The sequence below is a fragment of the Nyctereutes procyonoides genome, unplaced genomic scaffold (assembly GCF_905146905.1).
Source record: "Nyctereutes procyonoides isolate TBG_1078 unplaced genomic scaffold, NYPRO_anot_genome, whole genome shotgun sequence".
NCBI lineage: Eukaryota > Metazoa > Chordata > Mammalia > Carnivora > Canidae > Nyctereutes > Nyctereutes procyonoides.
The window spans coordinates 215,416-357,946 of record NW_026575122.1 but is presented as its reverse complement, the minus strand read 5'-3'; the positions used below and the strand labels follow the sequence as shown (position 1 = coordinate 357,946).

At 52.6% G+C, this 142,531-nt stretch overlaps 1 protein-coding gene across 1 annotated transcript; it reads right to left on the bottom strand.

Annotated features, from left to right (window-relative positions):
• Window positions 1–51,679: 51,679 nt before the first annotated feature.
• Window positions 51,680–131,191, bottom strand: PARM1 (prostate androgen-regulated mucin-like protein 1). The gene is made up of 5 exons (XM_055336254.1): window positions 131,026–131,191; window positions 79,926–80,603; window positions 79,524–79,706; window positions 62,705–62,783; window positions 51,680–52,385 (listed from the first exon to the last, which is right to left on the bottom strand). The coding sequence occupies exons 1-5, from the start codon at window positions 131,066–131,068 to the stop codon at window positions 52,301–52,303; spliced, it is 1,068 nt and encodes a 355-aa protein (XP_055192229.1). The 5' UTR covers window positions 131,069–131,191; the 3' UTR covers window positions 51,680–52,300.
• Between the last annotated feature and the right edge of the window lie 11,340 nt (window positions 131,192–142,531).

Below are 142,531 nucleotides of genomic sequence, written 5' to 3'. Positions count from 1 at the left end.
TTGTACATGAGGAAGAGTTGTCAGCCCTTAAAATCTGAATTAGTAAAAAATAAAATAAAATAAAATAAAAAATCTGAATTAGTAAATGACCTCGTAATTGGTCTCCTGGCCTTCGGCCGTTCACCTCCCAATATGTCTCCTATATGCTTCCTTATCCTTCATCTTTGAACAGCTTTTGTCATTTCATACCTTTAGATAATGCTGGTGTCTCCTGGTAGCTGGGGGTTGAAGTGCCGGTGCTCACCTGATGTTCGGAACCCTCCAGAAACCTCCTTGGCACCCTAACTCCTCCTTCTCGGTGTGGACCCTACACTCTTGCCAAACCAGTGTGGTTGGCACTTACAAGCCTTCCTCCCACCATTCATACCCCTAAGATGCCATCCTTCTCACCTGGAACACTCCCCCCCTTGTTATGTCTGGACATAAAGAATAAAGGATGGGGCACCCTTCAAACGTAAGCGACGCCGTGCGTTCTTACACCAGCTTTTTGTCCGCGTAAAGGATTAATTTTTCAAGCACCTAAATATACATGAGACTTTGATAAGGTGAAATATTTTGCCGAAGCACAGAACATCCCTAAGTCCATATCCAGGAAAGGACAGACTTAGCAGAATGTTCCAGAAGCTTGCCTCACAAGAACGCGGTCGGGGCAGTAAACAAGTGTCCTCCGGGAGGGATACCTGCTGAGGGGCGCATGACGAATAAGGTGATAATTGTAGAAGGAGCTTTTCATTTACTAAAATATGCTTTAAATAGAAAATGGTGTTTGCCTTTCAAGGCCTCCAGGTATGTCGGTGAAACATCCCAGCACCAGAAGGGGAACCGTGCACCAGAGAGGTCCTGCTTCCGGTCAGTCTCACACCTCTGAACCCTTCAAGGACCAGATGAGATGCTGAGGCTCCGGGCTATGGTGCCTGGGGAGGGACACGGCGTTGGGGCAACGAAACCAAAGCAAGCTTCCATCTGGTCCTCTCCACTAGCCCCAGTGACCAGCTCCTCCGTCGTGTCCCCCAGCTGGTTTTCCTTCCACCTGTTGCCACCCCCTCCCTCCCAGCACTTCCCGGAGCCATCGTCGAAATAAATGCTGTGCACCCAGATTCCGGTTCTCCGTGCCTTCATTAGTATTGTGTCTCATTTTCCTCTTTGTTTCCTTCTTTTCTTTGTGTCTTCCTGAGAATCAATCCAACCCCAACCTCACAACATACACCCCACTATGCCGGGGTCCCAGTATCCAGTGAAGATGGATTTGTTGATCACATCAACACGGTGGAATGAGCCAAGTCCTGGTGGGCTATTCTGGGAACTGATTCCGATGGGATTTGGAACCTAAAGGGATTTTTATTTCTAAAGCACAGGATTTCCTCTTGGACTACTTTCTAAGAAAGGTTTTTAAATATCAAATGATTTGATAGATTCTTTGTTCATTCCTAAGCGCACCCTCTGCAGCTCGATGTCTGTATCATTCTGCTTCGAGTGTGGTTGCTCACCCTCCTGCTGTTCACGTCGGTCTGGGACAGTAGCCTCAGTGGGGCCAGGGTGGTGGGGCCGGGGTGCTGTCCCCTGTCCCGGAGCTGCGGGCCTACAGCCTGAGGAGCCCGGTGGCAGCGTCCTGAACACCTGGTCAGAAACCCATCCCAGGCAGGTACTTCTCCACCGCGGTGGAGATTGGCTGGAAGAGGGCAGGGAGGACAGTGTGGTCGGCTGCCGGGTGGGAACAGAAATGCTCAGGATGGAGGAGGATAGGAGGCCGCCTGGGGCCACCTTCCTCTGCCCGGGTGCCTCTGCTGGCCCTCTGCTGCGGGGCACACGCCCAGGACCCGGCCACTACTCCATGGCCGGGGCAATGTTGACCGTCCGGGTCAGGCTCTCTGGGGCAGCCAAGCAGCACGTGCTCAGCCTCGGGTCCTGGGTCTTCGTCCTGGGGATGCTCTGGTGCCCTGGGGCCACGAAGTCCCTCCAGGGGGCCAAGCCACCCGGACGCCCAGCTAAGTGCAAACGACTGAGGAGATCACCACCGCGGTTGACTTGACTTTCTCCCCCTCCCTTCTCCCCTCCTTTCTTTGTCTCCTCCTTCTCCGGCCGTGTTTTGCAGCTTGTTTCAGATCAATTCCTTTACAGGAGGGCGGGTAATCACTCCTAGGGGCAAAATCTGAAATGTCTCACGTTATCTTTTCACTGGATTCCTCCCACTACCTAGCGCATGATGTCTCGCACATAACAGGGTCTCGATAGACACCTTTGACTAAACGGATCCCCCGGACGCTGGAGCCTGGCAACCAGTGTGAGGCAAAGGCCTCCACTTACAGACCCGCCCTCGTCCCTCCTGGAGCCGTGCCGCCGCAGCTGCACCCACTCACAGGAGCTGACATGGTTACATTTTTTCGATCACAGGCGAAGACTTGACAGCAGCTACTTGCTTTCAGATATGCCCTACGGAGAAATCGTGCATCTGATAGAGTCAGAAAACTGTGTTCTAGTCCTGGTTCGGCCATAAAAATCTATAATCGCTTTTGCTTTAGGGGCCTTATTTATAAAATGAGACTAATGCCAACAACCTCTACTGTCTTCCATCAAAGAACCAGTGGCTTTGTAATCTTCTGTAAAGAGAAAAAAAAAAACAGGCTTTTAAGATTCCTCTTTGGGGGACCCTGGGGGGCTTAGTGAGTCCGTAGGAGTGCAGCTGGGATTTGAGGTCAGACCCCAAACCCTGCTGGGGATCTGACTCAATGTGGTTGCCCGCACCTCCGAAGCCAGCATATTCCATCTTTTCTTAAAGGATTAAGAGGAGGGCTTGCTGAACACGGTAGGTGGCATTTACTGCAGTCCTTCAAGGGGCACCTGCCAGACACCGGGGGTAAGGGGCTGAAGCTGAGCGTGACTGGCCTGGCGCCCTGAGTCGGATCCCCAGCAGGGTTTGGGGTCTGATCTCAAAGCCCCACTGCACTCCTACAGACCCACAGCCCAGGACACAGGCACAGTATAGCCCAGCCACCCCCCCCCAGGCCAGCAGCCCCCACCACTCCCAGTCTGACAACCACTATCTTTGGCCACGGCACCGTCTCACCATCCCTTCTTCACTTTACAATCTTGATTTCACTTTAATCCAAGTTTTTTTTTTTAGAGTAGCATGACCAAAATGCTATGACGACACTGTCTAAAATAATGATAATAATATTTATTAAGTGCTTATCCATAGTGTTTTATAATTCAATCCTCACAACTACTTTATGAACCAAGTAATATCATTAAGTACATTTTGCAGATGTAGAAATTGAGGCTTGTGGTGTTAAGGAAGCTGCCCAGAGTGGCTGGAATCAGAATGTTGAGCCAGGATACTAAATAAGGATTTTTTTCCTCCCACTGGGAATACTTGGATTTGAAGTTTCAAAACGATCGCCACACGCCAACATACAAATCGCTACCTTGGGCAATAACTAGTAAACTCACGAAATTTATTTCCCTTTGAATTTGTCAAGTTAGGGTAAAACACGTGTCAGGAAGAAACGACCTCTGGACTCTCAGGGGCCCAGCATTGCCGAGGCCTTTCCTCTTCCTCTAAAGCCGAGCGCGGGTTGCCTGACCTTCCCGGCGATGCAGCAGCTGCAGCAGCTGGGGAGTCTCAGCTCCCGCCAGGGCTGCGGATGCAAGGGGGGCTCGTGGGAAACTCCCCTACGTCTCGCCGCCTCGCCTCGTATGGAGAGTGACATACTTCACATCTGTTCATAGCCCGGAGCCTGGCCCAGGGTCCCAACCTAGACGGCTGGAAGGGAAGGAAGGAAAGCATGTGGGATATTTAGGAGCACTACTGTCTCTGTTTATTGCTGGAAAAACACAATATACCCAAGTAAATAATTCACGTCCGTAACTGGAATTTTCAGGAGACCCCAACAATCCTGTGTCAGGAATCCACGTGTCTTACTGACTTGCGACAATCTTTTCTTCTTTTGACAATCTGTTTTTCATCTATAACAGTGTATGGACCTAATAAGCTTGTGTGGGATATTATAGTTCCCCCAGTCTTGGGCTTCTGCATTTCCAAGTGATCTTTTATATAATTAGTGATAAGGGGGAGGAAAGAAGGCATGAAATCTTAGAAATTTTACATCACTCCATGTCATGTCACTCGCTACTCCTTGATATTTCTAGCTGTTAAAGGATAGAGGAAACCTCCCTTCTGAGAGCACCATATGTGAAAAGAAGAATTATAATTGGACCTCAATACTGTCATTTATGAAAGAGGAAGGCATGTCTGCCTGTAGGGAAGAAGAAACCGGGTTGTAGCTATGGAGCTTGCTGAAGGACAAGCCGCCCTTTGTCCAACATTCCCGATTTGATGGAATCAGGTTCAATCTTTGGAAATAGTTCAGGGTAAGAAATTTTACCAAGAGGGGGCTGAAGAACTAGAACTGGAGATATTTGATCATTATTTAGTATGATTTTGAGTCAAGAGTAAAAAGTGCACTATGTTGTAAACTCCTCTATTACTGTTTTTTAGAGTCCTAACTCTTTTTTGTTTTTTTTTCAATTTAATTTAATTTAACTTAATTTAATTTAATTTTTATTTTATTTTATTTTATTTTATTTTATTGTATTTTATTTTATTTTATTTTTGAGTTCTAAGTTTTTTATTCACTGCCTCCAACTAGATCCTGGCTAAAAAGAAAGGACTTGGTTCTAATCATTGGTAAACGGGGGGCCCTGGAAGTTCCCAGGGTCTTTGTAGACCATATCATGGAGGACAGAGCTACTGTGCTTGGACTCGAGCTGTCTCCGGCTCAGGCTACGTGGATTGCTCGTCTGGCTCTCTAAGGAATCTTCCAGGTTCTTAGGTCTTACACCTTGGCTGTGGGAGCTGTGCTAAATCAAGAATAAGGAGGGCATGTGCCTCCAAATTTTGCTGGGGCTGGAGCCACATCTCTTGGTTCCAGCTTAGCGACTTTAAATACTGACATCCTTCCAAGAAAGATCTAGGGTGACCTAGACTAGATGTGCCCCGCTTACCTCCCAAACGGAAAAGTCCCTGGTTCCATGGCTGGTAGATTTTCCGCCATAGTTGCCTAATGTCTCTTTCCTGGAGATGGCGATTCTGAGAACGCACAGTTCTCTCTATTACTGTAGAAAGGCAGGTCACTCGTGCGTAGTAGGGTACTTGACTGGCTGGCCCTCTCCACCTCAAGGCTCTTCTCTCCAGCCCTCACACCTACTTAGAGCGCCTTTTCCAGTTATTCTATCATAGCTTTATTTTTCTTTCGCCATCAATCCCTTATTCCAGAATTGCATGAGAAAATCTCCAGTCCTCGGTCTTGGGTACTCCCGGCCGTCGAAGTCAGGTTTATTCTCGAGAGAAGTGCTCTGACCATGTCAGGTTCTTCTCTAGACGGTGCCTCCCTCTCACACACATACATACACACACTTACGGTATCAATCATACATATTGCGTTGCTAAGCAATAGACTCCTTTCACAGTCCTTGTTATCCCTCAGTCTTAGGTGCTATCTGTACGTATAATAGGGCCGCTTGAATGCTTTAAACACTGTGCAAGGAATCAAGAGAATAGAAACAGGCTGTGTACCCTGGAAGGAAGAGACTCCCGCCAGTACGAAGTTGGGTAAATCTCATTACCTAGAGTTAAGTGGCCTGAGCTGGAAAGTAAGGCCCAGGAACCAAAATAGACATAGAAATCCTTCCTTCATGTCCAATGACATTGAAAGAGAAATCCTTTTTCCCCCTACAGCTTTATTGAGGTATAATTCACAGATAAAATTGTAAGATAAAGTGTACAACATGATGATTTGATATTAAAGTCATGGAAACAGAGTAGAAAAGCGGTTGCCGAGGGCTGGGGAACGGGGGAGATCTTGGCGAGGATACGAACTTTCTGTTATAAGATGAATGAGGTCTCAGGATCTGGTGTGTGACATTAGATTACACTTGGCAGCACTGTATTATGTAATAGAAAGAATTTCAATTCAGTTTCAGAATAGGAGTGTGGGAAGAACCGGTGATGGAAATTTGGGATATCAAGGATCTGAGCTAAAAAAGATACAAGTTGAATGAAGACTGAGAAATAAAATAATAGATAAGTAGATGTTGATGTAAGAGTTTAAGCCGTGCCCAGCTAGTTTAAGCAACAAGACTGGGTACTCAACAGTAGTATTTTTTTCTGAGGAAAATACGATTTTTATTGTCACTCTGGTTGCTATTTTTGTTATTCAGAATTTTCCTAGTCTGAAGCCCAAGGATCAAATTAAGAACTTGGCAGTGGTCATTGTAAGTGCTAAAGTGGTCATGAGAAGTGTTGAGCTTGTGTCTCACACGTAGCTAGGGCCCACCAGGGGCAGACAGGAGCTACGGCCCGGGGCACACTCGGCCTGTGAGCCAGCCGCTCTGCCGTGTGACCCAGGTCGCAGATTCTCCTGGGTCTGAGCCAGTAACAAAGCCAAGTGGTCACACAGGACTGGTCTGTTTGCGAGAAGGTCCCCGTGGGAGGAACCACTTAGTGAGCGACCACCGAGGACGCGGATACAATGCGAGCGCTGTCAGATACGGTTATTTCATGAATATCGCTGCTGTGCTCATGGCAGACCTTCTTACTGGATTGGGTTTTACGATCCTGTTGGTTAAGGGGTAGCTCTCAGCTTCAAAACCTTCTCTTAAGAAGAAGAGATTTCTCTTTTTCCTTTTGTCATTTCATTTCCCTAGAACTGAAATCTCTTAGTTTACCAACCACAGACTCTTCTTCTGCAACAGGAAGATTAGTTAACTGACTCAGTCATATTTTCCCATAAAAGGCAACATGAGCTGTCCTGAGATATATTTTTAGATGGTGGATTAGTCTTAGAATGTGAGTTCTGCACTGTGGGAAAAGAATGACATGACCCCACTAAGATTTGAACTCTGCTTTCTGTCACCATGGTTACCATTTGATCATCCTAACTTGCATTCTCGGAATCCAAAGAAACAAATCTAAATGATATCCTCTATAGAAGGTAGGAGTCAAAATACAAAACATGTCGTCCTTTATGTGGACAAATACAAACCTTTTATGGGCACGACCAAAATGCCTGCAGAACAAAAGGGAGGAGGGATATGTTTTGCCAGAAGATGTATAATATCAATTGTTTTCTTTGTAATTTACAGTTAGGAAATGTAAGTTGCAGAACTGCCTAGTAAAAGCAAAATATGATGATAAATGTAGCAGCTCAAAAGTTTCATCAGGTGGGCCACATGGGGCATATTTTGCCCATATCTTGTATTTTTAAAAAATCTTCAGTAGCACCTTGCCCAGGATCTTATTATCTGAGTGACTGCACTGGCATCCTGTTTCCTTAGCATTCCTTACTGAAAACATTAACCCAAAAATGGAATAAAAACAGGTTATATTAAAAGCTATAAACCAGGTATAACCAGCTATAAAAACAGGTTTATTAAAAGCTATAAAACAGGTTATATTAAAAGCTATTTTAGCTATAAAATATGCTAATTCTAAAACATCTGAAGCATTGCCACCATTTCACAAATGTTCATCCAGTCCCCACCTTCTGTGAGCATGAATCTGTGACATCAATGGTAGGATTCTTATTCTCTCAAAACTACTCTTCCATGATTACATTTTTTTTTCAGGAGAAAAAAGAATCCTTTTTAATACAACCCCGTCACCCCCAGTAAATAACTACTCACAAAGAAGCAGTCAAGTTTATACCCACAGAATTGTTCCTGTTGAAGGCGCCCTGGCAGTCATCACCCACCAAGCTTATTTTACAGAGCAGACCTTACCCCTCAGCGCTAATCTTAAAAAAGTTGCTTGTTTGAATATATTTTACAGGTTAGGTTCTTCTGTGAACCTAGTACTCACTAGGCAAGAAGACATGTTGAGAAAACAATGTCTGCTTTCCTGAAAAGTCAGACTTTTAAGTTTTCCCACATTTCAGGGATTATGGAAGTTCTAGTTGGCAAGTAGGTTGCGTAGACTGGCCCTATTCTGCACCACTTGCTGACGTGGCATGAACATGCGTCCGTGCATATGAGGCTGCGGCTCACAATGGAGTTTAGATGGACAAGGACCTCGGTTTCTCTTGGAGGGAGGAGTTCAGTCCTAGGACACATGTTGGAGACTGAGCCAAGATTTCCTGTCTCTGGGTTTAATGGCTCTCATTCAGGAAGCAGTGGTGCTGGACAGTTCCCTCCCACACAAGGAATGAGCCGCCAGGAGCAGGTCCAGGACTTGAGGGTCAGAATAATAAAAAAGGTGATATTATTGTTGTCTTGGACAATAACTTGTTCCTTTGCTTCATCATCCATTTCAAACTGAAACAATATCTTTTTCACTTTTATCTGACCTTTATTTATTTTTGTAATCTTCTTAAATAATAAAAAATTTGATTTTTGGTATAAAGAGTTTTAGAACATTGCCAGTAATCTTGGGAGTGTCAGGAAATGAGATTTCTTAACCCATATTCGGGTTGCCCTAAGTACGGGGCATTCAACATACATACACTGCTGGCCTTCTAGAGGGCCTGGGATTCCACCATTCCTTTGGGTTTACCATAGTTGCTCCAGGGCATGTGTGTGTGTGTGTGTGTGTGTGTGTGTGTGTGTGTGTGTGTGTGTGTGTCTGGAAATCCGAATTTTAATCAGCATATCAGGAGCTTCCAATACAGGCAGTAACTAAGAAACATTGGCATCTAAGGAGAGAGCTTCCATCTTGCATCAATCTGTTCTATCAAGGAGATTATTCCAGTTACTATTGATGTGCGACAAACTACCCCAAAACACAGTAGCACAAAAGGGCCAGCAAAAAGGGCCAACAAAAAGGGCCATTTTGTTATGATTATGGATTTTCTGTGTTCCGTAGAGTCTGGGGCCTCGGGGAGTGAGTTTTGAAGACTGAAGGTGACGCTACTGCTTTGAGCTGGAATCATTTGGAGGTTTCTTCATTCACATGCCCAGTAGTTGATGAAGTCTGGTGGCTAAGACCTCAGCTGAGCTGTTGGCTGTCGTGCCTTCACATGGCCTCTCCATGTGTCTGTTTGCATGGGATTGTTTGGGTTTCCTCACAGCATGGCAGCTGGATACCAGGAGTGAATGTCTCAAAAAAGCAAGATGGGAGAACGTGTTATTTTTCTAACCTACCTTGGAGGTCACATAATATCATTTCTATCATATACCATCAGGTTGAGAGAATTACAAAGATATGTCCAGGTTTATGGGCTGTCAAGGGGACATTGTGAGAAAAGCATGTGAGATAGGAGTATTGTGGCTATCTTTGGAAGATAAAATCTGCCATTGAGACCAATTACTTGAAAACTATTAGAAAATTAGTAAGGACAATTAGAAGGCCTGTATAGTTGAAAATATTATAATAGAACATTTTTGTTGATGTGAGTGAATTATAATCTCTTCACCCAGTTGAATTACATCTCATAGTACTAAGAAAAGTCACAAATCATATTACTGTGGCATTTCACCACTCTTGAATAAATGTGAAACACAGGAGACATTGGTACACTGGAAATGGGTATATATTATTCTGTCCACAGGAAGAAAAAGATGGACTCGATAAATGGCAGGTCAGATATGATTCCAGAACCTAGTAAATTAAGGCCTAGATTTTAAAAATCCCGTCCGAGGATGATATGTAAATATGTTACAAATGTGCTACCACTTTCTTTTTTTTTTAAGTTTTATTTATTTATGATAGTCACACACAGAGAGAGAGAGAGAAAGAGGCAGAGACATAGGCAGAGGGAGAAGCAGGCTCCATGCACCGGGAGTCCGATGTGGGATTCGATCCTGGGTCTCCAGGATCGCGCCCTGGGCCAAAGGCAGGCGCCAAACCGCTGCGCCACCCAGGGATCCCATGCTACCACTTTCTTATCTTGTATACCCATGGGATATATTGTTAAATAATCAGATCATAGCATTTTTTAAAAAAATATTTGTTTATTTATTTGAGAGAGAAGAGTGGGGAGGGGTAAAGGAAAGGAGAGAGAGAGAGTCTCAAGCAGACTGTGCACTGAGTGTGGAATTGGTTCCAGGCTTGATCCCACAGCCGAGAGATCATGACCCAAGCTGACACCAAGAGCCAGACCCTTAATGACTGCACCCCCCCCAGGTGCTCTAGATCATAGCTTTCTTGGTGGCTGTGTTTGGATTGGACCTAGAATCATTGTCAAAATTATGCTGTAGGCAGATTAGTAGTTGTTGGCACATGAGTTAAAACCTACTTCTTACTTAGAGACAAAACCCCCTAGAACATCTGTGATTGTGTTTCACAAAATTCTAGTGTGTATAGGTATTAAGTGAGGAACTTTCACACAAATGAAGATTTTCAGGCCCAGATATCCGGGGCCAGCAGGTCTTGGGTAATTTTCTTTGAAATACTCCAGCATAGACTGTAATATGAACATGTGTGTCTGTTACTTTTAATCGACATCCTTGTCATGGTTAGTTGCCTCAATCAGGAATATACACTCTAGGGTGGTTAGCTAGCATTTAGTCAAAAGAACACCACAAATTTTGGTATTTGACTAATGAATATCCAACTGGGTATTTCTTGATGAAATCATTGGTTTTCATACTATGTGTTTTTTCTGGAAATACCACAGAGACCTCACTGAGATATTTTACCCTGCGGTTACCTACTCTGGGTATAAAAATGTAGCAGACCCAGCAGTGTGCATCCTCAGGAATGGCACCCAGAGTGCCCAGCGGACTGTTTCAGCTGCTAATTTGGAGATGTCCTGGTCTCCTGACTTTGACTAGATAGTGAGCTGAATCCTGTGGTGAGAATGTTGCTTCCTTTGCCTCCAATGAACTGTCCAAGGGAGGTCCTGTTGGAGTGGATAGAGGAGTTAAGAGTGGGAACCCCACCGGATTTTGCCAAGTTTGTGGTGTGACTGTTGCATGTTTGCTGAGAAATACTGGTGTGTGTGCCAGGATTCAGTGTGAGACTTGCTTTCAGGGGAGTTGCAGAGAGGAAACTCAGAGCCTTCACCTATGACTCACTGTTGGAGGTGCCTGATGTTTACTGAAAGTCTCCTGAAAAAGAAACCATACATAACCAAGTTGCAGTAGGTCAGAACCCGGCTTACCAGAAGTGCCTCGGGTGGTTCTGATCTGAGACACACTGAGCCAACTGGTACATCTCCTTCACTGTTTCAGTGGAGGACTAATGGACATTTGGCAGTGGGATGTGGGTGTTCCAAGCATTGGATAAGTAGACAAATTTTCTGTCAAAAAAGGAGTCCTTTATGACTCTGGGAGTTAATCAATTAAAAAAAGATTTAAAACTAATATAATATTATGTCAGTTATACTTCAATAAATTAAAAAAATTAAAAAGAGGTTAAATAAAAAGTATTTGTTCTGGTTAATAAAAAGGGAAAAAAAGCTTTGTGATCCTTAACATCTGCCTAAAGCCCCGCAGCCACATAAAGTTTTCGGCAAGTGCTTCAAAATGAACCACTGCAAAGAGCTGCCATCTATGATCTAATGATCTTTGGAAAGTCATATAAGTTCACGAGCAAACACAATTTTGTGTGTGTGTGAAAAACCACTTCCCTATCTCAAAGTGATATCAGGAAGCTAGAGATATCTGGTGGAAAATAATGGGTTTCATTAAAATGCCGTGCTTATAATTCTATTATTGTTCTTTGTGCCTGAAATTATGACACTTCAAAGCTAGTCTAGAAAAAACTCATTCCTGACATTATTTTTGCAAAATTTCTCATGATGTGAAAGCACTGGAATGCTTTCTGAGATAGATCTAATAGGAATAGATAAACATCAGTTCTTGAAATATTTAAGCCTATTTTTTCACACTCAGACAATAGTGCAGTGGAAATAATGTGCCTCACACATGATGGGAACTATACAAATGTTTGTTGACCAACTTTTTGATTGATATAGAACAAGTGAAGGAAGAAGTAGTTCTATGTAACAAGAAGTCGAGCATGTACTCAGCAAAGATATCACCAAACTAGTGTGTGAAGCTTCAGAATATAAAAGAATATAGAAGCTTCTGAATCTTGAGAAATTAATGACAGTCAAGATTTTGGTGTAGAAGACAAAACTATTAAGGAAAACACTCCTTCAGCCTCAGATGGGAAAAAAAAATGACATTTGCTGAAAGCCGAGGAGGCCATTTTCTGCCTGGGAATTTGTATTGGAGAAAGAAATTGAATCATTAGTTGATAGCAGAGGGTTCTCAAAATTTTAAAGCGGGTTTGTTTTTCACAAGATCACAACAGGTTCCACTGAATCCATCAAAACCATCTGTATCTCGGCACCGTTCAGTAAGGAATGAGGCCATTCCTGTCTGCCTGAGACGGCACAAAATTTTGGGGTGGCTAATAAGTCATCTAAAGGGGATAAATTACACTGTGCAGAGTTGTCGTTTTTTTTTTAACTTGTATTGTGTTCAGTATATGAAAATCGTCTTTGAGGGATATGTTCCAACAGAGTCCCAGCTGCTGGTCCTCTTTCTGAGTAAGAGTTGTTCTGCTGGGACACCCGGGATCGAGTCCCCCCCCTGTTGGGCTCCCTGCATGGAGCCTGCTTCTCCCTCTGCCTGTGTCTCTGCCTCTCTCTCTCTCTCTCTCTCTCTCTCTCTCTGTGTCTCTCATGAATAAATAAAATCTTAAAAAAAAAAGTTGTTCCGCTAAGGGTGCAGTCTCCCCTAAGTAAGAACCTAAGTTCCTACTGTACTGAAGGGCTGCTTCACACGGGGTGTTGCTAGCTCTGCACCGTACCTTGTCACCCAAAACATCCGTGCCTTACTGAGCAGGTTCTCATGTCTCACGACGTTCCTACAAAAGCATTTCCTTTGGCTTCTACCTGCAGCCCCTCCTCACTGGGCTCAGGGAGGGGGTTGGGAATAACACCTGAAACAGGCACCATGACGTCTCTTCTGGTTTGGTGTCCTACTTCTCTTCTCCCTGAACGTTTTCATGTACGTGAAATTTGGTTACGAGAGAGAAAAGGAATTACATATTTGGTACTCAGCAAATCTGTTTAGAGGGCTTGAACGGTTGGCAAAATCGACTCAGTGCCCTAGGGGTGTGTTCTAACTCAGAAATTATTGTGCTTAGTTTTAAAAGGTGTAGTGATCATATATTTGGGTTATTTGAACATCACAATCCACAAGGAACCGATTTCCGTCATGATCGGTGAACCTAAACACCCCCTTGATTTCTCAGATACTGCAGATGAAGATGACTACGTATAGTTTTGTTACGTACCCTCTTTTTTTTTTTTTGTCATTCCTTCTATTTGGCCTTCTTTCATAGTATCTGCTGCTCCTAGAACAAATGTACATTGAGAAAGACCTCTCCCTCCCCCGCCCAGGAAATACTAAAAGGCTGTTAATTTGATGTAACCGACCACCCCGTTTGTTGGTATTTTAACACTGATAATGCATCCTGATGTTTAATTAATTATTTTAATGTATCTGATGAATAAAAGCATATTAGTTATCTGGTGACATGAAAATTAAACAATTTGACTGAAATTTTCACTTCTTAATCAGTTGTTTCTGGGTTTTTCCCTTCCAAAATTGTAAGCTATGCTAGAGAACTTCCTGTGTTGTATGTTACGTGTCCCCAGAGAGTAGAGCATTAAGAACAAGAATAGTTTAACAATGAAAAGAGACCAGGAAATGAGGGGCGATATGGGTGCACTATGTCAAGGAAAAGGCGGAAATGCTGGTCAGCTTTCTTGGTTTACTGTGCACAAAATACACTGCTTAATCACACTGTTCTATAAAATATTTCTTTTTTAAAAAACCAGTAATGACTTTGATGATGACAATAGTATTTGCTTTTTTTTTCTCTTTCAAATTATTTGTTTGTGTCCCTGCATGTTATGTTTAATAGAAACTGGGTCTGTGTTTTTTTCAATGGCATTTATAGAGACTCTTGATGGAAATCCCCCGAACCTGCCACGGAAGCCTGATTCTTCAGATGGTCCCTGCTGTTCCAAAGACTGTTGTGAACCGAGACTGGGTCTGGAATTACTCAGCTGTTGAACTCTTAGGGACTTTGGAGATGACCTTGCCCAATGCCATTTCACAGATGATGAATCTGAGGGTGGAAGACGTTGACTGACTTGGCTTGTGCTTGCTATTGGCAGACCCTGAGCTGGAGCGTGGTTTTGTCAGGCCCAATCCAAGGATTTCTTTTTTTTTTTAATTAAATTTTTATTTGGAGGTGGCTGTATATTCCTATGCAGTTGTAAGAAGTAACACAGAGACCCTTTGTGCCCTTTACCCAGCATCCCCCAGTGGTAACATCTTGCAAAACTATAGCAGCATCACACCCAGGAAAATGGACCTTGACACCATCAAGATACAGAATCACGAGGAGGGCAACCCGGGTGGCTCGGTGGTTTAGCGCCTGCCTTCAGCTCAGGGTGTGATCCTGGAGACCCGGGATCGAGTCCCACGTCGGGCTCCCTGCATGGAGCCTGCTTCTCCCTCTGCCTCTCTCTGTGTGTCTCTCATGAATAAATAAATAAAACCTTTAATAAAAAAATCAGCCATGCCTAAATGGAAGGTGCCACATACCCTTCTAGGTGACAAAAAGCAGCATCCTACCTCTTAGAGTTGCATTGTAGTAGAGGAAATAGGCACCCGCATAGTTACCTTGCCACAGACTATTTATAAAAAAAAAAAAAAAAAAAGAACAGGGATTCCTCGCACTGCTCTTCTACAGCTACACCCAATCTTCACTCAACCCACTCTTAAATCATTGGCAACCACTGTAATCTCTTCTCCGTTTTTATAATTTTGTCATTTCATGAATGCCACATAAATAGAAACGTGCAGGATATAATCTTTTGAGATTGGCTTTCCTTCACTCAGCATAATGTTCTGGGGATTCATCTAGATTGTTGTATCACTTTGTCTCTTTTCATTATTGAGTAAGTAGGGATGGAACATACCAATGCTTTTTCCCCACAGGCTACTTCTCTTCCAATTTTGGGAAATCTTTGCCATTTTCCACTTGTAAGGTTAAGGAGATGTACTTATGAAGAAGTAGTTTGATTTTTAAATCCTCCTTTCCTATTTGGAGACTTAGGGAGAGCCTTTGTAAGGACAGCAGAGACCCATGTAGTGTAAAAGGTGTTGTGGTGGTGGCTCAGCCTCCTTTGCTTTGTGATCAGAGTGAGCAGCACTTCAAGGAGGACCGAATACACTTCCTGAGAGGTATGGTTAGGGGGAGGGTCTACCAAACACCGTACCTGTGTGAGGCAACCTCGCAAGGGATCAACATCTCAGCTATTAAACGGGGCAAAACGATTGCAGACCTCATCTTTGCATCACAAAAGGGATTTGCAGGTGCCAGTTGTCATGACTGAAAGTGGAGCGTGGCCAGAAGACAGGATTTAGCACCTGCCCACTCTCTAAAACTGGGCTGTGGCTTTAACGACCTGGTAATAGTTGAGATTTGGCTCCTGTGTTATCCCATAAAGATAGATTCATTAGGAAGGCGAAATGCTCCTAGGGGAAAATGTGCTTTGGTTCCTGAATTAAATTTTAGTTCAAATCATAATGGGCTGCATTGGCATTTTGCTGTGAACATCTGCAAGGATACTCAGTGATCATAACCGGAACTTCAGAGCCGTCAATTGGGAGATGGGAGGTCGCAAAGCCATACCCACCTCCCTCGGCGTGCCTGTGTGGCCTAACCTCTGAAGAGGACTTGAAGACAGTGGGGGGGGGGAGGTGGCCTTGAGAGTATTGGTACTGAAGAATGGGCTTCGGGGAGCACATTTATTTGAAGAACACTTAGATGAAGAGATAGAAGCTCTGGAAACCTAAAACAAGCGAAAGGGGGAATGTCATAGGGCGGATTAAGTCAGATGGACAATCCTTAAGGGGCGTCCCTTGATGTAAAGTGGGGCCCGCATGCTGTGTGACCCCTAGAGTGCAGTGAGGTGCGAGGATGGGGGGGTCACGGCTTGTGCCGGCTACGCTGGCTAGACCTCAGACAGCGCTAGAAGGAACCAGCAGGAAAGTGCCGACTCATCTGGATTTTTATTTTCACATCAGCAGTTTTAATTTGAAGTCGCCTGTCTGAGACTCGGTGATTTAATGTCTTTTCAATGCCCTGAGATTCTCCTGCCGGGGCTGTGAAGTCCGTTGTGAAGCTGCACGGGGGTGAGCAGCCTGGTATTAAAAATGCACAGTTTGGAGAGTCATTTCTGTAACTCCTAAGGTGAGAAATAATTTCTCGTTCTTCAGAGAGCCAGGCTGCGGCCCTGCCCGCTCCGGCTCTAGCCACCTGTCCCCGCCGAGGCCTGCCTTTGAATTTTGCTCACAGACACTTAGGCGTGCTTTGTAGGTAGCGTGTTTCCGTCTCGCACGTCCCTCACCCCGAGAAGCCTGTTGTCATGAAGGTAACGACAGCCTTTCCGGGCTAGAGTCCCGACGGGGGAAGCCACCGAGGCGTTTGGGCTACTAGTCAGCTGGGGCAGCCAGGTGGGAAGCTTCAGGTGAAAGCATTGCGGATTCCCTGTCGCTTCCCTCGTGGCCTGGCGGTCAGTACCAAGGTTAGGTCCTAACCCCCGGGGCCTGCACCCAAATCACACCACCCCCCACTGCCCCCCCACCATCGCAGCGGGCCACCGCCGGGCCGCCCAGCTGGCCGGGTGGGACTGCTGCTGGATACACGAGGCTTCAGGCTTCAGATGCAGCAGAACTGGCCGGTCTTGTTCGAGGACCCCAGAGAAATCGGTGTTCTCCAGGGGTGCTTCTGTGGCCACCCGGGGTGGGCAGATCTTCCCGTGGAAGGACGTGAGGGCAGTGAAAGGAACGGCTCCTCCGGGGCCACGTCCAGCACACCTCTGCCACTGCAGGCAGCTTCCCGAAAAGGTCTGCACTTGCCGGGTAGGGGGAGCAGCTACCAGCGGACGGAGGTTTCAATTGATGGGTGCTACCAAGTCAAATCGATAGAAGAGTCGATCAATAGCCAATCAATTCTATTGAGAGAATAGTCCTTCTCCCACCCCTTCTAGCACCGACTGTTCACTCTTTCTTGCCCTCGGTGTCTTTTCATAGGAAAGGAGGCACAAAAGAAGTAGCGTAGAGTAGAGAGTATGAAGCTACACTCTAATAAACTCGATTGTTTGGTCTTGAAACCAAGCTGTGCAACTTAAGTATATTATTTAGCCAGTCCATGTCCTGGTTTTTCCTCACCTGTAGAGTAGGGGTTATAATACCTATTTTGTTGGGGTTTTATATAGACTAAATAGATTCACAAGTGTGTTCCCGTGATTCATTACTGCGTTACTTTAAACATAGTGTGTGAAAACAACCATAATCATTTTACTAGTATTGCTTGTGGCTCTAGTAGTTGATGGGTTTCACCTGGGCCTTTCCTACTTAGGGTCTATTATGCAGTTGCAGTCAGATGGTGGCTGGAGCTGGAGGCATCTTGATCTCAACTGGGACTGTTGGTCAGAATACTTGCATCGGGGCTCTCCTGTGGTTTGGGCTTCCTCACAGCATGGAGGCTGGGTTTCAGGAGCAAGTGTTCTAACAACACTAGATGAAAGATGCACCACTTTTCATGAACTAGTCTCAAAAATCACATGGCCTCGCTTCTTCCATATGCTATTGGATAAAGGAGTCCTAAAGGTACAAAGGTTCAAGGGGAAAGGGCCCGGATCCTACCAGTCAACAGAAAGAGTGTCAGTATTCCTATAGGAAGAGTATATGGGGTGGGTAGGTTGCGGTAGCCATCTCTAGGAAAGCCAGTGTGCCACAGAATGTAGTCCACTTCGAGCAGTATCTGGTTCATGGATGCTCAGTATTAGTTCCCGTCACTCACTGGATTCTAAGCCTGCTGACCTCAAAATGGGGTATCCCATTACTTCTTATCCCAGCCTCAATTCTAAGGAAAGTCTGGGGGGAAGTTGCTCTTAGCCCTGTGGTTTTAATGATGCCACTACATGCCTGAGTCTAAGGCTCCGTAAGGCAGACCTGGATTTGAGGCTGTTGTAGCCTTTGGAGGTTAAACCTTGAGGGGAAGGACAGGAAGAAATCCAAGCCAGCCTGGAAAATGCACCTGGGTCATTTGGTCATAGCATAGTCACAACAATGCTGGAAGCCAAGTACACTCTATTCCACTACACTTCCCCCATACACACTCCTGTGACCCAGCATAATTGATTTCCAGAAGGAGCTGACTACAGTGTCACCCTCATATTCGTTGAGGCTTGTAAGCTCAGGATGAAACTGAGTAAAATTTTTCTTGGCACTGGGCAGGGTCCCTCTGAGGTTGAATGCCTCTGAGGCCAATCACCTTATGGACATTCTGGATAGTGTTTGTTTGATTTTGGGGTGACCCTTACTTGAACCTGAATCTCAAAGACTAATGGATTAGATAGCTTAGTCATGGGAACACCAGTCCAAAGCCAGAGCTCTAGGGCTTTTGTTGCAAGTAAATGAAACATAGGAAAAGGCCTCTTGCATGGCATCTGCTTCTTTGTAGAGCAAATAGCACCAAGAGCAAGCCTTGGGCCCCGGGCAGTATTGACAGACCAAAGCAGCTTCCCTCAGATGTGTCTGGGTCCACCAGGACTCCTTCTGCCTTTACCTAATGTAATATCTTTCAACTTAAAAAAAGAAATTAAATGATAACCTTGCTCTCTTCTTTATAGAGGAAGGAATCTGTATGGTCCAAACAGAAAAGCAAAGAAATCAAAAAACTTTAGAAAGGCCTTAAAATATTCAAAAGTGAAAATCACACAGGAAGCTGGCACTGCCCCTGTGGATATCATTCGACTATGTACATTTACCCAGGGTTTTTGGTGAGTTATGTAGGGCTCTTCCTTTTTTTTTTTTTTTTATGTAGGGCTCTTCTAAAGATCCTAATGAAGATGTTGGCCTTAGAGTAAGCTACTGGTTAAATCTGATAGTAGCTCAGGGCTTCATCGATATTAAATCCTTGTAGGTGGATTATATTGGTTTGTATTGATATGCAGGGAAAGAGTAAAAGCAAACAGCTCAGGCCTCTAGACCTCCCGGTCCGGTCTGCCAGTCTTTCATTGGCTTGTCCCCCCTCCAACACCAAAGGTCGTCCTGGGGAGAACTGCCTCTCTGCAGACTGGAAGGGGGGAACCAGAGCAAGTCATCGGTAGGCAGATGATTCTAATGAACTCCTGCTCATAAAGCAGAGGCCAAGAAAAGATGAGAGGGAAACAAGGAACAGGAATTGAAAAATAATAATAGACTTTATGGTGTAAGATGGCATTGCCATCTGAAGACCGATAACATCTTATTACTGTCCTAGGCTGAAATTCTTATCCCAAACCAAAACAAGATTGTGGTTATGTAATATTTTTATAGCACCTGTGTCTTAGTTTGGATTCACCCAAAAGCACGTTGACATGAGGACTTGGGTGCAAGTAGTTTATTTGAGGGGCAGTAAGCACAAGTGAGAAAGTAAGGGAAAATCAGTAGAGAGGGTGTTAATGAGCTGTGGACGCTGGATCTCAGTCCTGCTGGGGACCCTTTGAGGAGCCGTGTGTCGCACATCTCAGAATTGTCCTATAGGAATAGGGAACCTGGGGCATTTAATCTTTGGTTCCAGCCCCTACTGGTTGAGGCTTGCCCTTGGGATGTAAACCAACTTCCTTCCTTCCTTCCTTCCTTCCTTCCTTCCTTCCTTCCTTCCTTCCTTCCTTCCTTCCCTCTTCCCTCTCCCTCCTCTCTTTTTTCTCTTCTTTTCTTTTTATTCTTTCTTTCTTTATTTTCTTTCTTTCTTTCTTTCTTTCTTTCTTTCTTTCTTTCTTTCTTCCCATCTATTTGTTCTAGGCTGTGTGTAGGTTTAGCTAGCTGAATGAATGAATGAATGAATATATGTCAATGGAACTGTATTTAGAAAAGCACAGTTGGTTTGTGTACACTTTTTCTTATGAGACAATATTATATCATCTATCCGATAAAAGGGGAGAAGATATTTTATCCTGCCACCATCTGTCCTGGACACAATCTTTAGCATTTGTTCAAAAAGATAACTGGCGATTCTACCTTTACTCCATGGATTTTACTTGTGAAATAGCCACCGTGCTATGCCTCCCTAAACTCACCATGCTCTTTCTGGATCCATTCAGAACCTGAAACTCCTAGAAAACAACAAAGCAGGATGCATTAGGTGGCTAAGTTTGTACATTGAATCTTGAGAGATTTGATCTCCTCAAATAAGACTAGGAAACTAGGAGAGGAGACCAAGCAGCATTATATCCTGGGGATTGTCGTTGTCAACATACTCCCATTATTCAGGTTTCAAAGCGTCAAGCAATGGGATTAAGGGATAATTTTAATTCAGTATAATAAAGCTGCATATGAAGAAGTCCTGCTCAATGCAAGAAACAAAAGAGTTTTGCTTATCATGTTGGTTTCCAGGTATAGGTCTAAGAATCAGAACTCAGGGGAACAGGTGTTCTGGCAAACACTGATGACTCTTTCCTTATTTGGTGATGAACACAGAAACAGAAAGCCAAGAACAACAACATAGAACCTATGGAAAGGTGAAGAAAGGGAAATATTCCAAAACCCCAGAGAAGGTAGGTAGCTTCAAGAGTGGAGACGATATAACCTGAGGATATATAAGGACATTCATGGGGAAAGAACCAGAAGAAGGCTTTTTTTAAAAAAAAATTAGGAATTCTCATTATCATTCAAGAAGACTCAGATTCTATGAAATAGAAATAGAAAATCATAATGAAAGAGCCGACTGAGATAGGAAGAAAATCCACGTGTGGAAAAATTAACCTAAGCCTCTCTTTACAAAAGGAAAACATGAAATTAGCACCACGTGTCTTCTTTTAAAAAAGAGAGTCAAGGGATCCCTGGGTGGCGCAGCAGTTTGGTGCCTGACTTTAGCCCAGGGCGCGATCCTGGAGACCCGGGATCGAATCCCACGTCGGGCTCCCGGTGCATGGAGCCTGCTTCTCCCTCTGCCTGTGTCTCTGCCTCTCTCTCTCTCTCTCTGTGACTATCATAAATAAATTAAAAAAAATTTAAAAAAAAAGAGAGTCAACTTTAAGGAAAACTAAAAGAGACATCTTTTGAACCTAAACGTACTATGTTTATTGAGATGCTGTGCTGCAAACTCTGTTTTATAAGGACACTGGGTTTAGGAATTAGTAAACTAGAGAAGAGCCTTTGTTAGCTGACTAGTTAGGTGGGAAATTTTCTCACCACCTCAGTTTGTCTTTTCCTCTTCATCATAAGTGACAAAGTGCTCTATTGCTTTCTCCTACCATTCAAAGTAGAGCGAAGTGGGTACTCTTGTCAGATTATTTTATTAGCCCTCGAGTTTATCAGTCTGAAATTTAAGCATTACAGTTTTCATAAACGTGAACCATGGTCAAAGAAGAACTATGGGGAACTTGAGAGAGAATGAGAAGGAAGGCTAGAGGGCTGGACTTGTGGAGTGGAGGGCAACAGAGAACGAGTCGGGGCGGGGAAAAGCGGGGGAGACCCATGCAGACGGGGCAGACTCCCCAAATTCCAGGCTAACTCAGCTCTCACGGCCACAGTCAACGGTGTGCCAGGAAAACCTCACACTAGCTTGTGAGAACGGATTATTACATTTTCAGCAATCCTGTGAGCTGGCCACTAAACACAGCCACTGTTAAAAATGAAGTTATAAACCTACAGGTAAGTAAATCATTAAAAACAAAGGTAGCAAATATTCAAGGCTTGCCACTCCGTAACTATTTTACTATATTTTACTATAATTATCTGTGCTCTCGAGGCTACTTGCACCTTCGGTGCGGGGTCAATGCCGTCCAGCGGCTGCCGCTGCACATCCCTCCCAGCTCTGTGCTCCGGGATGTCACGGTGGGGACGTGAAATCGGCCACAGTGGGAGTATTTATGCCACTGAAGTCAATGCTGCACATCGAGGTTTGGTTCTTGTTCTATTGCTTGTCTAGACTGCAGGAAGTACCTGGAGAAAAGGTTAATAAAGGAGGTTGAGCTTGAAAGTAAGCTGAGCCTGGGGGCAGGTGGGCGGCTCAGCTGGTTGAGCGTCTGACCCTCGTCCTGACCTCCAGGTTGTGGGATGAGGCCCACGCCGGGCTCCCTGCTGGGCAAGGAGCCTCTCTCTCTAAGAAATAAAATTAAATTTTAAAAAAAGTATGCTGTGTCTTTATCATTGTGTTGTGAATAGCACAAAGAGTTAAAGGAGCATTCTTCCAGGATTCAGAACGTATCTATTGAACGAAGAGTTCACTGAAGTCATTGACAGATGAGTCAAGTTCTAATATGTTTTCCTCTTTCTTTTTCTTAGTATAAAAGAAACTATCGGGACACCCGGGTGGCCCAGCGGTTGAGCATCTGCCTTCAGCCCAGGGCGTGACCCCAGGGTCCCAGGATTGAGTCCCACGTCGGGCTCCCTGCGTGGAGCCTGCTGCTCCTTCTGCCTGGGTCTCTGCCCCTCTCTCTGTGTCTCTCATGAATAAATAAATAAAATCTTTTAAAAAAGAGAAACTATCTATCAACTAACATTCATGTTGGAATCACACTAATTTCTTCATTACAACCATAGTAACAAGAGTTCAGTAAAAACCAAGGAAACATTCAATGAGAATCAATTAGCTATATGGGATTTAGAATGAAGAGAAGCATATTTTATTCTTATTTATCATTTGTGTGCTACACATCCTATTTATCAGTAAAATTCATAATAAATGCACATAGGTTTATATACATATTTTTTTGGGAAAGCTTGTTTTTATATAATTGGCCACATCCTCTTAATTTTCATGGATTATAAAGAACAGGGGGAAAAGTTCCTGACATAACAAAGTGGGTAAAACATGATACTAACAAAGGGAACAAAAATGATGCCTTTCTCCAGTGATTTTCTTCCGAGATCCAAAATGCCAAGGGACAATGAAGGCAGCTGCAGAATTTTGGGAGAAAATATTGTGATCAAAGAAGAAACATCCAGGCAGGATGCCTTTTGTGTGTGAAGGCCACAGAATGACTTTCGGTAACGGCCACAGACCCTCCGGAGCTATTTCACCTGCATTTCCTTCTTGAAAAACCTACTCGCCTACCTTCTCTAACTGGCCAAGAAATAGATCAAAAGGAGGAGGTCAAGGATAGGAAGACGGAGAGGAAACAAGCTACCTGCAGAAGAGGACGGAATTGCCGAAAATTTGGCCATGAGCCAAATGCAACTAAAATATCTGAAAACTTCTTGAGTTTGAGGATATAATAAAAATAACAATGAAAAAGAAGGGAATAGAATAATGATCATGATTTGTTAGTGGTTGTACTGATTTCCTGATTCAAGATGCCCAAGCTATAGAGAGATCCAGATTTTATAAACTCCACACTATTATTTTTTTATTTTTTATTTATTTATTTTATTTTATTTTATTTTTTTGTAGAGAGAGAGAGAGGAGGGAGGGGCAGAGGGGGAGAGTGAGAGACTCCTTAAGCAGATTCTCCGCTGAGATTTAGAACCACAGTGTGTCTCCTCTACTCTTCCAGTTTCAAATACGTCTAGTTTATCATTCACCGTGATGATCGTGTTTATTAGTTATCAGTAACCTCAATTCAGTTATTCTTTCCAAAAAAGATTTTTATGAGGACAAATCTTTAGAGCAGTTTCAGGTCCACGGCAGCAATGAGCAGAGGTGCAGAGATATTCCGTAGCTCGGGTCCTGCATGCAGAGCTCCCCTGGGTGGCCACCAACCCCCCACCAGCTGCAGTACAGTTGATGAGCCTGCACGGGCACAGCCTCATCCCCAAAGTCCGCCGTTTATATTCCAGTTTACTCTTGGTCCTGACTCTAAGGGTCTGGGCTAATGTGTAATACTCTGAAAATCCTCAGCGCCCCACCTATTTGTCTCTTTCCACATTTCCAACCTCTTTTACCGCCTCATAGTTGTGCCTCCTCCAGGATGTCACATAGTTGGCCTCACGCAGTACACAGTTTTTTTCAGATCGGCTTATTTCACTGCATTTAAGGCTCCCTTGTGTCTTCTAATGGTTTAATAGCTCATTTATTTTTTAGCACTTTTTTTTAAAAGATTTATCCATTTATGATAGACGTAGAGAGAGAGAGACAGGCAGAGACATAGGAGGAGGGAGAAGCAGGCTCCATGACGGGAGCCCGACGCGGGACTCGATCCCAGGACTCCAGGACTGCGCCTTGGGCCAAAGTCAGGTGCTAAACCGCTGCGCCACCCAGGGATCCCCAATAGCTCATTTATTTTTGATGCTACATGATATCTCGTTGTCTGGATGAACCACCGTTGGGTTGACCATTCACCTGCTGAAGGACATCTTAGTTGCTCCCAAGGTTTGACAATTACGAACTAAGCTACTGTAGACATGTGTGTGCAGGATTTTGTGGGGACATACATTTTTAACTCCTTTGGATAAATACCAAGGAGTGTAATTGCTGGATTGTGTGCTAAAAGCATGTTTATTTTTACAATGAACTGCCAAGCTGTCTTCCACAGCGGCTGTGCCATTACGCATTCTCGGGGAGTTCCCGTTGCTCCGCATCCTTATCAGCATTTGCTGTGCCGGGATTCCAGAGCGTGGCCGTTTGAATAGTCGTGCAGTGGTACCTTTACGTTGTTTCTCTTCGCATTTCCTTCATGACGTCCAGCGTGGAGCATCTTTCCATATGCTTGCTTGTCATCTGCATATTTAAATTGGTGAGGTGTCTGCTAAGGTCTCTGACTCATATTTTTTTTTATTGGTTTGTTTGTTTTCCCGCTGTTGAGTTTTAAGAATTATTCGTACAAAGGTATCTATATCTTTTTCTATTGCTCCCTTTCCATCATATTATCTGTAAAATTGAAGATGTGTTATTTTCTAGGATAGCCTAGATGGGTGATAGGTATTAAAGAGGGCACTTGATATGATGAGCACCAGGTGTTGTGTGTAAGTGTTGTGTGCCCCTGAATTCTACTCCTGAAACCAACATTGCACTATATGCCAACTCACTAGAATTTAAATTAAAATTCGAAAAAAAAAAAGATATATTACTCTCCAAACCTCAATGCCTACAACCCAGGCAATACCTAAGAGCATAATATACCCCCACCCCGGATATAATCTAGAGATCTGTACCCCTCAAAGTGTCAGGTAGCATGTTGTTACCCAGGTAGAGGGGCTGAGGCAGAGAACCAAATATCTCAACAAACTTCTACAGTTCTGCACCTCAACAGTCAGTGCCTATTGATGCAAGAGGAGATGCTGGATCCAAGGGCCTGGCTCATACTTAAGAGATGAGACAGAGAGAAAGCGCTTTCAAACCGCTGGTTAATCACCGTTCAAAGGCCAGGATCGGAGGTTCCTGACTCCCAGCTCATTAAGAATCATGCCTTGCTTTTTTCTTAGAAATGGGAACTACGAATGATGAGGAATTAGGTGCAGAGGAAGGAGACAGTAGGGGCTAGGAGGGAGGCGACTTCTGTGCTGTCGTTGAACCAGTGGTTAAGAATCACCCCATTGGTGCCTCTCCACCTTGTTCATTATCCCTCCACTAAGCCTGTTACGATCTGGCCCATATTTTACTATCAGAGCCATTTTCTCAGAGAAGTAGACTTTCTTTGTATGTTGTTTTTCTTTGTATGTTATTTTTTTTTTTGCATCCCTTGAAAGGGGTCCCTTTGTTTCCCCTGAAAATTTCTATCACTCGTTGCTCGATCTGAGCTGCCTTATGTTCCTCTCAGTGGGCTCATCTCCAGAGGGTATTAGCTAGAGGCATCTTGAAACATCCACCACATGCTTGTTTTATTCCTCTTGCTTCCTTTGCTTTTTCAAGGTTTATTTCAATCCGTGATTATTGGAGGCTCTTCAGATTTTACATCCAACACTTCCTAGCCCTTGCCTGATCTTTAAAAATTTGCATAACAGTCTTTAGGTGTATGGTTCAATAGTGTTGAGTGTATTTGCGTTGTTGTGCAACAGATTTCCAGAACCTTTTCACCCTGGAAACTTGAAACCCTATACCCTTTAAACAACAATTCTCTCTTTCTCCCTTTGGTTTGATTTTACATTAAAGTCATATAACAAAACAATTGTCTGGACTGCCATTAAGGAGGGAAACAGCTCCCAATCCTTGGGACTTAGTTTTATGTAAAAATGAAGATGGTAGGAGGATTCTTTTTAAATTAGGAAGAAAAAATATCCAGAAGAAACCTCCATCTTGTTAGGTGTGGTAGTCATGCATGTGTGTGTCTGCGTCTGTATCTATCTCTATCTGTCTATAAGTGGGATGATACTTGGCCTCTGAATCATCAATATTTTAAATATAAAACAGCCACAGCCATGAATGATATGCAACACATAGGACCCAGACCATTTTTGTGGCAATTCTAAATGCATTTGTAGTTATAACACCCACTCCTCCTGTTGTTCTAACTTTATGCAATTTCTATCTATAAGACAGCCCCAAATCTTTCCATTCCCAGAGGAAGCCTGCCATCTGTTCATCAAACTTGGAGTACACGGAGGGAGCAGCTGCAGTTTCCAACTGAATCTCAATGTGTATATGTTAGTCATTAAGAAAGAAATTTGTGCTCATTTATGTTTTGAGTCATAACTCTGGTTGGTCCCAACAAAACTGTCAATGCCAGTCCCGAGGGAGCGAGATCTGGGTTCTGTTCCCAGAAATGCTCTCCTGATGGATTTTGGGCAACTCATATAAAATTCCTTATCTTGGACTCCATTTAAAAATGGAAAACTTTTTTTTTAAGGATTATTTATTTTAAAAAGAGAGGACATGTGAATGGGGGGACAGGCAGGAAGAGGGGCAGAGAATCTCAATTAGACTCCCCACTGGGGCTCGATCCCAGGGCCTCAAGATCAGGAGCTGAGACGAAGTCAAGACTTGGATGCCAAGCGACTAAACCACACATGTGCTCCAGGAAATGTTTGTTTGTTTGTTTTCTTTTTAATTCACCTTTTTAAATTTTCTTGTTGAGAATAAAAAGGTTGCTCTTTGATCTCCTTCCTTATGGTTTTGGGGAGAGTAGCTTATGTTCAGCTCTGAGAGCCAAGTTCTCTTTGAAGAAAGCGTCTAAGGAACGATCATGGCCAATGACTGGGACGAGCCAGGGAGATCAGTCGGTCCAGTGCCCCTTAATCTTCAGATCTACCTAGGACCTTGTTAATTTTTGCATTATTTTTATATAAGCTATTATTTACTTAATATGTACTTAAATAGATTTCAGACTGACTTATTTTTAACACTTTTCTTTGCCCTGTATAATGATATCTGTACGTTATAGTTTAGATATGCCATTAGCCTTGTATTACAAATTCAAAAAATACAGAATTTATAAATATATATATTTTTCCCAAATTACGTTAAAATAAACATGCAATTTTTTAAAAAATTATTTTTAAGTTTTATGTTGAGATATAACTGACAAATAGCCATACTAATTTCAGGTGTACAACATAATGACTTGATACGTGTTTATTGTGAAATGATTAGCAGAATATTTCTAGTCAACATCCATCACTACACATAGTTACAAATTTCTTTTTCTTTGTGATGAGAACGCCTAAGATCTGCTCTCTTAGTAACTTTCAAATATATGATACGGTATTATTCACTATAATCTCCATGCTGTGTATTACACCCCGTGACTTATTTATTTTATACCTGGAAGTCTGTACCTTTAGCCTCTTTCGCCTATTTCTCCCACCCTCCCCAACCCTACCTCTGGCAACCACCAGCCTGCTCTCTGGAAACACCCAATTCTTACAAGAAAAGAGAATCACGTCTCATCTAAAATCAGCGGTTTGCACATCACACTCTGGGAAACACGGATCTAAACCAGCTTCCTCAGCTTGTGCACTTGGAAACGGAACTTCAGAAAGCGCAAGGTTTATAAAGTCCCTTAGCTGCTTGGAATCCAGGGCTTCTGACTTCAGTTTTCTAACATATGGAAATGGGAATGAGCAAGGCGTTCTGGTGATAAGTCTATCTGGAATTTGGTTAGGAGGATTCAGGGAGATGTGATGGCTTAAAAACATAGTTTGGGAAGAGATTGTAGAAGACCTTGGGTGCTCTGCGAAGGAGCAGAACCTTCTCCGTAGCCTACAGGGTCTTAATCCTACGACCCAAGGAACGTCTCCGGGGATCGTTATTTTCCGAATTAGCCACCGCTGCCCCTGAAGACCTGAAAGCTGGTGAGGATTGAACGAAGGAAGCCTGGGAGGACGCATGTCCCTCTGAAGCGACTCTGCCTCTGTCCTTCATGCTTTGCTTCGTGGCATCTCTCTGCTCCTCCTGGGCCAGCCCGCGGTCCAGGGCCGCCTCGGGAGGCCGCGGCCGGGGGCACAGCCTGCAGGCCCATGTCCTCCTGAGCAGATGCCCGAGGCCGGCCGTGGCCTGTGGGGACAGCAAGGACAGGGCGGGCCCCGTCTCCAGCCCCCGCCTCTGACACTGTCTCTGGCTCGGGCCCCACGCGAGAAGGCGCAGGGCTCGGTGTGGCCCCTTCACACCCCCTCGCTCTGGAGGTCAAGGCCCCACCAACACGCTTGGTCCCGACACTTTGAGCTGCTTCTGTCTGCAGCTTGGACCCCAAGTCCCAGCCGCAGCCCTTCTACGGCCACCACCTAGACGGGCCCGGGCCCGACGGGTGCTCCAAGCTCCCCGCGCCCCGGTCAGGGGTGGCTCGGCAGCCTCCACGCTCTGACTCCATCCTCCTGTTTGCTCGTGTCACATGAGCAGGCGTCATTTTTCTTCCTTATTCCCTCGTTTAAAGCACTAATTTGAAGCTTATCCCAGCCACAGTACGGGTTCCTCGGGCGTGCTGCGGGGCCCGTCACCAGGGCGGCCTGGTGTCCTCGCCGTCCGAGGCACGGATCCGGGCCACCCCAGGCACGGGGGCATCGCTGACTTTGGACCCGAGACAAGGGGCGGCCCAGGGCCCTCAGGGCCTGCCAGAGCCAGACACCACTGTGTCTCTAAGACGAATGCTCCCATTAGTATTTGACGTTTGGGTGATAGATTAGGATCATGAGGGCTTAAATTTTTAAATGTTACTTAAAATTTAACACTATGTTAATATTAGGTTGATGAAGTCTCGTTGTAAATGCAATTGTCAAGAAGAACACACGTGGACAAGGGCTGTCGTTAGGGCCCGTGACTGCCAACCTGCCCCAGGCCACACGCCCGGCTCCTGATCCCTCTGGCTCCCCACCCCCTCGGTGTGGACGGCCGGCCGGACTCCGGGCAGGGAGGGGAGGCTGGCATCGGCTCGCATGCTCGAGGCTGGGCGGGGGGCGGACCTGCCTCGAGGTGCACCTGATGCCCTCTGCTCCGTGTCGGCAACGCCTCCTCCACCAGGCCGAGGCTGAGACATCGCCTCCTCGGGGAGACAGGTCTTAAGCTTATTGCTCAACTGCCATCCTCTTATATTCTCACATGATACTTTTCCTTATGTGCTTCTCAAAATGTGTAATTCCCTATTTATTTATGCAGCAGCTGCTCCACACCTGCCATCGACTCCAGGGGGCAGGGCAGCATCCACTCTGTTATCAGCGGCTCACGTCCAGCACGCGGGGGGTTGGCAATAAATATCCCTCGGAATAAAGGTCACTAGTTTGTATTGTAAATTGAAATATGCATATATTTTCAGGAAATCTAGCCTTAGGAGGATCAAATTATTCCTTGAAGAATTTATCATCTAAGTCTATGCATAAAAGACGTTATTAGATAGTGTAACAATGTATTTCATTAGGATCCAGAAGAGAGAGGAGACTATTGATTAGATTGATATTAAAAATTTAATAGCGACTGATTTTTTTAATCACAAAAAGAAATACTTGTGTATCTGGTCCCTTGAATAGGCTGGACTCTCGGGATATATTCAAAAAGCATATTTATTTTTTATTATTTTTTGTTTCCCATGATCTGTTTTCAAATGTATTCACTGGAGGAAGTGTTCCCTTGGCCTGGCTTACTTTTGCATAATGGTAATAGAAATAATAATTGTAGAATTATTATTATTATTATTATTACCTCAGTTTCAATTCAGGAAGTAAGATATCCATCCCAACTAACGACCCCACCTCCGGACTTCATCTAAAGGTAAAATGTTTCCACTTCCCTAGTTTTCTTTAGGTGGGAAGACAGGGAAGGGGATGGGGTTCCCCGTCTCTCCTTTCCCAAGTGGGGCTTCTATCCATTCTTTGTTATCTTGCTAGTTGTGTTTTCCATCCTTATGGACTGATGTGATTGAGGGAGAAGTGCTGGGGGAAGAAGGAAGCGGGACAGAGAAGTCTTCCTGGACGGGCACCGTTGTGGGGTGGCTGTGCCTTCTTCCTGCTTGGTCGGTGTTTAATTTCTCTGTCTCTTCCCCTTGGGAGGCCCTTTGCGAGGATTCTCGACCGCATGACCTGTGAGATGGGCCGTGTGTGTATATGGACACACGAGGGGAGGGAGAACACGAGGGAGGGAGCAACTGGCAGAAAGAGAGGGAGATAATGTCAAGAACAGGCTCATGCCATTGTGGGGACTGGCAAGTGCCAATCCATGCAGCAGGCCGGCGGGATGGAAATCCAGGCAAAAAAAAAAATGATAATCTTGGATCTGGAATCTCCAGAGTGGAAACTCAGGCAGCGTTTCTCTGTTGCAGTCTTGAGGAGAATTCCTTCATTTTGGGGAAATCTCAGGCTTTGCTTTTATGGCCTTCAACTGATTGGGTGAGGCCCACACATTATGGAGAGCAATCTGCTTCCATAGAATCTGTGTTAATCGGGTCCACAAAATACCTTCATGGCAACACCCAGACAGATGCTTGACAGCGTAGCGGCACCACGGCCTAGCCAACCGGACGCAGACAATTAACTGAACTGTGACTCTATCTGTCTGGCAAGTCCCATCGCACCCCGAGATCCTCTCCTGGGCGACGTTTAAAAGGGGGTCAGCCTGGCTTTCTCCCAAGTATCATAGTAAGCCTAAAAGAAAAGGTCATACATCACTTTCCCAACAAAATTTCCTTTTTTTTTTTTTGCCTTTTTTAGTAGATTCTTTCTTCCTCTAGCTTTATCAAGGCGAAATTGACGAAGAAAATTGTAAGATATTCAAAGTGTGCAACGCGACGATCTGGTAGTCCTACACTTCGCCAAAGCGTCCCTCCATCCCGTTAATTCACACATCCATCATCTCACAGGGTAACGCCTCTTTTGTGCTCAGAGTACCATGCTTGTCCTGTGCACATATGGCTAAGATAAAGTTTTGTTTATAAATTAGGCACAGCGAGAGATCAATAGCCACGACTAGTAATGGAGCAGGACAAGTGTAACGATGCACTATGATGAAGGTTGTGCGGATGCGGCTCTTTCTCAAAATATCTCACTATCCTATACTCACCCGTCTTTCTGTAGTGACGGGAGATAAACCAGGGCCTGTGCGGCAGGATGAGATGAGGGGAATGGCATCGCCGCGACCCAGCCTTAGGATACCGTTGGCCTTCCTGGGGTCGGTGCGAAGGACGTCGGCGGCGTCTGGACCATAGTCGCCACAGGCGACTGAAACCACAGGACGTGAGACTACTGCACACACACGTCTCCGTTATCCGTTGACCCACGGAGCCGCCCCGACCCTTTTTCCATCTCTTGGCTGCTGTGCATGATCGCTGCAGGCAACTGGAAATGCAGATATCCCTCTGCAATTCTGTGTTTTCATTTTATTTTTTCGGACACATGCCCAGAAGTGGGATTGCTGGATCACGGTCTCTCGTTTTTGAATTTTGGGGGACCCTCCATACTATTTTCCACGGTGGCCGCACCAGTTTACATTTGTACCAACGGTGCAGAAGGATCCCTTTTTCTGCACATCCTCACCAACACTTGTTATCGCTCGTCATTTCGAGTTTAGCCATTCTAACAGGTGTGAGGTGACATCCCGCTGGGGTTTGGATTTACATTTCCCTGGTGATGAGTTACACTGAGCATCTTTTCATGTGTCCGTTGGCCGCTTAGATGTCTTCTTTGAAAAATGTCTATTCAGGGCAGCCCAGGTGGCTCAGCGTTTGGCCCAGGGCGTGACCTGGGGTCCTGGGATCGAGTCCCGCGTCGGGCTCCCTGCGTGGAACCTGCTTCTCCCTCTGCCTGGATCTCTGCCTCTCTCTCTCTGTGTGTCTCTCATGAATAAATAAATAAAATCTTTTTTTTAAAAAAAGAAAAAGGTCTACTCAATTTATTCAGTTCCACTCTTCATTTTTTAATCCAAAAACTTTTTAAAATTGTTTGCTGTTGAGTTGCGTAAATTCTTTAAATATTTTGTATTTTAGCTCTTTATCAAATATGTGATTTGCAAGTGTCTTCCCCCATTCCATAGGTGGCCTTTTCATTTGGCTGTAGTTTCCTTTGCTATGCAGCAACGTTTTAGTCTGATGTTGTGCCACGTGTTTATTTTTGCTTTGGTTGCCTTTGTTTTTTGGTGTCAAATTCAAAAAAAAAAAAAAAAAGCTCATTGAAAAGGCCAGTGTTAAGGAGCTGACCCCCTATATTTTCTCCATGGGGTGGTATGGTTTCAGATCTTATGTTCAAGTCTTTAATCCATTTTTGAGTTGTGTGTAAGGTGTAAGAAAGTGGTCCAGTGTCATTCTTTTGCATGTGGCTCTTCAGTTTCCTCAATACCATTTATTGAAGAGATTATCCTTTCTCCTTTGCTTATTCTAGGCTCCTTTGTCACGTATTAGTTGACCATCTACGCGTGGGCTTCCTTCCGGACTCTGTATTCTGTTCCATGGATCTGTGTGTCTGCTTTCATCCCAAAACAGTACTGTTTCGATTACTCAGCTTTGTAATGTTATTTGAAGTCAGCACGTGTGATGCCTCCGGCTTTGTTCTTCTTTTTCAAGATTGCTTCGGCTACTGGGGGTCTTTTGTGTTTCCATATGAATTTTAGGATTGTCTACTTCTGTGAAAGTTACCATTGAAGTTTTCGTAGGAATCACACTGAATCTGTAGATTACTTTGGGTCGTATGGACACCTTAACAAAATAATTCTTTCAGTCTACGAATAGGAAATATTTTTCCATATATTTCTGTCTTTAATATTTTTCATCAATGTCTTGTAGTTGTTAGTGTATAGTTCTTTTACCTCTTTGGTTAAATTTATTCCTAGGTATTTTATTCTTTTCGATGCAACTACGAATGGGATTGTTTTCTTAGTTTCTCTTGCTGATAGTTTGCTGTTACTTACGTATTTCGATTCCAGCCAATGGTTTACATTACGTGGATAGAGGTCATAGACTAAGACATCTTGAAGATTGATAATGATACGTATAAATCTAGGGGATGTAGATAATGTGACCTTCTCTTTTAAAATCTGGCGCCGTTTATGCGGCGACTACAAATGGAACCCTTCCCATTAGTGTGACAGATAAGGATCTAAGGCAGATGTCCTCCGGGGGTTAGGGACCTAAGAAGACAGTGCCCCTCCCCCCAGTTATAGGATGGACACATTTGCTTCCTTACTGGGTATGCTGGACGTCGTCTCATTCTCTGTTTACTCTTTTAGGCTCAGTCTTTTCTCTCCACCCTCCTCTGTACCCCTGAGAGTTGACATGTATCTGCTGGGGCAACCAGGCTCCCATTCCTCCAGACGTATAGAGGCTGCCCGAGGAGATACAGGCACAGTATTTATTTCCATATCTTCCTCCCTGCCAGGCTTCAGGGTGGCAGTGGCTGAGTTCTTCTGCCAAGGCCCCAGCTCTTGTCAGGTGGATGTGTAATAATTAAAGGTTTTAGGGCATTCTTTTTTTTCTCTTTTTTTATAAATTTATTTTTTATTGGTGTTCAATTTGCCAACATACAGAATAACCCCCAGTGCTCATCCCGTCAAGTGCCCCCCTCAGTGCCCGTCACCCAGTCACCCCCACCCCCCACCCTCCTCCCCTTCCACCACCCCTAGTTTGTTTCCCAGAGTTAGGAGTCTCTCATGTTGTGTCACCCTCACTGATATTTTCACTCATTTTCTCTCCTTTCCCCTTTATTCCCTTTCACTATTTCTTATATTCCCCATATGAGTGAGACCATATGTTTGTCCTTCTCCGACTGACTTACTTCACTCAGCATCATACCCTCCAGGTCCATCCACATCGAAGCAAATGGTGGGTATTTGTCATTTCTAATGGCTGAGGAATATCCCACTGTAGACACAGACCACAGCTTCTCTATCCAGCATCTGTCACTGGACACCGAGGCTCCCTCCACAGTCTGGCTATTGTGGACATTGCTGCTGTGAACATCGGGGTGCAGGTGTCCCGGCGTTTCATTGCATCTGAATCTTTGGGGTAAATCCCCAGCAGGGCAATTGCTGGGTCGTAGGGCAGGTCTATTTTTAACTCTTTGAGGAACCTCCACACAGTTTTCCAGAGAGGCTGCACCAGTTCACATTCCCACCAACAGTGCAGGAGGCTTCCCCTTTCTCCACATCCTCCCCAACATTTGTGGTTTCCTGCCTTGTTAATTTTCAGTTTTAGGGCATTCTGATAACCGCTCTGTCTCTTCAGACCCGGGTATGGTGTTCAACGTTGTGGTTCACCACGCTTGCTGGTTTCCACCACACTTTTGTCTGTAGTCCCTTAACTCTTCTTCATTACCCTGTTTGAATATGCCATCTGCAGCCTGCCGGCAACCCGATGGATTATATAACTGATACCAGGAGAGGCCCCAGAAATGAGCTCTTAAAATGGACTCTGATTGAAATGCTGATTTATTTAGTAAATACATGAATAACCTTCTTTTTTTTTTCTGGGGGAAATGAGGTATCGGTGATCAATAGTATGTGGTGTCATCATGAATACTCAAAGTGCCAACAGTAATAGCATATGATGGAGTACAGATGGAGGGCAAAGTAACAGGAGACCAAGCTATCCAGCTCCTCCAACACATTAATTGAATAACCTGATCTTTCTTTACTTATTGAAATAGTCTCCTTTACCATAAACCAAATTTACCATAACTATGGTACCAAATACTTTACCATAATTATTGTATATATTGAGGTCTGGGGGCTATCCTGTTCCATTTATTTGGATAAGTTCCACAGGGTCACTTTATTTTATTGACCCTTTATGTGGGCCAAGGACAAAACACTGGCTCGTGGTCGTAATAATCTCTGCTTCGGTAGTGCTTACTCTTCCAGGCACGGGTCTCAGTGCTCTGTGTGTGTTACCTCCTTTCATCTTTATGGCAACTCGCTGAAGAGAAGCCGTGGTTATCTACGTTTTGCAGATAGAAAATGAGGCACAGAGAGGTTAAACCATGGCACCAGCTCCCACAGCCAGAAAGCAGATGATAGGAGATGTGAACTGAGGAAGCCTGGATTTAGAATCTGCACTCCCAAGTACTGTGCTGTGCTACCTCTACCCATGAGGCAGTGAAGACCTTTCTTCACCTTTCTTTTGCGGACTAAAAAATCATAGTCCAGGTTCCCTGCTCCTGACAATCTAAATTAATCACCTAAAACTTAGAAAATCCAAAAAGAAATCGATAGTTACTATCTCTCCTCGACTGTCTCTTTCAATTACGTTTCTCAAGCAACCTTCTAGTTACTGTCGGACTTCATCTCTATCAGACCAGCAAATCAATCCAAAACATTTTATACCTGCCCATCTTCCCTTCTACTCACATTCTTGAGTTAGCCAAATAAGTCCAACTTTTTCTACCGCTGGTTTCTCATAAATTGTGACTGGCATCGGTATGTTCATGCAGGTCCCATTGCATTGCTAGATCCCCACTGCGTGGTTGTAACAGATCATAGATTGCTTCCATAAATGCCACGATGAGACATGATCCACAGCCCGTTTGGACTGGGTAAAATTCTCTTCAATTCCCTGGTCCATGCTAAAACGAAGATTAGAATAACTGAGTCATAGTGTTGGGATGGATATGATAAGGTCACGTCTCTGAGGGCAATTAACAGCGCCTGGCATGTGGCAGACATTCAAGGGAGGTTGGTAGAAGCTGAATCCTTCCAGGCTCAGACTAAAGGCAGAGAGGAGATGCAGACTGCTGTCTGTTACCGGGCATTCTCCATAGTCCAGGAACTATGCTTGGTGGTGTCCACACATAGTTTGATATTGTGGAATTGGTAAGTGTTTTTGTAAGATGACTTCCCCTTGTGGTACAACGACTACCATTAAAGTCCACTACTATACGCTACCTTGACATCTAGGGGAATCAGGAGGGCACGGGGGCGGGGGGGCTCTTGCCTATCCTAACCACAAGCTTCCCTCCCACTCTACCGTGAGTAAGGTTCCCAAGCCAAGCAACCTTCCTTAGCATCAGATGGACCAGGTACAGTTACCATAAACCCTTGATAGGAGGTCTCAGTTCCCTGCCGACCCACAGAGGTTTTCAAGCAAGCCAGTCACGTCCTCCCACAGGAAGCAGGGGGTGCCTCACTCTCTTAATGCTGCTCAGCTTCACTCCCATTGCCCCTGGTCGTTCACTCTGCTCCTGAGCACAGCTCCGGTCGGCCGTGGCCTGTGAGGCGTGTGGTATCCTCCCTGCCCCTGGGCTGTGCATATGTGTGACCAACAAACTGCTGTGATCTCATCTGTGAGAGTGTTGGGTGCTGTGTGTTGGCCATGCCCATGGCCCCAGCACAGGAATCCCTCCTTTACTTACAGGGTGAATAGGAAGTGGTCATGTTGTGCCCGAGATTGCGAATCCGAGAAACCACCGAGGAGCCGACGCCGATGCAAGTACCCGAGGGTCTATTTACAAGCTTGAGCTTGGGTCCAAGTACACTCCATACAGCAGAGCAGGGACTTGGCCCCCCAAGTGGGTTACAGCTGGGTTTTTTATGGGCTGGTCTAGGGGATCTTCGGAAGGGGTGGAGGAATTTTTTCCATTCCAATATGGGGGAAAGGGTGGGGGAGTTTCTTAAGATCTGATACGGGATTCTCTGCCCAGGGCATTCTGAGCTTTATTGGCTTTCCGATATGGGATTCCCTGCCTAGGACAATCTGCAGTTTTTCCTGTAAAGTTCAGCTTTTATTCCCAGGGACCTAAGATGGCTGTACTTGTGCTAATGCTAAACTTGAGGTGGAATGGCCTTGATTTTTCTCGGCCTCCACAGTCAAATTCCCTAGAAGAAAATGAACGGAATGGGTCCCACCTGCATGCCCAAGATCATGGCTTCTTGGACTTCAGTGTGAAACCTGGAGATCTTGTTAAATAAAATCCATTCTGACTTAGTAGGTCTGGAGTAGGTCCTGAGTGGGGCCTGAGATACTGCCTTTCTAGCAAGCTCTCGGGTGATAGGCTGTTGCCCAGACTGCGCACTGGATAACAAGACACCAAGAAACACAGATGCAGGCCCAGGAGAATCCATAGCCCATGTACTGTATCGCTTATCAATGACCTTCCAATCATCCAGTGATCCAGCACGTCAAAGGAATGACTGATACGACTTTCCACAAACTGGGGCACGCAGCCTGAAGGACTGGAATCCGGGATCTGTGCGAGATGCTGCGGTGGAATAATCCACCGGTGCCAGAAGAAAGAAGCTACTTAGAGGTCACATCATCAGGAAACCCCCCTGTGGCTGGGAGCAAAGGTACTTACCCATCGACGCCTTGTCCTAGCCACTCTGTGATCAAAGACCTTTAAAGAAGGGACTATGGGTCTCCGTAAGGCTTATCATCGGGCTTCTTAGGAATGGAAGAGCTTTGCTTATTTCTATTAGATTTTTAGTAAGGAAGGTTGGGAGAAGTGTGACTCCGGGGAAGAGGGAAAAGAGATAGGACTTGTTGAGAGGCGTGCTAATAAGGAGCAGGACGGGAGGGCAAGGACAGAAGCAGAGAGAGAAGGGCCGGATGGAATCAAATCCTGTGTTGCTCCAGGAAGCCTGACCTCAGTGAAATCTGGAAGCAGAGGCCCCAGCGGAGCCCTTCTGCTCCCAGGAGACGCGGCATATTAGATCGGCCTTGGGCTGGGCAGACGCCTTCAAGCTAATTTCTCTTGACCTTCTCCTGTGATTGTCAGCCTGGCCCTCATTTGTTGAGCTCGCTTTAATTATGTGCATAATGGCTCATTATTTTTTATAAAGGAAGCAGCAAAGGAAACAATTATGCAAATAAACAAGGGTTATTGTTCACTGAGGAGGAGTTGTGGGCTAATTGGACTCTGGTACAAAAATACCATCGCCCAACACAAGGCCGGAAAGCATCTCCCTCATCTCGTCTCTGAGGTCTCCTTAAGCACCCCGGTCCCAACAGGATAAACTTCATATCCAAGAATAAAGATGAAAAGCCTGTCTCTCAAGAATGAATAAATAAATCTTTAAAAAAAAAAGTTTAAGAAAAGTGAGACAAGGATGCCCGATATCACCGTTTCTATTAAACATTATTATTACGTGACCTAGCAATGTGGTAAAGCATAAAAATATTAAAAGGTTAAAAACAAAAAAGATTGGGAAGAAAAATAATATTTATATTCGCTTTAAATAATATTCTTATCTATAGGAAAATATCAAAAATATCTACACATAAGGCATTAAAATTAACGGGTAATTTTAGTAGAGTTGTTGGATATATGCTCAATGAGCACAAATAAATGCATTCCTCTACACTAGAAACAAGAAGATAGTGGCTTAAAAACTAAAATTTCTATTTAAAATCACAATAGAGGGACACCTGGGTGGCTCAGCAGTTGAGCAACTGCCTTTGGCTCAGGGCGTGATCCTGGAGTCCTGGGATCGAGTCCCACGTCGTCGGGCTCCCTGCATGGAGCCTGTTTCTCCCTCTGCCCTGTCTCTGCCTCTCTCTCTGTGTGTGTGTGTCTCTCATGAATAAATAAAATATTAAAAAAATAAATAAATAAAATAAAATAAAATCACAATAGAAAATCACCATCCATGGATAAACCTAACAAAACGTGTCTAGAACTTCTATGTAGAAAACTTATAAAATGTCATTAAAATTTTCAAAAGCCTCTATAAATTGAGCCACATGTTTATCATTCAGAAAACTTAATATATGCATGTAAATTCTCTACAGACCGATACTTTAATAATATTTCATTAGACTCTTACCTTGGCAAAAAAACAAAAAAGTAAGAAAAAGAAAAGATGAAGAGCCAGAAGAATTCACTTAAGGCCCCGAATTTTGACTGGAACAGCTAATCTTCCTTCCTGAGGTTGAAGCTGGTCTAAGTTGTCCCAGGTCAAGCTTCTCCAAGCAGCACCTCTCCTTTAGTTTGGTCTTCAGCTGTCAAACGGAAAGGATTTGTGTGTTTGGATCTAGCGTTCTTTCCTCTGGTCTCCCCCTGGAATGTCTCTCGTTCATTGATCAATCCATTGACTCATTTTGCCCCGTGAATTCCCCTTCTGACCAGGCTCCCTCGTCACAGGTGGCCTCCTTTCAACCTTGAACATTTCAACCTTTTCTGATCTTTGGTATTTTACCTACAATGGATTAATCCCCCCCGCCCCCATGTAAACTCTAATTCTGATTTATTAGATTAGATTCTGATTTATTAGGAATAAATGTCAAGTGCTTCCCTGCTACCCGGTATTTCGCCCTTAGGGCATTGATGACATCGGAAATTAATTGCTGTTGTAAAATGACCTAAGCTAACTTGGTCATTTATGATTATATCTTCTCCAGAGCCTACAACCGGCAGGGATATTGCACGGAAGGCAAGTCTCTAAAGGGATTTTGCACAACAAATACCATCAAGCAGGCGCAGGAACTGTCCTACGGCCTGTTCTATAGGCTCCATGAAGTCCTAGCTCTCTTTTTACGCATCCGAACAAGCTCTTCATAGGTTCATTTGAGGCAAATGTGAAGATCCCCGAGCAGCGAGATGCAGCTACGTTTCTAATCAGCATCAAATACGAGATGCCGAGATGGGAGGATGCGGGACCAGAAGAAATCCCGAGGCCTAGGGCATCATTTCAAGGCACAGAAAGCCATCAGGTTCGGCAGGTGTCTGTATTTGCTTGCGGAAGGGTAGCAGGGCTTATACAGTAGTTTTAGTCATTCCATACAGCTGGAAGGTCATTGATTTCCCCGGAAGAAAAATTCGTTCTAACATCCGTCACGCGAAATAACGAATCGTCCGATGTTGATCAAATATTGAGGTAACTGTAGCCTGCGGTCCCTGGAATGCAGGTTTTCATTAGACTCTGTCACATGCTGACGACCCCTGGAGGGTGCATTTCCTATAAGGGGGGGGGGCGGTGGCTTTTTCAGATTTCTGGCGAGTAGTTTGCCATCGAGGAACCAGAGCATTCGAGGACTTCCTTGATTTAGTTGCTCCGAGGCTTCGTTCCCTAATCTGTAAAGGGAGGATGGCGGTGGTGCCTGCCTTATAGGGTTTTTGTGAGAATTCGTGGAGTGTTCCCAGAACACTTAATTCTCCCCCCAGCTCCACTTCTAATTTAGCCCCAGCCCCCATTTCACTAATTATTTGGTTACTTCCGCTTCCTCAGCCATGAGGTCATTTATTTTTTTTCTCTTATTACTTTCTCTTATTTCTTTCTGGCCTTGGGAAGGTGGAAACGCAGCGTGCTCTTTGCCGGGCGTTGACGTCCTGAGGGGCTGGACAGAGGCCGGCCAAGGAGAACCCTCTCGCTCCTCGTGGGGTTGGTTCCCCTGGACAAGCCAGCTGGCCCCTCCCAGGTGCTGCTCTCCCGTCCCAAAGAGGGAACGAGGGAACGAACGGTGCCGGCCTCGTACAGATGTCATGAGGACAAAATGAGGTCGGGGTCTGTGGGGGGACAGGTGACCCGGACCGAAGCTCAGCAGGTGTTCGTGCCGGGCAACCGCAGCATCAGGGCCAGCCGGGGAAGCTGACCCCTCCGGGCCACGGACAAAGGCTTCTTACAGAAACTGAGCTCTGCCCAACCGCGGGGGGCAGGGCGCGAGGGTCTGAAGGGTGAGCTGCAAGGTCACGGGCGACGCCAGCCAGCCTGAACGCCGCCGGGCAAGCCCGGGCCCAGAGCCACCCACCTGCTGACGCACCTGGGCTCCCTGCTAAGCAGCGGGGTGAGCTCTCGGGAAGAAGAGCTGGGCGCTGAGCGGCGGAGAGCGACGGCCCTTGGGAAGCTGCTGGCCCCTGCGTCGTCGGTCACCCTCTTCTAGGCTTGACGACCTTGGGGTGTAACGGCTGCCGCTGCATCTCTACCTTTCACATCCCACGCGAATTCCAATTTACACCTGCTTGAACTTCATATAATATACAGAGAGAGGAATTGTGGGAAGTGTAGCTTTAGCTTTCCCAGGTTGACCCAGAAACCCCGTCGTACCAATCTTTTCCATTTTATGGCTAACTTCTTTGAGATCCGATTTAAATTATCTTTTTTTTTTTTAAGAACTGACAAAGTTTACCCTTTAATCATGATCTAAAGAGTATGGAATTATAGGAGCAACATTCTAGAGTCGGCTTAGCGCCGCCTTCAGCCCGGGGCCTGATCCTGGAGTCCCGGGATCGAGTCCCGCGTCGGGCTCCCTGCGTGGAGCCTGCTTCTCCCTCTGCCTGGGTCTCTGCCTCTCTTGCTCTCTGTGCTTCTCTTGAATAAATAAATAAAATCTTTAAAAAAAAAAAAAGAATCTAGAGTCGTCAGGGCCTCTCCGGTGAACTGCAGCATCACCCAGGAGAACGGGCTTTAACGTGATCACTTACTAGGGTTTCCTTACAAATGGGAAAGGAAGATTTCGTTGGCTGTAATTGGGTTTAAGTTTCAACAATGTGCTACAATGACTATATCCAGCGTCCTTCCAGGTTATTCTTTGTTTGTTATTTGTCTCCTCCTAGCAGATGTGACTTAGGTGGTCTGTCCTGGCATCTCTTTCCTGAGCCTCTTGGGACTCTGGCGGGAGGAGCCCGGCCTCGGAGCCCCGGCTTCTGGGTTTCCAGCGGACCCAGAACCCTGGTGGGGAAAGACCACGGCAAGAGGTCCCATCTCTGGTTTGCGGAGGAGAAATAAGCCTTAAGGCTCTTGGGTATGTAAGGGGGCCTTCGGATTTGCTTAGTACAATTTGCCTCCCTAGTAGCACAGCCCTGAGGCCACTGACTCCAGGCGCTCAGCGTGGCTAAGCATCGGCCACCTTCCTTGTTGCACCGGGAGGGATGGAAGGGGAGGGCTTCAGAGCCCCTCGGCTCACCAGGTGTGTCCCCTCCGTGCCCAGCATCGCCCCTTAGATGCCAGGTGTCCCCTCCCTGCCCAGCCCCATGTTACTCAGGCACCTACCGCTTGCCGGGCTCCCCGAGGTGGGCCGAGCGCCCGTGCACACAGCACGAGGCTTGATGCACTTGCTAAAGTGACTTAGCACCGGGAGGATTGGGTCCCACTAGGGAATTGACAGGTGACCAGGGGCTGGCGTGGGTCCTCCTGTAGCCGCCCGGGCGCTTTAGATCGCGTTGGATCTGAACACTTGGCAGTGTCTCCACTACTGTCACCAACGAGGCTCTGGGCCTGGGACACACAAGGGAAGATGGGGCCGGAGGGCCTCGGGCCAGGACCACCCCGCGGACAACCCCGCTGTGCGCCGACCACGGACACGGGGCCCCTGGCCTGGGCCCCAGCGATGACAGGAGGGAGGACGGCGGAAATCCTGGCCCTGGGCCCCCCGGGATGGAGTAACGGCCCCCATAGCCCTCCCCTCCCAGTCCGCCCGCACTTAGAAAGCTGTGCTTGGCACAAATGTGTTTTTTCCTTGCTCTTCCTCCTCCTTGGAGTCACAGAGCAGAGGCCAGCGATGACAACGCCATATAAGGCCCAACCGCATGGTGTCCCCCGCCCCCAGGGAGCGGTCACCTCGCCTCGGTTCCCAGCTCACGCTGCCAGGACCTGCACACCCTGCAGGCTGCGCGACTCTCGGGTTCCCCACTCACCCCAGAAGGCGCCGCTTTCGGGCCTGGGGCCACGTGCTGCTGCCGGAGCCCCTTCTCAGAGTCTTTTACACCAAAGTAGTGCTTTCAGGGCGCCTTGGTCCTTCCGCTGTAAAGTCGCTCTCTGTCCGCGACGTGTCGGCTCTTGAGGTCCCAGAGGCCTGACCGGGCCCCCAAGGCAACTAGTCATCCCAGTGGTTTAGCAGGAAGTCCTCGCAAAATGTGGCCATTTTACGGGAAACAGAAATGGACATTTTGTTCCTGTTTATCTCACAGATTTGGGATGCGAGATGGGTCCGCTTCGGAGAACGGCTACATCCCCAGCAAGCCAAACTGCTGACGGTGCTGCTCGCGTCCGAAGGCCGTGGGGCCGGCGCCCCCGACAGGATCGGCTTCATCCCCGTCCCTGTGTTCGTGCTGGATGCAATTTCAGAAACCTCCGATTCAGTTCTCCACGTGCAGGCAGATGTTGCCCCAGACTTCGTAGGGACCGAAAATAAATGGCAGAAGCAAGATGTTTTTGGACATTTGGGCGTTCCCTGCTTCCCGCACCTCTGTCTGCCCGGGCAGGGGGTGCAGAGCGCGGGGCCTTCTCTCGTGCGTGGCTGGAAACGTGGAGACGCACACAGAGGACGCACAGGTGAGAGCAGCCGCTGGGGGCTGAGAGCAAATGAGTCACAGGTGGCAGGTGCGCCCACGAACACCTCGGCGGAGCTGGAGGGCACGAGAGTCGGTGGGCGTCATTATATTTGTTATTTCTGACTTTGGCCGCTGCCTGGTATCTTGATGTTAGCAAAAATGATTCAAAGGCCTGAAAGACTTTATCGAAGTATAACTGTGATGGTAACAGGAGTCCCCTCAATACCATAACTCGGGACATATGAACGGAACATCCCAAAATAGGATGTGACTGTAGTGAACATGACTCTGAATTTCCATCGAGTGGGACAAGAGAGTGACGTGTGGTGCACGGGGGCTGCCTCCAGGGCTTAAACACGCCATAACTTTTGCAAGGACAGAAAATCAACACAAATTCATACGATGTGCTCCGGGGGGTAGGAGCTAAACTCTACAAAGACCGGGGCCCACGGCGTGGCGCGATTTCCAGGCAGACGATCTGAAACAAGCCAGAACGTGCCGTCTAGTCAGGGGCGCATCACTGCACCTTGCACTTTGCAGGACAGGAAGGGGACCTGCCGCAGGTGCACGGGCTTGACGCGTTTGCCCTCCGCCGGCCCCACCGCGAATCAAGGGCTTGGAAGGAACTCGGTCCCTGGAATCCCGCATAAAAATGCGTTGGACCAGGAGACTCGCGGTCATCGCTGGCCAAGGAGGCGAGCAGCAGGCGCACGGCGGGCATCTACGGTCCCGTCCTGGGGCCGCCCCCCGCAGGCCGCCGAACTGATGGGGCTGGAACGGTCTGCCGGGGGCCCGAGGATGTGCCATCCCGGCCGATGCCCTCCGCGGCTGGAACGCTGTCCCGAGACACAGGGTTCGCCCCAAATCCTTAAACGCTGCATGTACCGTGGTTTCAGATGCGGGGGGCGCGGGCCCAGGAAGCGGGGCTGGAGGCATCAGCGACGCGCTCACCACCGGCCTCGAGGGCCCGTTTAGGGACGGCCGCTGGTCTGCACCACGGTGCCCTCGGACGCTTCGTGGTCTTGGTCGCAGAGGCGTCACGGGTCTACTGAGGAACCCGGCGAGGTCCTACTGAGGTAGCAGTAGGGTTGGGCTCTTGGTCACCTCAAAGACCTCGTCCCAAGAGACCAGCAGGCAAGGAAAGTAGCCCCCGTATCGGCGGGAAGAGGCCGGCCGGTCGCCAGTCTCTCGCGTCCGTGTCGTCCCAGCAGCCCAGCCACCTAGGGCAGCGGAGGCGCTAGTTGGGGCCAAGGCAGGGGGGGTCTGTGACCCCGCAAGATGGGGCGCGATGCCGGGTGGCCAGGGTCCCCACCCAGCTTCCTGCTGTAAGGTTTTCCCAGGACGAGAATCCCGAATGCCTTCTGCAGGCTGCAGGGCGGCCCGGCCTGGGGTCCTCCGGAGGGAGCTTGCGGTAACGTCCCCCGAGACAGTTCTGTAGGATCGTTTCAGCCGTGGGGCCCCCGTAGGACCCCGGAGACCCTTGCTGCGCTGCCATTACACTCCGGGTTCGCCCTCCGCCCGTGCCGGCTTCTGCTGCCCCCGCAGCTATTGGTGTCTACGGAAACCCCCACACACACCCCATAAACCTCTTGCCCACGGATCCCCATCTTGGGGCGTGACCTCGGCTCTATGAGCTGCGACAGAGGGTCTGCGCCCAGGTAGGCCCCAGTAGAAACACAGGAAGCAGTGGCTGCCTCACAGGGCTTCCGCTCTCGGATCCCTTGGGTTTTCAGAGTTGGGGAAGCTTTTTTCCGAGTCTGTGTCCTAAACCCATAATGCAAAACGGGGCACTGGTTTTATTCGGAATTTTAAAAACGACTAGCAAGGCTGAAAATAATCAGAACCAGGAGTCGCACGCTCAGCCCACTGGGCCACCAAGCGCCCCTTGGCGGAGGTTAGTTTCCCGGGGATGGATGGGGCGGCCGGCAGCACCTGCAGCGATGCAAGCTCGGGGAGGCCTCAGTTTCCCCACCCGGAAGATCTGGAGGGATGCGTCATCTTGCAGGGCGATCCTGTTAGGATCCTGTTAGGAAGCCTATGCCTCGTAGCTGCGAGCTGCGCGCGTGCCCCCAGGAACTGGTTCGTCTAACGGTCACGGGGGCCTGTGAGGCGGCTGCCGCGGGGGTCCCGTCCTGCACGTGAAGCAGCTGGGGGCCTCGGGGGTGCAGGTGGCTCCGGGGGAGCGGCTGTCAGGGCCCCAGCGGGGCTGGTGTTGCAGCCCTCGGACCGGCTGGCACCACCCCCTGCCCCCCACGTCCAGGGCCCCCTCACCCCGACCCTTGAATCAGAGCTGCGGGTGCTTCGGTCCATGGTGCTCCAGCTCCAGCTCCAGCTCCGGGTGCCAGGGCTCAGCGAGGCCACGGTGGTGGGTGTTTCCTGGGGGGACCGGGGGGGGCGGGTGGTGCACGAGGAGGCCCGTGGGCGACAGGGCCCCCCTGAGAGGAGACCTCGCTCTCCCCTCCCCTACCCCCTAGTGGCTCTCTTCTCAAGCCCCAGCTTCCTGAGGAAGGCAGCCTTCTGCTCAGGAGCCCCAGGGAGATGGGGCGCGGGGGGCGTGAGCGGCCGGATGGGGCGCAAAGGCCGGGGGGGGCTGCTGCCAGCGGGGTGCTGTGCGGGGTTCTGAGCGGCTTCTCTGCTTTCTGTCCCGTGGTGCAGGTGGATGCGGTGGGCTGCAGGGATGGGGACGGGGCAGGGGGTGGGGCGTGCAATAGGAAGGGGGGCGTTCGGCCCCTGCGGCCCTGTGGGCATCCCTCTCGTGCTCACCCGTGTTTCGCACCCGGGTCCGTAGCTGCCTCCCCGGTCCCCAAGCTCTCTCACACCTCAGCAGCTCCGAGCCACCTGCCCCATAAAGAGCCACGTCCCGGCGAGAGGCTGGCTGAGGACAAGGGAACGCAGGACATCCGTGTGCGCAGGGACAGCCCCTGCAATGGGTCGGCTCCCCTTCTCTCCCCCGCCCTCCCCTTGTGACCCAGGACACGCGGGTACCCCTATAAGTGGCCAGCTAGGTGGTTGGTAGGGAGACGGCACGTGGCCCAGGGGTGGATGGACCCAAGCTGGGGCCACGTGCAGGGTGTTCTGTGTCCCGCGTCCCGGGGGGCAGGTGAGGGCACCTTCAGCCATGTAAGGGACCGTTGCATCGCTTTAGGGACAGGATAACACTGTTATTTTCCTTTTGGGGGAAGTTCCAGCCTGGAGGAGGGAGGGGGCCGTGCTCGTTTATTTGCAGCTCAGCATCCTTCCCCGGTTGTCTGGGGTCCCCTTGGCCGGTCGGGGTCGGGGCGAAGCCCGAGCTTCGTGTCTTCCGTGTCCCTGTCCTGCAGGCTTTGGCGGGAGCTTGTGCCCAGCAGGGTCTCGGGTGAGGCCGGAAAGACGGAAACGACACCAAGGCACCAGGGATGGGGGCGCTGAGGCTCCCGGGGAGCGCTGGAGCACCCCGCCCCGCCACACCGCTGGGGCTGGCTTGGAGGCAGCGTCACCTGCCGGGGCTCCCGCACCTGCCTCTGTTCCTGCTCACACGCAGTCGCACGACTCCCATGTCCACGGGCCACCCTTAGCTTTGCATCAAGAGTTGATATTCCAGGAGCACCCCAGGTGGTTCCCGCCCTCCCCAGGGATGCCCGCCACAGGCCTCGCGTCCTCCCCGGGGCGCCTTTGTCTCTCCCAGCACCTGACGTCGCCCCCTCGGCAGGTGCCTGCACCTTCGGCCCCTGGCTCCTCCTTGCGCGGGGCGGGGGGGGGGCTGCGTTAACGACCTGTGGCTCCTGGGGAGGCTCCTCCATGTGACCTGCTGGGAACGGTACCCGGCTCCTGCTCGGGTCATGGGAGAAGATGCGACCCTTGTCATGGCCGAGCCACGGAAGACAAGGTCCTGAAATAACAGGACCTTGGGGCAAGAGAGGAAGACACTCGGAGGACAGGATGCCCGTCCAGGCTGTAGTGGACTCTTACCTGTCTCCTCGGAGGGCACAGGTGGGACAGACGGGGTCCCCGACCCCGGGGATGGGGGGCCCGCGTGCTCCCCTATGACAGCGGGGGCTGGGGGTGGGAGGGAGGCCGACCCTGACCCCGGGGATGGGGGCCCACGTGCTCCCCTAACACAGTGGGGGCAGCCGAGGCGGCCTGGGAGCACAGGGCCCAGTGGCAGCAGGGATTAGGACGGTGGCAGTGCCCCGGGGACGCAGGAGCTGGGAGCTGACTGTCCCTGCTCGGGCCGCGCCAGACCCCTGGGCTGACTGCAAGCAGCTGCCAGGGGGCTTGGCCGGCGGAGGGACGTCCCCAGGCTGAGAGCGGGTCAGACTTAGCGCAGAAGCCAGTGTCCTGAGTGGACCCCGGGGCTTCGGTGACGCCCGTTCGGATCACATGTGTGCCGCCTGTAGGTGCTCGCAGGCAGGGCCACCCTGTGCGACGCGCGACCTGGAGGCCTGGCACAGGCGGGACCGGGCGCTCCGTTTCCATCTATAACTGGGAGAGGCCGTGGTGCCGCAATAGGCGAACTCTGCGCATTCCTATTAGGTGTCCTCTGTCCACGCCTCCGGGCGCCGCGGCCTGGGTGAGCTCGGGACACCGCAGGTGCCCCCGCTCCTGTGCCCACGGCAGCCCCGGGAGGGACCGAGCCCCGGGCTGGGGCGTGTCCCGGGCCTGGTCCTCTCCCTCCGCGGTGGCTCTTCCCTGTCCCCCGTGTGAGCCGCTGGAAACCAGGCACCTCGACGTCCCGGGTTTCGGGCCACCAGGCCGGCTCCCGCGGCTCGCAGGTGGCGCGCTCCTCTGCCATGCTGCCAGGTGCGCGGCCGTGCGGTCGCTCGTCCCTTCGGAATCCGAATAATCTTCGCTTAGCTCCTGAGGGTCGCTGTCGTACTCCGGATGGTTGAAAATGCTTCGCTGTTTTACCGGGACGGGTGCGATGAACTTCATTCTTTTGGAGGAGCATGAGGCGAGCCCAGTACCTGCAAACACACCGCGAAAGCCAATACGCCTTAACAGGACCTGACTCTGTGCCGCTGCCGAGTCATTGAATCAAAATGTCCATTTTTGCATTTTTTGCAAGGCATGGTGTACTGCTGAGAGCAAGATCGCTGCTCGGAAAGTCTCTTCATTTCTGACACCCTTCAATTCTGTTTCGAGATCACAGGTCCCTTGCAGCGGTGCAGAAAATATCATTTATTGATGTGGGGTTAATTTGCTTTAAGAGCAAATCAAGGGCAGCCCGGGTGGCGCAGCGGTTTAGCACCACCTTGCGCCCAGGGTGTGATCCTGGGGTCCCAGGATCGAGTCCCATGTCGGGCTCCCTGCGTGGAGCCTGCTTCTCCCTCTGCCTGTGTCTCTGCCTCTCTCTCTGCATCTCATAAATAAATAAATAAATAAATAAAATCTTTATTAAAAAAAGTAAAAAAAAAAAAAAAAACGAATCAAGCCTGCTAAATATGAGCCCATCAGCTGAATGGCTTGAATGACAAAACATATCAAAAAGTGAATCACCACCGTCAGAGGTAAGCTTTTAACGACTTTAATTGATATAATTATTACGCGATACGTCTTACAACCAATGTGGATACGATGACATCAAACATATCAAAGAGGTCGCGCATCTTTCCATCTTTACCTGGCGTCGGCTGACCCACCCCGAGAAAGCAGCGTGGCGTCGGCCTCTTGGGCAGCGCTGCTACTGCTACTGGTACCAACCAGCGCTTTGCAATCCAAGTAGAAACGGTACATTCATTTGCCAGAAAAGAGGTTCAAGGCAAGGAGGGTGAATCAACGTGCAAATCAACAAGGCCCAGCTGCTAGACCCATTTCCCATATGCGGGGGACTGAACCGTGCGCCCTGCGAGCGGGCGGAAGAGCCAACCAGTGGCGTCAAACCCATCAACTCCCCAGAGGACTCAGGGGGCTCCGGGATGGCCAAGGCCGGGGTCTGCTGCGTCAGCGCTCAGGCATCCGTGTTGCCCGAGCCTCCCGGGCCCCGACTCGGTTCTCCGAGGGGCCTGCGTCCTGGGACACCGTTTCCTGTGGAGAGAGAGACTGTTCCCCCGGCCGCAGGCGGGTCAGCGGGCTGCGGGGTCAGCTCCGAGCCGTGACGATGGCCTGAGGTGGCCACGACCCCGCTGTCCTTCAATAGTTGACGTCCCAACCCCACGCGGGCAGAACAATGAACAGGAAGCCGAACCCGAGACCCCGTACACGTCTGCGTGATACTCACAAGAGCTATGAAGAGTTTTCTGCAGAAACTGAAAACACGGCGGACACGGCTCCGGGAACCCTCCCAACACGCCCGTGCGGTAGCCTGGGGTGAGGCCAACGGCAACGGCAAGCATCACCCCCCCCCCCGTGTTGGAGAAGTGGGGCCGGGCGCCCGGGGAGGGCAGGGCAGGACACTCCACGGGGCCAAGGGAAGGGAAGGCAGAGCCGGACCCCAGCGTCACTCGCCGCGTCTGGCCTAGGACAGGCTGCTCGCCTCGGCCTGCGCTGGCCCCGGCAGAGTCCTCACCCTGGGGGAACGGCCCGTCGTTCGGCTGAGCCGCGGCCCTCGGGCGGACCCGAACACACGCCCTCACCTACCGGACACCAGTTGTATTTCAGAGATGTGTGAGCGTGTGCGTGTGCGTGTGTTTCGAGCAACAGGCATTGAATACAGTTGTTCAGACCCTTTGGCCAACTCCGAGAAAAAGTACTTGGCAACATACGGTTCCCCGGTGGGTGTCTTGACCCGACGCGACCAGGGCTGCTAGTTCCACGGGAAGCCGTCCCCGCGCGGGATATACTTGCTCTCGGTCCAGCTCCGTCTCCGCCGTGAGGGTCTGGGGGTTCATGGGGGCAAAGCCCCACCAAGTGCTCTTGCATCACGATGGATGTCGGGGAGGAAAGACGCTCACGGAGTCTGCGGTTGGGACCCCGGGGGACCCTCTGTGTGGCCGCAGCAGCACCCACGAGAGCGCTGCTTCAAGGGTGTCTCATGGACGTTTTCTCAAGATGCTTGTGGCCAAGGGAGAGACAAAAAGGGGGGGGGGGATGTCCTGTTTTGATTGAATTGTCCCTTGTGAGACTGAAAGCCCGCAGGCTTCCCGAAGGGGTGGGCGCAGCGTGGCTGGAGGGGGCGCCCCTGGTCGTCCCTGGGCAGTTTTCTGAGAATGTCCTTTTGTTCTGTTTGGTGATAATCAGAAGCAGAGTCGCTGGCGGCCTCCGCGTCCTGCTCCAGTTCTGCTGGAAGACCCCCGGGACCCCAGGGTCACTCCGTCTCTGCTACAAGAGTCCAGGAGCGCTTGGTTCGCAGAGTGGGGTGGGGTGGGGCGGGGTGGGGTGGGGCGGGGGGCAGGCTGTGGGCCCGGCAGGGCCCTGGCACCCCCAGGGCCTGGCCACCGAGGTTGCCCCAGCGGCACGGAGCCGGGCCCCCCTGAGGGCAGGCTGGGGGGCGGGGCTTCGGGGACTCGCGGCCACAGGTGCACCCCCAGAAATGCAGGTGGGTCCAGTTTCGAGGTCTCTGGGGCCCTGAGGGGCCCCATGGGACAAGCTCCCCTGGACGTTCCCTCCAGCACCGGGCCCGAGGCCGCCTTCCAGCGGCAGGTGTCGGGGGGCAGCGGCCTGACCCTGTCACCTTGGGGCTGTCCTGCTGGGGACCCAAGCGCAAGGCTGCGCACCTCCGGGGCCTCCACTGCGATAGCAGCCGAGCTGCGGAGCTGGGCACCGGGGTCCTGGGGGGGGCCTCAGGGTGGGGGTCCTCGGGGTGCGGGAGCAGGGCCCTGTGGGGGTGGGGGGACAGAACCGTCTGCCCCTGCGGATACCGCAGCGCAGGGCTTTCTGCAAACTTCGTTCTTTTTCCAAATTCTAGATGCGGGGTTTTCTGGCCTATAGCCCGGGTCCCGGGGGGAGGCGGACACAGCTGCACCAAAGGCCTTGGGGCCCCCGCGGGCGGGGCGGGTGTGGACCGGGTTCCGGCCGAGCAGGGGCTCCGGGCTCCAGGCTGCCTCCTGTCCCCCGTCCTCCCGGCTGCGCTCCATGCAGGTGCAGGTGCAGGTGCGCCCGCCCCCGCGCTGACCCCCGGCCCCAGCACCTCACTGCCACGCTGACCCTCGCTCCCCACCCTCTCCCGAGCCTAATGCCCCCCCACGCTCACTCCCGCACCTCCTGCTCCATCCCCCCCGCCCCTCCACCCCCCCCCAGCCTCGTCTCCACCCGCTCACCCCAGGCCTCCCCCTCCTCATCCCCACACCCCCGAGGGCTGCCTCGGGGTAACAGTCCCGCAGCTCGGGGACACCTGGCCACCCCCCACCCCGGGCGCGCCCCGCCTCCTCTCCTGTGGGGCGACAGCCTTCAGGGCTCGCAACCTTAACCCTGTTAACATTTAATGCCATTTCCCAAATAAAAAGTCCAAGAACCGCCACAAACAGGAAGTGCCCCTTCAGCGGGTGGTGCCGGCCTTGGGGCCTCGCAGCGCATCCAGGTGTCAGGCAGGAGGCTCTGTGGGCCCGGGCGGCAGGTGCCAGGAGGTTCCATGGGCCCCGGGCGGCAGGTGTCAGGTTGGAGGCTCCATGGGGCCAGGCAGCAGGTGGCAGGTAGGAGGCTCCGTGGGCCCTGGCGGCAGGTGTCAGGAGGCTCCGTGGGCGCAAGCAGCAGGTGTCAGGTAGGAGGCTCCGTGGGCCTCAGGTGGGCCGAGCTGTAGCACAGAAGCCTCCGCCCGCAGCGAGCGATGATGCTGTGGGGGGGGGGGTGGCAGCAGCAGGTGGGGGGCACAGGACAAGCGGGGCTGCACGTGTCTCGGGGGAAAAGCCCTAGGAACAGCGCAGCCCCTCCGCCCGGCACGTCCCTCTTAGGAGTCGTCGTACAGGGGGTTGTTGTAGTTCCCCCAGGAGCCGTAGTCCTGGTCGTCCAAGAGCCGTCCATACGAAGAGTGCCTGGGGAGGGGGGAGAACTGCGGTCAGGGTCAGCTCGGCACCCAGACAGAGGGGGTGGTCCGGGGTCTGCATGGGGGGGGAGAGCTGCAGTCAGCCTGGATGACGGGGGGGGGGTCTTCCGGGGCCCGTGGGGGGAGCACAACTCTTGCACCCGCCAGCATTGGAGGCCTCGGTCTGCACACCCCAGGCAGTGAGCACTGCTGACCCGGGAGCACCCCCCACCCAGATCCGGGGGTCCTTGTCTCCCCCGCCCCCAGACCTCCCCTGCTGGAGCAATGGAAGACCATTCCCACGGCTGCTCCATAAGAAGTAATGGCAGAGGGAGGGTTACATTCCTGGCCCTTGACTTCAGCCCTGGACTTCATTTCCGCAGGAGTAACAGTGACACCACCACACCCCCTGCCTCTCACCAGCCCTCCTGCCCTCAACCCTCCGGATCGTGTTGTACGGTCTACACGATGTGTCTGTGTCCCATGTTCACCTGACCCTCAAAATAAGGCCATGGGGCGGGTATCGCTTCCTTCTCTGACCCAGAACATCCCTTTCAGAGCTGTTGTTGATGTGCACGACGTCACCCACCGAGCGGTGAGTCAGAGTCTCACCTTCTGGACCTAGAGCCCGTGCCCCGAGCTTCCCGGAGTCTGATTAGCATCCTTATGTCAAGGCCAATATGGGTTTCACAGGCTGTGATGGGTCATTCTGGGAACCTGTCTCACAATTAGTATTATTTCTGTAAGACACTGAGGTCAGGTGGTTTTCCCTCTGATGTTTAAAACCAAGGAGTGAAAATAGACCCAAAATGGATGAAAGACCTAAATGTGAGACAGGAATCCACCAAAATCCTAGAGGAGAACACAGGCAACAACCTCTCTGACCTCGGCCGCAGCAGCTGCCAGCCAGACACATCTCCAAGGGCAAGGGAAACAAAGGCAAAATGAACTATCGGGTCGGGTCTTCATCAGGATAAAAAGCGTCTGCACAGCAAAGGGACAGTCGACAGAATCAAAAGACGACCTACAGAATCAGAGAAGGCACGTGCCCATATCAGATAAAGCGTCCAAGGTCTATAAAGAACTTATCAAGCTCAACACCCAAAAAACAAGTAATCCAGTCCAGAAATGGGCAGAAGACATGAACAGACATTTCTCCAGAGAAGACCTACAGACACTCCATGAAAAAAGGTTCCATATCACTCGGCATCAGAAAAATACAAATTAAAACCACAGCGAGATCCCACCTCACACCTGTCGGAATGGCGAAAATTAACAAGTCAGGAAATGGAAGATGCTGGCGAGGGTGCAGAGAAGGAGACCCTCTGGCAGCGGTGCAGCCCCCCCGGAGAACAGCGCCGAGGGTCCCCAGGAAGTTACGGATAGCGCTGCCCTACGACCGCCGTTGCACCGCTGGGCATTTACCCCAAGGATACAGACGCCCTGAAAGACCGGGCCACCTGCACCCCCATGCTCACGGCAGCAGCGTCCAGAAGAGCCACACCGTGGGACGGGCCGCGGTGCCCTCAGACCCAGGGATGAAGAAGACGTGGTCTGGACGTACAACGGGATGGAACTCGGCCACCAGAAAAATGAAACCTTGCCGTTTGCAACGACGTGGGTGGAACTCGGGGTAATTCGCTGAGTGAAATAAGTCAATCAGAGAAAGACAATTATACGATCTCGCTCATATGTGGAATTTAAGAAACAAAACGGGATGAAAGGAAAAGAGAGGAAAAACTAAAACAAGATGAAATCGGAGAAGGAGACGAACCCTAAGAGCCTGTTAATCAGGGGCGCCTGGGTGGCTCAGCTGGTTAAGCACCTGCCTCAGCTCAGGCCTGGGATCAAGCCCCGCTTCGGGCTCCCTGCTCGGTGGGGAGGCTGCTTCTCTCCGTCTGCCTCTCCCCCAACCTGTGGTCTCTCTCGTCTCACTCTCTCTCGCACTCAAATAAGTAGCATCTTTAAAAGAGAGAGAGATTCTTAACCATAGGAGACAAACTGAGGGTCGCAGGAGGGGAGGGGTAGGTGGATGGGGTAACTGGGTGCTGGGCATGAAGGAGGGCCCCTGACGTCATGAGCCCTGGGTGTTATAAAGACTGATGAATCACTGACCTCTACCTCTGAAACTATTAATACATTGTAGGTTGATTAGCTGAGTTTACAAATAATAAAATGAAATAAAATATAAAATAAAATAAATAAAATACAATAAAATAAAATACAGTAAAATAAAATAAATAAAATAAAGTAATAAAATAAATAAAATAAAGAATAAAATAAAATAAATAAAATAAAATATAAAATAAATAAAATAAAGAATAAAATAAAATATAAAATAAAATAAAATAAATACAAAATAATAAAATAAAATAAATAAGTAAAATAAAACAATAAAGTAAAATAAAATAAAGAATAAAATAAAGTAAAATAAAATATAGAATAAAATAAATAAAAAATAATCAAATCAAATCAAATCCATGGAGTGGCTCCTTATCTCAGAGTCCCTGCCAACATCATGACATGGGTTTGCAAGGCCCTCGAGGGTCTGGCCCGTGCTCTTCTGAGCACCTCAGCTGCTTTAGTCCTTCTTGCTCCCACTGCTCCAAGCACACCCCCTTCGTCCCGGCCATCACATCTGGCTCACCCTGGCCACCGCAGGGCCTTTGCACGTACTGCTCCCTCAGCTGGGGACAGCCGTCCCCCAGACCGCCTTCCTTCATCTCCGTCAAGCCTGTACAAACGCCACCTTCTCCGTGAGGCCTTTCCTGAGAGCTCTACTCTGCAGCTCCCGCCGCCCCACTCCTGGCCTAGTTTCCTCAGAGTAGTTATCACCTTCCAACACTCTATATAATTTGTTCATTTTGTTATGTCCCCTCCCTGACTGAACCGTGCGTCCGGGTGACTTGCCTGCTGTTTGTCCTTGGCGCTGTCCCCAAGGCACCCAAGAACACCCAGCACGTAGTCCTCAACAAACGTCTGCCGAAGAGACAGTGATTGGAGGGAAGACCCATCCTCGAAAGCGCACCTGCTCACAGAGGGGAGCCCCCCCCCCAGAGGCGCGCAGCCGTCGCGACTCCAGCCAGCGCTTCCTGGCCCAGGCGGGGGCTCGCAGCGAGCCAGCCCAAGCCCCGGCTGCAGGCCGCGCAGGCTCTCGCCACTTCCTAGCTCTCCCGGCATCTTACTTCCGTAGGCATCAGGTGGGCCAGTAGATGTACCCCCCCTCCCCGAATACACTTCCAACCCCCGATTCTTCCTCTGTGAACCTGAGATGCGTAGGGCCGGCGGGAGGAGCTCGGGGGAGAGGCGTATAACGGCCCCGGCCTGGCCTGAGTGCACAGCAAACGCTGGTGAGTGCACAGCAAACACTGGCCAGTGCCGCTTCCTAAGTCTTATTATGATGAAACTTAGGCACACGGCAAATGTGCCAACAGTGCAAACGGCGCCGAGGGACAAGCGCGCCTCCCCCCCCCCAGGAACTCCGGAAACCACGCTCCGCGCACAGGGGTAAAGCCAGTCTCTGTTATGACTATTATTTGAACTTTTTAAAAAGCATTATAGTGGGGTCAGGGGATGGAAGGTCTCCTGGCCATCGGGTTTTACTGCTTGATGTCATTTCAGGCGAGAAACTGTTTGACCAGAGCTGTACGGAATCTGCTGAATTAGAGAGACCTTCAACGACAGGAGTACTAGAAGAATAAAAGCAAAGGATGGATCTTCACTTTCATTTTTCTTTGCCTCCTTGTTTGAATGAACAGGGAGTCGAGCAAAATAGCAGTAAGTGGAGAGAGTGAAGCAGGAGACCTAGGTGAGCCTGCTCTGGGGATGCGCTGAGGCCGTAGGGCTTGTTTCCATGCATCAACGAGCCTAAGCAAGGAGGACCGGGTGTGCTGGGGTGCAAGCCAGGCCCGGGCGCTGCAGAGACGGGACGCCAAACACGTGCGTGTGTGTGTGTGAGAGAGAGAGAGAGAGAGGAGCACAGTCACTAGTGGCTCTCGGACTACCGCTAGGTCAAAGCTTCTTAAATCAGGCAGTTTTTTATCTATCATCTATCTATCATCTATCTATCATCTATCTCATTTATCTGTCATCTATCTATCATCTATCATCTAGCAATCAATCAATCATCTATCATCTATCAATCAATCATCTATCAATCATCTATCTATCATCTATCAATCATCTATCACCTATCAATCAATCAATCATCTATCATCAATCAATCAATCATCTATCATCTATCTATCATCTATCATCAATCAATCAATCATCTATCATCTATTGATCAATCATCTATCATCTATCATCTATCTATCATCTATCAATCTATCAATCAATCATCTATCATTTATCTATCAATCTATCATCTATCTATCATCTATTTATCAATCAATCATCTATCATCTATCAATCATGTATCATGTATCATCTATCAATCAGTCAATCATCTATCAATCAATGATCTATCAATCATCTATCATCTATCAATCAATCATCTAGCATCTATCTATCTATTTAAAGGTTTTATTTATTCCTAAGATGCAGAGAGAGATGCAGAGACACAGGAGGGAGAGGCAGGCTCCCTGTTGGGAGCCCAATGGGGACTTGATCCCCGGACCCAGGGTCATGCGCTGGGCCGAGGGCAGGTGCTCACCCGCTGAGCTCCCCGCACCCCCCAGCTCCCCCAGGTGGTCCACTTCTTGGAGGCCGACCACCTCCTACTTTTCTTTGACTTGCTGAAGGCCTAACGTGTTGCCCTCGGCGCAGTGGCTGCTTGGCGGCTCTCTGGTGATGAGCACCTACAGCAGGTGCACGCCCGCCGTAGTGCGCAGTCGGCGGGGGCAGCCAGCGGGGCACGGAACCGCCCCAAAGTGAAAACAGTATTAAAGGGCACGAGGGCAGAGCCGCCACCACCCCGACCTGGACTACGGGAAGACGAAGGAGGGTCGGGGCCACGTTTCTCTCAGGCAGTGGGAGGCTTTACGCAGCAGCGCGGGCACAGTCCCTGAGCCAGGCCTCGGGCGTCGGCGCAGTTGGGCCCTGCGGACGGTTCGAGACCTAAAAGCAGGGCCTGCGGGGCCGACGCAGGGAGTGACTGACGTTAAGCCCCGGCCTCCCGGCTTCCTTCTGGATGGCGTGGCTCTACCGGGAGCGGCCCCTCCGACTTACCTCCTCCCGAGATGCTGATGCCTTGTGACAAGAGGCACAAGCAGGGGTCACATCTGTGGTCGGGGCTTCCCCACAACCGCAAAACGGTCCCTATTTTGAGACCGACTGTAGCATCAATACCTGAGGGGGCGCAGCAGTCTCTGAAAACGGATGCAGGGTTTTGCTTCGCTCGGGTCGGAAAGCGGCTTGTCCTTATAAGGGTCACGCCCGGGCCTCATCTAGGCTCCAGCTTCTGGTGACACCTCCCGGGGTTCCCTCCTGTCCCGTCCAGGGAGTCGTGCCCTCCAACGGTTGGAAGGACGGGGAGGAGACGGGAGACACGGCCTAGCGCGGGGAAGGCAGCCCGGCTTACGGCTCCTTGGTCCCTGGTGACTGGGCCTTGGCCTCCGCCGTCCGTGGGCCACGGCTGCACTGTCGCCCTGTTTCGGGTGGGGGCTGCCTCTCTCTCTCTCTCTCTCTCTCTCTCTCTCTCTCTCTCTCTCTCTGTCCTTTACACACTCCCTGAAACCTCACGGTCTCGTAGGCCCTATCCTGGGACTTCAGCGAGCCGCACGCATCCGATCCGACGCGTCGGTGAGGTCGCCGCCGAACTGTCGCCGTTTCAGAATAAATCGATTATTGGAACGATTTCAGATTCACAGAAGAATCGCGGAGACGGTACGAGGGACTTGCACGGCCTCCCACCCTGCGGCCCCGAGGCAGACCCCGCGTCTGGCCGGGCGCGTCTGTCCGCGACGGTCTCGAGCCCTAGGAGGCTGTGGCCGGTGGGCGACTTGCTCACCCACGGTCACCCAGTAAGTCAGCGGCTGGCGGAGTGTCGTGGTTCAGGAGGCCGGTGAGCTCCGGCTTTCTGCCAGGTGCAGCGATGCAAACACGGCAGACGTTCGTTTCCAAGGTGTGCTTTCCACGGTCCGGGTTTCTTTTAAAGAGCAGTTCCTTCCGGATTTATCTTTAAATGATCACCTTTGCTTTGGAGGAGCAGATGAAGATTTAGTCCGTGTCTTAGGGTCGCCTGCCAGCATCAGGCTGGCGGACGCTCCTTCCGGAAGAGGCCTGCGCGTGGAAACGCCTGCTTGTGTCCAAGCTGCAGCCGCAGGGCAACTAATGAGCATGTGCTAAAGGGTTTAACAGGTTCCCGCAGCTTTCCCCGCCTTACAGCCCGCTTCCCCATATTGGGAATAAATGAACCCTGCGGCCAAAGCCCAGCCTTTGCCACCCAGCCTCATGCACTCTGCCAGCAGCTACGTCTGGATCATATACGGGGCACGGCCAGGGGCCTCCTATCCTTCCAGCGGAGGGGCTGGCAAAGGAGGCAGTGAACCCAGGGCAGGAGCTGGGGGTAGGGGGGTGCGTGCAGTGTTGCTCCCCGCGGAGGTGCTCTGCAATGAGCCAGGTAAAAAGTAGGTGGACCAACCAGCACGTTCAAAGCCACCAAGGCGCGAAACAGCGGGGGAACCTCGCCCGGAGGGTACCTGGACGTACCTGGAGCGCCGGGGGTCGGGGCAGGCCGGGGTCACTCAGATGGTTCTCACAGGCAGCGCGGGCCTCACCCGTGAGCCCCCACACCGCACCTATGGGGGGACTACGGGGACCAGACCCGGGAGACTGTGCTGCTGTTTCGGATTTGGGGGGGGGATGTCTTGAAATTCATTTCTTCCAAAGACCCAGGATGACCGACACGGGCAGGGGGACAACGGTCATGAGGGACGCACTAGACACTCGAAGGAAAAGTCGCGAACGGGCTATGTGAGTTCAGACATGCATACGGACCTTTTCAAGCACAGACATTTTTACAGGCTGGTATTTGCTCCTAACACGTGTTTTCGGAGACGGGCACTGGCCCGTGAGTGGATAAACTTGGTCGCTGAGCCTATGTGCTAAGCCGAGCTTGACGGCGGACGAGCCGCCCAACATCCGTCAAGGCTGTTGTCCCGCTGTTTAGCCGAGAGCGCGCCCAACTCGGCTCGGAAAAGCCGTGGGCACGTCCTGCAGGGAAAGCATTGGAGGCTAAACTAAACTTCACTTTTTTTCTTTTTTTAAAAAAATATTTTATTTATTTATTCATGAGAGACACAGAGAGAGGGGGGGGCAGAGACATAGGCAGAGGGAGAAGCAGGCTCCATGCAGGGAGCCCGATGTGGGACTTGATCCCGGGTCTCCAGGGTCACACCCTGGGCCAAAGGCGGCGCTAACCATCGAGCCACCGGGGCTGCCCTAAATTTCATTTTCATTTTCAATGTCTTTGTGAGACCTGCTTCCTTCATGAAGACCTCCTGTAGTATCACTTCCAAACATCCTCCCCTTTTTGGGATTTCCGTCAAAATAAGGTTAGACGTGGCTCAACGGGGTTTAGGCCAACGATCAGGAGGGGCTGCTAGCATCGCCGGATCATCACACGAAAGGAAGCTCCCCCAGTGGCTCGTAGGCCCATGGACGATTCAGAACCATTGTGCTAGAGAATCGAGCCAAAAAAACGGAGGGCGGCGCGTGCACGTGGGTGCAGCGAGGAGGCTGAGCTGCTGTGTCATCTCCCGCCCCCCCCCCCGCTCCCTCCGGAGCCCTGATGCCCCCTGGACGGGACGTCTACTGAGCACTGAGGTCGTAAGCACCGTTTTAGCAACAATTGCAATGGCAGCACCTAGCCCTGCACCGTCCTCACCGTGCACCGGAGCTGAGCGCTCACCTGGAGGACTCCACCCTCGGGACGGTCGCGCGTGAGGCATCGGTGCCGCGTGCTGACGAAGCAGCTACGTGTGGTTGACTGATGGAACGAAGGGTACAAGTGACCAGGGCCGGCTTCCGAGGTCTGCCCCAGGGTGCATGCCCTCAACCGACGGCTGCTCCACGTGCGCGACCCCACTCCGTCTTCACATCGACCTTTTTCTTCAAAGAGAGGTGTGAGCCACCGTGTTTTTACAGGCGAAGACATTGAGGGTGAGGGAGGTTGCGACCGGCCCAAGGCCGCTTAGCCAGCGAGGAGCGGGTCGGTGTAACCTGCCGGCAGAGCGCGCCCCTCCCTCCACGCGGGGGCTCGGGCAGCTCGTTCCACAAGTCGCCTCCAGAAGCCGCTTGGATCACAGGAGGAGGTGGCCCCTGGGGGTCCCCGAAGGACAGGAGATGCGAGGACACGGTGGAGGTTGCGGAACCTCCCGAGGCAATCGGGGCTTGGCAGAGGGTGGAGCCACCGAGCCGGTCCCCCGCCGCACCCCCCCTCCAGCTCACAACAGGCCCTTGGCTGCAGACTCTTGTTTCGCGTCTGCAGGGACGCTGGCTGCCGGGGTGACGGCCCACGGGCCCCTCCTGGGCCGGGGGTCCCGACACTTGCTGCCCCAGCCAGGGGGCCTGGAGGACCACAGGAGGCAGGCCTCTTGCCGCGTTACCGTTGGCAGACACCTGGGTGACGGGAACGGAAGAGCCTGCCAGCCGGGGGAACCCCAACCCCGGGGGCCTCCGTGCACGGGCGCTTCCCGATTGAGCCCCGCGTATCTTTGATGGACGGTAAGTGGGACTTTCCCAGAACGTGACAGCGTGACGCTTGGAAGGGCTTAAGGTCCGTGAGGGCTCCTCACTGCCTGACGTCGTCGTCATTTTGCCAAAATAATTAACGGGGTTTCTAACGAGGGGCGGGATCACTTTATCCGTCCTTAAATGCGTCGTCCCGAAGATGAGCGACGACCTTAACCTTATCCCTACATTTAAGAAGGAGGACCCTACGGGGAGAGAAACCATGACTAGTTCATTCTAACCACTCACTGAATCGATCTGCGGTTGAGGAGCCCGGAGGACACACTCCCCAGCACAGGGCAGCCCTGGGCTCCCGAGGGGCGGGTGACGGGGGACGGGCCCGGAGCTGCTCCGGATGGCGGGGGAGGCCAGCGCCCCGACCCTGACAGCCACCTGCCATGGGCCCCGCTGCGCGGCAGGGACCCCGGGGGTCACCGGCCTGGGGCCTCCGGGATCCCGGGAGCGAGGACAACGCACGGCGGGGCCCCGACCGCGGCCACTGCTACTGGGTGAAGGCGAGCTCAGGCGCAGCTCCCGCCCGCATCGCCTTCCCTTCAGAAAAGATGAGGCGCTTTAAGATCGGCGCCGGGGCAGGGGATCTAACTTTACAGACGCGCCGCACTTTCTCCTTTTTAAAGATTTACCTACTTGGCAGACACACGGAGGGGAGGGGGCCCGGGCAGGGGCGGGGGCAGGGCGAGGAGGGCACCGGCCTGCACACGCACGGAGACCTACGTGGACGCGAACCCAGACCCGAAGTCGGACCCGAACCAAAGGCAGACGCTCAACCCACGGAGCCCCGGGGCCTGACGTCGCTGCACCTTCCCTGTATTTTCAACGCTGAGCTTCCGAATCCGCCGATAACTCCTTAGGGAGCGGGCGCCGGCGCCCACGGCAGCCCTGGTGTTTGCAGAGCCCATGCCCATGCCCACCCCGGCATTTGCAGAGCCTGCACCCACCCGGTGTCACGGGCTGAGGAGCTGGGCTTCGGGACTCCTGCGGCCTCGTCTACACCAGGATGGGGGCAGGGCGAGGGCCGGGGTCGGGGTCCTGGCTGCAGGCTCCACCCCAGTCCCCGTCCCCACACCCGCCTGCAGACCGCGTCGGCTCCCGGTGCCTGCTCCTCGGGTTCGCCACCAAGCTGCGGGCCCGTCCAGCGCGCTGCCAGCTCCCCCAGCGGCCCCCAGGTCCCCCTGCCAGCAGACCTGCCCTCCTCTGGAGCCCAACAGGTGACACCCTCCCTTCCCAGGGATAGTGAGCCCGTCTCACCTGATCCTGAGATAGGCCGCAGGTCTGAGCACCTGCACCCGCCCCCACCTGCTCTCCCACCAGCACCCCGCCAGCTCACCTGCCCACTCCCCCATCCAGCTCCCTGCCCCCCCAACACCCCCCAGTGCCCCCCCATCAGCGGACCTGCCCTCTGCCAGAGCCAGACAGGTGACACCCTCTGCTCCCCAGGGCAGCGAGCCCGTCTCACCTGATCCTGAGATAGGCCGCAGCTCCGAGCACCTGCACCCACCCCCAGCACCCCCAGCTCCCCCACCAGCACCCCCAGCACCCTCAGCACCCCTCAGCTCCCCCCATCAGCGGACCTGCCCCCCGCTGGAGCCCGACAAGTGACAGCCTCTGCTCCCCAGGGCAGCGAGCCCGTCTCACCTGATCCTGAGGTAGGCGGCAGCTCCGAGCACCAGCAGCAGCACAGCGATGACTGTCACCGTGACGGCGGCGATGCTGCCTGTGGGGAGGACGGCACGGGGGGCGGGGGTCAGCTCAGTGTGCAGGGAGGTCACGGCCGCGCCAACCCGGGGCCTCAGCCCTGTCGCCAGGCCCCGTCCCGCAGCGACAGGTGCCGGCCTGGAGCCTCGGCTGCCGGAGCACGGCCAGCAGCCCGCAGGGGGTCCCACCGAGCTGCTGTCCCCGGGCTGGGTCACAGGCTCTGGCTCCTCTTTGTACGACCGGGAGGCCCGGGAGCCTTGGGGCGCTTAGGGGCCGCCGCGGGGCGATGCGCGGTTCCTCTGCGCGCTCTGGGCATCGTCCCGGCAGGAGATGTGCTGCTCCTAACGCGTTTTTAAGACCTTTTTGGGAAGGCTGTGGAGTCTTCACCCTTGAAATGTGAATTGGATCTTGTGGAGCAAAAGGTCAAGTTTGGTGCAAAAATAAGGTCCAGTCTGAGAGGTCACGCTGTGTTCTGTGTGTGGCAATAACCAGGTGTGACGATGAAGTGACACGTGGTTGAAATCTGGCTGCAAAGGCCACTATTGGGGGCAGTTGAAAAGCCTTTGAGCGCGGAAACCCCGAGAACGGCCGCTCTGCTCCCAGAGGTCAGTCCCGGGAAGCGCAGGACCCGGCGAGCTTCGCACTAACAATGTGCACACCGCAGCTTTGCCTCACCTTCCCCCAAATGCAAAGGACCAAGGGGGCTCCCGTCCCCTAACCCTGGACGTGACTTTTCCGGGACTCAAGCTGCTGTTAGGGACCCCAGGTGCCCTCTCAGGCCCCCGGGACTCTGTTTACTCTTTCAGCAAATGAGCAGGCCCCGTAACCGCTGGAAGGAGCGTCAGAGACCTGCAGTCCGATTCCGTGGGCTCACGTGCGGCTCCGTCACCAGCGGTGCCCACGTCGGGGTTCTTTACCTAACGGACCCGGCGCGCTCCCTGCAGCAACCGGGAAGGGGGAGCTGCCCCGGGGCCCCCCTGCCGGGCCCTGCGTCCCCAGGACCGGATCTGCCCCATCTTTGGAGATTTATCGCTCAAAGCTTTGCCACCCGTCCTCGTGTTCCCTTCCCTCCGCTGTGAACAGCCTGTGCGTATCGTCCTCAGTGGCTCTCCCGCCGAGGCGTCCACTGACGGGCCGGCACGGCGGGTGCACTAGTCGCCTCCTTCTCCCTCCTGCCAAGGCTGAGCGGTGACCCCGAAGGCTCCGACGCCCGGGCGGGACCAGCCGAGGACACTCACGCTCAGACCCGCTTGCGGAAACCCCCGCTCCCCTCCCGACGGGCCCGTCTAAGCGTCGCTTTCCAAGGTCAATCAGGCGGTTCCCCAACGCGGGTGCTGCTCTCCTTCAAGAAATGGCAAGTGTCGCAGTGGCCGCTGCCCGTCTGCGCGGCCCCCCAGGTGCCCGTCCCCAGTGGGCTCCCCAGGGCGCTTGGGGCACCCTGCACAGGGCCGGCGCTGCCACAGGAGCCCTGGAGCGTGGGCTCGGGCGGCTGTGCCTGGACGTCCAGAAGCTCCTCTGAACCACCCGCCGCCAGGTGCCGGCCAGCGCAGCAGGGCCCTGGGCCCCGGGGGCCTCGAGTGCGGGGCCTGCGCCCACCCAGGAAGCTCGCCCTGGGAAGTCCACACCCGGGGCCTCATGCTCCAGGCTCGCAGGCGCGGCCGAGCCCACGCGGGCACAGTCCACGGTAACGGGGAGGGCTTCATTTCCTCCTTGTGGAAACAAATGTCATTTCCCCCGAGTTCTGTTTAAGCTAAACTGGGACTCCCCTTCTCCCCTCCTTACTCTTTTTTCAAGGAGGGGCAGGGAGAGCGAGAGAGGAAGAGAGAGCGAGAGAGGAAGGTGCAGCCGGGGCGGGGGAGGCTTTGCCCCGTGGGGAGGGTCGGACACTCGGTGGGCAGGGCACGTGGGGGGGCTGGTGTTTAAGGTCCCCCCCCCCGTGGGATCCACCCACCAGGGGGGCCGGGTGAGGCTCTGGCCCAAATGGCCGGGGCCTGGGGGAGTTAGAGACGCTGGAGGAGACGTATGTGTGCTTTACGGGGGGACACGCGGGACACTCCATGCCCAGCACACCGCCGGGCCCACATGTCCTGCTCGGCCGCGGGTGCTGAGGTCCCCGCCGAGAGCCCCTGGACGGCTGGGCCCCGGGAGGCCGGGGCTTCTTGGGGCGCCGCGGCTCGGGAGCGAGGGGAGAGCCCTCTGATGGCTTTCCGGACGCCCCCCCCCGCACCCTCCCGACGTGTCCATCTCAGACCCCCCCCCCGCCCCAGGGCCTGCCCTAACACCTGCTCCTAGGGCCCTCCCACGGAGGTCCAAGCTCTGCAGCACCTGTTAGTGGTCCCCAGGGATGATGGACTCGGGGGGGGGGGTTACTTAGGGGATAAATGCAGGAATCGAGTCAGACGACATCCCCGCCGTAGCAGGCGGTGCTCCTGGCCAGAGGTCATCACTTGTCCTGCGCCCGCGTCGTCCGGGACCGAAGAGGCCACCACCTTAAGGGGCCTCGCCCCCCTCACCTGCCCTCACACAGCAGGCCCATCCCTTTTCCAGCAGTTGCTGGTTGTTCAGGGACACAGGTCTTCACTGTCCCACCTCCCCCCGCACGGCTTGACCTACGGGGCCCCCCTGCCTTCGTGGCCTTAGCAGGAGCCCCACCTCCGGTGCGCCTCTGGGGACTCTTCTCTGGACCCGTGTTCTTTCCCCCACTTTCCACATGAAGGAGACGTCTCACTTGGAGAACACGGCGCTGCGGGGGGTGGGCCTGCAGGACCCCCCCCCAGGACAGAGCTCTCCCGGGCCTTCTGAAGGAGCTCTGAGGTACAGGAGCCCGGCTCACCCCTGGGATCCCGGGTACAGGAGCCCGGCTCACCCCTCGGATCCAGGCTCACCCCCCTCGGATACGGGCTCACCCCCCTCGGATCTCGGGTACAGGAGCCCGGCTCACCCCCTCGGATCCCGGGTACAGGAGCCCGGCTCACCCCTCGGATCCAGGCTCACCCCCCTCAAATCCTGGCTCACCCGCCTCAGATCCCGGGTACAGGAGCCCGGCTCACCCCTGGGATCCCGGGTACAGGAGCCCGGCTCACCCCTCGGATCCAGGCTCATCCCCCTCGGATACGGGCTCACCCCCCTCGGATCTCGGGTACAGGAGCCCGGCTCACCCCCTCGGGTCTCGGGTAGAGGAGCCCGGCTCACCCCCCTCGGATCCCAGCTAACCCCACGAGCTTCTCCTGAACGAGCTGCCTGGGCTCCCCGGAGCCAGGATGGTGCAGGGCCCGGAGCAGCAGTGGTCGGGGCTCCCCGGTTTCACTACCCGGTGGCAGAGACAGTGTCAGGCTCCGGGGCCACCCAGCAGAGCGTAGGACCGGATGGAGGATAGGTAAGCGGTTAAGGTGGGAGGTGGGTGGCACCCGATTCTGTATCTCTGCCTCTAATTTGGGGCGTGTCTATAAACGTTGGGATCTTGAGGGTAAAGCTGTTCTCTGAAGGATGGGCCAGGCTTGAACAGGCAGCAATGAAGGTGTGAGGCTGAGCCAGGCAGACGGAGGACACACACCTAACGTTTCCCGGACTGGATGCTCAGCACTTGAGCCTGGAGACGGAAGCTCCTCTGCAGGCGTCCTCATCTAACGCCGAGGCGCTCCTCATCCTCTCCACCTCACAGGAGGGATTCTCGGGGTCATTCACTCCGGGTCACTCAACCAAGACCACAGTCTGTATAAAAGGAGGTCATGGAAATCAGTGGGAACCGCGGAACGGTTGGGTATTGAGGACGGCACCATGGAGTGTTCTCAAAGCCACCCACGCTGTTTGGAGACACCGTGACCGTGTGCGGGGTGGAGACCATGGACGTGTCCGGGCGGATGATGATTCACAAGAATCTCCTCAAGTCCAGTCTTCTCTTGGAACTAACTCATCGGCAGTGACGTCTGTCCATCTTGAGCCCTTTTGTAGACGTCCGCCGCTAGCGTGGCACAATGTAGGCGACTTATTCCAGTATTTAGCTAACACTGACACGTGCAGCTATGGGTAGCTATGGGCTTGCACGCACGGTACAGACAAAGTACGTTCTTACACTAGCGGTTTTATGTGAGCACACTCATGACTTGGCTCTCCCTCTGGGCTGAAAGTCCCTCAAGTCCAGGGATACCAAATACACTTCTTCATTTGTCTAGGCCCAAAGTAAGAAATTCACAGAGCTACGGTTTCTTCCGAAAGTGTAGCGATTTTTAGAATTGGGCTTTATTCGTAGTTCTGATGCAAATCTGGAGCTCCTTTATGAGGCATACAGCTTGCGTGCAAACAGGCTACAGAAATGTTCCTAATTAGCAAAACCTAAATTTGCCTCAGTAAGTTAGTCGTCCTCCCCACTGTCCCATATCCCCAGATCTTTAAATCATTAGGGTATTGCTTACTCGTTCCTTTACACAGCGTGGCAGGGGTCAACTTTATGACACTGAGTCAAACATTACCACAACTGGCACCCTTTATTTCAAGCCTATATGCTTGTTTAAATGCCAGTTCATGGGCGGAATTGGTTAGTGGGCAGATCAGGGATTCAAATTTTGGGGCAGGATCCCGCATTCCTATCCTTTTCCTCTTCTTGTAATCAGAAGACCTGGTTTGGGGACTGGCTTCACTTATATTTTTTTTTGATTTTTTATTTTTTTGGCTTCACTTTTATCTAAGCGTTTCACCTACTTCGGTAGCATATGGTTAAAGATGTGCACTGGAAATATTAATCTCTTTAAAGATGGTACTGGAAACATGAACATTGGCTAACATGAATCTTAATCAAGCAAGTGCTGGCTTTCCCTTCCCCATGTCCCTCTCATGTGGGCATAGCAGCCATAGTTCAAGGACTCGGGGAGCTCAGGTTTGCAGTGAGCACGACCCAGGGCATAGTCCCGGGTTATCACGGTTTTAAAGTTTCTTCAATGCACTTACAATGACAGTCTTTCCCGACACAAAGGAAGCCTCTTTCCCACCTGGAATTTGTTCAAACTATGAGGTCGGGTCCCCGGATCCCAGCTCTCCTTTGACACTCATAATGTGAACTAGACTGGGTGTCCAGGAACAGCAAACAGGGCTCCCCATCCTCTCTTCCCACAGCATTTGGACGATCCCAGGGCAGCCTCCGGTCAACGTCAGGGAGTGGATCTCTCACCCGACGTTCCCCAGACCAAAGGAGCCTGTGAGGAATGAGAATTTGTCCTGAGACATGGGTGCGCCGCCCGCTGAATGCTATGAGCAGTCTCCTTCTTAACGACCGCTCCGAGTTCAGTCTTGGCTCAACAGCTGTTCTCAGGGGACATCTGTAGATTGTGCCAAGACCAGGAAGAAAAACATAAAGGAGAGCAACCCTGGTCATCAAAGTCATAACAGCCATCGCTTACTATAGCTACCCTGGGCCAGGCCCGTAGCCAGGCACACATACGTAGTATCTCCAATGCGGCATTTAGGAAATAAAGACCCCAAAAAGTCACCAAAAACTCAAGTAGTCACGCAAGTGGCTTAGTAACTCAAAAGTTACCAGTTCAGTTGGTTAGTGGGCAGCCATGGGATTCAACCTTTAAGGCCGGATCCCCCAAACCCATGTTTTTCTACTTTGTGTGATCGGAAGACCCAGCATAGAGACTAGCCTTATAAAGGCATGAGCTGAATAGTCTCTCTTTTTTAAAGGTTTTATTCAATTATTTGAGAGAGAAAGAGAGAACATGCAGAGGGGAAGGAAAAGGGAGAAGCAGACTCTGCGCTCATCGTGGAGCCCTATGAGGGGCTGGATCTCATGACCCTGAGATCATGACCTGAGCCCAAACCAAGAGGCTCCACCACCTGAGCCGCCCAGGCGCCCCCACAAGCTGAACGTTGGGCGGGTCACTTTGCCCCTCCCTGCCTCATGGCCTCATGTGGTCTTTACCTCTACTTGCAAATTGAGGATTCGTTCAATCACTCAGACAGCTGGTGTACATGCTGATGTGCCAAATTCTGATGAAACACACTCTTCCTCTCAGAGCATCTTTACAAATTAAATAGTGTATTTAAAATGCTTTGTCCGTCGGGAAGCGGATACGAGGGTCTCCCAGGCTCTGGGCCCTTCTTATCCATAAAGCTGCGACGCCAGTAGGAAACCTTGATGCGAGGAGATGTGAGCCAATCTAGGCATCTTGGAAATCACCCTGATCTCAAATTCATGATTTTGCTCCCAGCGAAATCACGATCGATGGAATAATGTACTTTGACTGTTGGGAGGAAATCCTAACAAGGTTCACTGAATCTACCGTCTTCATTTTGCAGATGATAAAACGGAAGGTCACAGAAACTAAGGGATTTGGTGGAGACTAGACTCCATCAACTGCAAAGCTGGGTCTAGATACCTTTTGATTTCTGATTTGCATTTTTTTTACATTCTCTGTCTCGGACTCCTCCCAAGTGAAGCCGGTAGCTGAGACAGTAAAACGGGGTAAGATCCTGGCCTCTACTTCACAGCTGTGTTTCCAAAATGTAGACATCTCCATGTCACTCTTGTGGGTTTTCTTCCTCCACGTCCACCCCAGCTACACTGTAATTTTCTTAAAAGACGTTTTTAAGTCAAGTCATTATTTCTCTTTGGATGCTACTACGTGTAGCCTAAATAATAGTAGCTTTGGAGTCATGAATGGATTGTGCTGTCTTATTCTGTTTTCAAATTCACACGAAAACAAAACCAGATTTTACCAGGATAAAAAAGCCCGTCATCTCGCGTACTACCCGTGGAGGGACCATACTTTGGAAACACTGCTCCCGGGAACACCCGTTTCTCAAAGGGGTTGGAGGATGAGATGCTGAGATAGGGGTAAACCAGCTGCCCTTAGGGCCTTAGGGCGACAGCTTTACGAATCCTGCTTCTTGGTGGAGGCCCAGGATGGGGGAGACGTGACAGCCGGGGCCGCTGTCCTGCCCTCACCCACTCCCAGCAGCAGTGCAGAGAGACTCCACGCCTGGGTCCATGATGCTAAGCCCCGATGCCCGTCCCTTCACGGGTCCCTTGTCAGTCTGCCCTTCTCCACCGTCTCCTGTAGGACAGATTTGCAGCGCCAGGCATTATAGCCGATCGTAACTATTTTTTAAGTTACTTTTATACAACGACTATAATTCAGCCTGGGCTAAGTTATAACTTCTAATGAGCCAGGAGCACCATGACTTGGCCTGGGTGGGAATTTCAGCTCAGATCCCTGGGGCATAGGGAAGGAGGGGGCGGATTGGAGCGATTTCTGGAGGGAAAAAAAAAAAAAGATCAGAGAATCCCTTCTCTTGTTTGCCATGACGAAGAAGAATTTTCTTTTTCCTCTTCTGAAAATTCTGATCCATAAGTGTGAGCAGGCGAGCTTTGTCATGTTAGCTCATCTAATTCCTGGACCGCGGGACACGGATATCTCTACTCCGGAGTCAAGTCAGAAGGAGGAGAAGAAATCCCTGCTACCTGAGCATCCTTAATGCAATTAGCACTGAAATGACGGGAAGGAATTTCCTGGGTTCCCTCAGCTGGGGGCAGCTAGCTCCGTGGGGGGGGCAGGAGGAGGATGCTGCAGGCTGAGAAGTCGGCCCTTCATAGCCTCTGACTTGGAGCATTTAGGACCAGGTTGGGAATCTCAACTAGGAAGTCCCACCCTTTGTGACTCATTCAGAGGGGGAAATAATGGCTTGTAGGACGCCTGCCACTGCCTGGGCTCATTTATCTCTCCAGACACTCAAGAGGGGCTTTTTAGCTGTTGTTTCTTTAGTATTTCAATGAGGCATAACCATGGATCATCGCCCAACGGTCCTGAGGGTAAAATAAGCCAGAAAAGTTGGCGTCTGCCGCTTCTGAGACTCAGCCAGGGTGCAGGCGAAGGCTCAGCCTCCTTTGGGGTTCACCAGCCTTAGCAATAAGACCTCCGCAGGGTATTTCCTTGGTTCGGAGGACAGAAGCATAAGCCAGAAGGCAGGAACCTCTCAGAGCCCGGGACTGAGTCCTGACCCCGTTTGCCAGGCGGTGGGCAAATGCACGGTTTTTATCATGGGACGTGGGTGGGGAACGGAGAGTCACAGTCATAGGACACCTGTCCCAGCAGCTCAGCCAATGGCAGTGACATTAGTAAAAATCACTGCAGCCCACGGCCTCCGGGATCCCTAGTTCATTTAGCCTCCATTTGGTGAGTCGCCAAGGCCAGGTGGGAACGTGCTTTGGGCAGCACATTTTACTGGTTGTAATTTCTCCCAGGCCCCCAGGCAAAAAAAAAAGAAAAAAGAAAGAAAAAAAAAACAACTTTGGAAAGAAAATAATTTCCCAACTTTGATGCCAGTTAAGGGAAGAGTGCAGCCCCTCGCTCCCACTCATGCACCCTCGGCGACCCAGGGGGACGTCGGCCAAATCCGGGCTCAGCTTTCGCATCCCCCCAGCTCCCTGCAAGATGCCTGCTTTCCCTGCTGGGAGCTTGTTCTAGTTGTTTGTAGCCCTTACACCCTTTCCTCTGCATTTCTTCCCAAGTTCCGGAGAAGCGTTACTATTGCAAATGTGAACAGTTACTTCCACCCTCCTGACCACCCTCTTCTGTGCTGCGTTATAGACCGGCGCTTAAATGGATCCGTATTACCTGATATTTATCGTAATAATCCTTTCAGGAGTCTTAAAGTGCTTTGCAAACGTTCTGGGTTTTTTTTGTTTTTTCTCCAAGTCAAGAAAACCAAAGTCCGCAAGAGTCAGCCCCTCGTCGGTACCCACGCGAAGAGCTGGGGACCCACCGCACCGCTAACCGCTAACGCGGGCTTAGTGGGACCTCGGCAAGGGACGCCCCGCCTACCTGTCCCGTTTAGTCCCCGCAGCATTCTGGAAGGCAAGTGCAGCAATTCCACGGCCCTTGTTTTATGGATGAGGAAACCGTGACACCCGGACTCGCCCAGTCTCCCGCCCGGAAAGCGGCCTCAGCGAGCGCGGAACCAGGCAGCGGGATGCCGCAGTCTGCACTGTGAGCCATACCCTTCCCCTCCCAGAGCCTGGCTCTGACGCGGCCCCACCACTTCTCCAACCAGAAATACGACAAAGCGTTTTTGTTTTTTGTTTTTTTGACAAAGCGTTTTTGAAGGCTACTTCCATGGACTTCCTGGGTTTTTATGATCTTAACCGAAATTTGCCTTCACTTTAATTTTACTTTTTTCTTTAGGATTGCATTTATTTTAGAAAGACAGAAAGAGGCAGAGACTGAGAGCAAGCGGCGGGGAAGGGGCCGAGGGAGGGGCTGGATCTCACAACCCTAAGATCACGGACTGAGCTGAAACCAAGAGTCCCACCTGAGCCCCCCGGGCCGCCCGGGCACCCCTCACCTTCGTATTTCAGGACGTGGTTCCCACCTGAAGGCCATGAGTCTGGCGATAAGAGCCAAGTACTGTCTCGCACTGGCCAGCATTTTCCTTTCCCAAGACTTGGGAACCAAGGCGAGCTGAGGGCGGTATTAGCCAAGGGTCCCTCATGTGTTGTCCTAGTGCAGGGCTCCTCCGGGCGGGGCCGTAGACCCCTATCTGCTAAGGACGGGTGGTTGCTGCTGATCCACTGTCACTTTCCTGTTATTATTTGAGAACGAAAAAGTCGTGATCTTTTCAGTGTGGCGCCTACAGGAAAGGGTCTGGATGCAGAATGGAGTCTAGGGCAGTCGGTTTCCTGGCGAGGCAGCAGCCGCGGACCCCGTTTGACCTCGGCTCCACTTACAGGCAAAGTCCCACCTCTCGCTGAGGCGTTTCCAGAATCGCTTTATTCCTATACGACTGCTGAAAGTGCTTGCAACAGAAAATAAGAAAGTGTTCCACGGAGAGAGGAACTGTCCAAAAGTAATGAAAGGTGGTAAGAAACATTACGTGGTCTCACTCATTCGGGGAATATGAAAAATAGTGAAAGGGAATAAAGGGGAAAGAAATGAGTGGGAAATATCAGAGAGGGAGACAGAACATGAAGACTCCTAACTTGGGGAAATGAACTAGGGGTGGTGGAAGGGGAGGTGGGCAGGGGGTGGGGGTGATGGAGTGACGGGCACTGAGGGGGGCATTTGACGGGATGAGCACCGGGTGTTATGCTATTTATAAAAAATAAATTTATTTAAAAAAAACAGAAAAAAAACAAAAAAAATAAAATACGGGATGGAGTTGTACCGTTACCAGGTAACAGCATCAATAGTAACGAGCTTGGTAACTAGTTACTAGCAACAGACATGGTCACGAGCTGGTTTCATTAACCTGACATATACTTCTCCAGGGATATTTTGGAAACATTTCACATTCAGGTTAAGGTTTAGGTAGTAAAAGTAAACCGGAAGAGAAATGAAAGTAGTAGAGACAAGAACTTGGGATAACTTTTACCTAAAAGAAAATCTGATGATTGGAGCTCCTCATGGGAACTAACTTGGGGTTAACAAGTTTTGAGGTTTAGCGTAAGTTTCAAAAATTGGCCAGAAAATCTTTAAAAATGTGAGGGAGGGTTTGTAGCAACCCAGAGTCTCCTCCGCCCTGAAGTCCACGGGAACCGAAGGCAGTAGGGAGTCCGCGGGGGAGGAAGGGAGTGTGGCAGGATGGGGGGGGCTGAAACCCACAGCGGCCGCAGGGAGCCCTTGAGACCAAGACCGTCTGTGTAGTAGGGCGGTGTAGTAGGGTGGCGTCTGTGCGCCCGGCGTTAGGAACTGGAGGGCTGTGCCCACTCCCCAACTCCTATGTGGAGACCCTACCCCCAATATGGTTGCATTAGGAGCTGGGCCTCGGGGAGGGGATTAGGTCGTGCGGGTGGGGTCCTCTTGAACGGGACGGGCGCCCTCATGAAAGAGACCCCAGGGGCTCCTGCGCCCCTTCTGCCGTGTGGGACGACGGCCACGCGCGAACCAAGAAGCAGGGCCCTCCCCCACCGCGTCTCCGGGGCCCACAGCGTCTGCCTTCCAGCCTCTAGAACTCTGAGACAAGAGTTCGGGCCCCTCCGCCTACGGGATCTTTGGCCCCGCAGCCCAAGCTGATTAAGACAATCAGTGAAAGTGTCTGTCTTCATTCTCAATCCAAAGGTCAGGGTTTATGAGGCCAAGAAAATACATGGCCTTACTGCTTAAAGTCTGATGTTTGGTCATTTGGTCATGAAACCAGACACCGTTAGGTGCTAGGGACACATCTGTGATCCCAAACACACGACCAGGAGAGATTTCCTGGACAGATGGTCTCTGAGCCGGAGTGAGCTGGAATTAACTGGTGACGGGATGTGTTTTGGGTTCCCAGGAGAAGCATTTTAAGGAGGAAAGGCCCTGAACCTAAGACCGACAGCACACATTTTAGGATTAGCGCTTCCTGACACACCCTGGGCATTCCCACAGAACCGGATCAGTAGATGTTCGACGTTCTCCGGGATGACCTTCCCACCTATATGCGTTTAATAAATCATGTATATTTATACACTTAACATATTTTAATACGATGGTCATTAACTTACTACAGTAAACATTTTTTATTCCTATAATTTCTCCATGTGTACTTTAAAAAATAATTTTCCACCTTTTTTAGGACTTAATTCCTTTCTTTAAAAGAATTATTTATTTATTTACTTATTTATTTATTTATTTAATTTATTATGATAGAACCAGAGAGAGAGACAGAGAGAGAGAGAGAGGCAGAGACACAGGCAGAGGGAGAAGCAGGCTCCATGCAGGGAGCCCGACGTGGGACTCGATCCCGGGTCTCCAGGATCAGGCCCTGGGCCGAAGGCAGATGCTCAACCGCTGAGCCACCCAGGGATCCCCTTTTTAGGACTTAATCCTTTTTGAAATCTACGCTCGTCCTAAGAGTTAATCACGGAAGAAGGAAATGTCGTGTGGAGCTAGAAATCCCTCGTGGGTATGGATGCCCAGATAGCTAGACGTCTGCCCGCCGAATGCCCTTTATTTAAGAGTATTTGTTAGCACAGCTCATGCTGAATAAAGACTGGGGTTCACACTAGCAATCGAAACTTCAAAGACTCCCATCAATGTTCACAATCACGCGTCCTTCTCTGTGTAACGGGGAAGCATAAGAGAGCACAGCGAGGCCCGGGGACGCTTGGATCTTGCAGACAAAAGGGAATATCCACTCCGCACCACGCAAAACGGCTCTAATCGGAAAGCCTGCGTTTGCAAGAACTAAAGACACTGTGGTCGTAACTTGGGGTGCAAGGCCAGTTAATTCGCCAAGCGCTTGCCGCGCACCGAACCGCGCACGGCTCCGCTCAGTCCAGGTCACGGGTCAGAACATATCACAGCCGCAGCGTCCACCCTTGAAGAGCTGATTTAGTGACACCAGAGAATCCCAATTTAACACATAACGTTTCTCCTCCTTAGAAGCAAACCAAGAACTGAAAGACAAAAAGCTAAGCTCACGTCTCCCGCGAAGCCGCTTCTGGATGGCTCCCTGCCACTTACCAACATGTTCCCGCCAACGGAATAGCCTTAAAAGAGAAAAACACGGTTCTCAGCACTTTCTTCCTCCCAAGCAAAAGGAAGGGACTACCTTGATGACCACCAGCGAGCGCCCTGGCAAGGACGGTAAACCGCCTCACCCTGCTCCTCGGGGTCCTCTAACACCTGTCCCGAAACCTTGCTTCCTGCTCCTGCAAGGGCCCCCCGCGTGCAGTCTGGGACCCGCTCGCTACCTGTCGTGTTGCGCACTCGTGCGTCGTAAGCTCCACGGGGACACTGGGGTCTCCGTAGCCACGGCCGCGTCCCCAGCGCTTAGCCAGATGCCTGCCCCGCAGCCAAGGCTCAGCGGACGCCTGGAACGATGGCGGGCATTCTCCATGGTGACAAATACGACCACACCAATAATAGGAACAACAGCAAGTCGGCGATGATAATGATGGCGATGATGATAAACCATAGCGCCATGACGCCACATGGGCTGAGCCACTGGCCGATGGCCACTAAGCCGTAAATTTCTCGGACCTCACGGCCCCGCCGCGTGGGTACGATCCTCACCACACCTTACGGATGAGATGACCAACGCTCGGAGAGGGCAAGCAACTCCTCTGCTGTTGGTCGACTGACTCTTTCATTCACGCGTTCAACAGATGTTACTGGGGATCTACCTCGTGTCAGGCCCTGTCCTGGGGATCGGGGAGGTAACACACATCTTCCTCCTTGCAAACAACTCCTTGCTTCCACGGAGCGGACAGTCCAGTGGCGGAAAGCAGACACCTACTCGCTGAGTAAATGACATAAAGTCAGAAAGTGGTGAATGATCAGAAGGAAAATAAGTCAGGGGAAGGGGCTCAACGGGGACGGGCTGGCTGCCTCACGTGGGGTGAGGTGAAGGCTCGCTGGGGGGAGGGCAGCCAAACCAAGTCCCGAGTGATGGAAAGCAGTGAGCCGCTGAAGACCCACAGGGAAACTATTTCAGGCAGAGGGAACAGCAAGTGCAAAGGGCCGGAGGCTACGGTGTCGCCAGTATGTTCCGGGAACAGTAAGGCTGCCGTGTGTGTGCAGGTACAAGTGGAAGAGGAAGGGAGCAGAGTCGCCGCACGGGTTAGACTGTGTGAGCACGGCAGGTGGACACAGCCTTGGCTTCGGGGGGGGGGGGCACCAGGGGGTCAGAGCCAAGGAGCCACGGGGTCTGTCCTAGGTCCTCCCTGGCAAGGGAGAGCTAGCGGGGCACAGTCATAGGAACACTACAGCCACACCCACGCGAGCAGGGGGCTGAGAGGAGCCCGGGCTCCGGAGGGCTGCATGAAGGCCTGCGAGGAAGGGAGGCCAGGACTAGCCCAAGGCTCCTGGCAGGTGACGGAGGAGCAGACCGAGGCCTAAGGAAGTCCGGAACCCACCGAATCCCTATTCAGAGCAAGAGGCCTACGGGCCGTGCACGTGGACAGGGTGAGCTGCCGGCTGGACACGCGTGGGTCTAGCTCACTGGGACAAAACGGGGGCAGGTTTTCTGTCTCAGTTACCAGCATACAAATGGCACGTAAAGCCCCGCAGTGGGATGAGATCATTTCAGGAGTGAGCAGAGGAAGGGGCAGGGGAAGGCAGGGCTGGCCTTGGGCCCCCGCAGCGGAGAGGAGGCGGCCGAGTACGGCAAGGAGTGGTCCTGCGGGCAGCGGACCTGAGAGAGGTGCCCCCGGGGCCGGAGCCCCCCAACGGGGCCGGCAGGTCGGCCAAGCCCGGCCCCGCGGCGACCCCTCACCTGGCAGCGGGGGCAGGCCCTGGACACCTGGTGATGGCAGCGGCTGGCTCGCCTCCGGTCCGACCTCCCCGCCCCTCCTATGACTCGGCTCGCGTGCTCCCTCCATCACGGACCCTTCCTTCCCCAGCACCCGAGTCAGAGGCCGCTGCCGTGACGGTCACCCTGTTTCAGAATCACCCGTTGGTGGCTACGTCTAGATACTCGCTGAATGGACGGGTCCTTGGATTAATAAAAATACGCCAGCGAACTTCCTTCCTTCAGAGCAAGAGCGACCTCCCAGCGGCGCAGCGACACCGGCTGCTGAGAGGAGACTCGACCGGGGTCCTCGGGATCTGGGCTCTGCCCGTCGGCCCCTGGGCGGTGGGCCCTTGGGTGAGGGCTCCGAGCTTCTGCGACACTTTCTTCACCTTTGACGTGAACAGATGGGCTCGCACCTGCTCAAAGGTCCTCCTACGCACCTCAGTGCCTTCTCAGGTGAGAGACGAGTGGTGAATGCCAGCGGCACTAAGCGCTACTGTGCCTTCTCCTACTTAAACTACAAAACCCCAAAGATGGCTCCTCTGCTTCCTGGCCTCGGGCACAGCACACTGCTAGGTGGGAGGTAAGCGTCCTTGGATTCGGGAGATCACAAGCACAGGTCCCTTCTGGTCCAGGACACGGCCACTGGCCCGGCCTTCCCCGCTCTGCCGGCCTCTCATCCCTCTCAGTCCCTCCAGGGTCGCTCCTGGGTGCATTATTCCCAAGCACCCAGCTCTGCCACTAATTTTGTGCCTCTCGACCCTGCTGGTTCCTGGGTTCAGGAACTCCAGACCCAGGTTCTACAGCACAAGCCGGGATTCTGGGAGTGGGCGGGCCCAGATAACCCAGCCCATGGGACTCGGGTGCTCGCGGCAAGTGGCGGGTCGTGTCAGCCTTTGGGGATTCCTGCGTGCCAGGCTCAGAATCCGTGCTCAGGGAGGACCATCTACCCCGTCGGGAGCATCCTGCTGGGGACCGAGAGGGGACAAAGGGAGGTCCACTGGAGGGAGAAGAGATCAGGAGCATGGCGAGCCCACACTGCTGGCCCCTTGGCCGGGATGGTCCCTAAGGCACGGGGCCGGGTCAGTGCCCACGGTGCTCCGGGACGGGGCCTGTGCTGAGCTGTTCCCTGCATGGTGGGAGCTGCAGGGGCATGGGGCTGGGGTCGGCACGGAAGGCGCACACCCGAGTGCCTTGTAGGGGCGCTGGCCGCAGGTGCCGACAGGGCTAATGGGGGGCTGCACAGAGGGGTCCCCCTGGAACTGGCCGTGCCCCTCGCCCCGCGTCTCCCTGACAAGCCCCAGGAGGCCGGCTGCATCTGTGCCTGGCTCCTGGCCGCACATCGGCGGGAAGGGAGGCAGGGAGGGCAGAGGACGCCCCCCCTCCCCCTGGAGATCAAGCTTGCGTCAGTTGTGCCTGTCACCCCAGAGTCCCTGCTTCCGTCAGGGTGGCCTGGTCTCCCAGACTGTCCTCCTGGGTTCCGGGGAGCGCCCCCTCCTGGGCCTGACTCCTCGGAGCGCTCGGCCAGGTTCCCCTGCGGTTCCCCGGGACCCCAGCCACCACCTCTGCCTTTAATTCCTTCCTCGCAGCCGGACGGCAGCTCTCTGGGCCCCTCGCGGGGCTCTCACTGGTGCACGGGCCTCTGGGGTAGGGACACGCGCGTCCCTGGGCCCTGATCCCCAGACACCGTGGGCTCTCCCGTGAGGAACCACGTCTCGTTCATCTCAGCCCTCCCCCTGGTGCTTGTGTTTGTGGGAATTTCTGGTCACGGGGCTGCTCATTCATCCTTAAAAGATGTTCCTGTCTCCTGGGTCCATGGTTCCTCCGACCCAGTTGGTCGCGTGTGGCTGTGCTCCAACGCTCCCCGGGGGAGGGCCCGAAGTTGTCCCCCCTTCACCTCTGGCCCTTCTCACCTGTGCCTCACTCAGGAGGCCAGACTCCCACGAAAGCCTTTTCCTGCCCAGCGCCCTGAAGCTGCGGTCATTACGTCAATGCCACGGGCATGACCTCAGAAGGACCCTAAATCTCTCTCCACCTAATTTCCGAGATTGCAACATCAAGATAAGGGTAATATCGACTTCACAGGGCTGCTGGGAGGGTAAACACAAATGCGACGTCCTGTAAAGTTCCTCTTGTTTCCCACAGGAGCCGTCAGTGCCCATAAAGAATGAGCAAGTTCTGTGAGCCGCGGCCCTACCCCGCCTGACTGGTCTCCGAGGGGCAGGGGCTTCGTGGGCACCAGCACGGACGGGCCGTGGTCCTGCCGGGAACCCTGGGGGCACTTCACGGGTCGTCTCCTTTAACCTCCAAAAGAATCGTGTGCCAGGGAACCTGTTGTCCCCGTCACAGGCTGGGAACTGGGAACGACAGGGGTCCCCAGAAGAGGGGGTGCCCGGCCAGGGGCGGTGACCCCTCGCCTCCGCCGGGGGCCCGCTGGCCTGTCCGGGTCGCGGGCGGAGACCAGCTGGAGGCCGCTGCAGCAGGTGCACAGGTGGGGAGGACGCGGGGCTCCCGCCCGGGGGCAGCCCCTGGGCCCCGCCCCCCCCCAGCCACTCACCTGAGCTCAGGGCGCGCTCCACGTCCCGCATGATGACCCCGGGGGCCGCGCTGGTCTCGGCGGCCGCGGTCAGGCAGGTGCCCTGGGTGGGCGCCGCAGGGCGAGCCGTGGGGTCGGCGGGGGGGCGCCCCGGGGCGCTGGGGGCTCCGGCGGGCGGGATGCTGGGGGCGGCGGGGGGCGCGGGCGGGGCCGGGGGTGCTGAGGGGCGGGCGGGGGCTGCTGCGGAGGGCGGTGCAGGGGGTCCTGTAGGGGGTGGTGCGGGGGGTCCTGCGGGGGGTGCTGGGGAGGGCGGTGCGGGGGGTCCTGCGGGGGGTCCTGGGGAGGGCGCTGCGGGGGGTCCGGTGGGGGGCGGTGCAGGCGGTCCTGCGGGGGATCCTGTAGGGGGTGGTGCGGGGGTCTTGCGGGGGGTCCTGGGGAGGGCGGTGCAGGCGGTCCTGCGGGGGATCCTGTAGGGGGTGGTGCGGGGGTCCTGCGGGGGATCCTGGGGAGGGCGCTGCGGGGGGTCCTGCGGGGGGTCCTGGGGAGGGCGGTGCGGGGGGTCCTGCGGGGGGTCCTGGGGAGGGCAGTGCGGGGGGTCCTGCAGGGGGTCCTGGGGAGGGCGGTGCGGGGGGTCCTGCGGGGGGCTCTGCGGGGGCCCGGGGCTGTGCGCCGTGGCCGTGGGCGCTGCGGGGCTGCCCTCGGGGGGCGAGGTCTCGCTGCCCGGCGCCTCCGCCTTGGGCCCCACGGAAGCGTCCTCGGGGGGCGCAGGTGTCGGGGCCAAGGCCGTGCCGGGGAGGGCGGGGCTGTGGGGCGCGCCCCCGGAGGGGGAGGCTGCGGGGCCTGGCGGGGGGGAGGTCAGGAGGGAGGTCACGGGGGAGGTCGGGGGGCTCGGGGGGGAGCTTGGGGAGAAGCTGGGTGGGGAGCTCGGGAAGGAGGTCGGTGGGGAGCTCGGGGGACCTGGGGGGGAGGTCGGAGGAGGGCTCTGCGGGGGGCTCGGGGCGGAGCTCGGGGCGCCGGTCCGCAGGGCCGCCGGGGGGGCGCCGCTTGCAGGAAGAGAGGCCGCCGGGGGGGCCGCGGCCCACGGGCTCCGGGTGCTGAGTCCTGCGGGAGAGCGGGGCGGTCAGTGCGGAGCCTGGAAGGGGCGGGGGCTCCCCGGCGCCCCGAGTCCGCCCCCCGCCCCCGGAGGCGCCCGGCCCAGCAGGCACAGGCGGCGGCTCAGCGCCCCCAGACGGGAAGAGCGCCCAGGCCGCCGGTCCCCCCGCCCCCCCGCCGAGGCTGCGGCCTCCCCGAGGCCTCCTGCCGCCGCCTCCACCCGCTCCCTGCAGTCCCGCCCACCGAGGGTCCTGCGCCCCGACACCTGCCAGGACGCCCCGGGCGGGCGCTGAGGGCGGCGAGGCCGCGGTCGCGAGAGCACAGCTGGAGGAGCTCCCGGATTGGCCGGTCCCCGTGATGGGAGCTCCCTGGTTGGCCGGTCCCCGTGATGGGAGCTCACAGATGGGCCGGTCCCCGTGATGGGAGCTCACAGATGGGCCGGTCCCCGAGACGGGAGCTCCCTGATTGGCCGGTCCCCGAGACGGGAGCTCCCTGATTGGCCGGTCCCCGTGACGGGAGCTCCCTGACTGGCCGGTCCCCGAGACGGGCGCTCCCTGATTGGCCGGTCCCGTGACGGGAGCTCACCGAAGCTGTGGCTCGGCTGGTCCTGGATTCCTGGACTCCCGGCCCCTCACCATCCCCCCCCCAGCTTTTCCCGTCTTCGTTTCCATTCAGTGGCCGGCACCCCCTTCCGCGGCCCCCTCCCACCCGGGCACCCCGTCGGCCCATCAGGAGGACTCCCGACTTACACCCACCGACCGCGCTTCCCCACCTCCACTCTCAGCATCACCGGGGCCGCCTGCTGCCACCTGCTGAGACAAGGCCACAGTCCCCTCATTGGTCCTCTGCCTTCTTGACTTTTCTCCCCTTCGGTCACTTCATACAGCAGCCCGTGGGAGCTTTTAAAGTAGTGAATCATAGCATGTCCCCTAACTGGTCCAAACCCTCCGGAGCCACTCTGCCGTACTTGGGACAAAATCCCGAAACAATCCCCCACATCGCCCCATGCTCCCCTCGGCATCCCGGCTGGTCTCTGCTCAAATGCCGCCTCCTCCTCTGAGGAGTCTTCCCCGATGACCCTAACTAAGAGCATCCTTGCTCCAGCTCTTTGCCTATTGTCTTTCAGGTCATTAAAATACATATGACATTAACCATTTTGACCATCTTCTTAAAGACTGATCTATTTCTTTGGTGGAGGGGCAGAGGCAGGGGAAGACAGAGAGAGACGAGGCTCAAGCCGACTCCACACTGAGCGCGGAGCCTGAGGGGGGGCTCCATCCCACGACCCAGGAGTCACGACCTGAGTCAAACCCGAGAGTCAGACACTCGGCTGAGCCACAGGTGCCCCCCCCGCCCCCGTCTCAAGCATCGTCAGGTGTACAGCTCAGTGGCATTAAGTATTCTCACATGATCGCTCAGCCATCATCACTAACTCACCTCCAGAACTTTCTCCTCTTCCCAAACTGAAATCTGTACCGTTAAATGAGGGTGACTCTCCTGTCTTCCCTCTCGCCAGCCCTGGAAACTGCTATTCTACTTTCTGTCTCAATGAATTTCACTGCACTAGGTAATGCACATAAGTCAGGTCATATTGTGATTGTCCTTTTGTGACTGGCCTATGTTACTTGGCGTGATGCCTTCAAGTCTCATCCGTATGGTAACATGTGTCAGGATTTCCTTTCTTTTTAAGGCTGAATAATATTCCATTGTATATGCAAGACCATATTCTATTCACCCATTCATTCACTGGTGGACTTTGATGGGTTATTTCTACCTTTTGGCTACTGTGAATAATACCAAGAATCTGAGTGTGGGCACTTGACGGGATGAGCACTGGGTGTTATTCTGTATGTTGGTAAATTGAACACCAATAAAAAATAAATTTATTAAAAAAAAGAAAAGAAAAGAAACCGTGTCTTCAAGTCTTTGGAGTATATATCCAGATGTGGAAGTATTAGATCATATGGTAATTCTATGTCTGATTTCCTGAAGAACAACCATACCCTTTGCTCATTTTTTTTTTCATAAAATAAAAAAGTAGTTTCTTCCCCAAATCACATTATTGTTTATTTACTTATTATAAATTAATAAGTAATCTCTTATAAAGAGATTTTTACCTCTAATAAAGTAATCTCTTCTATCAGAACATAAGCTCCATGAGGGTATGGGGAACTAGTCTTATTCATTGCTGTTTCCCCTAAGCCCAGGACAGTGCCTAGGTCATGAAAAGTGTGCAGTAAGTACTTGCGGGAGGGAGGGAGGGAGGGAGGGAGGAAAGGAAGGAAGGAAGGAAGGAAGGGAGGAAGGAAGGAAGGAAGGAAGGAAGGAAGGAAGGAAGGAAGGAAGGAAGGAAGGAAGGAAGAGGAATTAAGAACTTTATCCAAAACTACTCCAGAATCTCTCTTTTCTCTTTTACGTATCACTTAGTATGGCCACATCCATCAGAGCTACCTTAGCAGTGGCTGCCTACCTGGTGTTACATGAGCGCAGGAACCTTGCTTTCAAAGTCAGCCTCACTCTGTCAATCTACCATAACATGTACCTATGCCTGATGTCATGTTAGGTCTTCAGTTTTTTAACCCTCCATACTCTGAAGAGATAGATATCCCTTGGGCCAACCATAATAAAGATTCATAAGGAATAAAACGGGCTAGATTACAGCACAGAGGAAGGGCGGAAAGGTGTATGTGGAGGCATTCAGGTACTTGGGGGAAAGCTGCTCACTTCTTCATTCTGGTGCACAGTAGACTCAGCAGCTCATGAAAAGTTGTGCTACAGAATCTATCCTGAAAACATAGTTTTCTCATATTTAACTGAATTCAATGTTTGAATTATTATCAAAGTACTTGGAGTTATCTTATGAAAAGGAATTGGTCCAGACCACAGCCTATAAGAGAGTTATTCTTCTAGTAAATAGGAGGGCAGACCTCCTAAACGAGCCCGCATAATAGTCCATGTTGCTATAGTGGACTTTTGGCAGCTCTGAAGCATCAGTGATTTCAGGATGAAAACACAGCAAGAGATCTTTAAAATATGGACAAAACAACAGTTGGGACAAATATTATTAAAACGCTGGATTTTCACGTGTGATCTTCGAAGCTTACTGGCTCTGCACCCTGGTAGCTCCCGTGGCTCATTATTCTGTGACCAAAACCAAAAAATGACCATGACTAACTACTGCTGATAGTATCACATAATAGATGGGCAGGTGGGGGCAGAGGCAGTCTCACTGGTAGCCGAGTCAGAGCCTTTGGAAGCCTGGGGTAAAGGAGGAAGGAGTCATACACAAAGGAGCACCACATTCATTCATTCTTTCTTTTATTCAGTAACTTCTATGCCTATAGCTTTGCCCTCTGAGAGTTCACTATCCAGCAGGGCAGAAAGGACACCCAACTCCCTGTAATAGGATGTGGTAAGTGCCTCACCGAAGTAAAAGCGGGTTACGGTGGGAGCCCGACAAATACCTCCGTACAGGGATCGTGGAATGCAAGAGTACAAATGTCATTTTCAAATGGCATTTAGGAAAGTCACAGAAGAGATGGCATTTGAGTTGGTTCTGAAAGGATAAGAAGGCACAAGATGCCACTTAAGGTGTATGATGTTCGGGTGACACCTGCATTGTCGTTTCCAGTGGAGCTAAAAGCTGTACCATGAAAATCATTACAGTGCTGGAAACGACACGCTCCAGTTATTGGTTTTGTTGCTAGAAATACCTGTTTCCTTGTTTAACTCTGACTAATACACTTTTATAACTCCTACCCGCCCTGCTTCCAAAGAGGACGGGAGGTGGCCATTCATTTCCCGTGGCTACCTTCTGGGCACTTATTTAAAATACTTTCCAGTCCAGCTCAAGCAATTCCTACTGCTAACACAACGACGACGATGCAGGAAATCGTGACAGGGCTGGCTGTCTTCACTTGAATAAGGCACTGGAAGCCTCTGCTTGCCTTATTGGATGGTGCATTCCAGACTGCTCGGATTGCATGGCGGTGGGTCTTCTTTCAGCACGAAGACACCCAAGGTCCACGATGACTACCCAGGGAGTGCCTGCTGTTCTCATCCCCTCAGGCTGCCAGAACAAAGTACTACGCACGCTGGGTGGCTTTAACAACAGAAGTCTACATCCCACAGTTTGGAGGCTGGAAGTCCAGGCAGGTGTGGGCCAATTCAGGTGAGAGCTCTATTCTAGGCTCACAGGTGGCCACCTTCTCTCTGTGCCCTCACGGGACCTTGGGCTCATGGAGAGAGAGAGAGGGAGAGAGAGAGCGCAAACCTTCTGCTAAAGTCACTAATAATCCCATCCTGAGGGCCCCACCTCATGGTCTCAGCTAATCCTAATCACCTCCCCAAAACCCCACCTCCAGACACCGTCACACTGAGAGTTCGGACTTCAACATTCCGAATCACTGACAGAGTCTGAGGAAGTATCGTTTTCTGCCTTCTCACATGATGGATTTGTGTTTCAGAGGAATATTACACTGAGTAAGTCAAACAGGATGTATACTTTCTCAGGATTTAAAAAAAAATGTCTTAAGAGCTGGGAAGAGGCCATGCGATGAGTGAGTACAGCTCCTCATTTGATAAATGGGGGAGAGACGCAGAGGGAGCAAGTGGTCTAAGTGGACTCCTATTCTAAGAGGAGGAGCTGGGCTGTGGTGCCCAGGAAGAATCACGTAGGGACAGATTCAGAACTAGAGCTTCCACCTCCAACATCACTCTCGCCCGCTGCTCTCCCCGCCCCCCACTGCACTGTGCCCTTGACTCGAAAAGACTAGTCGAATGTACAAGTAGCAACCGCCACTGCACAGTAAGCAACGGGGAGCCCGCGGGAGATGGGGCAGCCGAGTACGTGGAAATAATGCAGTGCCCCAAACCTTCCCATTCCAAATAGAGCTGCCTTCCCTAGAAGAAAAGAATGGCAGAAAAAAATAGAATGAAGAAATTGAACCCATTGATCTCTAAATTAGAGGCAAGTGTGCATCGTTCCAAAAACAGCAGCATTGCCAGATGCGGGTGCCCCGCCTGGGCAGGGACGGGCCCGCAAGCCCGAAATGGTTTAAGGACGGCAATCTAGACTTGGCCCAGATAGAGCACAGGGGTATGAGATAGAGCCCTGGGGTATGAGATAGAGGATAGAGCCCTGGGGTATGAGATAGAGCCCTGGGGTATAAGACAGAGCCCTGGGGTATGAGATAGAGCCCTGGGGTATGAGATAGAGGATAGAGCCCTGGGGTACGAGATAGAGCCCTGGGGTACGAGATAGAGCCCTGGGGTATAAGACAGAGCCCTGGGGTATGAGATAGAGCCCTGGGGTATGAGATAGAGGATAGAGCCCTGGGGTACGAGATAGAGCCCTGGGGTACGAGATAGAGCCCTGGGGTATAAGACAGAGCCCTGGGGTATGAGATAGAGCCCTGGGGTATGAGATAGAGGATAGAGCCCTGGGGTACGAGATAGAGCCCTGGGGTATGAGATAGAGCCCTGGGGTATGAGATAGAGGATAGAGCCCTGGGGTACGAGATAGAGCCCTGGGGTATGAGATAGAGCCCTGAGGTATGAGATAGAGCCCTGGGGTATGAGATAGAGGATAGAGCCCTGGGGTACGAGATAGAGCCCTGGGGTATGAGAGATAGAGCCCTGAGGTATGAGATAGAGCACTGGGGTACGAGACAGAGCGCTGAGGTATGAGATAGAGCCCTGGGTGGGGTATGAGATAGAGCCCTGGGGTATGAGAGCGCGCTGGGGGTCCGACGGTCAACGTAACTGCATGCAAGTCCTCCCGCGTGCTCACCAGTGCCTGCGTTTCCTGAGGTTTGGTCAGGTTAAGGGTTTTCTGTTGCCAGAGTAGCTGGCAGGTTGCTGCTCAGCAGGAAGCAGGTCCTTAGGTGGAAAGGAGGTGATTCATTTCCCCAGACCTGGGCCTTTCTGGGGGCCCACACCTCAGGTTACATCTCTGATGTCTGGCGGCAAGCCAAGTGGCTCCGCGCCCAGGTCTTGCCCTGCCGGGTGTGGGCAGGTAAGGTCTCCCCGGCGCAGGGGAGTTACAGGATGTTGGCAGGGGGCTGCCGGGGGACACGGGACCCGTCCACCGTCCCCTTTCCCCAGGTTCCCCGAGCAGCAGGGTAGCCAGGGCCGGAGTTAGGCAGCCCAGTGACCGTGTCGCCCGTCCCCCACCCGCCACCCCCACCTGGCCTTTCCTGCCCTGGGCCTGTCGGTGCCGGGGCACCTGCGACAGTGCTGCGGCCCACTCCGTGAAACCCCAGGGGAGCGCAGCCGGCCTTCGCGGAGCTGCCCGGGGAGGCTGAGCGTGTCTTGCCTGCGGCCTTGGGGTGACACAGGCCCACCTGCCCAAGGCCCAGGCACCCAGGCCAAGTGACCCCCGAGGCCCCGAGGCCGGCGTCCTGGAAGGCTGGCCCACCCTCTGCAGGCCAAGGCCTGGGGGCAGCAGCCGGCACGCCGCCCCCCCCACCCACCCGAGGCTGCACCTGCAGCCCCAGCACGGCCTGCAGGGTGCTGGGCCCTCCCTGCCCACCGCCCGCAGCCTGGCCCCAGCAGGCTTTTCCCTTTGCTTCTGTTCCGCAGCCCGAGTCACTCCCCCCCGCCCAGGCCCCAGGGCTCACCCACACACCAAGCCCCCTCAGCACCCAGAGCCGACTCCAGCGGCTTTGCTCATGGCGCCTCCTTGCCTGGGCCCTGGATTCAAACAGTCCCTAAAACCGAGCGTTCCCCGAACCGAAGCACCCACCGCCTAGGCCTCGGCGCCTCCGCGCACCCCGGCCGAGACCTCCGGAGCCTCGGCCCCTGCAGCCAGCGCCCTCCAGCCCGACGGGGCGTCCCGCAGACTTCACCCTGCTGAGCCAGCACCTGGCTCCACGCTGCGCCCGGCGGCCTGGGAGCCCTAGTACCAGGGACTGCAGCTCGGCCTCTCGCGCCTTAGTGCCCGCGCAGCTAAGGGACCCAAGAGTCACCGGGTGGAAGCGTGGATTCTCCGCCCTTGGGAAAACAGAGTGTTCTCTGGTTACGTGCTGGGCCCTACAGCACGGAGGCATCTTCCCTTTGATCTGTCGGTTCCACCAAGACCAGCCGCTAGGATGAAATCTTAGATGGGTCTCTAAGCAGACGTTTGCTATTTTCGCTTGCTTGTTTCCACTTTGGAGACTGCGGGAATTTCCTCTCTCTGTGCACGATACAGACCAGCATCACCGGCCCTTGAAACGCTGCCGTCCCTCGGCCGCCCCCGGCCCCGGCTGCCCCACCATCCCTTCCATTCCTCCATGGAACGGGCTACACTTCTGCCCAAGAGGCAGAAAAAGAGTGAACGTAATCTTACATGCTTTTTTTTTTTTTTTGAGCTTAAAATGTTTTTTTTTAATTATTTTTTTAATAAATTAATTTTTATTGGTGTTCAATTTACCAACATACAGAATAACACCCAGTGCTCATCCCGTCAAGTGCCCCCCTCCGTGCCCGTCACCCATTCACCCCCACCCCCCCGCCCTCCTCCCCTTCCACCACCCCTAGTTCGTTTCCCAGAGTTAGGAGTCTTCTATGTTCTGTCTCCCTTTCTGATTTACATGTTTTTTAATATCAAAACTATGTCTTTGGGATCCCTGGGTGGCGCAGTGGTTTAGCGCCTGCCTTTGGCCCGGGGCACGATCCTGGAGACCCGGGATCGAATCCCACATCGGGCTCCCAGTGCATGGAGCCTGCTTCTCCCTCTGCCTATGTCTCTGCCTCTCTCTCTCTCTATCTGTGTGACTATCATAAATAAATAAAAATTAAAAAAAAAAAACTATGTCTTTGTGTTGTTTAGTTTCAATGAAGCCACCGTTGGAGACTTTCGCGCTCTCACTGTTATACATGGGATTTTCTTTTTTTTTTTCCTTTTTTTTTTTAAATATATGGGGATTTTCACAAAAATTCCCAACTGAGGGCCCCCAAACCCCCAGAAGGTTCATCTAACACCTGCAAAACTATCCCTAATGGGAGCCTGGTGCAACCAGATGGTATTTGAAGGCGCTCGCATGTGTCGACAGGACGTGTGCGCCCCAAAGCCATCGCCCTGTGTTTAAGGCATTAACACTCGTTTGAAGTAGAAAAAACATATTCTCCTGAGTGTTCTGTTTATGGAAATGAGATGCAACCCTAGTCGAAAAGAGGAAAACCGCTTCTATTTTTGAGAGCCTGCAGACCCGGTGTATGACTCAGTTTCTCTATCCAGCATTTGTGAGGGAGGTGGTACTTCCTGGGGAAGAACAATCTAACATTTTCTTTCTTTTCCCCAGAAGCAAGAACTGTCTTTTGTCACTGGGATGCCCCTGGAAACTCGTTATCTTCGGTTGCCTGGTCTCAGGAGGAGGCCGTGCTGTGCGAGGAGGCCGACGGGCACCCGGAATCCCAAATGCACGTCCTGGGGCTGCTCGGGGCAGGGCAGCGCGAGGAAGGGGCAGTGGCGGAGGGCCAGACCCCCATCTCTGGCCGCCGTGGGGCTGAGGGGAAGACGGGCCACGCACCGGGGAGCAGGCCGGGAGAAGCAGAGCTCTAACACCTCCGGCGGGAGCCGCGGGGTTTCTCCACGAGCAAAGCATCGGGCTCTCTCGTCCTTCCCTCCCGCAGGCGCAGCCCCAGCCGGCGTGGGCTCCAGGACGAGAGCAGACCGAGGATGTCTCGTGTGTCCCGGCATGTAACTGCTAGACATCAGCTGGTGGCCGTGGCCCCGGCTGTGTTCCCTCCAGGGCCCCGCGGCGCACAGCAAGGCCATCCCGCTGGTGACCCGGGGGCTGCTGGGGCCAGGGACCCGCAGGGCAGCGCAGGCCAGGGCTGGGCTGGGGCCCACACAAACCCAGGGGGCACTGGCGGGTGCATCCCGGCAGCCTGGGTGGGCAGGCCTCACTTCCCAGGCGAGCCCAGGGCCTGGAGGGAGCGCGGGGGCCTCCGAGGGCGGGCAGGGCTGCCACCTGCCCCCCACCCCGAGCGGAGGCCGCCAGCGTGCCCTCCCGACCCGCGCTGGAGCAGCCCCGTCCCCCTCCTAGCTTCCCAATTACCGAAATTCAAAAGAAAAACCTTCACCAGATAATAGGCCAGAAAGAAGATGTGTTTGCAGAGGGCAGCCGGGCCGGCCACACGGAGCGAGGGCTCAGCCCCCAGCGCCCTGGGAGCTAGAGAAAGCCCCCACGAGTGTCCCGGTCGCGGGGCCCCTTCCTTCAGGGCTCTGCTGCCAGGCTCTAGATCGCCCTGCCCGTGGGCACCGGCGCCTCTCAGCCCAAGTGCACGCGCCCACCTCTTCACCACCGTCCCCAGGTCAGCCCTGCACCTCCGTGGCCCCGGCGTCCGCACGCCCACCCGGAGCTCCTGGCGGCCCAGCCCCACGGCAGGCTGCCCGAAGGACGGCTGCAGGCCCGACGGACGCGCCCTGGCGCTGAGCTGGCCCGTTGGCGGCCAGGCTGGCCCATCACGGGAAGACGCCCAGGAGGGGCAGGCGGGTGCCGCGTTCCCATGCTAGGGGGCAGCCAAGGGGGCCCGGATGGCCCCAGGGCCCCCACATCTCCGGGACGGGCAGACGAATGGGAGAGCGCTTCCCCGAAGGAGAGGCAGCAGAGGCCGTGGGAGAGAGGACGGGAAGCCCGAAGCCCTCCTTCCTCTTCCCGCCACCCGGTTTCCAGAGGCTCCTCCGAGTGCCAGGCAGCCTGACCGCGTGTGCTTCGTGGCTTCTGTTCCTCTTTTTAAAAACATTCAGGTACTTTAAAAATAGGAATATAACATACACTACCGCGCACACATCGTAAGTGTACAAATCAGGGAATTTTCACATGTGCGTACACGGCAAAACCGCCACTGGGACCAAGGCCCAGACCCTCTGCGGCAGCCCGGGAAGTTCCTCATCCCCTCGCAGACGGACTCTGAATGTAACTTACTCTGACTGTCGTCACCATCGATTAGCGCTGCCTGTGTTTGACCTCCACATACGTGGGATCGTAGGGGCGTACTCTGCTGTGGCCGGAGCCCGTCACTCTCGGTAGGACCACCTTGTGTCGCTGTGTGACCCTTCCTCTCCACTGCGATCCAGTGCACGGTTACGCCGCGAACTGCACACATTCCAGTGCGTGGTTACGCTGCGATCTGCACGTGCCCTTACGCGGCGATGGACTATTCCTTCTGCCCGCGGTGGGGATTTGGGCCCTTCCGGGCCAGGGCTATTACAGATGAGGCCACCGGCTTCAGAGCTCCTCGGCTGACACTCCGCCAGTGCTTATTCCAAGCCGGTTTTCCTGGGTGCTTTACAACTGTGACGTCCCGTAACCCTCACGTCAGCGGAGGGTGTGTGTTGTTATTGTCTCCATTTTACACGTGAGCAACCCAAGGTGAAACGAGGTTAAATAACCCCCCGCGACACAGAGCTTGGCTTCAGAGCCTAGAGGGCGAACCGTCTCAGCGACTCGCCTTCTTGCCCATCGTGCTCGGTGGCTGCTGCTGTGGGGAAAGCGATAAGCCAGACCACTTGTTAGCTGCTTGACCTCGGGCAAGTCTCTTGATTTCTGTCTTCTCACCTGCACGCTGGGGAAGGCCGCAGTACTCCTTTAACGGGGCTACCGGAGGGTAAAGTCAACGACCCACATGAGGCAGACCGTTGCTTCACTAAGCCACCTCCACTCCCAGCCACCTCCACTTCTTGCCCTGGGCTCCCCATAAAGGCTATGAAGGCTAAATGCTCCCTTCCTGGCCTCCTTTGCAGCTAGAGGTGTCCGTGAGCCCCAGGTCTGCACAGTGGGCTCGGTGGGTTAAGGGGCTTCTGGAAAAATTTTGTTCCCTTATAAAAGGAATTTATAGGAAAGGGATTTATAAGGGAATTTATTGATTCCTACTCTTCCGCCTCCTTCCCGACAACGCAGATGTGATGTCTGGCATAGTGGCAGCCGTCTTGTGAGGCTAAGGACAGAAGTAAGTCAATCCACCAGAGATGAAGTGAGAGAAAGAGCCTTCTCCTCGATGATACTGCTGATCCTGCCAGGCCAAGGCTGGCTCGCCTACCTCCGGACTTCCCGCTAGATAGACAACAACCGCCTTTGGGGGTCAAGGCACTATTGGTCGGCTTTTCCATTACTTGCGATATAGAGGACAGTCCGCGTACGAAAGCCTATCACGACGCTTTGTACAAAGCAAGAGCTCAATAAATGTTGGGCTATTGTGTTGGCCTCTAATCGGAAACTGGGCCCAGATGCCTTCACCTCCTTTAATCTGCTAATAATTTGCAAAAGGCCCTTTCTAGGCACAATCAGAAGGGGACGATTACCCTTCACGGCATCAGTGGGGAGCGCCAAGGATGGAGTGCCCCCCGTGTCCTTCAACTAAGCAACAGGCAGAGGGCGGTCAGCGTTCCTGGAGGCCTGTGAAAGCTGAGCTGCCCACACACCCACAGGAAGCCTCAGCAAGGAGAAAAAAAAAAAGGAAAAAAAAAAGAAAACGGGCTAAAGGTGATTTGTATTTTTCCACTTAATTTAAAAAAAAAAAAAAACCTTCAGAAACTTCTGGGGCAGTTTCACCATGAATCTTGATACGACATGAATGAGGCCGGCCGGCTTCAAGGGCTGAGGAGGCCGCCCCCCGCCCTGGGACCTGCCTCTGCTATTCTTAGGCCAGCTGGCCGGCCTTCATCAGCGCGGGCGGGGACGAGCAAGCACACACTCGCCACAACGGCTCCCTCCTATTACTTCTGAATCTTAAGCGTCACTCAGCAGGTTACTTTTTAAAAGCTCCACTGGACTTTGGTTTGTCCAGGTCCGACGCGACCAGTCCCCGCTGAGTGCCTGCCCTGGAGGAAGGGACAGAGGCGCGTCCCGTACTCCATACAGCCCTTCCACCGACGGCCGCAGTGTAAGGCCATTCTCCCTCGTGTACGTTGGTGATTAATCCCTTCTGCACCAGTCCTGACCCTTCCCTGCCCACTTTTTCTCCGCAGAGATCATCTGTTTTGCTAATTATGCTGCAAGGTTGCTGCTGTGGTCTATGGTGCGTGTCCCCCTCGCCCCCCCCTTCATACGTTGAAGTCCTAACCCCCAACGTGGGGCCTTACGTGCTTATATCATGAGGGTGAAGCCCTCACGGATGGGATCAGGGCTTTTAGAAGAGACCCCCGGGGAGCTTCCAGGCCCTTCTATCACGTGAGGACATCAGCTATGAGCGGAGAAGACGTCAGCTAACCAGGGAGAGGGCTTTCAACAGAACACGACGATGCTGGGGCCTTGATCTGGACTTCCCAGCCCCTGGAACCGGGAGAGATGAAATTTCTGTGGTCTCTAAGCTACTCAGTCTGTGGGATTTTGTTACAACAGCCTGAACAGACCAAGACGGAAGCAGATGAACAGCCAGGTAAAAACAACGAGGCAAAAGGGATTGGGAGAGGATGAAATGACAGGCTACATTAATTCACTACGATTTCTACAAGACATACATTTAAGGAGCACAACACGGTGCCTTCATATATATACACGCAGCGATGCGGGTACCACGGTCCAGCCTATCCACGTACCCTCCCTTCACGGAAGTCACCGGCCTGTGCGTGTGGGACGCGGGCACCGCCGATGCACCCCCAGCACCGCCCCAGCACTCAGCACAGTACTGACCACGGTCGCGGTGCCGCACACCAGGCCTCCAGACGTCTCCAGCCGTGTACCTGCCACTGTGCGGGCATCGTGCTCCATGTGCCCACCCCCAGCCCCTTGGAAGCCGCCGTCCTACTACTCTCTGCTTCTGCGCGTCGACTTTAGATTCCACACGGACGCCAGATCACATGGTTGCCTTTTTTTTTTTTCTTTCTGTGTTGCTTGTTCCATTTAGCCTAACGTCCTCCAGGGTCATCCACGTTGTTGCCAATGCCAGGATCTCTTTCTTTCTCGCTGAATTATCACAAGTATAAATACAACTACATGTGCCGTAATTTCTTTATCCATCGTCCAAAGTCACGCAGCCCACGGGAGGCAAAGCTGCGGTTTGGGTCCAGACACACCTATTTGGGTCATCCTCCAGGTCTTTCAGTGACGAGGCTCTTACTCCTGCAGACGTGGAGGCTGTAAGCCAAGGATTCTGTTTGCACTACGGTGAAATAGCAGGCTACACGCGGACGCACGCACGTGCACACGCACACGGTCCAGCCAAACACGCAAGCTCCTCATAGACTGAGCCAGAAGGAGACGAGCGGGTCACTCCCCAGGGTAGGGGCAGGAGCCCGCATATCCTCCAGCAGGGGCCGTCTGCCAGACGATGCACGCCCGCCCCAGCGCAGAGCGACCCTCAGCACCACAGGGTCACATCTCACCCTAAGCACCGAGCGGCCGCTGGGTCTCCACGGGCTGAAGCAGAAGCACCTAAGGTCCGTTTGTTTCACGGCAATGAAGCCACAGTCGGTCAAAGGAAACACGCGCAAGCAAGGCGGGAAAGCAAGACTCGTTCAAAGAAAGGCGGTAAAATCTTCAGAGGTAGCACTAGCGAGTCTGAATCCCCAGGCCACGGGCGAGCCCTCGTTGCACCAGCCGCACGCGGGTTGGCTCTTCGCTCACAGACGACGGCTCATCACCCAGGGCACAGGTCCCGGGCTGACCGAGGCCGCTCCAACACGACTCTCCCAGGTGCTCCCTCGATGCCACCACTGGCACCAGTCGGGCCTGCTGCGTGAGAGGGGAGTCGGATTTCCCGCTCTTGGCCTTCTGCGTCCCGTCAAACTCCACCCTCGTTGCTCCTCCAATCAGAACCTGTATTGAGAGCCTGCTGTGTACCAGGTGCGGCGCTGGGTGCGGGACACACCAGCGAATCAGGGCCGCCGTCACAGAGCGCGGGGACCAGGAGCGGGATGCCGGCTGCCGAGCAAGCTGCCAGCCCCGGACACCCAAGGGCCATGACCCCTCAGTGCACAGGAGGCACGTGCACGAGCCTGTGAACCTCACGCAGGGTGGCTGAGAGGGGCAGCAGCGTTCTACCAGGAAGGAGCATCACGCACCAAGTCCCAGGAGCAAGGGGTCAAGTCTCGCGCCGTGGCCACAGCCCAGAGGGCCCAGGACCTGGGGCCAGGTGGCGTGGGGCCTTGGAGGTCACGGATGGGCTCCGGCCTCCCCCGGAGGCTCTGAACGGGCTGTGAGGTGACCCACGTTTAGCCCCTGGAGGACGGCTCGGGGGCGGGCAGGGTGGCCTGGAGGCCGACGAGCCTGGAGCTGGGGGAGGCCAGCTGGAGGCCGTCTCGGAGCAGAGGCCACGGCTGGGACCGAGAGCAGGGCGGATGCTGGGTCCCGCAGCGGGCTCCTTGGACGGCAGGGAGAGCACCGGGGGGCCAGCACCCCTTGCACCCGGCTCCGCTCCCCATGAGCCACGAGGAAGCTACTCGGCCTCTTGGGACTTGGTTTGCTCAAATGTAAAACAGGAATAAGGACAACATGGCCCGGTGCCAAATACGCGGCGGGGGCCGCGCTCGTACAGACGCACCCAGCAGAGCACCAGGCCGAGAAGGCCTGTCGGGATTATCAGTACTGGGAGCGCCCGGTATTAGCTGTCACCTGCGGCACCTTGCTCGGCCTGCCACGGGGCGACGTCTCAGCTGCCGGCCCAGCTCCCTCCGGGCTGCTCTGCTCTGCCCGCCTCCTAGTGGTCAGCACACCTGCAGCACGCACCCCGCAGGGCCCTCCCTATTCAATCCCAATCCGCCATGTAACGGGGAAACCCTGCCTTAAAGATCCTGCTAGAGTCTGCCCCGCAGTGCGCCCTCCCGGCTCACGAATGTGGGTCTGCGAGGGGCTTCGGGCGGTTTTGGCCTAAGAGGACGCTTCTGTTCACGTTCAGGAGAGCCGCTCTGGGTGTGGGGGGGGGACTTCCCAAGTGCCCGAGCTCCGGGACACGAGACCCTCCTCGGGGTCACCTCGGTGGTGAAATCATCCCAGTATTTTTGGTTGGCGGGTCCAGAGTGGTGACAATCCGAGGCGCCATTTACGTCGCTTCTCTTGACTTACTTAAGTCTTTTGCTGGCTTACACGGAACGGTGGACGTTAGACGTACAGGACGCAACAGCCCTGAAGGAGCCGACCAAAGGCGCTCAGCCTCACCACGGAGTGATCAGTGAGGGGAAACGGCCTTGGAAGGCCCGGCCATGAGGACTCGCGTCATTTGCTTCAGTGACAGGGTCCGTTTGAAGGGGATTTGGTATTGTTTTGGTGTAAGTAGTTAATTTCTGGGCTCAGGAAGTATCAACATGTCTTAAAATTAAAAGTATTTATGTCTCAGACTCAGAGGAATGTGCTCTACGGGGATTCTCAGGAAGAAATTGCCCTTCAAAGATCGAGGAAGGTGGTTTTGTCCAAAGGCCTACTCTGCTCAGTTCTTCCCGTCTACACAGCAGGACCACTTCCTGCGCCTTGGTCTTGGGGACGCTGCCGTCTGCCTTAGTTCCTCCTCGCCTTCCTTCCCGTCACCGAAGCCTGACTCTGTTGCTAGGTCTTCTGTTTTTGGTGGTTTTTTTGTAATAATTACAACCTACGTTGACTCTTCCCTTCTCCGAACTTCTGTTATTTATGTTTTATATTTTTATTCGTATCTTTTCCGAGTATATAAAGTATAATCCATGCACAACGCACAGCACGTATTTAGAGTCCACAAAACTGACAAGATTTAGCTACGTGTTGTCTCGTGAAGCCATCACCACAGTCCAGAGGAGGAGCACAGCCATCGCCTCTGAGGTTCCCTGTGCGCCCTTGAAATCCCATCGGTCTTCACACCTCGCTCTGTTTCTAAACAACCACTGTTCAGGTTTCTGGCACCAAAAAAAAAAAAAAAAAGTCATACATTTCATTTCTTCATTTGTTATAAAATTATTTTTGCCGTAAATGCTCAATTATCTTATAAAGATCTGTACAATGTAGGGCCAAAGTATTTCATATCTATCCCCACATATATTCCGTTTCCCTTCTGCTGGGGTATCGTTATATATCGCTGCGCCAAACTGAGTAGCTCAGAACATGCATTATTTTACAGTTTCTGTGGTCAGGAACTAGCATGTGGTTTCGTTGGGCTCCTGACTCCGGGTATCTCCTAAAGCTGTGGACAAAGTATCTAGAGATGCAACTGGGGAAGGAGCGGACCCTAAATTCCCGCCCGTGTGGTTGGCAGGATCCAGTTCCTGGGGGACGTTGAGACTGAACCCTGAGTTTCGTCCTGGCTGCTGGCTGGATGCCCACGCTCCGGTCTCGGCCACATGGGTTTCTCCACAGTGGAGCACGCGGCGTGGTGGGCTGCTTCATCCGCGTGGGCGAGCCAGAAGCAGAGTGCGCAGGATGCAGGTAAGGGCCTCTCACACCCTGACGCCGGAGCGAGTCCACACTCCACTCGCCAGGAACAAGTCTCCAGATCCATCCCACACACGAGGAGGAGCAGACCGGGAAGCGGGGATCCCCGGACGCCCTTCGAGAACCGCACTACTACTGGTTCGTCTGTTCGTTCTGAGCACTGAGGGTCCAAAGTAAACCGTGCGCTGCGATCATTTTTGTTTTAGAAAGACAATTCCTAAAAAAAAAAAAAAAAAAAAAAAAAGAAAGAAAGACAATTCCTGGAGTTCTCCTCCTTCGGCGAGCTCTAGATCTCCACCTGGCATCCTCTCCCTCCTGGGTTTCCTTCAACATTTCTTGCCCTGTTTGTCTGCTGAGCTACACAGCGTCTCTCAGTGTTTGTACGTCTGAAGGAATCTTTATTTCACCTTTGCTCATTAAAGCTAGTTAGTTGGCTTCTTTTTGCCGGGTACAGAACTCTAGATTGATATTGTCTTCTTTCCCGATTAATGTTACTTCACATACTTCTGACTTGCGTTGTTTCCAGGGAGGAATCGGCTATGATTTTTATCCTCGCTCCTCATTTTCTTTCTTTCTTTCTGGATGCTTTAAAGACTTTCTCTTTTTTATGGTTTTAAACGGTTTGATTAAAATGTGGCCTGATGTAGTTTTCTTCATGTTCCTTTTGTTTGGAGTTCGTTGGAATTTCTTGGATTTCTAAGGTTATGGTTTCTGTCAAATTTGGAAAAAATTCAGGCATAAGGTCCTCATGTATTTCTTTCAAACTCCTCATTTCCCTTGAGGACATGAACAGGCCACATGAAGCTGGTCGGTCAGTCCCACTGCTCACTGCTGCCGTTTTCAATTATTTTTTTTAATCTTTATTTCTATCTTATTTTGGGAATTTTCTATCCTGTTTCCTAATTATCTAATGCCAGGCCTAGGTTCCATTAGTCCCATTCAATGTTGTTATGCTTTTTGTTTTTGGGGGTTTTGGTTTGATTTGGTTTGGTTTTTTTGATTTTGTTAATTTTCTGGTCTATACGTTGGATTTTGCTCTTTTAAAAATCTTCCACATCTCTCCTTAAGATGCTATTCATCAATTCTTTTCTTCATTATGAGTTGTATCGTATTGCTTCTTTATTATGTGCCTGGTAATTTTTGATTAGGTGACAGGCAGTGTGTATTTTCATGTTGGGTATTTTATTTATTTATCTTTTCATCTATTTGTTTATTTTGGCATTATTTGAACTGCTAGTGAACTTTGTCCTGTAATGTGGTTATTTGGAATCATTTTGATCTTTTCACAGCTTACATTTCAGCTTTGATAGGTGGGATCACAGCAGGCTTTAGACTAAGGCTAATCGGGCCCTCTACTTAGGCAATATCCTCTGAGGACTAAACCCAATGCCCTGTGTATTATGGAGTTTCTCTCCTCTAATTTCTGGGAACTTGAATTATTTCCAGGCTTGGATTAATGTCAGACATGCTTCTGTTAAATCGTGTCTGATGATTCTTCCCTGTACTTCTTGATGTTGCGTGCAGGCAAGCACGCGCCCCTTAGTACTCTTCTTAGGACTTGAGAGGAACCTTCTTCAGGGCCTAGAGCGTTCTCTGCGTCTAGTTCTGGTACACTGCCTTAGGGATTTTAGCTGCTTTGTCCTCCTCTAAAATTCCCAATTCTATCTCTTTAGTTCAGGGAGACTGCCACTTCCCTAAGTTCTTTTTTCTCTATACCCCAGCCTGGCTCTCTGTCTAGGCACCGGACTGAGGCAATCATAGGGCTCATCTTGTTTGCTTCCCTTCTCGTAGAGATTACTGCCTGTTGTCCAATATTGGGAAACCATTGATTCATACAGTTTGTCTGCTTTCTTGTTTTAGTTTTTTAGTTGTTTAAGCTAGAAAGTTAAGTCTTGTCTCTGCTACTCCATTATGTTCAGAAGCAGAAATCTGTTCCATCTGCTTTAGTAATCTCTAACACAGTGTACCCTCCTCCCCTCAATTTTCACATATCCCTATGCTCATGAAAAAGTGCTCCTGGAGGGCAGAACATGTATTATTTGACTTCTTTTACACCTAACGCGGTGCTATGCATATGTTGAAAAATGTTTCTTTTTACATGGTTTCTTGAAGGGCTGGCTGTGAAGTATCTTCTGTTTGCTCCATAAGACTGCATCCTTGTGGTCCTTCTTTTATCCCCATTTTCTCCGCATTTAGTTTTTCTTACCATTCCACAGATACAGGAGCTCCTCTGCACAATGTCGGCAAATCTGAAGGCTTCGACTATTATCTTTGTTAAATCCTAACTGGCAACTTTATAACACATCAGAGGGCTTGGAATTAGAATTAATGTGCCAAATATTTTAAAGAGGAACACAGGCAAAAAAAATACCACGCCGTTTGGAAAAATTTGTCTGATTATCTCAATTACCTACTTGGTTGACTCCCATTACTTTGGCTATCTCCTTGTCTTCTGATCCTGAATCCCAGCTCTCTGCTGTGATTTTCAATGTCTTCCCGACTCAAATGGTAGCAACCTGTGACTTTCCAAGACTTTCCCTGAATGATCCTAAGTCCCTGTCCCTTGGATCACATAGAACCTAAGGGCCATTTTGCTGTTTCTGTAAGTTTCATCTTTAGCCAGGTCTGTGTTGTGCTGAGGCCGATAATAATCTGAAGGAGCTCAATAACCCCTATTTATACTGCGGTTGCAAAATTCGTCCTCCTTCCATCTGGAAAAACTGGTTTTGTAGATGAAGATATCAATGCAATTACTATCTCAGAGGTAGACGTCATTCCCTTAAGGACCCACTCCAGTGGCTCCCAGGCCTTGCTTGCTTGAATTATAAACCCTGGCAACCATGCGGATCCTCTGTTCCACCTCGAGCCCAGTACAGCCACAGTTCATCCTCTCATCTCTCTTGCCTTTCTGATCCTCCCCGTGGCTCTCATTTTCATTAATGGTGCCTTCAGCCTCCTAATTGGGCAGGCTTGATGCTCGGGAGTCATCGTGGACGCCTCAGTCTCTTACTCTTTTCACCTGACCTGTTTTCTAGTTCAACAGTTTTACATGTATGATGTCTCCCGTATGTTACAGATTCTAACCCTTCAGTGTTTCTCATTCATTTTTTTTCTCTCCATTCCCATCATCACTGCCTTCCCGCAAGGCCTCATCCCTGACGCCCTGACTCTAGTATCACCGTTCCAGCCCGCACGGTTTGTCCAGGTAAATGTCCCTCAAGGACAGTCTGCTTATGTGACTCCCTCCTCAGAAGTTCCAACAGCTGCCCACTGTCTACAAAACTAAGTCCAAAAGAACCCTCCAGCACGGGAGGCTCCCTCCTCAGTGGCCGTGGCTTAGCCAGTGCTGTGACCTTAGCCGTCGTGATTCGCCCCAAAGCTGCCATCTCCAACCACACTTCACTGCTCTCCTCTTGGACTTCCCTCAGGCCCAGCCACACCTCTTTAGACCTCTGAGCGGGGCTCTAAGGTCCAGCACACACACCAGCTGCTTCATGTCATGTCCTCAAAGTCCCAAACCACAAGGAATAGCCCTGTGCCTGTGCTTAGACCAGCTCCTGGCACACAGAAGCCACAAGGGAAGTGTTTGTTTGAGGAATGACTCCCTCTCTTCCATGCTTTCATGACATTCTGTGCAATAACACGTCTATCATCGGGCCTTCACGCACTAAGTAGTTCGTTCATTCATTCAACAGAAATGACGGCATGCCCATGGTGTGCAAGGCTCCACACTGTAGGGTTAGCTGGAGAATGATCCATGTCTCCCACAGGTGTAAGCGTGCCCACTGTATACACAGCCATCCCTCCCACGTCGGTGTGAGCGTGCCCACGTATGCACGACCGTCCCTCCCAGGTCGGTGTGAACGAGTCCACTGTATACACAGCCATCCCTCCCACGTCGGTGTGAGCATGCCCACGTATGCACGACCGTCCCTCCCAGGTCGGTGTGAATGAGTCCACTGTATACACAGCCATCCCTCCCACGTCGGTGTGAGCGTGCCCACGTATGCACGACCGTCCCTCCCAGGTCGGTGTGAATGAGTCCAGTGAATGCACAGCTGTCCCTCCCACGTCGGTGGGAGCATGTCCAATACACACACACTCATTTCTCCCATACGGGTGTGACTATGCCTGCTGTACACACGGCTGTCTCTCAAGCATCAATGTGAACGTGTCCGGTGCATCCCTGGCTATCTTTCCCAAACCAGCAGGTCGCATCCAAGTACGTAGGGCCATCTCTCTCCCAGCAGTGTGGACATGTCCACAGCATACGAGGCCATCTCTCCCATGGCACTGGGAACGTATCCACTGCACACACGGCCATCTGTCACCTCAGTGAGGCTCCCAAAGGAACGAACCACATGTTACTCCTTCTGGTTTCCCCCACAGAACCCAGCACAGGGCATGAAGGACCTGATGACTTCTGACTTAATGAAATAAATGTAGCTCACACAGGGCCGGGATACTGACAATCTTTACACCTCGAGGAACTGAAAAGAGGACAAGGGTTATTTAAAACTCCTGGAGGAAGCAGGAGCTGGCTTACTTCTTCTTTTTATAAGATTTATTTATTTTAGAGAGTGAGAGAGAGCACAAGTCGAGGAGCTGCGGGGCGGGGGGACCCTCAAGCAGACTCCCCACGGAGCTCAGAGTCCCACACAGGGCCGATCCGATCTCAGCATCCTGGGGTACCAGGAATTAGCCCCTCAACTGCCCAAGCCACCCAGGAACCCCTGACATACTTCTTTGTATTGGACTTTCATTAATACCTTTCAAAACGGAAAGGGTTCTATCCTTGGTGACCAACCATAAGGGAACACCACAAACAGCACAAAACCTGTCAAGTTTAGGTGTTTCAAAAGGCAATCAAGCTAATTGAGCGGCAAACTTTAAAATCTCAATTTCAGCTGCTAACCTTGACAAAATCTAGGTTAAATAACACTTCAGATATTTTAAACATACAAAATGGATATTCAGTGAAGCTGTTATTCCAAATGTAAAAGGAGTCTTTACGTACAAATAGCCTTGCTTCACGGTCCTCTTGTGTACCATTTAAAGTAGGGTTTGCTTTTTTCATATTTAAAGATTTTATATATTTATTCATGAGAAGACACAGAGAGAGGCAGAGACACAGGCAGAGGGAGAAGCAAGCTCCATGCAGGGAGCCCGACGTGGGACTCGATCCCAGGACCCCGGGGTCATGCCCTGGGCTGAAGGCAGGTGCCCCCAATAGGGTTTTCTTTACAGGCAGTTTTCCTGAATATAATTATTGCTTATACCTAGGGCTACTAGAATACTCACTGCCTCTAACTTGTAACTGTGGGTATTTATAATGAATACGAAAGTGTTGTGAAAGGTTGTGTGTCTCCTAAGAACGAACAGTGGACTGGGCCCTGTGGTCACACCCAGACCCTGGCCCCGCCCTCCACCTGCAGCCGACTGGACCGGGCGTAAACACTTGACCCAGGCAGGACCAATCAACCCCCTTCCTCTGGAAAACAACCGCATTCGGGACTGAGACCCTAGGTGGTGTCAGGGTTGATGAGTTGGCCAAGTGGACACTGGGAGGGCATCACCCCGTATGCATAGAGAAGAAGGGGAAACCTATATTCAGATGGAAATAGTGAAGCAAACAGAGAGGCACAAATAATGCTGAGGATTTGGTATGTGGCCAGGTAGTATCTCATTTAATTCTCAGAGAACTCAGTTAAACCCAGGCATTTGCAGTCAAGGAAACTGAGGCAAAAAGAGAGGTTCATGGGGATGGCGGAGTCGCGATGGGCATCCAGCAGTCTGACTCCAGGACCCGGCTTTCTGGCGCGACCGTAGGCAGCCCTGGAGCAGCACAGCCGGGCGAGGGCCCCGAGACCCCCAGAGCAGAGCCGGCCGGCTCCTCTATCGGGTTCCCTCAGCTGCCCGGGAGCTGCCTGAACTTCCCGCCTCCCGGTATCACGGGGAAGACCAATTTCTTCCATTAGATGCTCCCGCTCTGCTGACCACCTGCAGGTTTATGTGACCCGGTGTCACACGGCGGCCCTGCCCCCGTCCCGGACACCGCGGGTCGGCCGGGCCTGCCACGGAGGGTCACGGCCGCTCGCGTCCCGCTGCCCGCAAGCTGCCCCGTGGTTGCGTCACTTTCTGCGCGTGGACAACACGCTGGCGCCTCGTGTCTTTGCAGCGGTTTCTGTGCTGCGCGTGCAAACCGGTCACTCGTCTGTGTGAATGTAGGACGAGTAATGCGAAGGGTTTTGGGAGAAGGTGCTTGGGACCCACTTAACCGACGGGCCTGGTTAAGTCAGGAGAGGACGCTTCCTTGCGAGTCGCCGTCGGTAACCTCCGCTACCCACGTCCCTCGTGCGGTCGGGCAGTCGCACGTTAGCTGGAGGAGCATCACGAAGGCCGCGGCTGCTTTCATGCGGCAAAGGAAACCTTTCAAAACAACCGAGAAAGGTAAAACCTACCCCTGTATGCATTGTTTTTTACCAGGAAAGCTTGTGGCGCCCTTTCGCCGGCGTCTGGACACACGCAGATCCCCGAAGGGCTACGCGTGGCCGGTCCCTCGCCTTGTGAAAATGCCGCCTCTCGGCCTCGTGGTTGTCGGGGCAAGAAGACAAGCGATGGCTGCACCGGCTGCGTTTATACTTTCGAATCACGATGTGTGACTAAGGTACGGGGCTCAGGGGAATCCGGCCGTCCAGGTGGCCGCGGGGTGGCCCTGCCACAGGCCCGGGGATCTCAGAGGTGCCGGCGGAGGGAAGGGTGAACCTCAGTGGCGGGAAGGCGGGAGGGACACGCGGCCCCGGCCTGGGCCTTGTTCCCGCGGGGCAGTCCCTCCCTGGGGGCGCGGGCGGCGGGCTGGGTCCTGGGCCCTGAGCGGAGCCCACCGAGTCTCAGCTGCCCCAGGGGCCCCTGCGCGGAGAACCGGAGCCGACTCCACGGGCCCCGGGGCACGGCCACTCTCCAGGCCGATGGTGGGGAGCGGGCCCGAGGTGCTTCACTCCTGAAGCGCAGCTGGACCTGCCAGCGTGGACGGAGGGTCTCTGGAAGGCCCCCTGCGGCCGCCCCATTGCAGGCGGGACAGGCCCCACTGGGGCCGGAGGGGGCCGCGGGGCTGTTCCAAGTCTCTGACTCGCCGTAAGACACGCGGACGGCACGTCTGAGAGGCCAGAGCCCAGGCAAGCCCCGGGGGTCGGTGAAGTGCCGCGGACCTTGTCTCCTGCTCGGCACGGCCGCTGGCGCCCGAGGCGACACGAAGGCGGGTTGGCCGAGCTTCCCCGGCCCGCGGTGCCACGGACGGCACGGGGTTGGGTCCCTACGGCCCCTGCCCGGCTCGGCCTCTCGAGCCCCGTCAACGACCGCTGTCCCGGCTTCATGCTTCTGCTTCGCTTCCCAGAAACAGAAGCAAATCATGACGCAGCTGGACTGGGCAGGGCGACGCGCTCGGCAGCCACACTGTCGGGTGACCCTCCGTGAGCTCGGGGAACCCTGACGCTCGGCCAAAGGCGCTTTCTAGGAACAGTGATAACCCCCGGAGCACATGGAAGGAGGCCCTGACCTTTCAGGAACCGGGTGCCGAGGTGCACCTGCTGTGGGTCTCGGAGGCCGCGCCGGCACCGGGGGGGGGGGGGGGGGGGGCTGGGCGGGGGACACAGCAGGTGCGGCGTCGGCACTCGGGCACAGCACAGTCCTGCGGAGGCTGACGGCATGGCCCTGCGTCGTCCGTGCAGCCAAGACTCATCCCCTGCAGGTCCCTGGGTCCAGACACTCGGCTGTGGATGTAGCCATCCCCACATTCTTTCTTTTCTTAAAGATTTTGTTTATTCATCAGAGACGGGGAGAGAGAGCCTGCGGGGACCCTGATGTGGGACTCGACCCTGGGACCTGAGCCCAAGGCAGATGCTCCACCGCTGAGCCACCCGGGCAGCCCCTCTCCGCACTTCCAGGTGCAGACGACGGCAGGTGTCCAGCTGCGGATGACAGCCCCCCCCCCAGCCTCGGAGTCCTTGGTCCTGCCACCACAGGGCCCAGGGGCCTCCTCCATCCCAGGTGCCTCCTCCGTCCTGCCGCCGCTGTCTGGAGGGCCCCGCAGGACTCAGGCAGGACGCAGGTGCCACCCGGGGGGGGGGGGGGCACGGCAACCACGTCCCGATCTGGTGCTGCAGGCCAGCAGCCTGGACGAGGCCACATCAGTGTCCCTGCGGTGCCCGGTGCAGCCCCCCTGAGCCCACGAGCCCCCGCGAGCTCCACAGCAGCCCCGGGGCCCTGGACCATGTGCGGGCCCCTTGCCTCCGGCCCCGAAGGTGAGCCCGACAGCAGGCCCCCGGCCCCTAGCAGCCCCCACGTCAGCCACCTGCAGCAGGGCCACTTCCCCCGACAGCCGTCCGGCCCACCTTCGGGAAGGGCAGTCCCCGTCTCGAGCCCTGGCAGTCCCGGCAGACGAGGCTGGCAGGTCTCGGTCCCGGGCGCGGCGTTTCTTCCCTCCCGTCTTACAAAGAGCCGTGTGCACGGGTGTGGTTCCCCCCAGATGAGGCAGCCGCGGCGGGCGCTGCTGGCCCAGAATCGCCGCCCCAGAGCTCGGGTGCCGGTGTCCTGGGGAGGCCAGGGACGGAGGGACCACGGGAGCCGCCGGCCACGGAGTCAGGGACGTGGTCTCCGAGCCCGGAGCTCCTCTCGGAAGGGGCCGCGCGGGCGATCCCGGGGCTGCACCTGCGGGTGGGGAGTGCGACGTCGACACCTCCCGACCTGAGCTCGGTTACCCGTTACCGCGGTCGGTGAAAGCGCGGCGAGCAAACGATCAAGAGGAAGAGGGCTCAGGTTTTTGGATTTTTTTTTGAAAAAGGAAAAAGAAAGAAACTGGATGCACAGTTGGAAGAAAGCGCAGTGGACACTGCCCCCGAAGTGCCTTCCTCTCCGCGGTCGGCAGGGCCGCTCGGGCCGGGCGCTGACCTCAGCTCCTCTAAGCGCCGCCGGCACCTTCCCTGCGTCTCCGTCCTCGGGGCCCGCGACAGCCGGGGGGTGCACGTGGTCATCTCAGGGCTGTCCTGAGGCTGAGGCGGCACCGAAGTCCTATCACCCCCAACGCCCACTTACGGGGTAAGGAGGAAAACCAGAATAACCCGACTTCCTTATTCCTGACCTGTACAAACTCAATTATCTAGGCCTGATGATCCCGTAATCTGATTTCCACATGACGCCGTGTTCCTTTCCTTCATTTTTCTGGAGGCCAACGCTCTAATTTTATTTGCAGCATTTGGGGGGAAGGAAAGTCCAACGTCTAATTTTGCTGACAAATGATTCAGAGCTATTTTCCTCCGCTTTGTAGGAGACAAACTGGAGGAGCAGAAATGGGAGCAAGTCTTATAAATACATTATGGTTGAGCTTGTCCTTAAGGATCATAAACTACTGAAAAGAAATGAAGCCACAGACATGTGTTGGTTTTATTTCGAAAGCTAACAGACGGCAGTAAGAGTAAAGGGCTCTAAAAAAAAAAAAAAGAGTAAAGGGCTCTAAAAATAAATAAATAAAAATTTAAAAATAAAATAATTTAAAAAATTAAAAAAATAAAAAAATCTTTAAAAAATTTTAAAAAAAGAGTAAAGGGCTCTGCAGGAAGGACGATAAAAAGAGAGAAAGAACCCTGGGGAAGACTTAAGGGACAACAAAACACCCAGACGCCGTCCCCCGCCTCTTCCCAGACGTCAGAATCCCTTGTTTGCTGCTTACTCACCGCGCCGGTTTGGATGCTTAGTAACCACCAAAGCACCGAGGTTATTAGCTGACAATCTGTCACCGTGTGGCTTAATAATGGCCAGATTTCGCCCAATATCCTACCCACTGTTTCGCCCTCTCGGTGTATTAAAATATCCCCCAAGGGAAAACCGCAGGTTAAACTAGCAGCAGAACAAGAGGACTTTACAGGTAGACGTGCATTTGGCTGGATTCCGTGACCTCCTTTCATGTCCTTGCAGAATCTATTTAAGCAGGTGGGAGAGTCAGAATGTGTTAGCTCATAATTTTTTTTTTTTTTTTGGAACTGAAACCAAAAAAAGAAAAAAAGGGAGAAAGAAGGGAACAACTTTGAACCTACGTCTTCACCAGCGCGGCCCCCGTGCCAAGCTCAACCTCCGCGGGCTCCCCGACGAGCCCTCCCGTCCAGGGCTCCCCGCGACACGGTCTGTGTCCCCGCAGGCCGCGCTCTGAGCTGTTCCCCTGGCCAAAGCCAGGTGGAGAAATGGGACTATTGTGAAGATAATTTTAGGCCAGAATACAGGCCAAAACCAAACACTGGTTCTGCTCAAAACCGCCTGGCTGTCCTCATTTCCTCACTTAGCCGTACATGGAGAGACGCCGCCCCCCTGACTTGCCAAATGACAAGAGCCGTGCCCATTCCCTAGCAAGAGTGATGCAAGGTGGAGACCGAGCTTACCAAGTTGGGCAAAGCCTTGCACACCTGGATATGTTAACGGGAATGAATGCGCTGGGCTGGCACAGAGGGCAAGAAAAGCCTCCGGTGGTTCATCTTCTTGACCTGAACCGGCAGATTTACGGGCTATATCCAAAGTCCTCACAACTGCATAAGGGGCTGTGCTGGAAAAAGGCCGTCGGCCCCGGGAGAGAACTGCCCGGTGGAGCCTCGGTACCAGACCGTTTGCAAAGCTGCACGCCGCGTCCTCCGGGCCTGCGGCTTCCAGACGCCAAAGCCAATCCATTTGGGAGGAAATTGTCTCCTCTGATATCAACCCGGTAATGCCAGTGGCCACAATCCAGACGCGGGATGTGAGATCGCAGGTGCAGTCTGCTCCCGGGCTGCAACGTGCCAGGGTTAGGGATGCAGCCAAACCATCTGGACAGGGGTCAGGCCAGGCCGGTGCTGATGGCACAGGCGCCACTCAGCCCGGGGTCAGATGGTCTCCGCATGGCTGACGGTGGCAGACTCCTTGACCGGCTCCTCGGGGTCCTCTTCTCAACTAGACCTTGACCCTGGGGTCCCACCTTCCCCTCCTCATCCGGTCTCTGGCCTCCGAGCCCAGTCTCCCCAAGAATCCCGCCAAGTCAGTTTGCTGAGGACCTCCCGGCCCCCCAACCCCGATACCCGGTCGCCTCTGGTACCTGACCGAGGTCCTCACTGCTCATCTTCGGAGTCTCACGCTTACGGACACATCCTTGGCCTGCCTTCAACAAGGTTCCGGGAGGTCATCCTAGCGGGCGCCCCCCACCCCGACACACCTCCTAGTGGTTTCTGTTCACCGCCCCTGACCCTTGCTGCGTCCACCCCCGCTTGTCCTTGCCGGACCTGCAGTTGCGGCTCCTCTCTCTCCTCCAACTCGACGGCCCTGGCACCTACGGCAACAGCCTGGAATAACGTCTTCCTTGACATTTTCACACATATAGCAATAGGTCTTTTTTTTTTCCATGAACAGTAATGGCTGTGTGTTGCCATAGGAGCCAAAGGTCAAGCATTTTGGTGACAACAAATGCCCCTGTCTGCTCAGCAGGGAGCCTTAGGCTTTCCTTTTTGTGATTACTTTGTTTAAATAAACTTAGCAATGACTCAGTAAACTGTGGCTTCTTCCTACTCATTTAACAAAGAGCCAAAACTGAGTATTTTAGTTTTGAGGCTTTATCTTCAAATAAACTGTTTATTTTGGAATAACTTTAGATTTTTTTTAAAGATTTATTTATTTATTTATTTATTTGCTTACTTATTTATTTACTTATGATAGAGAATTCGCAGAGGTGACGCGTCCTTTGCATTATGTGGTCACGTTTCTGTGATTATGTTGAGTGTTCGGAGTATTACATACGAGTAAGGGCAGCTTTTGCTCATTAGTTTCAGGGCTGGACTCTTCACGCTCCAAGGCTATCCAAGGGGAGACCCAGTCCCCCAGGCAGTCGTGGGAAACGTACAGAGGTTTCACGGTGGAAGGCGGGGAAGGGGAAGGAGGAGAAAGGGCTGAATGTCACACGGCAAAGCACAAGTTAGAGGACAATCCTCGCTGACAATCCGTGTCCCTCTCTCGCAGGAAGGTCAGCGCGTGGCCTCTGCACGCCCGGGCGGCCTCTGCAGCCCACCAACGGCGACCAGTCTGCACCCCAGGTCCCCCAGCTCTCTCCTGATGCATCTGTACGCCCAGCATCTGGCTCAGCAGAGGCCATTCTGATGATCCATTTGCACAAAAGTCACTGAGGAAGAATAAATCATTTTTTTCTTTTTTTTTTTTTTTTGAAGATTTTATTTATTTACTCATGAGACACAGAGAAAGAGAGAGAGACACAGAGAGAGAGGCAGAGACCCAGGCAGAGGGAGAAGCAGGCTCCATGCAGGGAGCCTGATGCGGGACTTGATCCCGGGTCTCCAGGATCGTGCCCTGGGCCAAAGACAGGCACTAAACCGCTGAGCCACCCGGGGATCCCCAAGAAATCATTTGCTTCTATCATAATTTTTTCTTTTAGATACACAAAGTGTTTTAAAATCTTTTCTAGGGATTCCCAGGTGGCTCAGCAGTTCAGTACCACCTTCGGCCCAAGTGGTGACCCCAGGTCCCTGGATCGAGTCCCACATCGGGCTCCCCGCGTGGAGCCTGCTCCTCCTTCTGCCTGGGTCTCTGCCTCTCTCTCTCTCTCTCTCTCTCATAAATAAATAAATAAATAAAATCCTAAAAAAAAATATCTTTTCTACTCACAATCTCATAGGCAAAACAAAGTAAAACAGAAAACCCAACTCCAATATAAATCCTTCTGTGCCTGACGGCCTGGAAAGCGGAGGCACGCGTCCGGCCCGCTGTCTGGGGAGGAGGACGGAGGAGGAGCTGACCTCGCCTGAAGGCTCCGGCGCGCCCTGCTGTCCCCCGTAACCCGTTCACGGGAATCCCAAGCTCACTCACTGCCCTGCGCCCCCCTCTGCGCCCCTGAGAGCCTTCAGTGGAAACAAATCTAGACGTTGGGGGGGGGCACCCAGTCATTCATTCCATCACTCAACAAAGAAAGCATCCCTCGTGTTTGGTTGCGCAATCAGGTAGTCCCTGCCCTTGGCGCAGCTTTTCTCTCGTCATGTTTTAAGTCCAGAGAAGTTTTCTAAGCTCCTACAACATGTCGGGGCCTGGGCCAGACCCTAGGCATAGGCAGCGAATAGAGCAGGCACCATCCCTACCCTCTAGGAATCTACGGCCCAAGGGGCATCGAAGGAGCACACCGAGCTCCTTTGGAGCTAAGATAAGAATCCCGACGACGGCATCAAGGAAGGAAGCAACGAGACCTGCTGTGTGAGAGGGCGAGGGGGCGGGGGCGAGGGGGCGGGGGCGAGCTGCGGGATGCGGGATGCGGGATGCGGATGCGGGACGCCCGGAGCAGGAGATCCACTGCCGGGAAGCGAGGTCAGGGAACGCCTCTCTGGAGGAGCGACCGTTACGGGGACCTGACGGGTGAGGGAGTCAGTGGGGCTGACTACCAGGAGCCGAGTGCAGGCAGGAGGGAGGGCCTGCTGGAATGTTCTAGAACCTGGAGGGGACAGTACGTTTGGAGCGTCGGCCTCACGCGGGGCCCCGTGAAGACCATGTGCACGTTGTGAGTGCCGCCCCCCCATGAGGTGCGGACGGACCCCGGGTTCTCGGAAGAGCGCTGTGGGACTGAATACGTGCCCCCCCGGCCCCCCAGCCGGCCTGCTCCTCCTCCGCCGCACCCATGGCCCCGGAAGGACAGCGAGGCGGCGGGCCCGGAGGTCGGCTCCCTGACTGCACGTCGTTCCCGCGCAGCCTCGGGTACAGATCAAGGCTCAGGCGCCTCTCTCAGAAGAAGGCAAGAGCTACATCTGCTCCAGGGCACCCTCCTGTCCCTGGGCACCCTCTCCTGCCCCCCAGGCACCCTCCCACCCCCTGGGCACTTCCCCACCCCCCGGGCACCCTCCGGCCCCACCCCGACCCCCTGGGCATGCTCCCATCCCCATCCCCCAGGCACCCTCCCAGTCCCAGTGCCTGGGCACCCCCCTGCCCCCCGGGCACCCTCCCGCCCCCCCCGGGCCCGCCAGCCTCTGAATTCACACGTCACACGCTGCACTGCTTGCCACAAAGCCTCGCCCCGGTCCCCATCATCCCTCCTTGAGCCACGACTCTGCCTCAAGGCTCCCGTGACGATCTGGGCTTCTGCCTCGTGAATAGTATAACGAGGCGCATGTTTCGCGGAGGGTCTGATTAAACACCAGGCAAAGCCACAAAACCACAGGAAGAGTAACACAGCCAACAGCAGCGGTGGCGGAGACAGGGGTGCCCGCGGCCCGACGGAAGGCCCCACGGGGCTCGAGCGGGGCAGCGCGGGAGGAAGGGGCGGAATGTTCCCGGCGGGGAAGGAGGGGAGCCAACGGCGTCAGAGCCCCAGCGCTCCGGCCACGGAACCTTCCGGACTGCAAGGGACGAGCTACCCAAGCCAAGCCGGGCAGCAAGGGCCCTGCCCAGGCATATCGCGCGAGCCCTAGTCCCACGGGTGAGCTGGCGTGCGGCCGGCCCCTGCGGCTCCAGGGGACACCAGTCGAGCACTCCCATCGCCAGGGCTGTGCTCCGGGCCCAGCACCGTCCTCGAGGCGGAACCCACAGACGGAGGACGGGACGCAGAGCGAGCACCTGGGCGGTGCGGCCACGCGGGGGACCGGGGCCCACGCCACAACCGCACGCCCCAAGCTTTCACCCTGGCCTGGCCCGGCTTGCTCTCCGTCCCCCTGGCTCGTCCAAGGCCCTGAGATGCCCACAGTCCCTTGAGCGGCGGGTGCTGGGCCTGCTCAGGCTGGAGCACCATGCCCCCCCCTGCTCCTCCTCCTCCTCCTCCCCTTTATCTGGCGACTTATTTATCCCTCAGAAACTAACGCAACTGTCGCTTCTCCATCAAGCAAAATAGTCGCGCCGTCTGCTGTGGGCCGCACCCCACTCCCGCCTCGGACGCGGGGCCCACGAGGCTGGGCTGCGACACCCGTCTGCAGGTCGGGGCCCCCCAGGCCGCTCAGGACGCCGCCAGTGCTCAAGCGCCGCTGCCTGTCCTCGGTGCGGGAGGCTGCCCGGGCAGGGCGTCCCCAGCAGGTGTGTCCAACATCCTCCAGGGGCAGAGGGAGCACCGTGCCAACGACCCCGGCAACCCGGCTGCCTTCCATCCTCCTGGGAACTGGCTGTTCCGAGGCGTCCGGTGTTGTCGGGGCTGGATCCCCGCGAGCAGGCCGTCAAACAGGCAGCTGCCCCGTCCCAGCGAGGCCGGGGAGCCGCGTCCACCTGTCCCACCACCCGCCAGCGCTGGGCAGGGCTCCGGACGGAAGGCCCACGCGACGGGGCGGCTCAGGGGCGGCTCAGGGGCGCCGCAGGCCGCAGCTGCTCCAGGAGGGGTGCTGAAGGCCTTCACGGGGGCCCTGGTGCCGAGTCAGACGCCGGCCCCGAGCACTCGCGGCAGGAACATCCCCCCCCCACCGCAGGGTGAACGGGAGCACAGCCGCTCCTCCTGCCCCTTCCTCCACAGCCACGCGGGCACCGCTAGGGACAGGGAGAGCCGCGTCCACATCTTCAAAACCAATCAAGACCCCCACCAGGGAACCTACCACCACCCAGAGCTGTGAGCACAGCAGCATAGGGGGAAGACCTGGGGAGCCGTGCGGCTTTGGGACACTTCGCCTCTCGTAATGCAGAGCGCGGAAAGGACGCGGGCGCCCGCATCTACAGGTGCAGGTCCCGGGGCTCCAGCACGACGCTGGAGGGGGGCCGCGCGGCCGACGGGGCCGGGCCCAGGCTGGTGCCCCCGCTCACCGGTCCTGGCAGCACGAGGCTGCTCCCGTGGGTCCCCTCCTGCGGGAGCAGAGACCCTGGCAGCGCCCACCGCGGGGCTGGTCAAGCAGGTGCCGTCCCCGACCCCCTCGTCAGCAAGCGGCTGAGCCAGGGACCCAGAGGAGGGTCGCGGGCCCCAAACCCGGCTCTCTGCACACCCGGTGAGAACCGTAGTCGCTCCCCGCCCAGCCTGAGGGCTTCTGGCGAGTGCGGGCCCGTCCCGTTATGGGTCTGTGCCCGGCCGCAAGCCTTCTGCAAATCCAAACCCAAATACGTAGGTCACGTATCTCCCAGGGCGATTTAACATCACCCCAGCACGGCCTGCTCGTAAGAATACCTCTGCCGGCCACTTAATGTCATAAAACCACTTAGCAGAAAGCAAAAAGTCGGCAGAAGATCACCACCGGGTCCCCGTCCCGACGGCATCTGCAGAGGCCAATGGGGCCCGGAGAGCAGCAGCAGCGTCTCGTCCTGACCCCTCCCGAGGTCCCCGTGCTTCGAAGCAGGCTACACACCCGTCTGGAGGGAAGACGCACATATTTTTATAAAAAGCCGTAGGCTGCATGCATGTAGGACTGGGGGGTCTCGGCGTCCGGGGCTCCCTCGCTGGCCGGGGACTAGTTGTTCTCTGCTCGGTGCAGCGGGCGATTCTGAACTCGGGGAACAATCCTTCAAACCTGGACACGAGGGAACACGCGGCCCATCCTCCCACGGAGTTTCTCCTGCAGACAGTAGGGTAGTATTTTCCATTTTTAAACCATTTGCCACTAGTCTGCTTAATTTTGGATCACGGATCTGGGAAGCTCAGAGTTTAGAGACTTCAGCTAACACAAGTGGCTTCCAAAATACTGACCTTGAGCCTTAAAATGCGGCCTTTAGGGCACTCGACAAAGGAGACCGTGGCGGAAAGAGCACGAGGTCAGGACGTCAAAATACCCACGACTCTCCCCAGGGCTGTCACCGACCCAGCCCTCTGGCGACACATCTCTGACCTCTTCTGCTACCGACCCTACAAGGATTTCCTTGTCTGTCCCTAGAAAGAGCAACCTCTGCCTTCGTGGGTGACCAGAGCGGGACATGGGTGCACGCAAGGCTGTCTGGGCATTCGGAGCCATAGCTCGCGGGAACTGGAGGCGGCCCTACGGCTGGCACAGGCACACCCAGACCATCCCGAGGAGCCATAGGGTTTTCAAAGAAAGAGGAATCCAGGGGGGCACTGGGGGGCTCAGCGGTTGAGCATCTGCCTTCAGCCCAGGGCGTGACCCTGGGGTCCCGGGTTCAAGTCCCGCATCGGGCTCCCTGCATGGAGCCTGCTCCTCCCTCTGCCTGGGTCTCTGCCTCTCTCTGTGCCTCTCATGAATAAATAAATAAAATCTTAAAAAAAAAAAAAAGAAAGTAAAATTGTTGTTCTTACATTTTTTAAAACTGAGAACTCGTATTAATAGAGAAAGCTCAGTTATTTGGGATGTTTTATCTACCCAAACAAATAATTCTTCATCCTTGTTAAATCAAGACAAGCCTATGCGTATCGTATCCATCTTCCATGCCATAATGTTGAATTTCTGCCTTGAAAGGATGCTGTGCAGCAAGGAGGCGTAGACTGAATTAATCCAAGGTCCCATTTAAAGCCAAACTGCTAATGCTCTCAGTTTGGATCCTTCTCCACCGGGGCTTAAACCTAGATTGTTAGATGAATTTCGATCTAACCACTCCCCGGGCTTCCTGAGTTCACACAGCAGCCAGCTAATTGCCTATGTGCGGACAGATTCGTCATCAAAAAGAAACATCAAGTGCTGCTTAAGTGTGACGATGCTAAGGAAGTGTATTCTGAGAAAAATAAAGATCAAGAAAACTTGTGAACGATGTAATGTGCACCGTAAGGAGCCAGGCGACGTGGGCGTGACTTCCCCTGCAGGCGGCGGCTCCGAGCTCATCACAGCCACTAGGAACCTCCCTCGGGGTCCTTCGTGCTTTGTGAACCTGAAGCTCAAATACACCCTCAGCGCCGCACGTGAAAAGCCCATCGGCTGGTTTAGGACACCGGGCGAAGGGCAAGGCCCCGCTACACATCGCTCATTGCCTAGCTGGTTTCAAGATAGCGTTTTTTTTTCGGTCGGGCTATGAGTCCAACACGGGTCAAATCTGGGCTGTTAAGAAGAACCTGTAGTGTGTGAAAGACAACGTACTGAATGGGAGAAAGTATTCGCAAGGGACACATCTGACGAAGGAGTAGAGCCCAAAATATAGAGAGAACATATACAACTTAACACCCAAAATACAAATAGTTTTTTTTTTAAGATTTTATTTATTTATTCATGAGACACACAGAGAGAGGCAGAGACACAGGCAGAGGCAGAGGGAGAAGCAGGCTCCATGCAGGGAGCCCGACGCAGGACTCGATCCCGGGACCCCGGGGTCATGCCCCGGGCTGAAGGCAGATGCTCAACCGCTGAGGCACCCGGGGGCCCCTATATTGGAATCCTTAAAAATTGGAAGGATAAAAATCCTTTGCAGCAAGCAAAGGACGTGGATGCCCTCCCAAACCTGGCGGCTACCGCCCAGAGCGTGACCGGGACGGCCCGGCTTACGAGGGACGATAGATGTGGTCACTGGGGGCACGGACCTGCTTTTAATTTTCTGGGCTAGTTCTTGCAAAAATGGTGAACGATCTCTTCCACCCACTATGAGAAGTTCCCGACGGGGACGGAGCTCAGAGCTTCAGAGGCCGCCACCCACCCCCCCACCACGCCCCATGCAAGCGGGGCGGGAGGCGGCCAGGGCGCCCCGGGGACCTGGGAGCGTCCGCTCGGCCGCCTGACTCGCCGGGGGCACCGGGGCTCGCCACCCCTGAGCCGCTCTCCCTGCTCCCGGCCGGGCCCTGCGGGGCGCGAACCCCAGCTGGCCCATCTGCTTCCTCGGCCGGGTGTCCCCGGGGAGGCCAGGCTGTTCTCCGGCGTTGGAGGTGGGGATCGTTTTTCCGACTTTAATGTTTTTTTGTCACTCTTTTCATTCTGGAAGAACTATCATAAAGAGCAATCTTCCATGGAAAAGTTTGGTCATCCCATTCCATTCCATGGAAAAGTTGGGTCACCCCACATCCCATGTGCCCCAGACCAGACACATGAGCTGGTTGACTTGCTCAACCTTCTATAACCTCAGATTTCCCGATTAACTCCTTTAATCTTAATTGTTTTAGAGAAAAAAAAAAATCAAAGCCTCCAAAGCTCTTTCCTCCTAGTCTCCCGGGCACCGGTGCTGGGTCCCAGGCGGTTTTACCCCATCAGTTTGGCAAAACAACGGCTCTCCCTGGGATTTCCACGACATAATGAGGCTGTTCTCCTGCTTTGTGACTTTTTATCTCAGCGTCAACTCAGTTCTTTCGTTTATAGCTTCATTTTTTTATTCCTTTGAGAATAACCCAAATCAACAAAGACTCGAGACAGCACCGCTCGCATTTTTTTTCGAATATTTCTCTTGCCTATATAAGCAAAACTAAGTAATTAAATCTCCTATAAGAGGAATTGTATTTTTTCCAGGGAAAAGAACTTCAAATGTTGATTTTTTTTCACTGTGACCTATAAGGAAAGCTGCTAATTCCAAAACAACACTGACTAGGCAGGTATAGAACCAAATAAATGTCCCTGTTCCACCTAATTAATGTCCTAGTCAGTAATCAGAAGATGTGGATGTGCATGATTATGGATAATTAAATATTCAGAACGTCCAGCTTTTTATGGGGAGCAAGAGTTGAACCTTAGAAATGACAGGAAATGTATGAATTTGTTGAATATTAATTTTCCCTGAAAACCACCTTCTTTCTCATGCTACCTGGTCTCTTTTTAAAATTCTTCTAATTAGGGATGCCCGGGGGGCTCAGCGGTTGAGCATCTTCGGCCCAGGGCGTGACCCCAGGTCCCGGAATCGAGTCCTGCATCGGGCTCCCTGCAGGGCGCCTGCTTCTCCCTCTGCCTGCGTCTCTGCCTCTCTCTGTGTCTCGCGAATAAATAAAATCTTTTTTAAAAGACTAAAAATAAAAAATAAAATTCTTCTAATTACTTTGGTAAGGAAGGATGCAGATAAGAAAGGAAGGAAACACGCATCCCACCCACGACTATACGCATACCTGCTGCACACGCACGCACACTCTTCACACCGGCGGACGGCGCTCTGTGGTTTGGGAACGTCACGATCTCTAAAGTTTCCCGTGGAAGATTCCTGTGGCCTCCTGTGTCCCCGCCCAATAATGCATCTCACACAGGGGAGAAGAGACTTCTCAAGGGAGCGGGGCGTGCTTTCCCGCAGAGGACGGCCTCGTCCGCACGAGCGTGGAGCTGTGATGTTCGCCCCGACTCTACCTCGGGCAACCTGGGGAGGGTCCTTCACGGGCCGGCCTGGCTGCGGGGGTCATCGGCATGGGCTGCCCAGGCCTCCAGGAAGACGCAGGGGAGCCCCCGGCCCAGGCCCACGAGCAGGGGCGCAGGTGGAAATCCGCTCTGGGCAGCGACCGCCAAGTGAGGCGAGGCCTTCCTGACCTGGGGGAGCCCGTGCCCAGGCTGACCCGGCGGCCGGTGACCTCATGAGGAGGGGATCCCAACACACTCGGGGGGTGGGGACTGAAGCGGGCGCTTGCACGGCCCCGAGCTGCAGCGTCCGGGCCACTGGAGGGCCCTGCCCACACCTGACTTGCAGTCTCCAGCCACAGAACAGGAGGGGATGCGCTGTCCTGATGCCCTGGGAAGCCGAGACAATGGCCCGTCTGCACTTGCCCTGCCGGGCTGCTGGGCAGAGCCCAGGGGAGCACGCAGGCCGCAGTGGGAAGGGGTGGGTGCTTAGGTGGTGCTCATGGTGCTCAGGTGGTGCTCAGTGGTGCTCATGGTGTTCAGGTGGTGCTCAGTGGTGCTCAAGTGGTGCTCAGTGGTGCTCATAGTGCTCAGTGGTGCTCAGTGGTGCTCATGGTGTTCAGGTGGTGCTCAGTGGTGCTCAGGTGATGCTCAGTGGTGCTCATGGTGCTCAGTGGTGCTCATGGTGCTCAGGTGGTGCTCAAGTGGTGCTCAGTGGTGCTCATAGTGCTCAGTGGTGCTCAGTGGTGCTCATGGTGTTCAGGTGGTGCTCAGTGGTGCTCAAGTGGTGCTCAGTGGTGCTCACAGTGCTCAGTGGTGCTCAGTGGTGCTCAGGTGATGCTCAGTGGTGCTCAAGTGGTGCCCAGTGGTGCTCATAGTGCTCAGTGGTACTCAGTGGTGCTCATGGTGTTCAGGTGGTGCTCAGTGGTGCTCAGGTGATGCTCAGTGGTGCTCATGGTGCTCAGTGGTGCTCATGGTGCTCAGGTGGTGCTCAGTGGTGCTCGTGGTGTTCAGGTGGTGCTCAGTGGTGCTCAAGTGGTGCTCAAGTGGTGCTCAGTGGTGCTCAAGTGGTGCTCAGTGGTGCTCATGGTGTTCAGGTGGTGCTCAGTGGTGCTCAGGTGATGCTCAGTGGTGCTCATGGTGCTGAGTGGTGCTCATGGTGCTCATGGTGCTGAGTGGTGCTCATGGTGCTCAGGTGGTGCTCAGTGGTGCTCGTGGTGTTCAGGTGGTGCTCAGTGGTGCTCAAGTGGTGCTCAAGTGGTGCTCATGGTGCTCAAGTGGTGCTCAGTGGTGCTCATGGTGTTCAGGTGGTGCTCAGTGGTGCTCAAGTGGTGCTCAGTGGTGCTCATAGTGCTCAGTGGTGCTCAGTGGTGCTCATGGTGTTCAGGTGGTGCTCAGTGGTGCTCAGGTGATGCTCAGTGGTGCTCAGTGGTGCTCATGGTGTTCAGGTGGTGCTCAGTGGTGCTCAGGTGGTGCTCAGTGGTGCTCATGGTGCTCATGGTGCTCAGTGGTGCTCATGGTGTTCAGGTGGTGCTCCGTGGTGCTCAGTAGTGTTCAGGTGGTGCTCAGTGGTGCTCAGGTGGTGCTCAGTGGTGCTCATGGTGCTCAGTGGTGCTCATGGTGCTCAGTGGTACTCATGGTGTTCAGGTGGTGCTCAGTGGTGCTCAGGTGGTGCTCAGTAGTGTTCAGGTGGTGCTCAGTAGTGTTCAGGTGGTGCTCAGTGGTGCTCATGGTGTTCAGGTGGTGCTCAGTGGTGCTCAGGTGATGCTCAGTGGTGCTCATGGTGCTCAGTGGTGCTCATGGTGCTCAGGTGGTGCTCAGTGGTGCTCGTGGTGCTCAGTGGTGCTCAAGTGGTGCTCAGTGGTGCTCATAGTGCTCAGTGGTGCTCAGTGGTGCTCATGGTGTTCAGGTGGTGCTCAGTGGTGCTCAGGTGATGCTCAGTGGTGCTCAGTGGTGCTCATGGTGTTCAGGTGGTGCTCAGTGGTGCTCAGGTGGTGCTCAGTGGTGCTCATGGTGCTCAGTGGTGCTCATGGTGTTCAGGTGGTGCTCCGTGGTGCTCAGTAGTGTTCAGGTGGTGCTCAGTGGTGCTCAGGTGGTGCTCAGTGGTGCTCATGGTGCTCAGTGGTGCTCATGGTGCTCAGTGGTACTCATGGTGTTCAGGTGGTGCTCAGTGGTGCTCAGGTGGTGCTCAGTAGTGTTCAGGTGGTGCTCAGTAGTGTTCAGGTGGTGCTCAGTGGTGCTCATGGTGTTCAGGTGGTGCTCAGTGGTGCTCAGGTGGTGCTCAGTGGTGCTCATGGTGCTCAGTGGTGCTCATGGTGTTCAGGTGGTGCTCCGTGGTGCTCAGTAGTGTTCAGGTGGTGCTCAGTGGTGCTCAGTGGTGCTCAGTGGTGCTCATGGTGCTCAGTGGTGCTCATGGTGTTCAGGTGGTGCTCAGTGGTGCTCAGGTGGTGCTCAGTAGTGTTCAGGTGGTGCTCAGTGGTGTTCAGATGGTGCCAGCAGTGCTCATGGTGCTCGGTGGTGCTCAGTGGTGCCGTTATCGTACTGAGAATGATGATACGCTAATACCATCGGCTGTCCCGTCAATGATCGGATTCACAGTCGTCTTCATAAACATCTTAGTTCATTTCTCCGCGTTTTGGGTTGATCCAGGTAAGGTCCACGGCTGTGACGGTTGCTGCCTCTTAAAGCTCGTTTGTCGTCGATAAATCCTGCCTTCCCATCTTCCTCTTCATCTCTCTTTTTCCCTTGCAACTTATTTGTCAGAAGAAACCACCCGCTTGTCATGAAGAGGTGTCCGTGGTCGGGAGCTCGCGGATTTCATTCCTGTGGTGTCACTTAGCGGCTTCCTCGGCCCTCTGTATCTCCTGTGACTTGGCAGTTGGACGCGGAGGCTTGATCCACTACAGGTTCCTTCCGATGCGGCAAGGCTACTTCCAGGGGCCAGGGGGCCCTTCCACCGGGAGACGAGGACCTGGCTGTGTGGCTCTCCACGGCGCTGGCCATCGCCGGGGGTCAGGGCCAAGACCCGCGAACTCCTCAGGCGACGCGTATGGTGCTAGTCTATCTCCACCTCGCCATCGCCATCGCCATCCGCTGGCGGGAACACCTGTATAAAATGCCCACCCCACCATCTAATGGTTGGTGACCCAGGGATACACCTCATCAAATAAAGGCAAGATACGACCAATCAATCAATCAAGAATTTTAATTCTTCCTATTTGTCTATTATTTTTCGAAATGTTGGTTCGTTAGCATCCTCCACTGGGGACAAATGGACTTTGAGTCACTATTGCCTTGTGTCGGTGTTGTAACTGAGTCACGAGTCTGAGCCCTGGGACTCAGCCCCCGGCAGCCACCCACACTGACGCCCAGCGGTTCCATCTTTGGCCAGGGGGAGCCTCACGAAGGGTCGGAGTCCTTGTCACAGGAGCCCGGTGGTCTCTGATAGCATCCTTGCCGTCTGTGATGACAGGATACCCCAGGCTCATCCTCTGTAGTTTCTAACTCACGCCTGGAATTAACTAGTTCTGCCAGGAGCCTTCATTCTTTTTGGTGGAAATGAGATTAATGAGCCACAGCCTGAGCGCCTGGAGGACCCCAGCAGATTCAGGTCTGCTTCTGCTCCTTTGGAGGGGGGCAGGCAGGGTGGCCTGGCCTGAAAGACTCCCAAAAGGGAGGCGAGACCGTGAGAAGGGAACGGGTGGCCAGTCGGAGCTACTGTGACCGGCTAGGAAGGATGGCAAGGCTCTCCATCAACCTGTGGGTGTGGGGACGGGAAAGAGGCTCAGAGTCGGGGGAAACTCTGGAGGCGACGTAGTCTGCTTTGTCCGTTCAAGACAGTGGGGACGAAGGTGGGTGAAGGAGGACGGACCTGGGTCCAACGCCACGTCTCACTCCTCAGCTTCTGAGGCTCGGTGACCTGAACCGTGGGGCTGGGGGGATTGGGACGGTCTGCCTTGCGGGGCTGTTGGGAGCATGAGACGAAGCTGCAAGGGAAGCGCGCATCCTACAATGTGTGGTACCTGCTCCAGCTAAAAACTACAAGGCGAATCTCCATCCCACCCCAGCATGTCTGGCTCCCTTTAGAACGTCAAGGGGCCGCCTACGTGCTCACGGACTGTCAGTAACGCTCCAGCATTTGCCTAAACCACACTTTATTGATTATCGTATTGGAAAGATGACATAACAGATTTAATGTTGCCAAAGAAAAGCAGATCGTACGCTCTTCTGGGGGCCACTTTTTTTCTTACATCTAAGAGGACACGTTTCACTATAGAAAAGCTCAGAATAATGTTTTCATTTAAAATTGCTCCCGTAAGTGACCGTCAAGGAATTGAAAACAAAGAAACTCAAATACTGACCAGTTGAGTCGGAGCCTCTTAAGACAGTGTCCAAGAGAGTTGTTCTGATCGATGATTTATGTAGCGCTCTGGTTTCATAAAACAGAATATTGCTTTAAGTCAATTCCTTCCCAGAACCTTCCCTGCCCATTACGTCAGTGATATCCTGTAAACCCCTCGAGGTTATTTGCTTTTCTGAGATACGGGTTTTGACGGCTCCATCAGAAGGATTTCCCAATCAAGATATTGAGGCTAGAAATAGCTGCGCAGCAGTTACGAGAACCACATTAAGTGTTGATAAAGGGGGATTAAAACAGTGATAATATCTCTACTCTTTTAATTGTGCAAGCAAAACAAACTTTTTTAAGAATTTCAGACAATAGAAAAGAGCATAAAAACTGAAACTAACCCAAGGCTCGGCCTGCCAGAAATAACCACCGTATTCTTCTAAATGATTTTCTCTACAGGCACACACATAAAAATGTCTTGAATATTTCATCACGATGTACATTCAGTCTGCAGCTTGCTTTTCTGATACAATTGTGAAATATAAAGTCACACTTATTAGTTCAATATATTGTAACCAGCTAATGTGTTTGTACAGAAATGAACCAACCACCTCAGAATTCTTTTTTTTTTTTTTTAGATTTTTTATGTATTTATTCATGAGAGACACAGGCCGAGGGAGAAGCCTGCGGGGAGCCCGACGTGGGACTCGATCCCGGAACCCCGGGGTCACGCCCTGACCCGAAGGCAGATGCTCAACCGCTGAGCCCCCGGGTGGCTCCGTGGCTTTTAAGACTCAGAATCCGAAGCAGTTGCGTGCTGTTGCGCAGTTGGATGGCCGTGCAGTGTATATTCTAGTTTCTCTGACTAGCACCTCGTAGTTAGACATTTACATGACTTTGATGTATTAATATTTTTAAAAATTCTTAACCAAGACCAACAGACTCTGAATCAGGTCTGGGTGGGTGATGGATACAGTCTCGTCAATCTCTGTGTATGTTTATAGTTTCCATGATTAAAAAAAAAAACACAAAAATGGTGCTTGAGGGCAGCTTTTAAAAAACCATTAAAGAAATACATGACAGTCATTAATGATATTTAATTTTTTAACAAAAATCTCGTAAATTTCCTCATCTCCAAAACCACATCCCCGTCTCTGACCACCCTCCGACCAGTACTCAGGGATGTAGCAGTTTGCCCTCCTGCAGCAGCCACACTTGCCTCTGAGATCTGGGGAGGCTTCTCTCGTCAATGTGGACGACTTTTCCTTCCTTTTCTCAAAAAAGTGTACCCGCACCGCCCTAATGAGAGGGAATGCACAAATATACCGCGGTGCAGCTACTCTGGAAAACCGTCTGGCAGCTCCCCAAAAGCTAACCCTAGAATTGCCACAGGCCCCGCTTTCCACTTCATTCTGGAACGGTCTCCCCACAGAGCAGAGGGAGGGGCAGGCACCCGTCCCCCGGGGTCAGGTCAACGGCACCTGATGTGGCGTGGCCCACCCTCCGGCCCCAGGGCAGGCCTACGGTCCACTGCCACTGACTCCCTGGCTTACAGCCAGGCTGCTGTACTTCAAGGTGCCTGAGGGCCTCCCCCCTCAAAAACCTGCAAGGGGACCCCACTGAACGAGCAAGGCAGATGTTTTTAGTATCATCTTTCTGATTCTTTGATTTGTTTAAAGGCTGCTCAAGTAATTTTATTTATTCATGTGAGACACAGAGAAAGAGAGAAAGAGGCAGAGACACAGGCAGAGGAGAAGCAGGCTCCATGCAGGGAGCCCGATGTGGGACTCGATGCCCTGGGCTGAAGGCGGCGCTAACCACTGAGCCCCCCAGGCTGCCCGGAGGCAGGGCCTTTAAGGTCACACTCCTGTTTCCCGCTTGCTAGTGACGAACTTCACCTTCCACACGCAGCATCAGGACTTGCTCGAGCCTCTCAAGCATCACTGGAGGCTGCCGGCCGCTCCTTCCTTTCGACTCAAATCGCCTTCTGTCATCAGGTTATTTTTACTTATTCAGAAGATTCTCTAAAATGTTCAAATAGTGAAGGTATCTTTTCTAGCTGAGCTCAAAGGTGACATTTTCTTAATTGGCCAGAGAACTTAAAATACTTCAGCTATTTCTTTTTTTTTTCCCTTTTCCTTTTTTTCCTCTCTCTCTTTTTAATGTTTCAGCTATTTCAAAGCGATATCCATGAGAAAAAGTCTTGCATTTTTAAAAGAAATATTTTTTATGTGCATCGCTCAAAAAAAAGAGCTGATTTTAAAGTTTAGCTTTTGTAATCCTCAATGAAAACTAAAGGCTGACTCACATTTTTTAAAAAAGCTATTTGGAAACACTAGACATAAGCACCTGATAGTAAGCAAGTTTGCCAATGTCTCATTTTGGGGTGATCTAAGGCAAAATTTGAATTAGGTCTTCATTTTGCCAAGACTTAAACATGTATCTTTTACAAATATTTTATTTATTTATTTATTTGAGAGGGAGCATGAGCGGGAGAGGGGCAGAGGGGGAGGGATAAGCAGGGTCCCCGCTGAGCCAGGAGCCCAACGTGGGGCTCGATCCCAGGACCTGGGATCATGACCTGAGCCAAAGACAGATGCTTCATGGACTGAGCCAGCCAGGTGCCCCTCAATTTACCTTTCACAAACCTGAAAAGGCTTTATATTCATATAAATTTAGGGAGGCCTCTTTCATCTCACCCCTACCCCCACCCCGTACCCCTCCACCCCTCACTCTCTCCTCTCTCTCACCCAAAATGAAACTTGATGCATTTTCCATTAGCAGCAGCAGCAGCAGCAGGGGTAGTGTGGTCTTTCGTAGCCCCCAATAATCTTAATTATTACCCCCCGCTGCCCTCCCCGCGACCACGTTCGGCCGTCTGATAGTCTCTCCGTCTCCCGTAACACATCACCCCAGCCTCGCCCATGGATCCCACAGAATTTCTGGAGCAGCCCTGGCTCCTTCCTACTGCCCATTTCTCACCCAGTTTCCACATGTTATTTGATAACCACACGTACGCACCCACCAACATTTCCTAGAACATAAATGATAAATGATCTTATATCCCCCGGAAACCGATCGTTCCTTCTCCGGCTCAGGCCTGTCTGAACCGCTCTTGAAAACACGAGACTTCCGGGCTCTCTCCTCCTGGACGCCGGCCCTGTCAACCCTGCCACCCACCCCTACGACGAAACAGCCAGGGTTCCTCGCGGGTGGGGTGACGGCAATATTAGCCTTGACGTTGCCTCTCAAGCAGCACACGCCCCGGTAGCAAGAATTCCCAACTGGCAGTGGGGGGTGCACAACCCCTGGCCTCTTTCTTTCCCAGGCCAACAGAGAGGTGTGAGAGGTGTTCAGGGCACCAGGCTTCCTGAGGCCCCGCTGACGAACAGATGGGCATCGAGGCTCTCCTGTCATTCTGAGATGTTCTGAAATCCTCCCGTAACCGACCCACTACGTGGACTCCGTGGAATGGTGGTGTCTTAACCATTTCCCTACATGCAGACAAAGCACCGTAGCTTCCGTACGGTGAAGAGAGCATCCTTTAACCCTTAGGATAACCGTTATCGTTCTTCGTAAAGAATCCAAATGACAGCACGAAGCAAGACTCACACGGCAAGACGTGTTCAACAACCAGACGACTGTCTGACGCCGGGGTAATGGCATCCGTCTGCCATCCCTCTGCGGGGGCACAGGCCTTTCTGGCAGAAACTGCAAAGATCCCACAAGAAGCAAAAGCACCAGCGGCGATCCATCACGGGCTGTGCTAGTAAGTGACCATCTGTCAGTCCCGAGGTCGTGCTTCTGGACGCCACGACACCGGCAAGAATATCATAACTTAAAGGGGGGAACAGACCTTCATCACCCCATTCAACCAGGGCCAAGGCACACACAGAATTAAACACACAGTTTCCTCTCCTCAATTCCTTCCATGCCCAGCACCTGCACTAAAGCTCTAACATCCTGATTTCTTCCCCGACAGAAAACAAGATCAGGTGTCGGAGCTCGGACTCCAAGTGGAAGAGGCGTCATCGACGTCGTGCTCTGCTCTGCAGCTTACTGTGCGACGCGTACACAGGTTTCTAGGTATCGCCCTGGGAACTGGCCGCTATTTCCTACCCCCTCCACAGCTACCTGCACAGGTTCGGCCCGAGGTACGGAAGGTGCAAATTTCCACCACAGTCCGATCGCTTAAGGGTTTTTGTGTTTGTTTTTCCAATTTGCCTTGAGAGTCTGCTTCGGGCTTCATACCCGCAGGTTCCAGTGTACCCACAGACCCACCCTGCAGGAATTATGCAAACCTTACACAATTAATATTTGTGAGGTGTATTAGGATCCTGCCACATGAAAGAGCAATGAAATCCAAAGCAATTCTATAACTTTGTTTTTAATCGGTTGCCAGCTGGATTCTAGAAGCTCCTCGTTCCAGCTCCCAGGCATGAACACTGCTACCGTTTTATGTATACTGTTTTTTTTTTTAAAAAAAAAAGGAAAAGTCACATGAGGCTAAGGTAATGTAGCTTCAGGAAGGCTCCAGAAATCCCAGTTGTTCAGAAACACGGTCACAATGCACAGTTATTGGAAACGCAATCAGAGGGGCGCCTGGGTGGCTCAGCTGCTTGCGTCCGACTCTTGATTTCAGCTCAGGTCATGATCTCAGGGACTCGGACCCGCCTTGGGCTCTGTGCTCAGGTGGGCGTCTGCTTCAGAGTCCCTCTCCCTCTGCCCTCTGCCCTCCTCCCCTGCCCAAACACACTCTCTCTAAAATAAATAAATCTTAAAATATGAATAAATAAATAAATAAATAAATGCAATCAGACTAAAACCTTTCACTGGAGAGCTCCTCTGAACTCTACTCCGGCCGGCTGCCATCCTGGAGGGAGCTGCCCTGAAACCTCCCCACCTTCCCGTGAACAGACTGAGATGGAGCCGGGCAGCCCACACCAGGTGAGGTGTGGTTAGATAAAGCCAATCCCCTCCAAGGCCCATTGTATAGACGAACCACACATAAAAGGCCAAATGCACGGCTTCTAGATGACGTACATCGGGATGCCCAGTTAGATTTGGATTCAAGATAAACCATGAAGAATTACTTAGTTCAAGTGTGTCCCAACTATTGTATGGGACACACTTCGAATTCATTGTTTATTTGGAATACAAATTGGACGGGGCAATCTGTATTTTTACTTGCTAAACCTGGCAACGCCAGCCAAAGGAAAATTACAACAGCTTATTTTCAATTGACATTGTACTACCCTGCACCGACGGAAAACACAGGCCGAAAAAACTATGTAATTGTCTATTTTGTTGTAACGATTTCTGGTACTTAAAAGTGGCAAACGTCTCAAGGTCTAGAAATGACATCAGAACAGGTAAAAGGTAGAAGAAAGGGGCTACGCGGGTGTAAGGGTCACGCGGCACGTGTGAAGATCCACACGCCAGGAGATGTGCTGTGACACAAATTCTGTGATTTAAATAACTTAAGCTGTGACTTAAAGCAAAGTCATGCCGCACACAAGTCAGTCTTATTTATGGTCACCTTCACTGGACGGTACCCACCAGCCCCGCACGTCCAAGGGAAGAGCAATCACTGCCAAAGGCACACACTCTACTCGCCTACCTCTCTCGGAATTGCCACCGTCTTCTAAATGAAAACATTAATTTTTCCAAACTGTTTCATTCAGTGTCTTACAGCAAAGCAAACATCCGATTCCCGAACTAACACGTCCCATTTAAGGACAGATGCTTCCGAAAGGAAGCGAACTGCCGGCAATGCGATGGCAGGATTCCGTTCGCTTTGGCGCTGAGACCGCCAACCCCGCGTGGAAACACTTCCAAAATGTCCCTTTCACTGTGGCAGCGGATGCTGCAGCCACATCCCCAGGCCCCGCTCTCACAGGGAGAATTACTGCTTCACAAAGTCTGACCGGACACCGCGAACCCTGGGCCAGGGTCCTCCGCATAAAAACACAAGCACGCTTAGACCTGGCCCAGGTGTCAAGGTGAATCCGAGACATGCCCATTACTAATGCTTTTGCGCTTTCTTGAGAGCCATTCTGGATCATTCAGGTACCGTGAACGGTCTTTTCCTAAGTTCTTTGATCTGATTCATCCAAAATGTGTGGTTCTGGGAATCTGACTTAAAGGTTTACTGAGCTGGGCCTTCCGAAAGCAAAACACTTTGTGGAACAAGTCAAGCCCTCGGTGAGACTTTACTTCTACTAGTCTTTTTTTTTTTTTTTTTTTTTTTTGACTGTTGTGCTAAATCTGAGCTGGCACATTATTAGCCTTTTCAAATTAGGCATACAGTAGGCTCAGCTGAATATTTTCTTAATTTGCACATTAAGGTTTGCCGCAACAGCTGGCACCGTGCTGCAACGTCAGTGGAGATCCTCGATCTACTTTGCCTGAGCACACAAGCAGAAGCTCTGCCTCGGAGAGGATGACCTAACGGGCACTAAACGCCAGCAAACACCATTAATAGCGTTAATAGGAACAACAGTGGCTAACATTTATTGACCGCTTCCTAAGTCCCATGCGCTCTAAGTATATGTAATCATTTAAGACTTCCAACGACCTTATGAGGTTTTATTTCCCCAATTTTGTAGAAAGGAAACCCGAGGATGGTTAAGTTACTTGCCCCTAAATGACACACCTGGCAAGTAATGTTAGCTTTGCGCCTGGGCAATCCAGCTGCGGAGCCTGCGGGCTTAGCACTCTGCACCACTCCCTCAGCAACTGTATCAGAGGGCGGAGAAGCGCTTCCGCCTCGCAGGTCAGGTGTCACGGGAAGGAGAGGTCACTCCTTGGACTGTGCTACAGACCTCGGAGGAAAGGAGGTGACCCGGCCTCAGGAATATGAGCGACCCTTCACCCCCCACTCCCAAGCAACCACGGGCAACCTTGCCGTTTTCATGAATGTGTGTGCGAGGCATTTATGGTTCACGTAGAGGCTTTAGTGTGCTGATGAGAAGGTGTCGACACGTGTCATATTGTGTAGGGTGGGGTCTCCCGTCAGGGACAAGGACATCCTAGATGTTAGTCACCCAGGGGAGAGCTGTCAGGCCAGAACACAGGCTCTCTAGCTGGGTGGCTGACTGCACTCTCGAGCTCTCCTGGTTTTGGTCCACAAGGGCCAAGATGCGGGCCTCGGGGATGGGATGGGATGCGACAGTCTCTGTGGGGAGAGCAGGGTCATGAGGTGTGTGCCTCTTTTACCTGCGCTTGTTTCCCTTCTGTCCTCCTTGAGTGTTGGAAAAGACCTCTGGAAAGTTCCAGCATATCTCAGAGGTCTCAGTGAGGGAGTTTTTAAATAAATGGGGCCATAGAAGAGCAGAGGGTGGCAATGGTGGTGGTGGGAAAAGAAGAGAATGCAGAGGGGAGAAGGAGAGGGATGAAGAGGAAGCCTCCTGCAGCCTGCCATCCTCCGTCCCTCATCAGCAGCCGAAACTTGGGGGTGCTGGCCTGTATTCTAATTCGGAGGAGGTGCTCCTCCATGCCTGTACACAGAGATGCTGGAGAATGGTCTACAAAATAGCCATGATGGCTCATACCACGACCAACTTTGAAAGAACTGAAGACAGTCCAAGCGTTGGCTCTTCCTTCTTTTTAAAATACGAGTGAATGTAGACACTGTGGTCGTTGACCACGCCCACATACGTGCAGGTGTCCACAGACAGACGCAGGAAGTGCTATGTATACACTGAGTGCCTTTATTAAGCTAAAAAAGTCCCCTGCCAAACCTTATTCCTGGCTCAAGAAAGTATCACCTTGAGAATTTTACTGGAAGGGTAAAAAAGGAGCAGGAAGAGAAGAAAGTGGAAGAAGAAGGTGGGGGAGAGGGAGGGGGAGGAGGAGAATAGAAGAGAAGCCATCGGTGTGAACTGAGCAGAGCCTTACCGAGACTGACGGGGAATGAGGCAGTTTCATTTCAGGAGCCCTCACCCTCTCTCCTTGACCAACACATCCATTTTTTTTTTTCCTAGAAAAGATATTTTGGTTCCTGAAAACAGCCTACCTTGGGATGCAAAGAATCTCATGAGATATTTACGCCGGTTTTTATGTTTTTTTCCTCAAACCTACCGTAAGAAGCTCTAGCAACACAGGGATCTTCAAAGAGGGAAGGAGGAAGCTTCACCGCTCGGTAAGGCGAGCACGGGCACGTGCCGATGTCTTCTGGGGTCAGGAGAGCCCCAGCACTGGGAGGCTGCGATCGGCTCGGCTCTGACCACCACCAACACCCCAACCCCACCAACCAGTGTGTGGACGCGGGTGAGGCTGCTCAGTGGGCCCAGCAGCCCCTCGCTCCAGCCTCGGACACGGGCAATACTCTCATCCCCAGAACAGCTGGGTAAGCTCTAAAACTGACCGAGGAAGAGAAAACGTTGTGCTCCTTAGGGAAAAATGCCACCGACGCTGCCCAGTGGGGCGAATGCAGGCGCCGCCAACTGCCAGGGCTGTCGGTACGAATTAGGAAGAGGAAGAGGAGCCACGAGATAAAACTAGAGGAGAAACCTGCACTGGCGCTCCTGGCTCGCTCCTTTCTCTGAGCCTTGAGCTTCATGGAGAGATTTCTAGTGAGGAGGGAAGTAAAGGAGCCTTTCAGGTCCTTTAGTGAACACCTCCTGCTGGGAGGGTCCCTGGAACTGCCTCACAGGGCAATGGGGGGGGCGGGGGGGGGGATGCGCACCGCTGGGGTCCCCCGTGGATATGGGGCTGCCCCCCGCTGGGGTCCCCTGGGGGGAGGGGGATGCGCACCCGCTGGGGTCCCCCGTGGATATGGGGCTGCCCCCCGCTGGGGTCCCCCGTGGATATGGGGCTGCCCCCCGCTGGGGTCCCCCGTGGATATGGGGCTGCCCCCCGCTGGGGTCCCCCGTGGATATGGGGCTGCCCCCCGCTGGGGTCCCCTGGGGGTGGGGAGATGCGCACCCGCTGGGGTCCCGCGCTCCCAGCCCCACGCAGCCTGCGGTGTAGCCGGAGCCGCCCGGGGTGTTCGGGCACCGCCCGCGGACGCGACAGCGAAGGGCGCGGGTCCCAAAACCCAAAGGGGGTTTCCGGGCTCGCAGCACAGAGGAAGCAAACATACAGGAAACTCTCAAGCCGGGAAACTTTCCCTCAAAATGCTCGTCCTTAGGGGGCGGCCAGGAAAGCCCCAGCTGCTCCTCCAGGCGCCGTGAGGACCCGCGTCCGGGAACCGGAGCCCCCGGGACTCGGGAGGAAAACCGCGCGGGCGGGGCGGGAGTGGGGCCCCGGGCGGGGCGGCGGCCGCAGGGTCTGCAGAACCGGGTCCCGGCCCCCGGCGGCCCGCGGACTCGGCCTGGCCCCCCCCGCCCCCCCGCCCCGCGACTGCGCTCCGGGAAGCGTCCTCGGGGCCGCGCAGCCGCAGGGGTCCGGGACGCGCGAGCTCCGGGTGCGCCGCGGCGAGGGCTCCGGGACCCCGGGACCCCGGGACCCCGGGACCCCGGGGAGCGCGGGGCCAGCGTCGCCCACCCGGGCTCGGGCGCCAGGCGCGGCCACCTGTTCCGCGGAGCCCGGAGCCGGCGTCGCCCCGGTCTCCCCAGGCGGGCCCAGCGCGCCCCGCGCCCCCCGCCCCCCGCCCCGGCCCCGCCAGCCCGGCCCCGCCCGCCCAGTACCTGCCGCGAAGACGCAGAGCGCGAACACCGCCCTGCACACCATCGTCCCGGTGCGCGGCGCCGAGCCCGGCCCGAGCGAGCGCCTCCCCCGCCGGCGGGCTGCGCGGGGCCGCGGGAGGGCGGCGGGGCCGCGGGAGGGCGGCGGGCGGACAGGCAGGCTCCGCGGCGCGGCTCCGGCAGCGGCGAGTCCTCGTCCTCCGGCGCCCGGCGCGCTCCGGCCCCAGCCCCGGCCCCGCGGCACCGCCCCGCCCCGCCCCGCCCCGCCCACCGGGCTCCAGCCCCGCCCACCGGGCTCCAGCCCCGCCCACAAGGGCTCCAGCTGCCTCCCAGCCCCGCCCACCAGGGCCCAAGCCCCGCCCCGGAGCCGGCCCCGCCCCGCCCACCGGGGCTCCGGCCCCGCCCCAGCCCCGCCCACCAGGACCCCAGCGCCGGCCCCGCCCCGCCCACCGGGGCTCCAGCCCCGCCCACCAGGGGCCCTAGCGCCGACCCAGCCCCGCCCCCCAGCCCCGCCCACCAGGGCTCCTGCACCGCCCCAGGGTCTGCCCCGCGGCCGCAGGACCGCCCCCGCACCGCCCCTAGCCCCGCCCATGTAGGGGCCCCACCGCCCCTAGCACCCCCGCGCCGTCCCAGCCCCGCCCACTGGCGCCCCGCCCCGCCCCCTAGCCCCGCCTCCGCGGCCCGGCCCCATCCCCGCCCACGGGCCCTAGCCCCGCCCACCGTCCTCAGCCCCGCCCCCGGCCCCGCGCAGCCCCGCCCCGCCCCCGGGGCCCCGCGCCCGGCCCAGGGCGGCCTCTGCTGGCCAGTCCGGGCGCGAGTCTGCAGCCTGGACGGGTCGGGCCGGTCCCCCGGGCCGACCCCCGGGGACGCGCACCGGGGCGAGCACACCCGCACCCCCGGGAACGGGTCTCACGCAGGCGGCCGTGAGCCTCTTGGGGTCCTTGGAAGAGCCGAGCCCCCACGCCTGCCAAGGAGAGTCCGCTGCACGTTCCACGCGCGAGAGCCTTTCCTCTGATGTCCCCGGATGCCCTGCAGCGCCCGCAGCCTCGGCGCGGTCGGCCCGTGCGCTCAGCCCTGGGGCCTCGTCCTTCACCCTGTTCAGCTTCTAACCGGAGCAAATAGTCCTAACGCGGGGCGGTGAGACCGTGGGAAGGATGATTACTCTTCCATTCTGCAGAGGAGAAGACTGAGGCCCGGAGAAGCGGGTAATGCACGAGGCCACGGCTGCAAGGGCTGCGTCGCAGGCCCCAGTCTGCAGCAGGCCCCACGCGGGACCGTGCGCCGCCGGGCGTGCTGCACACGCGTGAACCAACGAGGCCCCCGCCGCGGCCCTGGGAGGGGCGCGCCGGTGTCGTCGCTTTCAGGGGAGGATGCGGGGGCGCAGTCACCGAGCGGGTGGCCCAGGTGCCCGGGGGTCTGTATGTTCGCAGGCGAGGCTGACCCTGCACCTGCACCTGCACCTGCACCTGCTTGGTGCTCAGGCCGCGTCTGCGCGGGGCCCGGGGCCCAGGAGGGCTGCTGGGAGCGGCCTGCGGGTCCCCGGTCGCCCCGGGAGGCCGCGGCATTGCTGAGCCTTCCTAGAGCTCCCCCGTCCCCGCGGCTGCCTGCTCCTTGCAGAGCCTCCCGGCCCCGTGACCCGGTGCATTCCTCTGCGCGCCCCCACCTGACCTCCGGGGCAGCTTCCATTTGTTTTCACAACCAGATTAAACTGGGCTCAAGGTGTTGATGGTTTGCTTTGTTTCATTAGTGGCTTGTTTGGGGAGGTTTTTTTGGTTTTCAGGGTTTTTTTTTTTTTTGGTCTTGGTTCATTTGTTGATCCTTGTCGGACTAAGTAAAAGATATCACAACCAGGGGCCTATCCCTCTTTGCTCCTCCCCCGGCCAGAAAACCTGCAAATTCAATCTGCGAAACATGTTTTTCTGAGGGCTTTTGACCTTGAGAGGTTTTTCCAGGTTCTGGTGTAATCTCCATGACTATGAAGAATTTCTGTATCTGGGGTGTGGTTGTCATGGAGGCAAGGGCCACACACAGATGAATTTTATATATAAAATAAATTTGCATATGTATATACAAAATTTATGTAAGGCAAGGGTACCTTTAAATAAAGGCCATGTAAGTAAGCAACTCCATGGCAGAAATAAGTCTTTTATAACTTCTGCAAAGACAGTCCCCCGGTGGCTCAGCGGTTTAGCACCTGCCTGCAGCCCAGAGCGTGATCCTGGAGACCTGGGATCAAGTCCCACATTGGGCTCCCTGCATGGAGCCTGCTTCTCCCTCTCTGCCTCTCTCTATATATCTCTCCTGAATAAGTGAATCAAAAAAAAAAAAAAAAAGCCTCCCGCAAAGAAAAAGATACTCATTTGAAATTTGGCAAAACTTTAATGGAACCCCTTTGGAGAGCGAAGCCTGTGTGACTCTGACTTAGATACCCAAGATGATGGTTCAGTATCGAAACGATAGTGATCCCCATACCCAAATCAGTTAAAATTTCCAAAACTTTTCACTATACCCAGAATTCAGTTAAAAATGATTTGTTTGGGATGCCTGGGGGGCTCAGCGGTCGAGCGTCTACCTTTGGCCCAGAGCGTGATCCTGGGATCTGGGGATCAAGTCCCTTGTCGGGCTCCCTGCATGGAGCCTGCTTCTCCCTCTGCCTGTGTCTCTGTGTCTCTCTCTGTGTCTCTCATGAATAAATAAAAATAAAATCTTTAAAAAAATTTATTTTTTAACCGAAATCATTTTTATTAATGATTATAATTTTCCATTTATTAGTTTACTGAAAACATATTTGATCGCTTACAAGGTGCCAGTCCTTACGCCAGGCTGTGGAGTGTCGCAGGTTGTAATAGTCGGGTACGTTAGGGTTTGCTGCTGCCATAAACCACCCCAAGTTCTCAGAGGCGTAGGCACTATGACTTCTTCCTCACTCATCGACGTCTGCTGTGGCTCTAGGTCATTCCCCAGAGTAGCCACCCTCGATGTCGAACCAGCCTCGGTGTTGTACCTCCATCTCAAAACCTGCTTCCACGCTCACTGGGACAGGGAGAGGGACTGGGGAGGCGCACGCAACATTCGTGTCTTCCACCTGGAAGTGGCACTTCTGCTCGTATTTCAATGGCTGCTGCAAGTCAGCGGCCGTGCTCCCCTCCAAAAAAGCAAGGAAGCTCAACCTCCCTGTGCCCAGGTAGAGAGAGCTACAGAGCGGGGAACCGTCGTGACGGATGCCACCAGGGTCATTGTCTCTGCCATCAGGAAGCTGCTTATACTCTAGTAGTGGAAAGTCAAACACTGAATGAACAATCACAAAACTATATGCGATAATTGTGATGTTAAAAATCAGGGGATGGGAGAAATGGATGGACTGTTTTTGAATATCAAACTGAATTTTTGAAGGGTTTTAAAATACATGCAATAACTTATTACATTAAAGACTATAAAGAGTAATACCCACTAACATTTATTGAGCTTCTGCTACATATTAGGATTTGTTCCAAGCATTTTATGTGATCTGTTTAAATTTTATGCCCCATAAGCTTATACTAATTCTACGAGTAAAGAGCTGAGAGATACTAGAGACTGTAAATATGAAGGAAACCTAAAGATGCTATGAGATACTACACCGGGGGACACACTCCGCAGCGGGGCCGGGGATGGAATCTGCATGCAACCCTTCGGTCACGCACGCGCCTTGTAGCAAAAACCAGTTTCTTCATAGAATTCTCTCAGTTCCTTGCTAATACTCCACTGGGATAAAATCTGAGATAAATCTGCCTTTTGCTGACTTCTCTTCTTTTTTGATCACTGTTAAAATGGATTTCTAAGGTTGTAGACTTTCAACATCTTATAAAAAATTGCCCTGGGTTGACTTAGTTTTCGACATCCTGAATTTATTATAATTTTCAGGTAATGTCAAATAATACATGTGAGAGAATGTAGAAGTGCTAGCTCTGGGCTCTTGGATTGTTGCTCGCCGGGGAGGGACGGAGTAGCTTGGATCAGAGAGCTGGGCGAGGCAGTACTGTGAAGCGGCTGGAGTCTGGGTTCGGATCCGGCCCATGGCCCCTGAAGGCTGGATTCTAACCTGCTTTCTACCATCTACTCACAGAGCGACTCTAATTACTTGGCACCACGACCTCTTGCTTCCTCCTGGGGTTATTGGGAGGATTATATATGGAAAAAGGTTGGCATGTGCTCAGTGCCCATCAGGGGCGTCTACTGTTGGAGGGGAAACTCTGGGGGTTAAGCAGAAAAACGTTTTCGCATCCAAAGTGCAAGAGCCAAGCATCCCTGCCCGCCACAGCTGTTTCTCCCACATTCAGGTATGTGACTTGGGCTCCGCCTCGGGTGGCTCAGCCCTGCCTCCCGGAGAAGGGCTGGGGAAGCTCTGAAGGGGGACAGCCCCTTCCCCATCTCCCCGTCCTCCCGCCGAGGCAGCAAGCAGCAGCCTGCAGACACTGCTGGGTCGGGCTGCTTTTCTCTCTTGCCTCCATCGCCTTGCAAGACCGGCTCGGTGGGCTCTGCTACATTTCCTCACATCACTTTGCTCCTCTCTTCTTAACTCCGATTCCCCCTTTTTAAATATTAATGCCAAAAAAAGATTAAAAGTAGTGATGTGGTATGTGTGTAAAAGCGTAAATTTGGAACTTGGCCAAGAAATATTTGCTTGAACAAGAGCAATTTTAAAAGGGCATGATGAACCGGGATTACTTCCCTGATTTGAATAAAATTGTTTGAAGCTGCATGGGCTCTTTGAGGACACAGAACCACGTGTCACTGATTTTTATTTTAATTAAGGAGGAAGCCCTTCAAATGTTTCAGGAAGGAAGAAACTGGCTTCTGGGAGGTGATGCACATAATGAAACCTCTTATTTAGACAAGTCTGAAACGTGATTGAGTTAGTTGATGCTGCAGACTTGTGCTGTTCAGTAAAGTACAAGTCACATGTGTGATTTAAAAATTTCTGGAAGTCATATTTTTAAAAAGGAGAAAGAAAGAGAATCAATTAATTAATCAAAGTATATTTAATGATATGCTTTACTTAACCCAGAATCTCTAAAATGTTTGACCTGTAAAGGAAATAAATGTGTTGATGAGAGATTTTACTTTTTTTTTTCTCTCTCTCATTCTAAGTCTTCAGAACCAAGTGTATATTTTATACGGACGTGACATCTCAATTTAGAGTGGGTGCATTTTGAAGACTCAATAACCTAACATGGCCAGCAGCTATTATAATGGGCAATGTGGCTGGAGAACAGTCATTGGCCCCGCCTTTTGCATCTGTCTCATGATACGTCCTGCAAAAGTATGTAGCAGTGCTTGTGGGACTTTCTTAACTCAGTGGAATAGTCTAGAGTCTAGGATTCTCTGATTGCATGGCCTCTGACCCTCTTTAACCTCTCTGACTCTGTTTCCCATTCTGTGAAATGGAGATGATGATAAATAATAATGATATCTTGCTTCAGAAGATTGCGGTAAGGATTAAACGCACAGAAAGCATTTAGGACCGACCTTAGAGCAGAGCCTCAATAAGTATTTACTGTTATGTTTGGTAGGAATGATTAGGATGATGAAAAAAATGATTATTGATAATAAAATTTTTCCAGTTGTCATTGTAGTACTAGAAGGTCCTTACTCTTCAGGAGCATCGACAATATTGCTTGTCCCTGGGTGTCTGTGTATGTACGCAGAGGCTAGACAGCATTTCTCAAACATTTTGGTCTCAGGACGCCCTTACATTCTTCAAATGAGAACTCCAAAAACCATTTGTTTATGTGGGAGGGGCATTTTAAGGACCCTTTCAGATAATTATAGCTTTTCTGCTTTTATATTACACCAAAACCCAACAAGCAGTATTTCCTTAAAAGTTAGCAGCAATATGGAATCTGAAAATGCCTAATGAAATTTTTTTAAAGATTTAGTTATTTACTTACTTGAGAGAGAAAGAGAGAGAGAACATGAGTGGGAGGAGGGCCAGAGGCAGAGGGAGAAGCAGGCTCCTTACTCAGCAGGGAGTGCAATGTGGGGCTCCATCCCAGGACCCTGGGATCACGACCTAAGTCAAAGGCCGACGCTTCACTGATGAGCCACTGAGGTCCCCTTCAATGAAATCTTCATATTCTATTGCATTAAAATCCATTGGTCTAACTTGCACTTTGTATCTTCTACCCATAAATGATATTGTAACATCATTCATTGGTTATATAGAAAATATTGGTTCATTGGGTTAGGAAGACCTTCCAAATTTTAATGCACTTTATTATAGATGATACTGAAAACTTACGTTCATTAATATCTCCACCTATATGATCAAAAAAAATCCTTAAATATTAGGTAGGTGTCAAGTTAATGGTAGAGTATACAAAGTTGACCAAATTCGAAATTTCGTTTCTTTCTTCCTTTCTTTTAAGAGAGAGAGAGAAGGGGAGGGGCAGAGGGAGAGGGAGAGAGAATCTTAAGCAGGCTCCACAGCCAGTGCGGATCCCCACACGGGGTTCAGTGTCACAACCCCGAGATCATGACCTGAGCCAAAATCAAGAGTTAGATCCTCAATCAGCTGATCCACCCAGGTGGCTCCAAATTCTCACAGCCCCCAAGTTCTAATTTTCACTTGACAGTTTGAATCGTACCATTGGCACCAAATACTGCCAACTGTCTTCCTTGAAGTGACAGGCTCACATCATGGAGAGAAATGTCATACAAATAGACAAGCCTGAATAATCATAGTTTGTCTTAGTCATTTTTTTTTAGTCATTTTTTCAATTAAAATTTGTGTTCCTCAAAAAAAGTGGTTAGTTCAGCATGCGATTTGAGTCATCACCTAAGTGCATTTCCTTGGGACAATCATCACATTTTGGTACGCAGCAGGCATGCCTTATGCATCCGTCCCAGTTATTTACACACAATATGAAAAAGATGTGTATCTAAGATGAAGATCTGACAAAGTTAATGATTTTTCTGCTTCTTTAAGGACTTTCCTAAGTGAAACTTGCTTTTTTCCCCTTTGAACCGAACAGGCATGGTAGTGAAGAACGCAACGGCGAGGCGCGTAATGCCGGCCGCTGCCTCCAGGTTCGCTAAGACACCAAAATTCTACCCGCAATTGCTTTTGCATCATCACTAATGCATAAGTCAACATCCAAAAACATAAATTGAATTAAATAAAATTAAAAAGGAAATAGCATCTTAGTGTTACTATAATAACATTTTGCAGTGTTTTTGACTGCAGACCTGAAAAGCTCTTGGGAAACCTAGGAGTCGGTGGGCCACTTTGAGAATTGCTGATATAGGGAAATATTTTGAGGTTTGCTAAGGATGCAACTGCTTCATCTGTCTGGAGAAGACCTTTTTTTCTTTTTTTTTTTTTTTCCTTTAAAGAGAAGTGTTTATTCCCTTTTTATAAGCAAGGGGCTCCCGTGGAGCCTGCCTTCTTGGCCGCAGTGATGGACATGGAGTGGTCATTGGACTCTGTTTGCTTTGCTGAGTGCACTTCCCAGGATTTTAAAACTTGGGGCCAGGAAATGCCACTGACAGTTGCTCTTGGAGATGAAATGATGGGTTCTTGCATTCTGGTGGGCCACCCCAGCATGCGGAAGAAAGCTCGTCTGAGGTGGGATACGGAAACCTGACTCTCAGAAGGAGAAATGGGAGAAAAGAGAACCAGTGACTTTCCAGTCCCTGAGATGCAACTCGTCTCGGAGGTGCAACCACGCCTTTGGCCTTCTCAGCACTGTGGGAGCATTTTGATAAATTTCCCCTTTGGGCCATACTAGTTCAAACTGGTTTCTGTTACCTGAAACCAAAAGAAGTTAGCTCGTGCAGAAGCCGCAAAAGCTAACTTCCAGAGTCCTTCATTCTTCAATGATAGAGAGAATCCAATAATTACATAATAATTATTATATAATGTTCAATATAATTACATAATGCTCAATATGGAGGGTAGTCTTCTCATTCAGGAAAAGTCTATTCTCAGCTCTGAGCTAAAAAAAAAAAAATCATAGGAAAACCACACCACTGCTAAGTCATTGAATCAATGTGTGGTGGAACAGGTCAGGACACTCAGGTTCTATTAAAAAGCATATTCATGGAACTGAAAGTGGCGAAGTTCATAAAAGCAAAAGTCATTCACCAATGACACTCAGGCTTAATAATACATGATGATTCACAATGATTTCCACAAGTAGTGGTAATGAAAAATACAATGAATAATCTTGGCTTTAAACGCCTTACATTTTCATACTGTTTGTAAATTTACCCAACTAAGCTTTTTTTCTGCCCTGCATGATTTGCCACCATCAATTGTCATACATCTTACTAGAGTCTTCCTCAGGTTACACCAAGTTCATAGTTTTTCATCTTCTTTGAAAATATTCTTGACTTTGGTTTTACTCAGACCATTAATAGAGGCTAATTTTCCAGTAATTTCAAGCTCAGATAATTGTAACAGCATTGGAAACATCTCCTGACCCATCAGGAGCCAAGAAAACCATGAGAAACCATCTCCCTGGCTTTTAAGTTGACTGCCGCTCTTGCTCCTAACGTCCTCCACACTTCGAGCAACAGAAAGGCTGATGGTCTGTACCGGTTTGGTTTATCTGGACACTTATTTTTAGCTGCTGCAATCAAATACACTTTAACTCACAACTGATAAGCAGTTTTTCTTCCTTGCCTGACAAATGAGCTACTTAGAAAGTTCCTTTGGTTGCAGCTTCATTTTGATGTTTGATTTTCATGGAAAAATTCTACTCTAATGACATATTCGTTTTAGATTTTATGACTTTTCTAAGTAGGGACTCCTGTGTGTGGAGAACAGCGCGGCAATTGTTTGGTACTACGGAACTTAGTTTAGCGATAGCACGACCCTTTGCAGTTCCATTAGATAACAAAATAATTCACATCTCATTGTGCTTTAAAAGCATGATAGAGGGGATCCCTGGGTGGCTCAGCAGTTTAGCACCTGCCTTCGGCCCAGGGCGTGACCCCGGGGTCCCGGGATCGAGTCCTACGTTGGGCTCCCCGCATGGAGCAAGCTTCTCCCTCAGCCTGGGTCTCTGCCTCTCTCTCTCTCTCTCTGTCTATCATGAATAATAAATAAATAAATCTTTAAAAATAAATAAAAGTGTGATAGAGTCTACTTTTCATTTTTTTAAATTTGTTTTGATACGATGGGTACGCAATGATGATAAAAAATACAATAAAATGCGGTGGCACGGTGATGTGTGTGATGCGCAAAATGCTGCCCTGAAGCACTTTGTAGAGTGACTTCATCTCTGTGATTGGCAGCAGCAGTGTGAAGCCGTGACAGCGCCACGTAACTCGGTCACAACTACTCAAAGGACACTGCTGCTGCGGCGTCAAGGCAGCTACACGTAAACGAGTATCGTGGTGTCCCAGGAAACCTCCGGCTGTAGGCCTTGGGCTTGAACTTCATGCAATTTTCTTAAGTTGTGAGATATTTTTATTTTGATTTTTTCCAGCCATTCTGAGGCCACAGGCTACCCAAAAACAGATTTGGCCTCCTGGCCAGAGTTTGCCAACCTCTGTTCTAGCGAAGATTTGTGTTGGATTCTGCTAGGTGCCGGGATGGGCTCCAGCCTATAACAACCTGGGGTTCCCGGAGCTCGGTGATGCATGTTCACACTGCAAACCCGCGTGAGGGTGGGGCTGTGGTTCTGATGGACGAGGGAGACTATTTTCCTTATTATTTTTTTTTTCTTTTTTCATCTGGAGCCCAGCAGAGGCCCTGGCAGACAAGTTACCTTTTGTGTTTCCTTCTCCCAACAGACGTTTTTTCTAGCCTACCTCCTTATTAAAATTGCAGTCACCCTTCAAGGTGATTATGTCTTTGGAAACCAGATACGCAGTCACACGTCACCCTTGCACCATGTCAGAAATCTAACCCGATTACTCCAGCTTACGCAGGTCAAGCTCGTAGCTCTTGGTCCCCATTTGGTCATTAAACCATCTACAGCTCTAAGAACTGCTGACCTCTCCACCCGCGGCTCTGCTGTCCTGTAGGGGAAGGGCCTTTTACAGTGACGTATTTATGAAAAGTCTCCAGTGGTTTATACAGCTTCTTACAAATTGTTTGCCTCAAGAGGTGGGTTTTTTTTTTTTTTTTGCAAAATAACAAGACCTGTTTATACATATGAACATCTCTTGTATTTTCTTAGCTTCCCCTCCCCCCCTTTTTTTTTGTTTGTTTTAATTCTCTTTACTTTCTCTAACTTGATTTCTGGTTATTATAAGCCTCACATCCCATAAAGTTGGTGGAACATTTGAACCCTAGACATTGTGATTTACCCCCAGATTTCTGGATTGTTCTAGTCTTTGGCAATGCTAATGTTTGGAGTGGGAATGACAGCTTCTGGTTACTGGGTCATTTATTTTGAAATTCACGCTTGTTACTGGGAATCAGTTGTCCCCTTCAGCGTCGCTGCTCAAATCCGGGGGCTCTCTGTCAGGGTGGGGTGCGTGAGTTTTTGCAAGGCTTTCCAGATTCTTAAACGGGGAGGCTTCCCACTCCTCCAGGGGCTTTGCAGTGGGACCTTCTTCTGGGGTTAGACCCGTGGGCCTCTCTGTCCTCATTATGCAGCCTATGCCCTAAAGTCCTGGGAGTTTCTTTCCTGTTTTAGGGAAATCATTTTTCTTTGATGATTCCGGCCTAGCTACTTTGTCTGTGCTCTCTTTAACTTTCTTCCAGTTTTAGGAATTACGTCTTTGGAAACAAAGGCCTGGGAGATGATCAAACTACTTCTAATTTTTGCTCTGCTACAGTCCTTTTCCCTCTGCCTCCTCCCTACCCGGCTGGCAATAAAAACCGGGTTGACACTTTGAACCGGTGCAAAGGAAGAAAAAGCACGGCAATAATTTAAGAAGTAGATTACTAGCTTAAAATCTCTTCCTGCCACATATTTTAAAGGTGATGGTAGATGAAAATAGTTCTGATAAAAGCTGATGGCTCCCGGAATAGAGCAGTGGCAGTCAGGACAGAGGGATTAAAAACAGACTCAACATACATTTCAGAGGCAAAGGCAACAGGACTCCTGCCTGATGGCAGTGGGGCTGAGGCGCGGGCCGGACCCCAGTGTCACCCCCAGGTTTCCTCTGGACTCTTGCTCTGTGGATAGCGGCCAGTTTGGCCAATTGTGAATCCACTTCAGCATTCCCTGTCTGCCTAGGAATGTACAGTATTTTGAGTTCTTCGAGTCAGTGACATCCTACTGGTTCCCTCGGGTACTCAGGAGCTAAGTAAAACCTTTGATATGCATTCATCTTATGAGTCATGACTTTTCCTTTTAAGAGTATTTTTTAAAGGATTAATCACAACCTATGATATTATTTAATATCTAGTCTATATTCTTGTTGTAATAATAAAATAATTGCAATTAGTGTAATGAATGAATTAATAATATATTGAGGGTGGCAAAATCCTGGTGGTTTTATTGTCTGTTCATTTCACAGAGGAGGAAAAGTGACATTACCAACCCTGTAACCAGTTCCCGAGAGAAAC

What these genes read in the sequence shown, in the direction of transcription:
- PARM1 (XM_055336254.1), bottom strand. Translation starts at nt 131,068, where the DNA reads ATGGTGTGCAGGGCGGTGTTCGCGCTCTGCGTCTTCGCGGCAG. An exon ending in GGAGCGCGCCCTGAGCTCAG is followed by an intron (nt 62,784 to 79,523) that starts GTGAGTGGCTGG and finishes TCCTCCCCACAG; the next exon opens with GCAGCATCGCCGCCGTCACG. An exon ending in GCCGCCTACCTCAGGATCAG is followed by an intron (nt 52,386 to 62,704) that starts GTGAGACGGGCT and finishes CCCCCTCCCCAG; the next exon opens with GCACTCTTCGTATGGACGGC.